Source organism: Ruditapes philippinarum, unplaced genomic scaffold, assembly GCF_026571515.1.
Source record: "Ruditapes philippinarum isolate M1 unplaced genomic scaffold, ASM2657151v2 ctg157_1_1_1_1, whole genome shotgun sequence".
NCBI classification, from domain to species: Eukaryota; Metazoa; Mollusca; class Bivalvia; order Venerida; family Veneridae; genus Ruditapes; species Ruditapes philippinarum.
In genome coordinates, this window is record NW_026854186.1 from 293,077 (window position 1) to 414,073 (window position 120,997).

At 34.0% G+C, this 120,997-nt stretch overlaps 5 protein-coding genes and 1 long non-coding RNA gene across 7 annotated transcripts in view; 2 read left to right on the forward strand and 4 right to left on the reverse strand.

The window, feature by feature from the left end:
* Positions 1-10,108: 10,108 nt before the first annotated feature.
* Positions 10,109-27,191, forward strand: LOC132739321 (cytosolic Fe-S cluster assembly factor NUBP2 homolog). 2 transcript variants are annotated; one of them, XM_060727013.1, is made up of 8 exons: positions 10,109-10,238; positions 12,204-12,316; positions 17,021-17,109; positions 22,502-22,611; positions 23,086-23,240; positions 24,057-24,167; positions 25,193-25,262; positions 26,186-27,191. In XM_060727013.1, exons 1-8 carry the CDS (start codon positions 10,220-10,222, stop codon positions 26,323-26,325), a joined length of 807 nt encoding a protein of 268 aa, XP_060582996.1. In that variant the 5' UTR covers positions 10,109-10,219; the 3' UTR covers positions 26,326-27,191. The 2 variants fall into 2 exon arrangements, with proteins under 2 accessions (XP_060582996.1, XP_060582994.1); XM_060727011.1 differs by lacking the exon at positions 10,109-10,238 and adding an exon at positions 11,365-11,495.
* A 2,757-nt stretch (positions 27,192-29,948) lies between these two features.
* On the reverse strand, positions 29,949-56,914 carry LOC132739312 (protein FAM227A-like). Its single transcript, XM_060726998.1, is given in 17 exon segments — positions 29,949-30,616; positions 35,109-35,256; positions 39,701-39,778; positions 41,054-41,211; positions 43,386-43,609; positions 43,729-43,956; positions 44,648-44,752; positions 44,914-45,040; positions 49,479-49,619; positions 51,885-51,947; positions 52,310-52,345; positions 52,347-52,424; positions 52,736-52,771; positions 53,040-53,110; positions 53,371-53,424; positions 54,147-54,323; positions 56,722-56,914. Coding segments are annotated over 17 exon segments (1,923 nt in total). The 5' UTR covers positions 56,843-56,914; the 3' UTR covers positions 29,949-30,538.
* Positions 56,915-63,445: 6,531 nt separating this feature from the next.
* On the reverse strand, positions 63,446-65,244 carry LOC132739322 (neuroligin-4, Y-linked-like). Its single transcript, XM_060727014.1, has 2 exons — positions 64,605-65,244; positions 63,446-64,364 (listed from the first exon to the last, which is right to left on the reverse strand). The coding sequence occupies exons 1-2, from the start codon at positions 65,207-65,209 to the stop codon at positions 64,139-64,141; spliced, it is 831 nt and encodes a 276-aa protein (XP_060582997.1). The 5' UTR covers positions 65,210-65,244; the 3' UTR covers positions 63,446-64,138.
* A 23-nt stretch (positions 65,245-65,267) lies between these two features.
* Positions 65,268-66,104, reverse strand: LOC132739323 (bile salt-activated lipase-like). The gene has a single exon (XM_060727015.1). The coding sequence runs from the start codon at positions 65,973-65,975 to the stop codon at positions 65,364-65,366; it is 612 nt and encodes a 203-aa protein (XP_060582998.1). The 5' UTR covers positions 65,976-66,104; the 3' UTR covers positions 65,268-65,363.
* A 19,479-nt stretch (positions 66,105-85,583) lies between these two features.
* Positions 85,584-87,089, reverse strand: LOC132739313 (zinc finger protein 605-like). The gene is made up of 3 exons (XM_060727000.1): positions 87,011-87,089; positions 86,352-86,461; positions 85,584-86,017 (listed from the first exon to the last, which is right to left on the reverse strand). The coding sequence occupies exons 1-3, from the start codon at positions 87,034-87,036 to the stop codon at positions 85,584-85,586; spliced, it is 570 nt and encodes a 189-aa protein (XP_060582983.1). The 5' UTR covers positions 87,037-87,089.
* Positions 87,090-116,702: 29,613 nt separating this feature from the next.
* The window catches only part of LOC132739324 (uncharacterized), an 11,178-nt gene continuing 6,883 nt past the window's right edge, over positions 116,703-120,997 (forward strand). Inside the window, exons 1-2 of the long non-coding RNA XR_009626977.1 lie at positions 116,703-116,846; positions 118,218-118,375. This is a non-coding gene — a long non-coding RNA (uncharacterized LOC132739324). The remainder of the gene's footprint in view (positions 116,847-118,217; positions 118,376-120,997) is intronic.

The window sequence follows — 120,997 nt, forward strand, 5'->3', positions numbered from 1 at the left end:
AAAAGACATATAGAGTAGTTTCTGATAGGTGATTTTTCTCAAGTTAAATAAAAAAATCAAGTTTTCTCTACGTTTGAACAAGTACTAATATGTTGTTTAAAATTTTTGTTATTGTATTGAAAGTGTAGTTTTTTTGTATTTCGGTTTTGAAGAAAGTTGTATTTATTGTGTAAACAACAACAAAATTATAAAAGTAAAATAAAATGACGAGTTTTTATTCTGTTATTTGTTAGTGATTCAGAAGGAAAAATATTTTCTGTTAATAATAAGAAGTTAAACCAAGCGTATCAGATTATGAAACTAAAAGTCTTTATAAAATATCTACTTCATTTGTCCTAATATTTTTGAATTCTTTTTTATTATTATTTTATTCAACAAATTCTTAATTTTGTAAGAAAGAAATATTATATTCATTTAATGACCAAAATCTTGAAATAATTCTAATATAACAAATTATTCACTAATAATCTAATAACAGTAGTCCTCTGATTGAAGCAAATTTTTTACTAAAATTTTCTTGTCCTCTTTTTTTCATTTTAAACAGTAAAAATAATAGATTTTGATAAAATCATGAATTGCCATTCGTTTTCTTTTAGATTTTCAGCATTAATAAAATGATATATTATGTCATAAAAATTTTTTTATTGAGAGAACTAGAAATATTTGTTATACTGGTATAGGTAATTATTATGAAGAAGAAACAGAAATATAGTGTTGTTTTGTTTTCTATATGATAAACTTATTATTTTTTCATGTATTGCTTTTATAGAAAAATGCTGTCTAATCATTTAGCCTATAAGCTTAAATCATATAATATTTAGTTTAATTAGTGTGTTATTACTCAGTGATTTTTATATTATAATCATTCTCTATTTGACTTGTACATTCCAACGATTTGTCTAGTTTGGAAATGATTATTGACACCTATCTTAATAAGGTTAATCCACGTCTTTAGATTTTACATTTTGTTGGTAGTATTTTTGTTGTCAAGGTTACATGTATGTACTTGCTATGGGTAATGTTTGATATATCCATTCAGGTATATATAGAGTAACAAGCTTCTGTTGTCTGATATTATATTTTACAGGTAAGACATATAATAGACAATGTTTGCAGAGACCACTGGCCCATATCTACCTAGACTGTATCATATCATTACAGTTGAATGAATGTTTGATAATTGACAACAGTCTATGCTAAGTGAAAATCATATTTGAATGTCCCCAAATAATGAGATAAACTTAAAGAATTAAGAGGCTATGAATAAGTTCATGCAATTAGTTATAATTGACAAGAGTTCATGTTTTGTTAATAGGTAACTAAGATAATAAATAATGATCAGTAAGTGTAACCGAGGCAGTTGTCTGATTATTTACTAAGGATGGTGAGGTATATATATATAATACAACTGCCATATATTGTCTCATAATTGGCACGTCATCTAGTACTAGTATACTGTATGTATATGTACAAACAACCATATTGAAGAATATTAAGAGGATATTTTTTCGTTTGCGTGAAATATGTAATATATTTTCACGAAACATGATAAAATGCCACATATTTTCACGAGCTCTTTATCATGTTGAGTGAAAATATATACCATATTTCACGAAAAACGAAAAAATAACCTTTTTATTTAATTTCATTATCAAAGAAAATGGTAACGAATCCCCTTGCTTGCTACAAACTGCAATTGTACAGCGTGCAGTAATTTATGCGTAAGCACGCGCTGTTTGGCGTTACATTGTGACGTCATGTAAACAACTCTTCAAACGTCTGTACAGCGTTAATTACTGAATTAAAGAAATTGGTGTTCGGATTAATTTTCTTAGTTAGACCATTTTCTATCATGCTAGATAGTTTTCAAAACAATATTCAAGAAAAAGTTGTTCTGTATTTATCAGATTTTTCAAACAAAACGGCGAAAGAAGTCCCTTGAAATAAATATGAGTTTTGACTCCGCCCACTTTCATATTTATATTTCATATTGATCTTTAAAAAATATGAAATATATTTGACAGATATAGCACCATATTTCATGGGTAAAATTAAATAATATGTTACATTGATAGAGAATATATATTCTACACCTTCAGTTCTACTGTAGCAGCATATATAGTGATTATTATATTCTGTTGTAACCCTTACATAGGTAATCTGGTAATAATAACAACAATTCTTTCACAGTCATTTCTGATATATCATGACATTATAAGATAAATATATTTTTCAACATATCGATACAAAGCATATGGAATATGAATCCTTATCAAGGTATCCTGCTGCTGGTTTATACAGAATTTATTTTAGTTCGATTGTGTAGGAAGCTATTAGCTTATAAACACACTTTCGAATCCCGTGTCGGGGTTTGAACCCATGCAGCTAGCGATCATAAGATTACTAGTCCGAAGCGTTAACCACTTGGCCATGACGCCACTCTGGTTCAATTTTTAAGTTTAGAGTAAATATTGGTTTTAAAGGGAATTAAAGTCTTGCTTTACAGATTACATGTTTCTTATAAAATAACCTTTTTAAATGACACCCTATTTTTAGAATTCTTTCAAGATAGTGTGTATAATGATATATATTCAAATGGGACAAATAGTTGGAATGGATGAAGTTTGGCATACAACATGCATGAAGCTATATTTTTCAGGGAAATGTGATATGAAAGATTTTTATAGTAAATATGAGGGTAGGAGATTAGAACTTCTTTATTGTTTAGGAATAACTGAATAGTAATCTTGTCATTTATTTATGAAATAAGATATCCCCAACTCTATTTCTCTTCTGTAAGACAAAACACTAACTGTTTTCCTTCAATGAGACAAATATGTATTAAATATATTGTATATTTTGAACATTTTGGACTGACGAAAATTATAAACTATATTCAGTGTAGCATTACTTTATTATACATTTTATGACTTCTTTATGCCAGCATATAAGCAGAAAATGAACCCCTATAAAATTTTGATTATAGAAGGAAAGTAGTCTTTGCTGAGATGGATATTTGTTAGTGTAAAAATCTTTCAAGACATTTTCTAGCATTGTATAGCTTCCAGTATGAAGTATGTATGTTAAATGAACTATTGCATTTTCCACTCTGAATTATCTAGGAATTCAATGCTGAATGATTTAATAACAGTTGTATACAGTTATAGGTGTTGTTATAACACTCTGAAAATATTATTACCTAATATTATTTTATAGCTATCAAGTATTTTGTTTTTTAATCTAACATTGTAAGATCTAGTAACAGTTTATGAAATATTAAGTTTCTCATTTTAAAGAAGTGAATGTGAAGCCAAATCTATATCTGTAAGTATCAATATAAAGGGTAAAGAATTAATAGCTATTTTTCTCTGGCGAGAGTAAGCCTATGTGCGATTGCTCTCGATATAGACTGAACGTGATAGATTGACCTTGGCTGATTTATTGATTTTGTCCAGTTGCATCTTGATCTAGACTGGTAAACTGTAATCTTATGTGAGGCGGAGTGTCACATGCAAAATTTAGGTCCCTACGGCCAAGGTCAAGGTCACACATAATGGTCAAAGTTCAAATAAAAATATGAAATGTGTTTTCAGGCCATTTAGTCTTCGTTTATTGAGGGATTGAAACACATATGGTCATTATAATGACTACTGGTGTGAAACATGGAATTTAGGTTAATGTATGCAAGGTCATGGTCACTAAAAATGATAAAATATGGCAATTTTTCCCAGAGCATATCTCTTCCACGCATGGTGGGATTCTAATAAAACTTCATAGAAATGTTCACCACTATGAGAAGCAGTGTCTAATGCATGAACTAGGTCTCTAGGTTAAAGGTTAAGGTCACACTTAGAGATCATTGAAAAATGTTTGTTCGGAGCCGAACTTCTACTTTCATCGGTGGATTTTAATGTAACTTGGCACAAATGTTCACCATTGTGAGGCCTATTGCTCACATAGTCCAGGTCCCTGGTACCAAAGTCAAGGTCACATAGAGGTCAAAGCTTGTGTACGGTGACCATTTAGTCATCATTTATTGATGGATTGTATCACAAATGATAACCATCATGACTACAAGTGTGACACATGTAATTTAGGTTAATATTTGCAAAGTCACTAGAGATGATAAAATTTTCAGATATTTCAGAGCATATTTCCTATATGCATATCTTTGATGCCCACATCTCTGTCAAAAGCTTTTGTGACGGGCGTATTTTGTGACAATGTTGCCCTTGTTCATATGTTTCAATGTAATATTGACACACAAAAAACACCCTTTTTATATGCCCGAAAGAATTTCGGGCATATTATGTTATACCCCCTGGCGTCCGTCTGTCCGTCCGTCCGTCCATCCGTCCGTCCGTTAGCAATTTGGTTTCCGGAGCATAACTTAAGTTCCATTTGGCCCACAGTGTTCAAACTTCATAGGATGATTGTCCATATTGGGTAGAAGACCCCTATTGATTTTGGGGTCACAAGGTCAAAGGTCAAGGTCACTATGACCTTAAAACTGAAAACAGTTTCCGGAGCATAACTTAAGTTCCATTTGGCCCACAGTGTTCAAACTTCATTGGATGATTGTCCATATTGGGTAGAAGACCCCTATTGATTTTGGGGTCACAAGGTCAAAGGTTAAGGTCACTATGACCTTAAAACTGAAAACAGTTTCCGGAGCATAACTTAAGTTCCATTTGGCCCACAGTGTTCAAACTTCACAGGATGATTGTCCATATTGGGTAGAAGACCCCTATTGATTTTGGGGTCACAAGGTCAAAGGTCAAGGTCACTATGACCTTAAAACTGAAAACAGTTTTTTTAGCATAACTTAAGTTCCATTTGGCCCACAGTGTTCAAACGTCATAGGATGATTGTCCATATTGGGTAGAAGACCCCTATAGTTTTGGGGTCACAAGGTCAAAAGTCAAGGTCACTATGACCTTGAAACTGAAAACAGTTTCCGGAGCATAACTTAAGTTCCATTTGGCCCACAGTGTTCAAACTTCTTAGGATGATTGTCCATATTGGGTAGAAGACCCGTATTGATTTTGGGGTCACAAGGTCAAAGGTTAAGGTCACTATTACCTTAAAACTGAAAACAGTTTCCGGGGCATAACTTAAGTTCCATTTGGCCCACAGTGGACAAACTTTATAGGATGATTGTCCATATTGGGTTGAAGATACCTATTGATTTTGGGGTCACAAGGTCGAAGGTCAAGGTCACTATTACTTAGAAATTGAAAACAGTTTTTTTAGCATAACTTAAGTTCAATTTGGCCCACAGTTTTCAAACTGCATAGGATGATTGTCCATATTGGGTAGAAGACCCCTATTGATTTTGGGGTCACAAGTTGAAAAGTCAAGGTCACTATGACCTTGAAACTGAAAACAGTTGTTGGAACATAACTTAAGTTTGATTTGGCCAACTGTGTTTAAACTTCACAGGATGATTGTCCATATTGGGTAGAAGACCCGTATTGATTTTGGGGTCACAAGGTCAAAGGTCAAGGTCACTATTACCTTAGAAATGAAAACAGTTTCCGGGGCATAACTTAAGTTAGATTTGGACCACAATATTGAAACTTCAAAGGATGATTGTTTTGTGAAGGAGTTAATACTTTATTTAATTTCCATGTCTTACAAATTCTTCATCTTTACTAAAAAAAAAAAAAATCACTTTCGGGCATATAATGCTCCGCCTAGCGGTGCTCTTGTTTTATGTTGTGTCACTTGTTTTGCTACTTTATCCAAACTTGCTAACAACTGTTGACAGACAGGTGAAGGAAAACACTATCATATTATCTCTTGTTTTGTCTCCAGCCAATTTCAAATAAAAGAATTTTGAAAGGCAGATATTAGCAGTGACTGTTAATGATTATCCACCTGTGAAAAACTTATGAATGGTACAATTTCCTCTGTACATTGTATTCTGGTTTTAATGAAATGTTTGAATTAAATATATAAATTTATAGATGATTCTGATTTTATATCTGATATTTTTGTTCTCAGTCTTGGCAACTTATTAGTGTATCAGGTTAATTATAGAATTAAAATGTGAAAATAAAAGATCTGTAACTGAGGTATATTAGATGTGCATCCACAAGTATAATTTGGAATATAATTATATTATAACTTCTGTTTTTGTACGAGTATCTTTTAATAAAATGTATTATGTAAGTGAAATAATTATCTAAAAAGGAAAATGCAATAGTTCATTATATAGGTTATATATATTCCCTTGTTTTTCTATATACAGGGCTCATATCAGGCTGTTTATAAATAACTCAATCATATGTTAGGTATAAAATACAAAAATGTACTGTTAACAATCATTTCTCATTCATTTCTAAGGAACCTGATTAAGTAATAACTTCATGAGGTGAGAAATACCTAAACTGAAAATTTAAGGTTAATCTTGAAATAAGTTTTATTGATGCAAAACAGAAAGATTTTTTTCTTTTATTTGGGAAGGGGGAGGGGAGGAGACACAAATGTAGTCACTTCTCTAAAATGATTGTGTAAGTTCAAAATATTAATGAATATATATATACCTTGTAATTATCTTAAATGTAACACTTGCAGAGAAAACACTTAGATATGTAATAGGGGAATGAATGGGTATTACACATTATTATATATCTAACAAGCATTCACAGCTTATTTTAACAGTTTAAAAAAAGGTTGAATCTGATACATATTGTTGAAGCAAATTTTATATATAACAACTAATGGTCAGTGATCTATCTCTCTGTAAGTCCTATCTCCTTAAATTAATTAATCAATCTTAAATAAGTTACTCATTTAGATACATATAAATAATTAGGTTTAACAGTAACTGATTATATAATGGATAGGTTATATGTCAGGTACATATTGAGGTAAACAAACTGATTGAAATATGGATACAAAATTTAAATGATGAAGTTTATGTTTTGAAAAATGTTTTTCACCTGTATCATCTGGAGCCTAAAGTAATAAGCCTTCGCAGTCAGTATAGAGCTGTTACCTGGAGCTGATGATTTTCAATTTGAATTATATAACATAATATTAATCAACCAGGTAAGACTACAGACTGGCTTGGTTTTATATGCCATGTTAAAATAAAACATTATCTGGCAATAAGTGATGTGAAGGGAAACAATTTATTTATGAACAGCCTGATTTTGTAGTCATATATATTTTGGGAAGTCAGTTATTTCTCAATTAAATCTTTGTGATTCCTTTGTTGTCTTCGAGTTTGCAATGATAAAAATAAAATATGATAATGCATTTTGTGTTTGTCAATGATTTGTTTTTATCTCACCTTACACTTAATGTGAAAGTATTCTTTAGTTATCTGCCTGACAGCTTTTGTCTGTCCATCATCTTTTCATGTAAACAACATTTCTGAAACCACTGGGCCATATTTGATGAAACGTTTATTGTATGTTTCTTTCATGGACCCTTACGGAAGAATCTCAATTTTTTTACTTAAAAAATTACATCCGCACTTCATTGCCGTTAAGCCTGAGTTGCAAAAACTGCTCTGCAAAAAGGGTCGCAAAACAGCTCTCCCAATTCTAGATAGAATTACAGGAGAATGATTTCACTTTTATATACATATAATATAGGTAAAATCATTAAAAGTATCCTTGTTTATCATGTTTAAACTTAAAACAAGACTTAAAAGGATTTAAGTACATGGGTACAGGTTTTCAGGCATTTGCCTGAAGTTCAGGTTTTTGAGCCCCCACTTTGAGGGGGGGGCATTTAGATTTAACCTTGTCCGTCCTTCCATCCAGACAACGGCCGAAACGGAATAAGGGGCCGTTTCTCTCGTTATTTTCTTTTGTATAATAGATAGCCAATGGCATGTGTAATTGTGCACCTGGGTATTTTTACTTGTGGATTTATTTAGTATTTGTAGAGTTATTGCCCTTGACTTAGTAAAATTTTCAATTTGTGTCACAGGTAACTCAAAAAGTATTTGATCTAGAGTCATGAAACTTTACAGGAATGATGTGAAGTTGTGCACCTTGGGTTTCGCTTGTGGGATTTATTCTGTTTTGTCTAGAGTTATTGCCCTTGACTTAGTAAAAATTTGCAATATTCAACTTGTGTCCGCCTAGCTCAAAAAGTATTTGACCTAGGGTCATGAAACTTAAAAGGTATATTGGTCATCATGTGTAATTGTGCACCTGGGTATTTTTGTGTGGATTTATTTAGTTAATTATTTATTAACTTAGTAAAAACCATTCCATTATGTTGTGTTATTTGTTCCTCGAGTGCTTGAGTTAGAATCAGCCACATTTACAGGAATTATGATCAACATCACTGTGAAGCTATGCACCTCAGGTTTTGCATGTGGATTTTTTTCCAGTTTTGTTAAAGTTATTGAACTTGACTTATTATAAATTTGCAAACTTAGTATAAATTTGCAATTTTCAACTTGTTCATGCATAGTTCAAAAAGTATTTGTCCTGTAGGTCTGAAAGTTTACAAGAATTCAACTTGTTCATGCATAGCTCAAAAAGTATTTGACATGTAGGCCTGAAAGTTTACAAGAATGTTGGTCAGCATGTGTACTTATGCACCTTGGGGTTTGCTAGTATTTGTAAAGTTCTTGCCCTTTACTTTAAGAGTAAAAGATTTTTAGTTTTCAATTGTGGCACATGTAGCCCAAAAAATATTTGACCTAGAGTCATAAGATTGACAAAACAGAGGAGTGTGGGGGCACCCATGTCCTATGGACATATTTCTAGTTTCTTCTCCTGAAAGCTGTCTTTTTCTGTAGAAAAAACAATTGAGTAATACTAAATTCAGGGTTATCAGGTTTTCTGGTGTTTTTAACTTGCACCCATGTAAGTATAATAATATGCCAAAATGCTCCACAGTCTAAAACATTGGTGTAAAATAATGGTAAGTGATCGTACAGATCATTCAGACTTACAAGTTTCAACTTTATTGGCAAAGTCAGCAAAAATGATTGCCTTTTGCAATTTACAAATTATACATGTGAAGTATTGCTAAGACAAACAATACAATAATGATTCAATGGTATAGAAATAAATGCATTTTAAGAAACATCTTTACTTCAAGAGCATTTCTATGTGTTTCAAATGCTTTTTTAACAAATTTTGATAAATGATTTTTTTTTTTTATTTGATAAAGACGTAAGAGCATTAAACATAATTATTGTGGCCTTCATAATATATAAATTACGAATTTCAGAATATTTAGTACAATAAAGCAAAAAATGATACTCATTTTGGATGGCATTTTAATTGCACATTTTACATAATCTGTTTTCTTTAGTCCCCTACCAGTTTAACCGGAAGGGACTTTTGGTTTACCCTCCATCCGTCTGTCCGTCCGTCAGTCAGTCTGTACGAACCCAGAGGTACTTGTGTGACTTGGAGAACGATGGGTACAGTAAATTCTCTTTGTTCCTATTCATTCCGTTTTTACTTGTGTGTCTTTTTTTTAAGCCTTGTGTGACTAAAAATGGCCAAAAAGATCAAAGGAAAAGTCACATAAGGACCATTTTGGGAGTATGTCCGTCTGTCCATCCGTTCTCGTTTTGTGTCACAAGTAGCTCAAAAACTATTGCACCTGGGAATTTTCCTGTTGATATTTTAAGAGTTATTGCCCTTGACATAGTAAAAATTTCAAATTTTCAACTTATGTTGCATGTAACTAAAAAAGTATTTGACCTAGAGTCATGAAACCTTACAGGAATGTTGCTCAGCATGACTAGTTGTGCACCTGGGTATTTTCGTGTAGATATTTTTAGTATTTTTAGAGTAATTGCCCTTGACTTAGTAAAAATTTACAATATTCAACTTGTGTTGCATGTAACTCAAAAAGTATTTGACCTAGAGTCATGAAACCTTACAGGAATGTTGCTCAGCATTTGTACTTATGCACTTTGGGGTTTTCTTGTGATTTATTCAGTATTTGTAGTGTTTGCCCTTTACTTAATAAAAGATTTTTAGTTTTCAACTTGTGGCATATGTAGCCAAAAAAAAATTGACCTAGAGACACAAGATTGACAAATCGGTGGAGTGTGGGGGCACCCGTGTCCTATGGACAAATTTCTAGTTTGAATATTGTTACTGACAAAAATCCGACCTGGGGGGCATTTGAACAAACACGTTTTTGTTTTCTTTTTACATCAACGTACATGTATGTTGGAACGCATAATATTTCCTAACCGTCATATAAACCAATATCAACAAACAAAATGGATGCGCCCATGACAGGTAAATTATTAGATTGTGTTCGTTTTCTTTTTACAGGATAAACAGACGAATAAATCAAACATTAAGTTCGTAGATAAAAGTTGAAAAAAATCTCAGTTGAAATTGAGCAGACTTTTAACGCGTGACAATTGGTGCATAAGAAGGCTAACTTGATATTTTTTTGTCAGCCTGATCGGGCAAAATAACATATTCTAGAAAAATAATTAATATGTTTCTTTTTCACTTGTTTTGTTTATTAAGCATTGATATATGATACAAATAAAATAAAAATAATTTGGTTATCTTTTATTTTCTTAGAATTATTTCTCTTTTTCCCATTTTCAAGAAACAAAATATAGATCTAATATTTTGAAGTTCATAAAAATTATATTCTAATGTAAAATTCTAGATAGAAATGTGTCCAACAACTTCATTTTGCTCAATATTATTGCGCCAGTACCTTTATTCTATATATTTGGATTACATATTCTGTTTCTGGCATTTATATTTTGACAATTCTTTCAGGCACTTACATTATACTTTGAGGTTTTCTCTGAAAACTGAATGAAATATACCGTATGCTGACGGCTGTTGGCGCAATGACTTAGAGCATAAAGAAGTTATTTAACTTATTTTGTTTTAAACTTGCATATCTAACATACTTTTTAATGAATTCTAAAATTATGTAATATGAAAAAGGGGAAATAATTCTCACAAAAGTGACAGTAGCCGAATATTTTTCTTTCTGTTTATGTCAAATATTATTCTCAATAAACAAACTAAGTTTAAAAGACATCTATCTTTATTTCTTTTCTAGAAATATGATTTTTTATTACATAAGCCTGATTGGTAATTTTCACCAGCCTGTTTATTGAAAATCTGTTATCAATCCAGTGAATCATGTTGTCTAACAGGAATGTGAGTTGTGATTAAAGCCTAACTGTTATGTTTACGCTTCAACGACGTGAATAAGTGTGGACTAAGGGTGTCATGGTTAGAAAAAATGCTAACCCTTAAAACGGCGACGTAATAACCGCGTTAAACGTTTAACAGACAGTATCTAATTAAATTCTTAGATTTTCAACATTAAGATTAACCTTGTTTCCACATGACAAGACAAACCATTTTGTTCATATTTTGCTGTACTCAAAATGATTACAAATACGGAGTAACTAATTTCCACTAGGGCCGTACCGTATATGATCAGAATCGGAAAAATACATTGTTTAGTACAACTAAAATACAAACAACTGCCACATCTTGTCATAAAAAACCAAGGTAATATTTTGAATCGATTTAAAACTTCTCTTAAGTCAAACTATTTGTTTGTTTAATTGGGTTTTACGTCTCACTGACACATTATAGGTCATATGGTGACATTCCAGCTTTACTGGTGGAGGAAGACCTCAGGAAGTCAAATACTAACCTTGGTTACTGGTTTTTGAAATTTTTTAACTGGTTTTTAGCTAAAAACCAACTGTACCCGTTTAAACAGATAAACGTGACACCCTAGTATTGACAGTTTTTTTCCAGGATTATGGGAATATGACACATAACAGTGGAATAGGGAATTTCAGTGCTGTTTTGTTAAGAATTGGGAAAAAATGCATGACTTCAATATTGCAAGTGATTAAATGAATGCAAAGAATCACTGTCTAGGATAGCATCTTCAAACATTTAAGCACCATAACAGGGAAGAAGCCCTTATTTTCAAAGATTTTAGAATTTGTTATTCAAATTTTTTATTTTGTTACTTTCATTTGAAAATTTTTTCCTGATGATTGAGAAAATAATATACAATTTTCGATTGGGAATATAGCCGAATACCAACTATAAAATAAGCCAAAAAAATCCCTGATTGATCACTCTGTTGTATATAATATTGATAGATAGATATTTATTCAGGTTAAAACACACATATACATAATACAAACACTTAAGCATATAAGGCAGCTGATTTCTCATATTTGTTTCTTTTTCTTTCAGACCACTTGTCAACTGTGCGCCATGTTATTTTGGTTTTGTCAGGTAAAGGTGGAGTTGGGAAAAGTACTGTAGCATCACAGCTTGCCCTTGGACTGATGCATTCTGGTAAAAAGGTTTGTATAAACTTTACTTTAATTGTAATAAAAGCAGTGGTACAAACAATTATTTTTGCAGGGACACTTCACCTCTCAAGATGCTTCACTCAAACTTTCTTTGCAATCTTGTTAAAATGATATTTTAGAAAAGATATATACAGTTTTTAAATTGATATGAAATTAGGCAAAGCCTGTGTACAGGGAAGTCAGTTAGAATAATCGTTCATGGCATCTTTAAACATTTGAGCACCAAAACAGTGAAGAAGCCCTTATTTTCAAAGATTTTAAGCTCAAAAAGTATTTGACCTAGAGTCATGAAACTTTATGTAAATGTTGATCAGCATGTGTAGTTGTGCACCTGGGTATTTTCGTGTGAAATATTTAGTATTTTTAGAGTTATTGCCCTTGACTTAGTAAATATTTGCAATTTTCAACTTGTGTCACACCTAACTCAAAAAGTTTTTTGACCTAGTGTCATCAAACTTTATAGAAATGTTGATCAGCATGTGTAGTTGTGTACCTGGGTATTTTTGTGTATATATATGTAGTATTTATATATATGTAGTATTTTTAGAGTTATTGCCCTTGACTTAGTAGAAATTTACAATATTCAACTTGTGTCCCACATAACTCAAAAAGTATTTGACCTAGTGTCATGAAACTTTACAGGTATGTTGATTAGCATGTGTAGTTGTACACCTGGGTATTTTTGTGTGGATTTATTTTGTATTTTTAGAGTTATTGCCCTTGACTTAGTAAAAATTTGCAATTTTCAACTTGTGTCGCACATATCTCAAAAAGTATTTGACCTAGAATCATGAAACCTTACAGGAATGTTTCTCAGCATGTGTAGTTGTGCACCTAGGTATTTTTGTGTGGATATATTTTGTATTTTAGAGTTATTGCCCTTGACTTAGTAAATAATTGCAATTTTCAACTTGTGTGGCACTTAACTCAAAAAGTATTTGACCTAGAGTCATGAAACCTTACAGGAATGTTGCTCAACATGTGAAGTTGTGCACCTGGGGTTTTGCTGGTGGATTTATTCTATTTTGTTAGAGTTATTGCCCTTGACTAAGTAAATATTTGCAATTTTCAACTTGTGTCACACGTAACTAAAAAAGTATTTGACCAAGAGTCATGAAACTTTACAGGAAGGTTGATCAGCATTTGTAGTTGTGCACCTGGGTATTTTATAGTATCACACGCTTATTGTCCAGTCTCTCCCGGTTTTGAAGTTGATATTAGTCCCCTACCGGTTTACCGGAGGGGACTTTAGGTTTACCCTCCGTCCGTCTGTCCGTCCGTCAATCCGTCAGTCCTTCCACAAAACTGGATCCCGCGTCCATCCGTCTGTCCGTCCGTCCGTTAGCAATTTGGTTTCGGGAGCATAACTTAAGTTCCATTTGGCCCACAACATTCAAACTTCATAGGATGATTGCCCATATTGGGTAGAAGACCCCTATTGATTTTGGGGTCACAAGGTCAAAGGTCAAGGTCACTATGACCTTAAAACTGAAAACAGTTTCCGGAGCATAACTTAAGTTTCATTTGGCCCACAACATTAAAACATCATAGGATGATTGTCCATATTGGGTAGAAGACCCCTATTGATTTTGGGGTCACAAGGTCAAAGGTCAAGGTCACTATCACCTTAAAACTGAAAACAGTTTCTGGAGCATAATTTAAGTTCCATTTGGCCAACAGTGTTCAAACTTCATAGGATGATAGTCCATATTAGGTAGAAGACCCCCTATTGATTTTGGGGTCACAAGGTCAAAGGTCAAGGTCACTATTACCTCAAAACTGAAAACAGTTTCCGGAGCATAATTTAAGTTCCATTTGGCCCACAGTGTTCAAACTTCATAGGATGATTGTCCATATTGGGTAGGAGACCCCTATTGATTTTTGGGTCACAAGGTCAAAGGTCAAGGTCACAATTACTTTAAAACTGAAAACAGTTTCCGGAGCATAACTTAATTTCTATTTGCCCCACAAGATTCAAACTTCATAGGATGATTGTCCATATTGGGTAGAATACCCCTATTGATTTTGGGGTAACAATGTCAATGGTCAAGGTCACTATTACTTTAAAACTGAAAACAGTTTCCGGAGCATAACTTAATTTCTATTTGGCCCACAATATTTAAACTTTATAGGAGGATTGCTATTGGAAGGAGGTAATACTTTATTTCATTTATGTAATGTCTTACAAATGCTTCATCCTTAATATATAAAAAAAACACTTTCGGGCATATAATGCTCCGCCTAGCGGTGCTCTTGTTTCCTATGCTGTAAATTCTGGTTGCTATGGCATTAATAGAGTGAAAATATGGCAAATTTTACACATAACCTGGATCCAGTGATAACGCAAAAAGTACTGAAAATATTTTTATGAAACTTAACATATGGGTAGATGGCAGTATGGAAATTATGCACATCCTTTTCTTATCTTCCTATGTTGAAAATTCTGGTTGCTATGGCAACAAATAGACTGATTTTCAAGATTTCTGATTCTAGTTTTTAAGTTTTTTCACTATAAGTTCTTTATTTCTTAAGGTATTTTCTTCAAACTTTAAATATAAGTTGCTAGTCATCAACCACATCATATGTGACAAGGTTTACAACTCTAGCCCAAAATTATCAGAATTACCTCCCTTGAACTTAAAATTTTCATGAAAAAAATATTGTTTTTTTTAATAACTTTTTTTTTTTCTGAATGTATCTACTTCAAACTTCATATAAATGTTTCTTATTATCACTCAACATTTTTTGAGAAAGTTCAATACTCTAGCAAGACTATTTCCAGAATTATACCCCTTTTGAACTTAGATTTTTTTTTGAGAAATTGGTAATTTTTACTCCAACTTCTTCAATCATGATAGGAATTTCATCAAACTCCCACATCATAATAATATGACAAGGTTTATAAATCTAGCATCCATATTTCCAGAATTATCTCCTCCTTAAACTTTTAATTTTTCCTATTTGTTCTTTAAACTTTCATTTACTTCAAATTCAAAATAAACATTCATTATTCATACCTTCATTACTAATTGTTCTTTGTTACACTCACATCATGTATGACATCTTGCATCTTTATTTCAAGAGTTATCTCCTTTTTAAAAATTTTGCTTTTAAAAATGTTATATTTTGATAACAGGGATGTTTAAAAAATAACTTTAGTAAAAACTGTTTCCTGTGATCACTTTTAAAGAACTTTTTCAACAAATTTACTTAAAATAGAAACATAAGTGAATAGCCAATGGCCCTTCAGAATGTTGCTGGGGTTCTAACCGGTAGGGGACTTATGGATTGCTTGTAATACTATGATAATTGCTTGTTTTATTTGATATCGTAACCAAAAAAAAAAAAAGACTTTTTCCCCAAAACTGAATGTCACTTAGGTTGTTTACAATAAAAAATTTACATAGATCATCTCTCAAATTTATTTATTATTATTATACAATTCTAAAAATAAAATAGCATGCTTTATTATGATAATATATTCATATATTTTCCAGATATTGCCCAGAGCATATCTCCTATATGCATATCTATAATGCCCACATCTCTGTCAAAAGCTTCTGTGACGTGTGTATATTGCGACAATGTTGCCCTTATGCCAGTTGATTTTAGAATTAAAATCGTTGGTCAACTGAATTTTTGAAATTTATATTACAATTATAATCACCTCATTCCTCTAGAAAGATCAACTCATTTTAACAAATAAATTATATATAAGAAGATCGGCACTGACCAGGTCATTAAATATAATACTATCAAGTAAATCCGGGTCAAAATAGACTGGGAGAGACTGGTGACCGGAAGCTACCAGACCCGAGAATAATATATCCCTGCAAATTTTCATATATTGTTAATTTGTTGCACCAGTTGCCTTAAGGTAGACAAAAGCAGTGAGCAAAAATGAAAAAAGTGCAATTTTTATATATGTTGAAAATGGATCTTGCACACTTAAAAAAATGCTTTTAGTGATAGTACTTCACCGAGTATTATACTTTGAAACATACACCGACTCGCATATAAATCTCTTATTGTATACATAGTCATCAGTGCCCTTTTTTTGCACATATTTGAGGCCTTGAAAGAATTAAAAGGTTCTTGAAAAGTCCTTGAATAGTCCTTGAAATTTTTCCTTTGATGCTCTGTATGAATCCTGTGAAATTCTCTGATATCAAAACTGACAAATTTGCTGGAATTCATTCCAGTTTGGTATCAGAAAGAGATTTTTGCACATTTCATTGTCAAACTTTAATGTATTTTTTTACCTTTGAATGATATTTACATTGGTTGGAATAAACAATGTTGCACAATTCAAAATTCTATGCCAAAAGAGCATGAAGGAGGTTTCAACAGGTACCTTTTTTTTCCAATTAAGCAATTTGATGCCACAAAATTTCCCAAACTGATCTCTGTACTTTTTCCAAAAATGGCTAGCAAAAGGTCTGTTTTTGATACTTGCTCATACAAAAAATTATTAACTTATTAGTGTCATTTAAGAAATACTTATGAGCTTAAGCTTTTCAAATTCATTTAAAAAATAGGTTAATTATAGTATGTATAACTACAATGTATAGACTATCTTTAGACATGAAACATTGAATGACTTTTGAATGACGCTAAATGAGGTTTTTCAATTATCAGTGATTTGAATGTTACAATTACAAATAATAAAGAAAAACTGACATATAAATGTTGCAGGTGGGACTTTTAGATGTAGACTTATGTGGTCCAAGTGTACCAAAGATGTTTGGTGTGGAAAGGAGTGACATTCATCAGTGTCCTGAAGGGTAGGTGACTTTTCCAACTGAATTCAATTGTGTTTAATTGTTAATGAAAAAAAATACATATAATTTATTTCAGTATTAATTTGTGAAATACATGGACATAAAAAATTTCTGCCAATCACTATTTATCCTTTGTTACAAAAATATGAGCAGTCTATAACTGTTTCCAGACAGATAACACAAAAAGAAAATAGTGTATGCTGGTTTGAGTAACAAGAGCTGTCCAAGAAGCAGCACACTCCATTTTTTGTCAGTGCAGGATAGTATGTTAAAGCAAAGAAGGGCAAAGTAGGGAAGGGGGCATACTTATGCATAACTGATAGTGGAATTACCTGCCCTTAATCTTTTTTATGAGATGATTACTTTTTTCTAAACGCCAGGCCTAAAGCACTGTGAGGCTAAAACGGTTAAATTGTGTTTGCACAAGAAAATCTCATATTTGCTGTGTTCCGGATAGCAACTGTAACACTGTGATGTAGCGCATAGTCACGGGCTGATTATAGTCTTCATTTGCACGTTAAAATTCGTATATGAAGTTTAGTGTTACCATTGGGTTTCCCGATTAAAATCATAATTTATGAACAATATTTGATGAGATTTACAACAATACTGTAATTAAGATTAATGAAACTGTATAATGCTTGGTTTTACGGCCAACCGCAAAATATTTTTATGCACCCGCCATAAAATGGCTAGGGCATATAGTGTTACCCCGTTCTTTCATTCCATCCTTCTGTCATCATCAGTTTCCGTTCATTATTTTGGTAACGGTTGCACACATTCAACTGAAATTTGACAAATGGATATATAATAGGAAAATGCAGGTCATTTTTTAATTTGGTCATTGTCCGAGAATTTTGGCTGAGTTATGCATCTTGATGAAATTTTCAGTTTCGTTCATTATCTTCCCAACGGTAGTACACATCTCACTAAATTTCTACTGAAGGGAATGGATTGAAACTTCACACACTTGTTCTCTGTGATTATCTAACATGATTGGCACAAGTCCCATAACTCTGATTGCTTTTTGCATAATTATGCCCCTTTTTCGACTTAGAAATTCTTGGTTAAGTTTTTGTGTGTAAGCTGCTATCTCCATAACTACTGAAGGGAATGGATTGAAACTTCACACACTTATTCTCCTTGATTATCTAACATGATTGGCACAAGTCCCATAACTCTGATTTGCTTTTCTGCATAATCAGCCCCTTTTTTGACTTAAAAATTCTTGGTTAAGTTTTTGCGTGTAAGCTGGTATCTCCATAACTACTGAAGGGAATGGATTGAAACTTCACACATTTGTTCTCTGTGATTATCTTACATGATTGGCACAAGTCCCATAACTCATGATTTGTTTTTAGCTCACCTGTCATAAAGTGACAGGGTGAGCTTTTGTGATCGCTTTTCGTCCGGCGTCCGTCCGTCGTCCGTCCGTCCGCACTCACAGGAGAGTAATTATGTGGCTAGAGGGACAATAGGTTCTCTTTGATGTCATTCATTCCGTAATGCTTTTATGTGGCTATTTTTCTTTTGCGTGGCTAAAAGAACAATAGAGAGAACAATAGAGTAGCCACATAATTACTGTCCTGTGAGAACGTCCGTCCGTCCGGCGTCCGTCCGTAAACTTTTACTTTAAATGACATCTCCTCATAAACCACTAAGCCAATTTCATCCAAACTTCACAGGAATGTTCCTTTAGTGGTCACCTTTAAAAATTGTTCAAAGAATTTAATTCCACGCAGAACTCTGGTTGCCATGGCAACCGAAAGAAAAAACTTAAAATATCTTCTTTTAAAAAACCATAAGAGCTAGAGCTTAGATATTTGGCATGAAACATCTACTAGTGAGTGTCTACCAAGTTTGTTCAAATAAAAGCCCTGGGGTCAAAATTGGCCCCGCCCCGGGGGGTCATTGATTTTCCCTATATGCATATAGTAAAAACTTAAAAAATCTTCCTTTAAAGAACCCAAAGAGCTAGAGCTAAGATATTTAGCATGAAACATGTTCTAATGGGTGTCTACCAAGTTTGTTCAAATAAAAGCCCTGGGGTCAAAATTGGCCCTGCCCCAGGGGGTCATTGATTTTCCCTATATGCATATAGTAAAAACTTAAAAAATCTTCTTTTAAAGAACCAAAAGAGTTAGAGCTAAGATATTTAGCATGAAACATGTTCTAATAAGTGTCCTACAAAGTTTGTTCAAATAAAAGCCCTGGGGTCAAAATGGCCCGCCCCGGGGGGTCATTGATTTTCCCTATATGCATATAGTAAAAACTTAAAAAATCTTCTTTTAAAGAACTCAAAGAGCTATGGCTAAGATATTTAGCATCAAACATGTTCTAATAGGTGTCTACCAAGTTTGTTCAAATAAAAGCCCTGGGGTCAAAATTGGCCCTGCCTTGGGGGGTCATTGATTTTCCCTATATGCATATAGTAAAAACTTAAAAAATCTTCTTTTAATGAACTCAATGAGCTATGGCTAAGATATTTAGCATCAAACATGTTCTAATAGGTGTCTACCAAGTTTGTTCAAATAAAAAGCCCTGGGGTCAAAATTGGCCCCGCCCCGGGGGTCATTGATTTTCCTTATATGTGTATAGCAAAAACTTAAAAAAATCATCTTTGAAAAAACCCAAATAGCTAGAGTTAAGATATTAAGCATGAAACATCTTTTAGTGAGTGTCTACAAAGTTTGTTCAAATAAAGCCCTTGGGTCAAAATTGGCCCCGCCCCGGGGGTCATTGATTTTCTTTATATGTGTATAGCAAAAACTTAAAATCTTCTTTGAAAAAACCCAAATAGCTAGAGTTTAGATATTAAGCATGAAACATCTTCTAGTAAGTGTCTACAAAGTTTGTTCAAATAAAAGCCCTGGGTCAAAACTGGCCCGGCCCCATGGGTGTCATTGTTTTTAACTATATGTGTATAGTAAAAACTTAAAAAAAATCTTCTTTTAAAAAGCCCAATGAGCTAGAGCTTAGATGTTTAGCATGAAACATCTTCTTATGGGTGTCTACCAAGTTTGTGCAAATAAAAGCCCTTGGGTTAAATTGGCCCTGCAACGTTGGGGGGGGGGGGGTTGGGGGGCCTATATACAGGTGAGCGACCTCAGGGCCATCATGGCCCTCTTGTTTCATGATTATGCCCCTTTTTCGACTTAGAAATTCTTGGTAAAGGTTTTGCTTGAAAGCTGGTATCTCCATAACTACTGAAGGGTTTGTGCCTTTTTATATTATATTATACCCCCTGGCGTCCGTCCGTTAGCAATTTGGTTTCCGGAGCATAACTTAAGTTCCATTTGGCCCACAACATTCAAACTTCATAGGATGATTGCCCATATTGGGTAGAAGACCCCTATTGATTTTAGGGTCACAAGGTCAAGGTCACTATTAACTGAAAACAGTTTCCGGAGCATAACTTAAGTTTCATTTGGCCCACAGTGTTCAAACTTCATAGGATGATTGTCCATATTGGGTAGAAGACACCTATTGATTTTAGGGTCACAAGGTCAAAGGTCAAGGTCACTATTACCTTAAAACTGAAAACAGTTTCTGGAGCATAACTTAAGTTCCATTTGGCCAACAATACTCAAACTTTATAGGAGGATTGCTATTGGAAGGAGGTAATACTTTATTATGCCCCCGCCATGTAATGGCCGGGGCATATAGTGTTACCCTGTTCCGTCATTCCGTCCTTCCGTCCTTCCGTCATTCTGTCATTCCGTCATCATCAGTTTCCGTTCATTATCTTAAGAACGGTTGCACACATTCAACTCAAATTTGACATATGGATATGTCATGAGAAAATACAGGTCAAGTTCGAATTTGGTCATGGTTCGATGATTTTTGGCAGAGTTATGCCCCTTTTACTTTGAAAATAATATGAAATTTCAGTTTCCGTTCATTATCTCCCCAACGGTACAACACATTTAACTCAAACTTGACATATGGATATGTCATGAGAAAATACAGGTCAAGTTCGAATTTGGTCATGGTTCTATGATTTTTGGCAGAGTTATGCCCCTTTTACTTTGAAAATAATATGAAATTTTCAGTTTCCGTTCATTATCTCCCCAACGGTACAACACATTCAACTCAAACTTGACATATGGATATGTCATGAGAAAATACAGGTCAAGTTTGAATTTGGTCGTGGTTTGATGATTTTTGGCAGAGTTATGCCCCTTTTACTTTGAAAATAATATGAAATTTTCAATTTCCGTTCATTATCTCCCCAAAGGTACAACACATTCAACTCAAACTTGACATATGGATGCGTCAAAGGAATGTGCAGGTCAAGTTCAAATTTGGTCATGGTTCAATGATTATTGTCAGAGTTATGCCCCTTTCACATTGAAAGTAATATGAAATTTTCATTTTCTGTTTATTATCTCCCCAATGGTGCAACACATTCAACTCAAATTTGACATATGGATATGTTTTTGGAATGCCCAGGCCAAGTTCGAGTTTTGGTCATGGTTCAATGATTTTTGGCAGAGTAATGCCCCTTTCACTTTGAAAATAATATGAAATTTACAGTTTCTGTTCATTATCTACCCAACAGTGTTACATATTCAACTTAAATTTGACATATGGATATGTCAAACGAATGGGCAGGTCAAGTTGGAATTTGGTCATGGTTTGATGATTTTTTGGCAGAGTTATGTCCCTTTCACTTTGAAAATAATATAGATACATCTTAGGAATAAGCAGTTTAAGTTTGAATTTGGTTGTAGTTCAATGATTTAAGACAAACTTATCTTTCCTGAATGTTGGAAAAATTTTGAACTTTCAGTTTCAGCACTCTTACTTTTAGCCATTATTTTGGCTACAAATATGCAATATGCTATTTTTAAAAGGTTTAGACTGAATAATTTCAGTGCCTTGAACATTGTATGAAAATGGTTTGTGTTAACATTGAAAAGTTTTAAGGGCTTTGAACTTAAAATGAAAAAAAAAAATTAATGCACCATCTGAAATTTTGGCTGCATGCGGGGGCATCCGTGGCATGATGACACATTTCTAGTTTAATTTATGTAATGTCTTACAAATGCTTCATCCTTAATATAAAAAAAACACTTTCGGGCATATAATGCTCTGCCTAGCGGTGCTCTTGTTTAAGACAATTTTATGCATTCATAACAATAAAGCAGTGATTTACTCGATAAAACATCTTAATATCAAGCCTTTGTACCTATTCGGACAATTTTATGTATTCATATAGGTAAGCATTATTATACTCAATGAAACACCCTTGTGACAACTTTTTGAATAGTCGAGCGTTACTGTCCTCCGACAGTTCTTGTTCCAGAATGAGGTAACTAAAATGTTACCCATTAGTGATGTGACAGCTTTTCATTTATTTATTAATACAAGATTTTAAATGTTATAACTACAGATGGCTACCAGTGTATGTAGACAAGGAACAGAGACTAGGTGTGATGTCAATAGGTTTCCTTATAGAAGGAAAAGATGATGCTGTTGTGTGGAGAGGACCAAAGAAAAATGGTAATAGAAATATGTATAATCTATATTTTATAGGGAAGACCTGTCTTGCCAGCTGAAAAATAGCCAAGGTTCACATACCATGTAGCTCCTGTTATTTTCAAATCCTACATGGACAGAAGTTAAGCTTACATTGAAAAGTTAATCGGTCATATTGATTACTGTTGTGTCTGTCCATACTTTTCAAGAACTTTGTTATTGGAAATTAACAAGTTAACAATATTTGTAAATTGATTTTCATTTTTCATTTAAAGCATTTGGATTCAGTTTTGTAAAGGAATACAGTTAACATATTTTACTTCTCTGATTTGTTTTCAATATCTTTAGTGTTATGGCTTTTACTTGGATTTTATTTGGTACAGTCCACTGGTGTTCTATAATGGTGTTTATTAGGTGAAGGGTTTATTTCAATAATGATATTGTTTATTGTCTTTTGTTATGACCTACAGACATGTTATATTTATATTTGATATTCAGCTATGATCAGACAGTTTTTAAGTGATGTAGTTTGGCGGGATATTGACTACCTTGTTATAGATACACCACCTGGAACATCAGATGAACATATTACTGTGATAGAAAGTCTCAAATCTTACTGTCCAGATGGGGCTTTACTGGTGACTACACCACAGGTTTGTAATATTATATGAGCCGCATCATGACAAAACCAACATAGTGCGTTTGCGACCAGCATGGATCCAGACCAGCCTGCGCATCCGCGCAGTCTGATCAGGATCCATGCTGTTCGCTATCAGTTTATCTACTTGTAATAGGGTTGGTAAGCGAACAGCATGGATCCTGATCAGACTGCGCAGATGCGCAGGCTGCTCTGGATCCATGCTGTTCGCGAACCCATTATGTTGGTTTTGTCATGGCATGGCTCATATTATAATAAATTATCATGTACTATATAAAATATGACTTTTGAGTTTTCAACACAAGAGAAATTATTTCTGTAAATGAAATATTCTTTGAATTTTTTTGTTGAGTTTGAAACCCATATGTCAGCAACTGGACCAGTGGAGTTAATAAATACAAGTATCAGTTTGATATAGACAAATGACTATTTTAATCTTCTAAATTCTTACTGTTTCTGAACTTCTTAGTTTTAAATCTGTAATTACAGTTGTGTGCTGCCATTCATACTACATAGAATAGTAGCAATTATCAGCTTTACTTTTTATACTCTCTAATGAACAGTGTAATATCTAAATAAACACCCCCCCCCCCCCAAGTCATAGCTCCAGAATTAACAAAATCTGTCACTATCATTATGTCATATCAATGATAATTGTTTTTAATAAGTGATAAACTTCACATTACACATTATAACTGACTGTTTTATTACACGTTTTAATTATAAATGTTTGAAGTAAATGTTATAAAGTAAATGAAACTAGATTAACATTACGAAAACTTGATATAACATGTATTGTACATTTATTTAGGGTGTGGCAGTTGGAGATGTGAGAAGGGAGCTGACATTTTGTCACAAGACTGGAGTACCTATACTGGGTATTGTGGAAAATATGAGTGGATTTGCCTGTCCATGTTGTGGGGTACTTTAAATTGATTAATATACTAATATGATTATCATAATTGGCATGTGAATATATGTCTATATAAGAAACCACTTATGTTAAAGTTTTTGTAATACCTCAAATATTTTCAAAGTCCATTGGCATATGGCTTTGAAACTTTGCACAATTGGTTACCATCATGACCCCAACCTGTAGACAGGAGGAGGTAACTGTATCAAGCATTTTGACAGAATTATACCCCTTTTTGACTTAGAATTTACGTTTAAGTTTTTGTAACACCTCAAATATTTACATATTCTATTGACATCTGGCTTTGAAACAAGTTGAAATTTTATACTCTTCTTTGAGAGCATACTAGGACTCTCTCCAAGGCCTATAACTGTAACATGGATTTAAAGAAAAAAATTGCCCTTTTGTTTACTTAGAAAATTTTACATTATCAAGGCTCTTTTACTATCAAGCACTAAGAACAGTCGAGCATTGCTGTCCTACTGACAGCTCTTGTTTGTCATTATAAATAGTATTACTTTTATATATGCTTAATGCTCAGTGAAAGCTGAGTGCTTGGTCTATATACCTTCGCTTTGCAAGTGTGAGTCTAGTTTTCCATGATTATTCCGATATGGTTGAACAGTTTTAAATGTGGCATTAAATAAATGAAGAATATAAGAATGTCACGAGACTGGAATGAATAAACATAAGGGTAAACTGTTTAAGGTGGTAACAAGGCCTTGAAGAATTACTGCTTATCCGTTACTAGAAAGTCAGATAATGGAAGCCAATGTTTGATTCTTTTTATTGCCATATATATGTTATAGTTAACAAGACCAAAAACTTATATATTCTATTTAACAATATTTTTTTATAAAAGCATATGAATTTACAACTTCAGTCATATCAGGTGAATGACATAATTTTGAGAGTGTAAACTGACATATTCTAGCACTGTTGCATAAACTAGATATTCCAGTCTGTTATAATATAAAACTAAATGCTTGTTTTATACATTGAAGATTAAATAAATATTTTGTTTGTTGATACAGGAAGTAACAAATGTGTTCTCTAAAGGAGGGGGAGAAGCTCTTGCAAAACAAGCTCATGTTCCTTTCTTAGGTAAGACAAAATTAAAATATTACAGGTGTAATTCTGCTGTAATAATATAGTAGAAAAAAAACAACTAAACTACACTTAAATGTAACAGTTTATTAAATTTATCAACTTACGATCAATTTTAGTTTCAAAGTTTTTTCTTTAACATTTTTGTGTTATGCTATTTAAATCCCACATAGCCTCAACATCATAGCTTAACATTTAAGTCAGCAATTTCGCTCACTTTATCGTGATGATAGGCTTCTGTTGGGGAAACTAGCAGCAATTACAACAGTTCTATGACACCAGCATAAATTTAGGTCAGACAGTAGTTATGTATCAGTCTGTTTAGGCTTTATATTGTTTACTAATCATTTCAGCCCTTATTGATGTTAAAAGTAATAACCCATAATATATTAGACTTTACCAAAATCAAAGTATTATAAACACCCATTGATGGTTTCTATATAAACTGTGTAAATAACCGAGGTATAGGGAGTTATTTCCCTTATCTTCGAGTAAAATCGATATCTCTAATGCTAAAACAGTACAATTTTGGCCATTTGTAAACCGTTAATTAAAAGCGATTTATTGTCCAATTTTAGTTTTTATTACACCAATAAAAAGTTTGTGATCTTAGCTTCATCTCAGTATATAAATCAACATCTCTTTAGACACCAAAGTATTCACATTAATTGTTAAACCTACCACATGTCGGGCCATTTAATATACGATACAGAAAGATATGCAACCAGTATGCTGTCTGAACTTGCAAAATTACTGATAAGAAAAGCCTGTCATTGGCTTGTTCGGAAACTGTCAATTGGTGTATTTCAATTAAAACAAGAATATGTACTTATAAAGATCAAAGTAGGGGCGAAGTCTAGGGGGGTACTTGTTGAACTGGTACAAAATGCTGTATACAATGTAGCTGTGGTATATTTCAGGTTGTATTCCATTAGATCCACAACTTGCACAGTCTTTAGAGGAAGGGAAAGACTTTCAGGAATTATTTACACAATCTCCAACAAATAATGCCTTGAATGAAGTGTTAAAGAAACTCATAGCAGTTGATAAGGACTTCTAGCCGATGTACCGGTTTTTATTCTGTGCCATTGTTTGTTAAAAATATGTTCTACATAATGAAATTATTTAATGGTACAGCAAATGACTTGCAATACATTTACATAAATTGGGGTGGGAGATGACTGTTGATTTTAGGGGGTGAGAGAAAGTTAAACTGTAAAGCATCTGAAAATCAGGCATAATAATTGGTTCAGATAGGTACAGACCAAATCAGAAACTACAAATGGGGAAAAAATGTAATGGAGGTTAATGTGGGAAACTGTATTTTAGATAAAGTTTTTTGTTGCTGGTTCTCTCAGAAAGGTCAGGTCATCTTAAATTTACCATAGAATATTTTTTATATCTTGGTTATGTATGCTGTATATTTTACGATGATTTCTGTTTTCACACGAAAGACCAATTTTCATTTGTCTGATTATTCAATCAACAGTTGTCAACCTTTAATTTTGTAAGAAAAAAACAAGGTTCATGTGCATAGATCTATCAAACATTTTCCCATTTAAATCACTGCATTTCTTTGTTCAACTTACACCAATTTTTCAAAAAGAACAGCAAAAAAATTTAAGCTTTAAATACATCATATTACTGTTGAAAAACAAAGAAAATCAGTGCTTGATTATCATCAGTATTATAATTATGTTAATGTTTTAATATTTGACATACTCTCAGACTTGAGTAGTAAAAGTGTTTATCTTTGTGTATGACTAGAGTAAACATTTATGTTGATACCTGCTGTACTGTTTGTCTTAGAGCATGTAGAGTAGTTGAGATTATATTCATGGTTTAGAAACAAATATTTTCAATGTCTCACTGTATGTACATATCATAGTTAATATTTTTATAATAGATAAATAGTCATAAACAGAATTGACGTTTTCATATTTTATTTCTCCCTTCATACAAGGATAATAAGTAATACTGTAAACAAACTTTACAAAATATTTAATTTAAAAAATAATAACAGAAAAATAAAATCAAAATCATCTGATTATTATCAAATGATGATAAAAACAAAATTTTAAACTCTCGTACTTGGATAAAATTCTGTTACATGACCATTTTGCTGTGTCGTACAGTCGACTATTTTCTGTTTGTTGATTGGTAGAAAAAATAAGTTTAAATAGGACTTAAAGTAATTTCAGGTTTAAATTTAATAGTGAATGAAGTGGATTACCTGAATACTTTATACATGTATTGTGTTTCAATTACTGACAGACAACTGTTTGAAACAATCTGCAAACTTCTAGATGTACAAGTTATTGGATTATAAATTTAACCAATTAAAGTTAAAAAAATAGTACCACCTTGGCCCGAGGTTATAAAAGTTTCGTCCGAGTTTTGTCTCAAATCTCATGTTTTTCATTGATCAGTGAATATTCTAAGGCAGTTCCTGACCAATCAAATACCTGAGATCTGTGTTTGAATTAAGAGCATGTCTTTATAACTTCAGGCCCAGTTCTTTATCCATACATTGTAAACATATCTCCATATCACAGTACTTATAAATACTAGTTCATACATTGTATACAATTATTAAATAAAAGAAAAAAATCTGTACTAGCATATAAAAAATGCAGAACAAATGCTATTTAAACATATTTATCGTATCACAGACATGACATAGTAAAATATCACAGACAACTTGTATAGTAGTTTATACTAACTCTTTTTAGTTCATTTGTGTTAGTAGCTATAAGCTTATTGAAACGCTCTTGAATCTGTTCCTGGAATCAACCAGTACTAAGCAATGAATGTAAAGTTCCTTGCCTTGGCTTGCCCCCGACAGGGTTTGAACCCATGAGGCCACATATTGAAATGTTGACAGAAATTAGCAGAAGTTCTGAGTTTTTAGAAGCAAAAAGTATATATATTAAAATTAACCAATAGAATAGAATTACTATAAATGAAAGCATTTAAAACATGAATTCACAGGGTGTAGCACATAAACATGGATATTATGCTGGAGGAATAATGTAACAATACAATCATAAGATAAACATAGCATAAATTGTTGTGTCAGTCCAATGTTACTAGTAAAATCACCATGTTTCTGAATGATTATTAAGTGTCTGATCTTTGTTTATAAAAATACAACTCCGTGACAGTCATACATGAAGTACTAGTAAGATAGGACAATTGAATATCAAACATTTAAATATGCATGTCCAGAAAACAATAACAGATAAAATTATATAGTAATACGAGGGTATATCAAAAAGTTTTTACTCAATTGGGCCACTTCTAGAAAATATTTATTTTGACATAAACAAAACTATTGAAAATAATTCAGTGCAAGAAATTTTACAAGTTTTTTTTTTATATTACAATAATTAGCAAAATTGTGAAATTGTATACACTGTTTTATTTCCTGCACAATAATGAGCACAAATTTTAAATAAGTCTTATATCAAAGAGCATGATCATTAAATGATCTAGATAACAAATTCACAAAGCACTGCAAACCATTTTCTAATGGCAGAGAAATTGTTCAGGATCTTATTTTCCTTATTTGCTAAAAATTATAAGTCTACGTTTCCTGCTTACAGGAAGTACAGTACTGGTACATGTACCTCAGAGGTACACCAACGACAGACTGGTTTCCATTACTGCATTTCTTAATTAAGAAAAATGCATTTCTGATAATGGAGATCATTTTGTAGGAATGAAATATATTGATTCATTGTAATGCAGATTTTATTTTGTACAAGCATTAGAAAAACTTTTTGATACACCCTCGTATGAAAGAGATGAACAATAAATACATAAAATCAGATCATTCTTGCATAACATCAGATCTTTTAAAGTTGTACTCCTTAATCATAACACCAGACATAACTTTCCAATTATAATGTTTATGCATAAAACACATATTTTAACTTTTAAGGATAAATAAAGTTAGTTTGAACAAGCAAACTCTTTATAGGGGAAAAGTTAATTTTTAACAGTAGTATTTTAAGCAATCTAAGTGCCCAACACAATTAGATGAATTTATAGCCACTTAGTTACAGCATTCGTAACCTGGCATAGACATATTTACTATCACAAATATAAACTTGTTTCTATATGATAAGGACAAATTACATGGATGATAATAAATTCACATATGTTGACATCAGCACAGATTGACATCTATGTAGGCTCTATACTGTTGGATACTAAAATCCAATTCTAATACATGTAGTCTGTCGGGAAAATCCATTACATAAATTCAATAGAGTAAAGTGTGACTGTAGTTATCTGGTGCCGATGTGGTTTCACGCCTGAGCCAACAAAGCCTGTTGAAGAGCAATATCAGCACCCGCTGATAACGAATCCGGATCCCTCTGAAATACATCAAAATAAAAATTTAATAACCTTGGCAACAAAAGTAATATCCCAGTATATAATGAATAATTCCACAACCTTTAAAGGTCATTAATTAGAATTCAGGTAAGTTATAAAGAAAGAATTATGAAGTGTTAAATGATAAGACCCCTGTATATAATTTCATATGTTCTGGTAATTAACTTATTTAGCTGGAATGAAAAGATACAAATAATGTTAAAAGGAAATCAGAAAATAACCAATATAAAGCATAAAACTGAGCTCCCTAAAGTTATGTTACGCTCAAGAAAGATGCTAGTGTTCTTTTAGCAGGAAAGGATCCAAAAGATAACACAAAATGAGAAAAACATGATTGTGTTTCTTTCCTTTTAATAATTTCTAAAATAAAGATTTAAAACTTTAAATTAACTGTAAATTCTAACATGATACACACAACTTCCTTATCAAACAGATTGAGAAACAGCCTATATTATTACATATTAATGCAAAGAATAAGGAAAGTAAAGTTTGTTTTGCCATGTGATGTCAATAAACCAAATGACATCATGAAAATTACGTCTTTGCTCAATTAAGTTCAACACATCATTATAAATTCTATTTCTATTGGCATGTTAGAACTGAAATAGAAATCAATTTTACTTGTGCTGTAGTAAACTAATGATCTGTCATTCAAAAGTTTCGACTTTATCACTTAGACTTACAGGTCTTTGTGACTTTATTACTATAAAATCCTAAATCAAATCATACATTATTTTACAACAGCACACTGAAAATTAATATCCATTTCCTTAACAAATGGCTTCTTTCAAAACTGTAAATAAAATTAAAAGATAACACAAACCAGAATTATCAACTATTTTACCTATCATTGTAATAGAGTGTTCATTAAATCACATATTTTTCACTCTCTCTAATGTTCTGTTAACTAACACAACAGAATCCTTACAATCTGCATCTTTCTTATCATACTGCACATGAAATTTAGCATAGATAATGTATAGAATGAGTTCTCTCCCCCTCATCCATCCTATACAATTATACTCCCCCCCCCCTTCTTACTTCCCAACCTATTTGTTCCTTCTTAAAAAGGATATATTTATTGATAACAATCAGAAGTGTATTCAGGGAAAGGTTTTCCAAGTTTTAAATCCAGTTTCATACTGAAGGTAAAACTATCACAATTTTTCTTCCATTTAGAATTATACAACTATTATCATATATGGTATATAACTGCTTTTTAAATGTATCGTGCATTTTCATTTCATCATAATCACATTAATATCATCTTTATACACAGCTGCTTCAAATTTATTACAAATTAATTTTTATTTCAATATGAACTATTATGATTTCATTATAAACATTTTTGACAGATTATATGGCCATTTGCTATGTTATCCTTGTTCAGTAACTTGGGTTATATAAACTTATAACCAATTACACTGAGCCATATAACATGTAATACATCTTTATAACTTAAACATAAATAAAATTATTAAGCATTGGGACTCTTAACACATCTAGTGAATAAAAGTAAACTGGCAAATATTTCTTTCTTATAATAAACAAAGCTAAAACATTATGATAATAATACACATTATTAAAATTAAAAAAAAATGTATCTGAATGATGACACAAGCTTTGTAAGCAAAATTAAATCACTACATCTATAAAGCATGGTGTTTTTGAATTAGGTTAATTCCTTGATATATACATGTAAGGCATATAATGATAATCCACAATACTGCAATGACCATGGTACAACATCAAGCTGGGAGAAAACAAACAAGCATATGATATATAACTGATAAATTTAAGTCTCATTTTCTATTTTGACACACATGTAATTATGACAATATTAATGTCATGAATATATCCATAGTTGACTCATAAGAATAAGCTTACTTTCTTTTTGTATCATATAACATTATATAATAATAATAGACAGAGCTATATAATAACAACAAAGTTAGAATGCTTAGAAACAGCTTATCATAAATTAATTAATTCACTCTTTATTCATGACTTATAGTCTAGCATCTTCCTATCATTCCATCTTAACAGACAAATTCTAGAAGACGGCACACTCAACTATTTCTATACTGGATAGTATCGAAATGAGATAGAAACACAAGAAAAAATTGCTTATTAAAGGTCCACACTATATAAATATATTGCTTATTAAACTAAGTGTGAAAGTTAATCTAAATTTTAGATATTTCATATCACACTAAATACATCTACATACAATTAAAACATCATCAGAAACTTCTGTAATGAAGAATGAGAAACTTTAAAGCTGGATAAATTCATGAAACAGAGTAATGGATCATATATAGGAGGGTTGTTAAGAAATTCTATGTTTAAACAGGGAGAAATGCCTGAAATATAAGTGTCAGAGTAATGTACCTTGTCGTATACTCTTATGAAGACAATTAGATATTGTATGTTAAAAGGGGGAGTAATTCTTAAATAAAATATAGGGGTCAGAATTATGAATCTTGTCATATATGAGGGATGATTAGGAATTCCATGTTCAAAGGGGAGTAATTCTTGAAATATAGATGTCAGAGTTATGGACTTTGTCAAACATCAAGATGATAAGGAATTCTATGGTCAAAAGGGGAGTAATTCATGAAAATAGGGGTCAGAGTTATGAACCTTGTCAAAAATGAGGGATGGTAAGGAACAAATGTTTGAACTTTGAAGCAAATCTTTTCATTTATAAGAAAGACAGAATAAAAAATATTTTCAACACAAAATATTTCATCTCGGACATCATGAAGCAGACATGGATGACGATAACAGGATAAGATTACTGTACATATACATGATAAAACAACCTATAAATGTTACAATGGGTGCCTTATTCTGAAACTATAAAGTATATTAAAGCTGTACAGTATGTGGTGCTGAAGCAAGGAGAGATATTATATATTGTATTAATGATCATGATCATATAGAAGCTGTGTATCCTACACTGGTATATCATCATGATCATATAGAAGCTGTGTATCCTACACTGGTATATCATCATGATCATATAGAAGCTGTGTATCCTACACTGGTATATCATCATGATCATATAGAAGCTGTGTATCCTACACTGGTATATCATCATGATCATATAGAAGCTGTGTATCCTACACTGGTATATCATCATGATCATATAGAAGCTGTGTATCCTACACTGGTATATCATCATGATCATATAGAAGCTGTGTATGCTACACTGGTATATCATCATGATCATATAGAAGCTGTGTATGCTACACTGGTATATAATGATCATACAGAAGCTGTGTATGCTACACTGGTATATCATCATGATCATATAGAAGCTGTGTATGCTACACTGGTATATAATGATCATACAGAAGCTGTGTATGCTACACTGGTATATCATCATGATCATATAGAAGCTGTGTATCCTACACTGGTATATCATCATGATCATACAGAAGCTGTGTATGCTACACTGGTATATCATCATGATCATACAGAAGCTGTGTATGCTACACTGGTATATCATCATGATCATATAGAAGCTGTGTATGCTACACTGGTATATCATCATGATCATATAGAAGCTGTGTATCCTACACTTGTATATCATCATGATCATATAGAAGCTGTGTATCCTACACTGGTATATCATCATTATCATATAGAAGCTGTGTATCCTACACTGGTATATCATCATGATCATATAGAAGCTGTGTATCCTACACTGGTATATCATCATTATCATATAGAAGCTGTGTATGCTACACTGGTATATCATCATGATCATATAGAAGCTGTGTATCCTACACTGGTATATCATCATTATCATATAGAAGCTGTGTATGCTACACTGGTATATCATCATGATCATATAGAAGCTGTGTATCCTACACTGGTATATCATCATTATCATATAGAAGCTGTGTATGCTACACTGGTATATCATCATGATCATATAGAAGCTGTGTATCCTACACTGGTATATCAAACATCTTTGTGCACATCTAACAATATGGTGAACAATTCTACAAATTTACAAGATAGATAAACTATATCAACAATATTATAAAATTTCTGGTATTTTAACTTACCATCCACTATTATAGCATCCTTTAATGATTAACAAATGTCATACATAATATACGACTGATTATTATCATTTATTTTGTTGCTAACTTAGTGACTTATTCAAAATACAGGTGCAAATACAGGCATCTCCAAAAAATTATTATCTAACAGGCAAAATTCACGAAAAAAATTGATGTTCATAAAAATAAAAAGATTGAATTATAATTTAATTAGACATCATTTTATACAACTGATTTTGTATAAATGATAAAATCAAGCCAGCAATCTTTACTTCATTATAAAACATGAGAAAAAGAGCCAGGAGTCTCAAAATATGCCCGTCACAAAAGCTTTTGACAGAGACGTATGCTATTTTATTACAAAATGTCAATATAATATTATACTAATATAAAATATAATGTACATGATAGATAAATATGATTTAAGATAATTTCCCCATGATTATCTGTATTTAAAAACAAAATTTATCAGAAGTCAACGAATGTTAACATTATGTACATGTAAAAGTTAAGATAAAAAAATGGAAGAGTTGAATATTTTGTGGTAAAGAGTTCATATAACTGTTACTTCGATAAAACAACAGCTCAACATGCCAAAACATGAACAATGTTAACATGCAAAAAATGTGAAAATAAAAAAAAATGACTTAAAGATATAAAGGACTGTAAACAAGTGTCACTTTGACACTGACCTTTGACTTAATAACCTCATAAATTAATAATCAATAATGTGGACCATAATATGATCCAAGTTATCTTCAAGCATGTTAAAATATTATTAATATGTTCATGTAGTCAATGAGTCAAAATATATTGATGTGCCAAAGCAAGATTCTGAGATATTTTCAATCAGGGTCAGAATCTAAACAAGATATTGCCCAGACACAAAATAGCACAATATCTCGTAGCGCAGTACAATTAGTTCCACTTGTAGTCAATACATATTAGTAACGTCTAACTTGTCAGATACTGATGAATTTCCAAATGACAGTAAGGAAACATTTGAAAGGTAAAGGCAAAAGAACAGCAGAATAATTAAAGTTTTGAATGTTTTCCATTTACAGTCATGACTAATTTGAAGTAATGATAAGAAAAGGTTATTCTAAATTTCAAGGTTATTAAAATATTGAATTCCAACCAATGGCTTTTATCCAGCAAGTGGCAGCTTGTGAACAACAGAAACAAAATTATTTTCACCCTAATACCATGATTTAAGGTCTAACATTGGTGGGATTTTCCATTTTCTTCACAAATATATTTGTGTTATCTGATTTAACCATAATGTTACTTTATACAATCAGAATGCTTATGATAATAAAAACATGTCCTATATATAGCTATATAAAAGGTACAGAATCAGACTCACCCTGAACTCCAGCATAAGTAGGTCACTAAGTCGCTTCACCTCATTTGGTTGATTAAGAAGTGACGTCTGCTTCCTTAAATGATCCTGTAGCATATGTCTCTGTCGTCTGCTAAATGTTAAACTGTCCTTCTGAGCTCTATCATACATCCTAATAATATTCAATGATAAGACGTATACTAAAATAAATAAGCACATAATAAGCACATAATAATAATAGTGTAATAATTCTGGATGATCTTAAATTACAGAAATGAATGTGAAACAAGTGCAGTTGGTAGGACAGGGTGCTCCACTAGCCCAAGTGTAGTGCAGTTGGTAGGACAGGGTGCTCCACTAGCCCAAGTGTAGTGCAGTTGGTAGGACAGGGTGCTCCACTAGCCCAAGTGTTTGATAAGTAAAATAAGAGCCTGGATATGTCGAATTTTCAAAGTTGAAAAAAGGCTGTTATTCTGTCAAAAAGTCACGATAATGTTATAGGCCTTGGACAATGACCATATATTATCATCTCAAATAAGATTTAACCCATTGTGAATAATTATTCCATGTGGTTTATATTTTTCTTCTTTGATAGAAAAAAATGAAAATTACTTTTTGAAACCACAATTCTGTTTTTAACAATGTGTACTGGTAAATTTATTTAATTTCTCTTGGCTAACTTTGTTACTCATCTTTGTAGGGTTATTTTACACTTTTGTATGTAAAGGAAAATGAGTGCAACATTCAGAATAGATACATTGACATAATCTATGAACCTTAATTGTCCCTTCATGTCACTAAATGCTTTTTTATCAATCTAACTTCGATAATTTTATGATAATTTGACCTTTTCTATGTTTTAAAACTTGGCTAATTTTTATCATTTCAAATACTGAAAATGAATCAGTATCATACTATGTACATTAAAGTAATTTTATACAGGTAAATAAGATAACAGGTCACATGACGCCCTTGTCATAAGCCTTTATCTTATCAACCGTTATCATTTGCTGAATGTAATTTTGAAAATTAGATAATGAGTTCAAACTTTTAGTAGCTACTTTTTGTGACGGTAGGTGGGGCAGAAATAGACACATTTTACAAATGTATATACATTACTATCATCAAGACTGAGTAAATAAAATTTATTCTAAGACTTTGAATCAAACATGGATCACTCAAGTTCTTCAGATTTTAGTTCTTCAATAAGGATCACTAGGATTATGGAATCAGACGTAAGAAATTCTATGACAACTTCTACAAATCAAGGCTCTGACTTTGAACAATCCCTACATGAATCAGAAGTCCAGGATTCTGAAGAACTTGTTGAAATGTACTGTGAAGACTGTCACAGTGAGGGAAAGGATGAAACAGCTACTGGTTATTGTATAGACTGTGTGAAATACTTCTGTCAAAACTGTTTGAAGTTTCATAAAAAGTACATCAGTGGTCACAAGCAGCTGGAAAACAGTGATATGCCAAAAGATGTGTGCCTGGAGCAGTGTGATATTCATGATGATGAACTCATCAAATTCTACTGTCACAGATGTGACAAGTTTGCATGCAAACTCTGCAAGGATGTAAGCCATAAAAACTGCAAAAGTTTGAATCATGTTCCAGAACTCGTAAAAGATATTGAAAATGGACAAGAACTTAAGGATGTTGTGCAGGATCTTGAAAAAATGGACAGAAAACTGAGAGGGATACATGATGATATTGATCGAAATGAACAGGTCATTGAACAGATAAGAGATGACACAGATTTGGCCATTGAAAATAATGCTGACAATATTACTGAAATGATTAAAGAGAAGATAAACATCCTGAAAATTCAGGTTGAGGAAAAGGCACAAAATGACAGAAAAAGGCTCAAAGTTATTTCAGTACTCTATGAAAATTTGAAGTCTGAGACAGAGACATTAAAGAATCAAATAAAGTATCAAAATGATGCAAAACAAAGATGCAAACTCTTCATGACTCTAAAAAGAGCAAGAAGAAATTTAAAAGACTTTGAAAGAAAGCTTCAAGAAATGAATAAAAAGAATGTGGTAGAAGAATACAGGTTTGAACCAGGTACAAAGATGAGCACTCTTGATGAAAAGGACTTTGGAAAAATTGTTGGCAAAGGTGAAAAGGAACAGGACCTTCAGAAAAGGGTGGCACAAGAGATAAATGTTAAAGCAGAGAATGAACTTCTTGACTGTGCAATATGGAATATTTGTTTATACCCTGAAAATTTTCTTATAGTTTGTGATGGTAGAAATTGTTCAATCAAATCTATTGATTTAAGAACAAATAAGATAATATCAGTGATGCCCATCAATAACCCAATCTGTGTCAGTAAGGTGAGCAACAACAAACTTGTTGTAGCTTGTATCAATGTCAGTGAACTCAGTTTCATGTCCCTGTCCCGGTCAGGTACAATAAATAATCTACATCAAAAGATTGAGACTGAAATGCCTTGCTGGGATGTTGTTTGCAATGATAATCATTTCATTGTCACAATGTTCCAGACAAGATCCTCTTCGCCTGGTAAAATTCAAGAGCTTGATATAGATGGGGTGGTTCTAAGGTCAATTCAATGTAACTTCATGGGGAAAATGTTCAGGATTTCAAAAATGACCCTAAGTTTGGATGGTAGGTCATTATTTATGGTAGACCTGATGAAAGATGCTGTCATCAAAATGACTGTTGATGGTAAACTGGTTGCCACGTATGAAAATGAAAACTTAACACAAGTATATGGTTTGACAGCAAGTAGAGAAGGCTCTGTCTATGTTTGTGATAGCGGATCTTACCAAATTCACAAATTATCTGCAGATTGCAGCCAATCAGAAGTCCAATTTAATAAGTCACATGGTCTATGGCGCCCAATTTGTATTACTTGCTCTGCCAATTATGACAAACTCTATGTAGGAGAAGCCCATCAAAATACAATTAAAGTACTTAACATATAGATACAAAACTATCAGCAGCTGTAATGTTTTACACAGGGTGATTTGAGAGTAGCACTGATATAAATATTCTTGTTTGTTTTGAATACAAACTTCTCTAAATTTTGCAGAATTTTATTTTGCAGAAAAGAATTCACTTCGAATCTTGATTTTCTTGTTTTATTCAAGGATGGTGTTCTGTTGACTTGTATATGATTGATATGTTAAATGAGAATTACATGTAAACTTAATATATTATTTACATCAGATTCTGGATATATAATTTCTTCTTCTAGTATTTTTTTTTCCAAATATAATCAGCATAATGAGCTTCGGGTAACCTTTGATTCATTTGACAATTACTATAATATATACTATATGTGATTTATTGACATTATTGTTGTTTTTTTGTATTATATCAGATACTGATTCATTATAGACAGTAAATCCTAACTTATTCCTTTTCCTACAGACATGTATTTCTGAAAAATACCTAATTTACAAACTAATTAGTGTAATAATAAACTTGGAAAAAATGTTCTAGTTGGTTTAATGTTGTTCAAAACTACAAAAAAATGCCCACAATTGGTATCCAATACAAAAATATGTATTTCAAACATTATACTTGAAGGAACATTCTAACACGACCCGCATTTTTCCCCATTGAACATAGAAGAACCGAAAGTGTGTGTTATTATGCAATAAAATCACAGTTTGACGTTCTATATTTAGACATGTGACGTAATCATTTTACACGTGACGTAACCACTAAAAATGTGATGCGCTGAAAATAAGTACAGAAACAAATCAGACGCAATATAGGTTACTATCAGGTACGGCAGCATTTATTTGTTGATGTTGTGTTAGAATTGAAATAATTAATCTAAAACAGTGATTTTATCACTGTTCATCACAGTTCATCGTATGTGCATCATTATATCACTCGGGCTTAGTGCCCTCATGATATAATTCCTCTCATCAGAACTCCAAATAGTGATGTTATTGAGCGATAAAATCACTGTTTTGGATATATTATTTCTTAATTAACCTACTTAAAATTTTTTGTAGGCTTTTAACAGAAATTTTGAACCTATTTTTGGTCATATCTCTGAGGCTGATCCACCTAACGGTTAAATAAGGAAATGTATCTTATTTCTTCTTAATTCAGACCAACCATATTAATTCCTTAATGTACTGTTAAATATAGGAATAATATGTATGATGTTGATATATAATTAGGATGTAATTCTCTTCTTTAAGTAAGTTTTTAAAGTAAATGCAATAAGAAATACTAACATCAGAAAATTGTATTTTTCAAATGAAATTATAGAATATTGTAGTCTTCTTCTATACATTTACATCGCAATACAGATATGTGTACATTTGCTCTAGATTGAAAATTACAGAATTTATCAAAAATGAATGCAAAAGAAATTCCATCACTAATGGTAATAGTAAATCTTTTTGTAAATATACAACCAACCTCCTACATACTGCCTTTACACATTATTTCCCAAACCAAGATAAAAGCAATTTACACTCTATATTTGTAGTCATAACCATCTTACAAGCTACCTAAATATTCAGCTACTTTGGCAAGCTTAAGTTCTGTATTATGGCAAAAAAAAAATTCTCAACAAATATGAAGTACTTGTATAGTATATGTAAGTACAAAATACTTACTCCTGATATTGTTTCTCCTGATCTCTAACTTTCTTGAAACTTTCTCGTATCACATCTTTGTATGTAGGGGCACCTAATGTGACAACAGTCAAGGAATTTCAATATTATAAAACCTTACTGAAGTTACTGTTTGTCTTTCAAGGTGGTGACCTCATGTAAACAATATGTTCTTATTCACTCTCATATTTGCAATCACAACTTTAGCTCAACATAATTTTCTAGATAACTGTCATCAAGTAGCTTTCAAAAAAAAATATTTTATTAGTTAGGTGTGATAATAAAGATGTGATCATGGTCATATGCAAATAAAAATTCTTTTTTAAAATACATGTATAAGCAAGCACAAAACCTGGATAGTTTTTTCTTTTTCAAGTACATAGCACATATGTTCGATAATTAATCATGAATAAACTTTCTACAACAACAACAACATATATGAGCCGCGTCACAACAAAACCAACATAGTGCGTTTGCGACCAGCATGGATCCAGACCAGCCTGCGCATCCGCGCAGTCTGATCAGGATCCATGCTGTTCGCTAACCAACTCTTTTACAAGTAGAGAAACTGATAGCGAGCAGCATGGATCCTGATCAGACTGCGCAGATCCATGCTGGTCGCAAACGCACTATGTTGGTTTTGTCGTGACGCGGCTCATATGTTTATTCATGTCAGCATCATATACAGAACAACAATGAACTTTTAAACACTTTACTACAATGTTGATTGAGAGCACACTTTATAATGTATCATGAAATGTTTTTAGATATAGAGGATATTTGTTTGTTTGTTTTGCATGTAAGATTGAAATATATTTCACCGAGTGAACACCAGATGCAATATTTTCATGAGTGGCATAGCCAAGAGTGAAAATAGAATAGCTGGTGTTCACAAATGAAATATATTTCAATTTTTTATGTAAAACAAATAAATTTTCTTTTTATTTCATATTTATTTAGTGATTTTAAGTATTTTTTACTGATTTTGCCATGTAATGTTGTGCATTATCCTTTATGTCAACACATAACGAGGTCACATCATCAATTTTGAAATATAGTTCTGTTAAATTTCTGTAATTTTGTAACATTTTTTACAACTTGCTGTTCCTATAGAAGCAAAATTTACATATGATGGCATTTATTTTTGCATGTTATTCCATTTAGTTATGATATTCTTTTCAGATATAGTCTGGCTACAGTATAAATTATATTTTATAAATTTCACTAGTGGTTTATCAGAATATAATCATCTGATAAATTACAGTAAAACACTGGAAAGCATAAAATAAATCAATATAACAAGAAATCATTCAATAACATTCACAAGAAATAACAATATAATATATAAAAGGATATGGAGGTAAATTTTGTTCCTCTGTTCTCTGTACCAGGAACACTTGTCCAGCATCTCGTGTAAGATTTTTCACACGTAGAAAATGAGCCACTAGGGGGCTCTGTCCGTACAAGTTGTACAATGACTTGGTAGTGTCTGCCCCTTTACATGCCGGATGGGACTGAAAACAAATGATAACATTCTTATCTTTGTGATGATATCTTACTGAATACGAAAACACTTAATGCATAACAAATAATTTTTATGCAAAACATTATGTCTATGAACATTCAGAAACCAGAGATAAAATACATTTAAATGTCTTAACTATAAAAAAAACCTCTGTGATGTTACTTAAATTTTCTACCACTGTCTGACCATTGATGTTGAAAATTTAACTTAGTTGGTAAACCGGAAAAGAATGAGCATCAGACCTGAAATGGAATCCCACATATGGGACCACAGTCATGTCAATGCTGTGAGCCACATATCAAGAGGCTGTGGTAAGTAGCTGCTGAGAAAACTGTTACGAAAATTTCCTTCTATCTATTGATCATTAATTATGTCAAAATTTAATGCTGAAAATCAAACTAAGTCGGCAAACAGGAAGTGAATGAGTGACAGACCTGAAATTGAATCTCACAGTATGGGACCATGTGTTGATGCTGTATACCAAATATCAAAAGGCTGTGATAAGTAGTTGCCAAGAAAACAGTTACGAAAATTTCCTACTATTGACCATTAATGTAGAAAATTTAACTAAGTCGGCAAACAGGAAGTGGATGAGCGACAGACCTGAAATCATCTCCCACGGTATGGGACCATATGTTAATGCCTTGTGCCAAATATCAAGAGGCTGTGATAAGTAGTTGCTGAGAAAACTGTTACGAAAATTTCTTACTATTGACCATTAATGTAGGAAATTTAACTAAGTCGGCAAACAGGAAGTGGATGAGTGACATACCTGAAATCGAATCCCACAGTATGGGATCATGTATTGATTCTGTATACCAAATATCAAGAGGCTGTGATAATTAGTTGCTGAGAAAACTGTTACGAAAATTTCCTACTATTGACCATTAATGTTAAAAATTTAACTAAGTCGGCAAACAGGAAGTGGATGAGTGACAGACCTGAAATCGTATCCCACAGTATGGTATCATGTGTTGATTCTGTATACCAAATATCAAGAGGCTGTGATAATTAGTTGCTGAGAAAACTGTTACGAAAATTTCCTACTATTGACCATTAATGTTAAAAATTTAACTAAGTCGGCAAACAGGAAGTGGATGAGTGACAGACCTGAAATCGTATCCCACAGTATGGGATCATGTGTTGATTCTGTATACCAAATATCAAGAGGCTGTGATAATTAGTTGCTGAGAAAACTGTTACGAAAATTTCCTACTATTGACCATTAATGTTAAAAATTTAACTAAGTCGGCAAACAGGAAGTGGATGAGTGACAGACCTGAAATCGTATCCCACATTATGGGATCATGTGTTGATTCTGTATACCAAATATCAAGAGGCTGTGATAATTAGTTGCTGAGAAAACTGTTACGAAAATTTCCTACTATTGACCATTAATGTTAAAAATTTAAACTAAGTCGGCAAACAGGAAGTGGATGAGTGACAGACCTGAAATCGTATCCCACAGTATGGGATCATGTGTTGATTCTGTATACCAAATATCAAGAGGCTGTGATAATTAGTTGCTGAGAAAACTGTTACGAAAATTTCCTACTATTGACCATTAATGTTAAAAATTTAACTAAGTCGGCAAACAGGAAGTGGATGAGTGACAGACCTGAAATCGTATCCCACATTATGGGATCATGTGTTGATTCTGTATACCAAATATCAAGAGGCTGTGATAATTAGTTGCTGAGAAAACTGTTACGAAAATTTCCTACTATTGACCATTAATGTTAAAAATTTAACTAAGTCGGCAAACAGGAAGTGGATGAGTGACAGACCTGAAATCGTATCCCACAGTATGGGATCATGTGTTGATTCTGTATACCAAATATCAAGAGGCTGTGATAATTAGTTGCTGAGAAAACTGTTACGAAAGTTTTTTCCCCACCCACCCGCCAGCCGCCCAACATTAACCATACTATAACCCGGGTTTGCACCAGTGCAACCCGGCCAAAAACTGAAGTTGTGTTTGCTGATGTGGAAAACGAAATCATATTAAATAGTATAAGTAAAGAAGCTGTGCAGACCTTTCCATGCATGAGATATTGATTTTATTTTAATTCAAAGTAGGTTTTTTGTGTGAAAGTAACTGATCTGCAAGTTAACTAAGGTAAAATAGAATACATGAGAATATTTTATAGAATTATACCATACCTCCTCCTTAGGTTTTGGTTCCTTGTGAGCTGCGGCCATCATTTTGATGACTTGCTCTGATTGGCTCTCCATCTTATCTCGCTGTGAATCATCATACTCTTCAAAAGTTGTCTCCCTTATAGGAGTCAATGCCTCTACCAGTTTACGTGGATCTACAGGTTTTGGCTGTTTTCCTCGTTTGTGAGGACTGCTGGTAATTGGTTTAACTTCAGCAATCTCTGCTACTATTTTAAAAAAACAAACAAAACAAACCATTATTGTGTTAGAAAGATTGTTAATCTGTAAAGTGGAAAACAAAGAATACTTGTACCGGTAAGTAAATGTAGAAGAAAAGTTAACTTACATTTGCCATCATGTGATGAAGAGGACGCTGATGATGATGGTACTTTACTTGACCCACTTCGTTTGTCCGAACTGTCCTTGGACATCTTGCCCTTTCTCCTACCTCTTGTACGTCTAGAGTGGGCCGACAGATTGGAGGCTGTCTGAGACAGAGATGCTGATGAGGCATATCTACTGATGTTACTGGAGATGAGAGAATCCAAGAAGTCAAAGTTAACTGATGTTGATGCTGGAACATAAAGTAGAAATATCTCTACAAACATGATTCAAAATACTACAAGAAAATGTAGTCAAATATTTTGTTTTTCAAAATATTCCAATTTACCCTGGAATAAGTCTTTTATAAACAAAGTTTTAACAACTGTATAGGTGATCCTTGGTTGCTTAAGGCAATAAAATATCATTCTTGCATATCAGACAGGATTATCTACTGTTTACACTGGTGCTAGAAAAACCTGCCTTACACCCCCAATGTAAGACAAGTTGCCTGTTTTAATTGATGTCATTCCCACACACATTTTAAGAATGAATTGTGTTCTTAGGATGTTGTCATTTTGTAAATATGATTGAAGTTGTAAATTCATATGCTACTATAAGAAACAAGTCCTAAATGAAAATAGTAGTTTTCATTATTTCTTTCCAAAATACAATTGATGTAATATCCAAGAAGAAAAATTAAACAACGGCTGCCAGTACAGCCAGAAATGTCTAGCTTGAGGGTAACTGTTACCGCCATAAACAGTTACCCTATAGCAAGATATTCCGGTCTGTTCCAGCAGCCAGAGTTAGATTCTTATATTTGTATATTTTTTGTTAAGAAAATTTATCATGATTTGAAAGACATTTTCTGTAAATGTCATTCTTCTATTTTTTTGACTAAAATTAAATGTCTTTTCATTCTTCATACAAAAATAGCATACATTTTTTCTTTGTGGCATTCATTATTTCCTCCCTCATTTTGATGTTTGGAGGTTCTAGTTTCTCCATGTTCCATTTCAACCATATCCTTGGTGCTGGCTTTATACCTTCAAGTATAAAATACTGTAACATATCAACTTCTATACATAAAATATATTTGTCTCATCTCCCTTTATCTAAATATAAGTGATAAATATACAATAAATCAAAATAATTATTTATTCAAACAGTAGAAATAATTAAGATGAGATTATACATATAACCGTACCTGCTATCCATCCATACACTAAACTTGCTAGGTCTTCTTTGAAATCTTCCCCAAATTGACGATAAGAATCCGGGAAACAGTGACAATATGCTGCATATACTGCCTGAGATATTAGACTTGGATAATCCTAGAACAATTTTAATCATAGTTGTTTTTTTAAATAATGGATGAAAATATAAACAAGAGGGTCATGATGGCCCTAGATCGCTCACCTGACTTATCAAACTCATCCAAACAATTACCTAGACAAGCATTCTGACCAAGTCTCATGACAGGTGAGTCAAAAATGAAACCACTACAGTATTAACAAGGATTATCCATATTTGAGCAGTGCGACCTAGTTTTTTACCCAGGTGACACATATTCAAACTTGACCTAGAAATCATCAAAACAAACTTTCAGACCAATTTCGAGGATACTTGGATCAAAACAGTAGCAACTAGAGTGTTAACAAGATTTTTCTATTTTTAGCTCCTGTGACCTAGTTTCACATGCGATTTCGAACTCATCCAAGCAATTACCTAGACAAGCATCCTGACCAAGTTTGATGATAATTGAGTCGAAAATGTGACCACTAGAATGTTAACAAGGTTTTTCCATATTTGGGCGGTGTGACTTAGTTTTTCATCCAAGATGACCCATGTTCGATCTTGACTTAGAAATCATCAAAACAAACTTTCAGACCAATTAACAGAATATTTGGATCACAACAGTAGCCACTAGAGTGTTAACAAGATTTTTCTATTTTTAGCTCCTGTGACCTAGTTTTTCATCCGAGATGTCCCATGTTCGATTTATTCCCAGCAATGACCTAGACAAGTTTCCTGACCAAGTTTAATGACAATTGATGCAAAAATGTGACCACTAGAGTGTTAACAAGGTTTTTCTATTTTTAGCTCCGGTGACCTACTTTTTCATCCAAGATGACCCATGTTCAAACTCATCCGAGCTATCACCTAGACAAGCATCTTGACCAAGTTTGATGATGATTGATGCAAAAATGTGACCGCTAGAGTGTTTACAAGGTTTTTCTATTTTTAGCTCGGGTGACCTACTTTTTCATCCGAGATGACCCATGTTCAAACTCATTCAAGCTATCAACTAGATAAGCATCCTGACCAAGTTTGATGATGATTGATGCAAAAATGTGACCGCTAGAGTGTTAACAAGGTTTTTCTATTTATAGCTCCGGTGACCTTGTTTTTCATCCGAGATGACCCATATTCGAACTCATACGAGCTATTATCTAAACAAGCATCCTGACAAAGTTTGATGATGATTGGGTCAAAACTGTGACCACTAGAGTGTTCACAAGGTTTTTCTTTTTTTAGCTCTGGTGACCTAGTTTTTCATCAGAGATGACCCATGTTCGAACTCATCCAAACAATTGACTAGACAAGCAATCTGACCAAGTTTGATGAAGATTGGTTAAAAAATGTGACCACTAGAGTGTTCACAAGGTTTTTCTATTTTTAGCTCCGGTGACCTACTTTTTCATCCGAGATGACCCATGTTCGAACTCATCCGAGCTATCACCTTGACAAACAGGTGAGCTAAAAAAAGCTGTCAAACAGTAAACAATAGTCTGTATATTGCGAGAATTTACAAAGGGAAATAATAAAGTAACTAGAAATGTGTCCATGGATTTTACCATACTCTACTGTATTGTCAGTCTACAGACAGACAACTTGACAGTTGCATAACAAGATACAGTAACGTGACAGATGAACAGACAAGGGGCGAATCTATATATGCAACAAGAATGGTAGTTATGTTATTTGTAATCTCAAAGTCATGTGTGAATGTTCACATTAATAGTTTCAGTAATTATAATGATATGAAACACCTAAACTATTACATTGATATTATGGTATCACAGTCCACTTTTCTAGGAATAGTTGAGCTAAAAATTATATGTATCGTCGGGTCATGTGTTTTGACGCTCATCTATTTTGACGCCATTTTTGTTTTGACCTAAAAAATGATGAAAACGACCTCGTATGACGTCATAATTTGCTGACTGCACTGCAAGCATGTATTTACAACGTATAACTAAAACATGTGGAAAGACAGAGATATTTCACTGAAAATACTTCACCTTTATCATATGTACTGTATTTTTTCATCTTTTTACTAATGCAAATTCAATTGAAGTTTATGCAAGCCATAATTTTGCAAATATAGCCTTTGTGAAATCTTGACCTGCCCTTTTCTGTTTCTATCCTCCATTTTAAAATGTCTAATGAGTGTCATGTGACCAAAACTTTGCAAAGTGTCCTTAATATTCACTGTATCATAAGGTGTACAGCTTATATTGTTTGAAAACGTTAATTGGTTTTTAATTGATACTGAGTAAAATTCATAATGGATTAATTATTGTATATAAAGTTTAAAAAAAGAAAGAAAAAAATCATTTTTCAAATAAACATATACATATCTTTACAACAGCATTCATTTTAGATATATTTTTCAGCCCTTTAAGCCAAATACAGATGCTATTCATCAAGATTAATGGTAAATACATTCAAGGTTAAAGAGACAGGTGCACCTAATAAGACCACTGCCAGGGTGTATGACATTCCTAAATAATGGATAGTTTTATATGAAATATATTATAATTTTAAGTTTTCACGATGTTGTTACATTGCAGGTTTGCTCATTTAAAAACTTCTTTTGCTGTTCATACTTCATTACAGTGAAATATCCTTTTAAAATAACCACCCAATGAAAAGGCGTCATTTCATATGACTGTAAACAACAATGGATGCCTCCACAGTCTGTTTAGTTAAGTACAAAACTTAACTGATTTTGAATTTTAACAAACATAAAAATGGTTTGCAGTGATTAACAACATGCCATAGTTACTTTATATTGTATATTATTTAATGATCAGGTTCAATATAAAGAAATGCACTAGTTAAACAGCTTAAGGGCGTCAAAACTAATGACTCTAGGATAGTTTATACTAAATTATAAACAAGATATGTTTGTAAAACATGTATGCCCCCTATCGGCAGCCAATTTGTTATGTGATCAGGTTATTATGCATGACTTCTGACCCAGTGAACAAGCAATTAATAAGGGTTATCTAGTATCTACTGGTCATGAATAGTCACAAGGTAATAATTATTGTGACCCCATAGGTTGTGTGCAGCAATTAAAGTTATTAAAAATCTTACCAAATAATATATACATAAATTTTATGACTCACATAGGCCTCATTAATGACAGCCAAGTTCTTATATTACACAATATATTACACAAGATCTTCAAATGTGTATACCAAAAGCACATAAAAATATCAACCAAGGCAACTTGAGTTGACGAGTTATTGGTCAGAAACGGTCATTAAGTACAAGGTCACTATGACATTGACCCCTTGACCCCAAAATCAAAAGTAGTCATCTACTGGTCATGACCAATCATCATACCAAGTTTGAAGTTCCTAGGCCTAAGGGTTCTTTAGTTATTGATCAGAAACCATTTTTACCTACAAGGTCAATGTGACCTTGACCTTTGACCCCAAAATCAATAGGGGTCATATGCTGGTCATGACCAATCATCATACCAAGTTTAAAAATTCCTACGCCTAAGCATTCTTTAGTTATTGATCAGAAACCGTTTTTACCTACAAGGTTAATGTGATCTTGACCTTTGACCCCTTGACCCCAATATCAATAGGGGTCATCTGCTGGTCATGACCAATCATCTTACCAAGTTTGAAGTTCCTAGGCCTAAGCATTCTTTAATTATTGATCGGAAACTGTTTTTACCTACAAGGTCAATGTGACCTTGACCTTTGACCCTTGACCTCAAAATCAATATGGGTCATCTACTGGTCATGACCAATCACCATACCGAGTTTGATGTTCCTAGGCCTAAGGGTTCTTTAGTTATCACTCGGAAACCATTTGGTCTACGGACCGGACAGACCGACGGACAGGACGGACCGACAAGTGCACAGCAATATACCCCCTCTTCTTCGAAGTGGGGGCATAATAATAGGTTTTGTCTTTTAAAATAAACAAGAGCTGTCGGTAGAACAACATGCTCGACTATTCTTAATGCCTGATAGTAAAAGAGCCTTGATAATGTAAAATTATCTAAGTAAACAAAAGGGCCAAATTTTTCTTTAAATCCATGTTACAGCTATAGGCCTTGGAGAGAGTCCTATTATTCCATCAAAGAAATGTATAAAATTTTAACATGTTTCAAAGCCAGATGTCAATGGAATATAAGAATATCTGATGTGATATGTAAATTCTAGGTCGAAAAAGGGACATAATCCTGTCAGAATGCTTGATAGAGTTACCTTCTTCTGTGTACAGGTGTGGGTATGATGGTGGTTAGGTGCAAAGTTTCAAAGCCATTTATCAATGGACTTTATAAATATTTGAGGTGTTACTAAAAACTTTAACATAAGTGGTTATGCCGACACCGACACAGGGGTGACTAAAATAGCTCTACTTATTTTTATCGAATATTCAAGCTAAAAAGTCATAAAACACTTAAACTAGTTGTTCAAATGCTCAACAAAATAAATATATACATGTTTTTATAATTACCTTAAAGAATACATCTCTGTAGGCAGGGTTTTTGACATACCACATTAGCTTCACATAATTAAAGGCAGTTCTGTTAAACAATTTGATTTGAGCATTCTTACTGGCCTGAAACTTCTCTAGGAATAGGTACCAAAATATGTCCTGAAAACATACATGTATATAAACAGTTATTTATATTAATATTAACAAATCTAACACGACCCGCATTTTTCCCTATTGAACATAGAAGAAGTGTAAGTGTGTGTTATTATGCAATTAAATCACTGTTGACATTCTATATTTAGACATGTGACTTAATCGTTAAACATGTGAGGTGACCATTAAAAATGCGGAAGACTGAAAATAAGTACGGAAACTAATCATGCGCAATTTAGCTTAATATCAGGATCAGCAGCATTTATTTGTTTATGTTGTGTTAGAATCGGAATATTATATCCAAATCAGTGATTTCATCGCTTCATAAAATCACTGTATGTTGTTAGAATGCAAATCATCATATCACAAGGGCAAAGTTGATATAATTCCTTTCATTCAAACTCCAAACCATGATTTAATTGAGCAAAAAATCACTGTTTGGGATATATTATTTCTTAAATTAGCAAGTCACTATGGTTTTTATGCAGCTTTATATTAATGAGTGTGTGTGTTTATATTTTACATCTCTCCTCATCTCAAGCATCACCAAACTTCATCTATTTACAAAATGTTTATTCTTGTCTCTCAATCTAGGTGGATTTATTAAAGCATGCATAATGACAGACAGAAAAGATTATTCATGTAACCTATAGTTGTTTTTTGTTCTACATATCACATTAACATAATACATAAATTTGTCAAGCAATTGAACAAAAACTGAAACCCATAACTTTGCTGCGGATAAATAAGATTATTCACAAATTTCATTTCATACTCAAACTAAAAGTGAAGTAAATATATTTCATGTGATTTACATAATGTCAGACAAAATGCCTTTCTTTATGGAGCATAATAATACATTAGAAACCTATGAAGCAAGGGGATTTTGTCCGGGTAGGTAAGGGGATTTTGTCCAGCCTTGCAAAAACATGAATTGGATTATGTCCATCTATGGAGTTGATTTTGTCCGGGTATGCGAAGGGGATTTTGTCCGAAGGAGATTATGTCGGTACACCTATTTACATACATAATCAAATAAAAAAACTTCTTAAACATGCATGAATTGTAAATGTATTTTTCAAGATTACTGTACTTGAAAGGATTTTAAATAAGTCATGCCTACTTGTTTTCCAATCCACAAAATCTATCAATGTGTTTGTATATGATTACTGCATATATTTATGATGTACAAGTTGGAAACAAGCGAATAATGGCTGCAAATTAACGGTCAGCTGTGCACAGCATACTTTAAGAATAACCAAAAAATTGCTATGTTTCGATTTGTGCAGTTGTTGAAATTATAAGGGGAAACGTAACAGCATGAGTATGTCATTACCTTGAACTATATAGTAGTACTTGGTTTATACTGTGACATGACGGGAACCTTTAGTCAATATCAAATTAGGCCAGGAATCCGACACCATGTATCTTATTTATATATAGACAGAGCTGACAAGCTTGAAATAGTTTATCCCAATGCCATGGACATTATTAATTTTATCCAAATTAAACAATATCTAAACTTTAAATAAGCAATGACCAACAATAAAAAATCATTAAAGGTATCAGTCCCATTACCAAATCTAACCAAAATAATAATATAAAAAAACGCATGTGACATCGCTTTAACATATAAAAGGCAGCTATTAAATTTATTGACGAGTTTGGTTACATGATATCAAAACTTGGTAAACTACAGACAACAGTTGTACAGTCTATTATTTGTATACAGAGATAAGAAAACACTGTATTTCCTATTTGAGGAAAATGTAAATAAAAACTGTTTTGCAACATAGCAAAAAATTTTAAATAAGATCTTAAAAATTGTTTTAAAGTTGTCCACTATTTCTATTAAAATGTTATTAAATGCAAGGGTACACTGTTACTTTTCTATTGAAATAAATGTATTAATGATTGCTAACTTTTCCAATAGGAAGTACAATTAGATTTATTTTCACCATGTCAAGGCTACTCCACTCTGTGTATACAAAAGATTTGGCATAAGCTGAAAAGACATATGAGCCGCGTCACGACAAAACTAACATAGTGCGTTTGCGACCAGCATAGATCCAGACCAGCCTGCGCATCCCCGCAGTCTGATCAGGATCAATGCTGTTCCCTATCAGTTTCTCTACTTGTAATAGGGTTGGTAAGCGAACAGACTGGGCGGATGGGCAGACTGGTCTATGATCTTGATCCATGTTGGTCGCAAACGCACTATGTTGGTTTTGTCCTGGTGTGGCTCACATGTAAAACATTATATACTGGTACCTGAAACACAGCTTGGGACATTGGAGAATAAAACCATTGTTCAAAGTCAGGACGATACTGGGGCTGAAATGTATTAGTCAATATACATAATAAACAAATTACAAGTAAAATGAATTAAAACTTTCTATTTTTTTCTTAATGAAATGGTAAGTGTTCTTAAAGAGTAATGAAGTTTCCATTTCCTATGACATAACCTTATTCTAAATATAACTTTTTAAAACCAAATAACCCCTTAATTTGCTTGAGAAGCAAAGAAACAATATTTCACTTCATACTTCAACTTTAATGAATTCTAATGAGCTTTACTTGTTCTTTTCTACAAAGGCGCATGTTACATTTTTTGGTGGATTGCTTTAATACTTCATTTTCCACTAAGATCCCTGGTTAAATGGTTTCTCTTTCAGCAGATTTGATTTAATACTTACTTTTCTACCAAGGTCCATGGTTGCAGACGCTGCTTTTCTTCAGCATTTCTCTGGCAGGTATTTCATCAGGTAGATCTGATAGTTCTGTAGGGTCATAACCCGGATATTGATGTAACTACAATATTACAATAATAAATCAACTCAAACACCTCTCTTAAAACCTCTATTTTCAGGAATAAAAATCAATTTTCAATCATAATCTAAAATGCATGTTTCTTAGCTTTCTGAAATTGATCTTGTACCTGTCAAGTACATGTTACTTGTGGTAATACATCTTGTTTGGTATCAAGAACATTGTATCTTTTATGATCATAAATGTATGTTTTCAGATTTTTAAAACTTTTACAAAACTTAATCATCGCTAAACAAACTTCTATGTAATACATATATAGATAGTGACTCTTCTTTTATTTTCATTTTACATACCTCAACAAACTTTGGTTTGCCTGTATCTTTTTTGGCCTGAAATAAAACAAAATAAATGGCATTAGTCATTTTAGGATTAATAGATTATTGTCCTTTTATTTATCATAATGTTCAAAATGATGCAAATTTATTCTTTTAATGTAAGTAAAAAAGCATTCCAATAACACAAATTTCAAGAAGTCATATCTTTTATCTCATCTGTGAAAATATTCCACCATAAAAAAGTACTTTTATCACGCATCCTCACTATTTTTTTTTATAAGATTGAGTTGTTTTTTTGTTGTAGGTTTTTGTGAACACCTACCTGTGTTTTACTTGGAGATAAACTTATCTTTGATATGTTTTTCACTCTTTCACTTCTTCCAGGTAAAAATGCTGCAACAATAAGAAATCATAACGTTACCTACCATAATCAAAATATCATTGAAATAGTTAAGTGAATTAAATATTGCTCAAAAAGGTAATACAGTCATTCTTTTCAACTAAAAACATATTTATATTTCACATTTAATTATGTGGTTCATATATGTTTAAAGTCAATATTAAAACTACTTTAATATATCAAAACATATCAACTACAACTAATGTGATATAATATTAATTTCAATTTTCCAAACATAGAATAAATTACTCACTCTGCTTAAGGGTGTAGTATCCTGCAAATCTGTTTAATTCTTTCTGTTCTCTCTCTGACAAAAATATGAATTCATTGTTCAGATACAAGTACTGTTTAAAAACATAATGAAACAAGTGCATGTATATAAAAGAAACACACACAATGGGCTATATGTCTGTCAAAAATGATCAAATCATATAATTCCAGTAATATGTGCCAGGGAAGTACTTAATGGCAGTCATCATGTGAAGGTTTGATCCTTTGAGAATTGCACATGTACAAAATGTAAAAGGAGATGAACACTGAAGAAACTGTTTAGAACCAGCTGTTTGCCACCCAACATTCACCTATTTATTCTCAAAAAAATTCTTATTCAAAACTTAATAAAATATGCACAAAAAGATTGTTTAATGGCTTAGAGCATGTTCCATTGGAATATAGTAAACTGTTATATAAATCATTGCAAAATAAGAATTGCATTATAGTATCAACACACTCAGATAGAAGCTGTTCCAGTTTTCTGAACTGAGTGTTATTCATGCTGAAGACCTTTTTCAAGTGAAAAAGTCTGTTGAAAATGCATATACCAAAAGAATGCATGATGCCTCTGAAATGTCAATTTGGGCTTTATTCTCCATGTAATTTATGGATTATTTAAAGATAATAACGTACCCGGTATTTGATAAGGACTATGATGTCTCTAAATGTCAATTTGGGCCATATTCTACATGTAACTTATAAATAGATAATTTATTGATAATAACAGATCTAATAAGAACTTGTTTAATTTGTAACCTTTCCTTTCTATAATCGCTCTTCCTACAGAACTTCTTGGTCTGTCACTACGAAGAAGTTGTTCTTCCTGATTATCTGAAGCCCTACTCTCCACTACAAGCTGGGTGTACCTCTGTAACTTTCTGTCTAATTTACTTATCTTCTTATTCACTTCTTCGATAGAGCCAATCAAAAATGCTAATGTTTATGTAAAGGATAAATTCACTTTGTCTTATTTTTCATTTTCTTTGATATTGCAGTAATATAAGCAAATGATTATTTAGTAATCATGTACATGTTTTATAGTCCAGCAGCTTTTTTTACTTTTAGGGCAATGGTGGCAGGGGCCCATAAAGAGTGGAAAATTGTTTGCAAAAGGAAAAAAGAGGCAATTCAGAAACAGTCCATTTGATTTTATGCCAAATTGAGATACAATACCATTATTTTATGGGTCATCATCCAGTTTCATTGTTGAGAAAAAAGTCAATTTGTATTTGCTTGAATGCTTGCAAACTTAACAATGTTATAAGAATTGCAAAAAACATACACACATTATTCTATTTTACCAATATTCAATAAGACATTAATTATATGATTTTAATGTATTTAAATGGTTCAAACCAGTGGATTTACTCACTTAATTGGCACGAGGCCTTAGCCTCTTGATTTTGGGAAAAATTAACGCTAAAACAGACTTCCCGGAGTACATGTCTGATAAATTTTAATTAGGTCCGTCAATTTTTTCATTCTGGATCGGTCTGACCGTTCGGCTTTTATCAAAGACGCATTTTTACAAAATGGAGTCGTTTAAGGTGCCAAACCTGGGAAAAAACAAAAATCGACATCAGAGGAGGGTGCAGAACAGCAGTAAAAGGATGAAAGGACTAGACCTGAGACAAAATTTAATGAAAAATGGAAGCAGGACCGTGTATCGTTGGTGTATCACAGGGAGGAGGTGAAAATGCGCTGTATGAAATGTACCTATTTTTACAGCGAAAAAATTAAAAGCGACAAGTGGCTTAGAAATACAAACACATTAGTTTTCCTTTGATTTTTATTAATTTCATTTCGGTCTGACAGATTTTCATGGTTTGTCAGACCGAATGTCTGACACTTTTTTCTAACTTTCGGGAAGTCTGCTAAAATTGCTAATTTGGGAAGTAAAAAAGCAGGGTTAAGTTCAGATATTTGGGAAAACTGCCAAGGCCTCTTCCCAATTAAGTGAGAAAAATTACTGTTCATATTGCCCCTACAAGTTATTATGGCAAAATGTAAACTTATTTTGACTTTAAACTGTTCTCTCACTATATACCCTTGGATGGGCATGTCACTAAAACATAGTTGTTTAGATGCATGACTAAAATATGTCAAAATTGACCAATTGTAACTCAAGTCAGAGAAATATTAAGTGAAAAAGACTGCGAAATTTTACAAGAGGACATTAACAAGCTAGGACAGTGGGCAACTACTTGGGGTATGAGGTTTCAACCGGTAAAATGCAACATGATGACTCTAACTAGAAAAAGGAAAATAATTTCTTACAAATATACATTACAAGGGACAAACTGGAATTTTCTACAATCTATTTAAAATATCTTGTGTCCATATAAGAAGTAAGCTTGCACTGGGAAAACATTGGAAGAAATCTGTAAACAAAAGCATACAAAAACTCTGGGACTTTGAAAAAAATCTATCAACTTGCCCACTAGAAGTTAAAATTAGCAAGCATATAAAGGGACTTATTAGACCATTTTAGAAAATTGTAGTGCAGCTTGGGACCCCGCATCAAACTTACTAGCAAGAAAATTAGAAAGTGTTCAAAAGAGAGCAGTTAGATTTATAACATCAAATTATAACTATGAACCTGGTACTATGTCAACACTTTTGAAAGAACTAAATCTACCATCCCTTAAGGAATGAAGACAACAAAATAGACTCATATTAATGAATAATGGTGTAAACAAACAAGCACATATAAATATAAACCAGTGTCTATTCTAGGATTCGAAAAACAGGGGGGATTTTTATCGAAAAGTGAGAATTTATTACATTTGTTGATCTTTTTCCTTCTTTGTCTATGTAAAATTTTCCCCCTTCCTCTCATAAAATAGGGGTGAATTCTCAAAAATAGGGGTGAATCCCCCCATCGCCCCTCCTAGAATAGACACTGTAAACATTTTACAACATAGTAAAAGATCTACCAAGAACCAACATAGTCAACATTTCTTACGTAACGTATCCAGTCGCGTACTGATGTGTTAAAGTATACTTTTTCCCAAAAACTGTGAAAGAATGGAACTCTCTACCACCAGACATTTTGATAAATAATGTAAACACCCTTAAGGACACATCCAGTTCAATCGCAAAAATCATTAGAGAGGGTATCATCTTGCCCTAAGCCGCTTGATAATTGCAAAGGCCGGTGTAAACAATGTCTTTGACGTCACAACGTATACAGATCAAGAGCAAGAAGATCAAGTCACAAGACTCGGGACGAGTTGACCATGGGACGAACTGACCCTACATGTTCCCTAAACCCTTAGCAACGAGAATGTAGAGGTCGTTTAAACGTCTCTAATAATTTACTGAAGGATACGAGACTTTGCACGTTGCTCTATTATAAGTGACTTCTTTTTCTGTTCAAGTTTCTCCTTCGATTGTTCAAAACTTTCGTCTATAAGATCCATTGGGGATCCAACGCGATTGATCCCCGCCATTTTGACGCTTTCATCAGAGTCATTGGGCGTTTTTCCATCGGTTGGCAGGTGCGTGAAACCCTGTATAATACGTCACGTTATCCCGTCTTAATATCAAAGCAAGAACTTTCATATTTACCACTTTTTACTTTCCACTTGCTTTGATATTAAGATATTACATATTATGAGCAGTAAATTGATTAAAGAATTGTTCATCTTGAAAGCCATGGCATCATCTCCACAGATTGAAACAAACTATACTTTATGGGCATATACATATACATGTACATTTATAGGCCAAATATGTAAAATATTTGATTATGTGGATTGAAATATATTCTAAACCTACGTACCTGGACCAGGAGTTTAAAATTTTTATTAAAACCTCAACATCAGAGATACTTCCAAAAGCTAAATCTCTGTATGTTGCAGACCTTTGGGTCCAATTCAAACACACGCTCGATGATGTTTTTGCTAACCACGGATTTATATTAATATAAATCCGTGTGCTAACATATCAAAATTCATACCACGGCTATTTAAACCATCACAAACTCCATGAAAGAGAAGCCATAATAAAAAAAAGTCAGATCATGATCAATTGGTATAATTTAAAAATTAAAATCTCAAATTAAAGCTATAGAAGTAAACAATCACCCTTACTCAGAAAACCAGATGACGATGAAACTAATACACAAAGTAAAGTCTGTACCACTCTATTAAAAAAAACAACAAAAACCCAACAACAACAATTCTAACAAGTATTCACAAAAGGTCACCCCATTAAAAGATCAAAACTCACTGCAGGCTCTCTCAAAAGTAATAGTTTTCACTGAAAAAGCAAACATTCTTAGCAAACGAATTCAATCAGTTTTCTCACCATTTATATCACTCTCATTTAAAAAGACATGCATGCAAAACCTGAGACGCCCGAAAGTATTGTCGGTACCAACAAATGAGTGGCATTAAGGCTGACATGTCTTTGATAGATTTTGACAAAAACAATAAAAAAAAACAAGGACAACGTAAACATTGTCGCAAAATACAAAAACTTTTGACAGAGAGGTACTCCCGGTCCCTTGACCTACTTAGCAAATAAAAACTAGAAATGTGTCATTATGCCACGGATGCCCCCGCATGCAGCCAAAATTTCAGATGTTATAATATTTAGTTCCAAATTTGTTTGCACAAATTATTTTTTCATTTTAAGTTCAAAGCCCTTAACACATTTCAATGTTAACACAAACCATTTTCATACAATGTTCAAGGCACTGAAATTATTCAGTCTTTACCTTTTAAAAATAGAATATTGCATATTTGTAGCCAAAATAATGGCTACATACATTTCCACAAAAGTATGAGTGCTGAAACTGAAAGTTCAAAATTTTTCCAACATTCAGGAAAGATAAGTTTGTCCAAAATCATTGAACCACGACCAAATTCAAACTTAAACTGTTTATTCCTAAGATGTATCTATATTATTTTCAAAGTGAAAGGGACATAACTCTGCCAAAAAATCATCAAACCATGACCAAATTCCAACTTGACCTGCCCATTCCTTTGACATATCCATATGTCAAATTTGAGTTGAATATGTAACACTGTTGGGTAGATAATGAACAGAAACTGTAAATTTCATATTATTTTCAAAGTGAAAGGGGCATTACTCTGCCAAAAATCATTGAACCATGACCAAATTCAAACTTGGCCTGGGCATTCCAAAAACATATCCATATGTCAAATTTGAGATGAATGTGTTGTACCGTTTGGGAGATAATTAACGGAAACTGAAAATTTCATATTATTTTCAAAGTGAAAGGGGCATAACTCTGCCAAAAATTATTGAACCATGACCAAATTTGAATTTGACCTGCGCATTCCTTTGACGTATCCATATGTCAAGTTTGAGTTGAATGTGTTGTACTGTTGGGGAGATAATGAACGGAAACTGAAAATTTCCTATTGTTTTCAAAGTAAAAGGGGCATAACTCTGGCAAAAATCATCAAACCATGACCAAATTCGAACTTGACCTGTATTTTCTCATGACATATCCATATGTCAAGTTTGAGTTGAATCTGTTGTACCGTTGGGGAGATAATGAACGGAAACTGAAAATTTCATATTATTTTCAATGTAAAAGGGGCATAACTCTGGCAAAAATCATCGAACCATAATCAAATTCGAACTTGACCTGTATTTTCTCATGACATATCCATATGTCAAATTTGAGTTGAATGTGTGTAACCGTTCTCAAGATAATGAACGGAAACTGATGATGACGGAATGACAGAATGACGGAAGGACGGAATGACGGAAGGACGGAATGACGAAACAGGGTAACACTATATGCCCCGGCCATTACATGGCGGGGGCATAAAAAGCTTAGAGGCAAAATCCAAAAAGAAACAAGAGCCATGTCAACATGGCCATCCCCCCTCATGAGAAGAATGTATATGTAGTAGAGCAGAATAAGTCTTATGGTAATGAAAACTGATGGCTATAGTGATTACAGATTTGAAACCTATGTGAATACTGATGGCTGAAAATAACAAAGGACAATAACTGAAAAATAATGCAGGGTAGATTATCATTCTTGTGTGCTGCATCCCTCCTCAGTAAAATCTATCCACCTATGAAGATTCAAGTTGATACCTCAAATACTTTTTGAGAAAAAAATTGAATTGAAAAATTAAGTATGAAAAATAACAAAGGGCAATAACTCAAAAATTATAAAAGGTAGAGTTATCATTCTTGTGCACTGCACACCTCCTGAGTGAGATCTATGCACCTATGAAGTTTCATAATGATATCTGAAAGGCCTTTTGAGTTATGCTCTGGACAAAAATTAATTTTGAAAAATAAAAAAGGGCAATAACTAAACAATTATGCAGGGTAGAGTTATCGTTCTTGTGCACTGCACTCTTCCTCAATGAGATTCATCCACCTATGAAGTTTCAAGTTAATACCTCAAATACTTTTTGAGATAAGCTCCGAACAAAATAGTATGAAAAAGAACAAAGGGCAATAACTCAAAAATTGTACAGGGAAGAGTTATCATTCTTGTGCACAGCATTCCTCCTCAATAAAATCTATCCACCTATGACATTTCATGTTGACATCTAAAACACTTTTGAGTTATGCTCCACTCGGGTGAAAAATTAGGCATGAAAAATAACAAAGGGCAATAACTCAAAAATAATGAAAGGTAGAGTTATCATTCTTGTGCACTGCACATCTCCTGAGTGAGATCTATGCACCTATGAAGTTTCATTTTGATATCTCAAAGGCTTTTTGAGTTATGCTCTGGACAAAAATTACTTTTGAAAAATAACAAAGGGCAATAACTCAAAAATAATGCAGGGTAGAGTTATCATTCTTGTGCAATGCATTCCTCCTCAATGAGATCCATCTACCTATGAAGTTTCAAGTTGATACCTCAAATACTTTTTGAGATAAGCTCTGGACAAAATAGCATGAAAAAGGGCAATAACTCAAAAATTGTATAGGGAAGAGTTATCATTCTTGTGCACAACATTCCTCCTCAATAAGATCTATCCAACTATGACATTTCATGTTGATATCTCAAAAACTTTTGAGTTTTGCTCCACTCAGGTGAAAAATTAAGTATGAAAAATAACAAAGGGCAATAACTCAAACATTATGAAAGGTAGAGTTATCATTCTTGTGCACTGCACACCTCCTGAGTGAGATATATGCACCTATGAAGTTTTATGTTGATATCTCATAGGCTTTTGGAGTTATGCTCTGGACAAAAATCAATTTTGAAAAATAACAAAGGGCAATAACTCAAAAATTATGCAGGGTAGAGTTATTATTCTTGTGCACTGCACTCCTCCTCAATAAGGTCTATCCACCTATGAAGTTTCAAGTTGATAACTCAAATACTTTTAGAGATATGCTCCGGACAAAAATGTCGGACGGAAGGACGGACGGACGGACGGAAGGACGGACGGACGGAGACTATTTCTATATCCTTCGCCGCCTTTTCGGCGGGGGATAATAAGGAACTCATAGTTGTTGTACCAAGGCATGGTCATTTTCTCCGATCGTTCACAGCCAGGAAAGAGTAAGAAGTTCTACTCTTTCATCAAGTCAAACAAAACTGAAAACTGTGGAGTAGCACCTTTAAAAAGTGATGGACAAAACTTTACTGATCCTGAAATGAAGACAGACATACTAAATACAATTTGAGTCTGTCGTCTTCCGCCCCTAACTATTAAGTCTTAACCAGTCATGCAAACAATTGCTCACTTAAAAAAACTATCCAAAAATGCCAAATATCAACATAACAGAGGATGAAGAAAAGAAACTCCTTAAAGGTCTCAATCCAAGCAAAACCTTTGGCCCCGATCAGCTGTCCAAAGGTTATTGAAAGAACTTGGGGTCCTTCTGGGCTCATTGCCACTGGTTCTTCTTGCTGGGTCGTGTGGGGGTTGCGTTTATTGAACGCCGCCTTTCCTTGTTGATCTTGTTTATCATATTTTATACTGAAATTGCCCCAATTCTCACACACATTTTCCAAATTTCCCTAAAAACTGGTACTGTCCCTCATGCCGTACGTCATTGCCCCTGTTTATAAGAAAGACCCAAAATGTAAGCCTGGCATCTACAGTCCTATTTCATTAACCTGCATTGCCCTTAAGCTGATGGAGCATATAATTGTCTCCAATATTATGTCTTTCTATGAAAAGCATGATATCTTCAGCAAATTCCAACACGGTTTTAGGTCAAAACATAGCTTGGAAACCCAGTTTATCAGTTTCACCCAGAAAGTCCATGACAATTTAGAGCAAAGCCAACAGACCGATGCCATTGTCATGGGTTTCAGCAAATCATTTAATTAAGTCGACCATCACAAACTTCTCCTTAAACTACAAAGACTAGGTGTTAGCTCAGAGGTCATCACACGGACAAAATCATTTTTATATGGTCGCACTCAACAGGTTGTTATTGATGGTCAAAACTCTGATAACCTACCTGTCCTGGGACCTTGCAAAAGCAAAAGCAAATAATTCTCTCAGATCTATAAAAAGAATGTCAAAACTTCCAATAAAAGGTTAAAGAAACTGCCATAAAAATATCTGGTTTACAAAATAGAACAAGTTCAAAGGTCAGCCGCCAGCTTAATACAGATATGTATATAATGATTACAATTACACCAGTAGTGTATCTAAAATGTTACGTGATCTTAATTGGCAAATCTTGAAAGTAGTTCTTTTAAATTTTGAAGTGACACATTTTAAAAATCTGAATAAAGTGGGATCCCTCGGAAGTATTAATCGCAACAAAATAACATGGAAATTGCAGACTCGGTTTATTGAGTCTGTACATGACGGATTAGAAAAATGTGCAACATCCCTCATGTCCCCCTAGAACCGGCTTGAGCGGTACTCAATTTTCAACACTTAAAAGTGTTGGAATCAATGTTCCCGAAGTGCTAGAGAATTATAACAACACTGAAGTGAAGTAAGTCATCTCTAGTTAGATTGGTCATAATGAAAGTGTATTTATTGCATCTGTGGCGTTTTTGTGTGTTATCTGATGGATTAAAAGTTTGTTTCGTGTGTGAGCGTGTGTGTGTGTGTGTGTGCGCGCGCGCGCGTGCGTGCGTGTTTGTTGTTCAGGACCTTATTTGTTGGTGAAAGGATTGAGGATGATTTGATCTTCTTTCAAGGATAACCCACAAAAGTGTAAGCACTTGTATTTCCAGTAGGGTTCTTACCTAAGCAGACTCCAGAGACAGTAAATGGCTAACATTTTATATTAAGGGCCTCATTAGACTTTGACAGTGTTGATGTTGAATACAGTAAAAAATGCATAAAGCACAGTGGAATACAGATTTAAGCCTCAAAGGTGACTGATTTACTATAAAACAGAGACTACAAAATTGACTAGACCGATACCTAAAATATTCATATCGTGTTGTATGTAAAAAAGCAGCTCACTGTTAATAGTATCTTTAGACAGACAGACAGATAGAAAAATAAACATACATACAGACAGAAAACTTATATTTCTACTCTAGGTATTACAAATACAACACGAGGATAAAAAAATGAATAATGTTTAGCCATTTTGAGTACCGATAGAAATCGTTATCGTTACAAGATTAAGTAAAAGTAAGCAAGTTCCTCTGTAACAACCAACACTTTATACATATTCGGAAATGGAAGGCAGTTCACATGCGACTGATTCATAATCTAAATCGATTCTTTTCTTAAAGCGGCCTCTACTCCCGTGGAATAGAAAGAACTTCGGTTTTTATATCCCTGTTCAATTGTAATGGATAATGAAGGAAAAGAACCAAGATTTTACTTCAGTCTTGCACTGCCGGTTCAATGTAATGGTTTTGTTTTCGCTCCTTACACCGCACCCGATATGCTGCGATTTGAAGCGAGGATTGTACCATTTGACGGTGTCCACACAAAGTCCACATATTCCCCATGCGTTGTTGCTTTACTACAATGGTACATTAGATGTCTTAAACAAATGCTTATTTGAATGACAGGCTCTAGTCACATAATCAAATATTTTATATAATCGGCCTATATATTTCCTCTTAACTCATACTATATCCTTACAATAAACAACAAACAATATGATACTATTTGAAAATGTATTATATGTATGGAGCAATTGGACGATCAGTGTGTAGTGTGTAATACATTCACATTTCAATTATAACATGTAACAATACATAGTTACTATAATAAATGCATATTAACAAATATATTCATTTTAACACATTCATAGACAATAATCTTAAATTCAGATAATAAAATCATCTTACAAAATATATATCACAACTATATGGTTGAAAATGAAACATTTATGCTAAACACATTTCTTGTCAATTCTTAATTTTTTAAGCTGATATTGCCTAGTCCATCGTCCAAAGCTGAACATTACTTTAGCACGAAAACTTCGAGCACAAATCTATCAATAGATACTATATTCGACCAATGGAAAATAATTTTCGTATAATTCACTTTCGCTCAACCGTGGAAAATTATATTTATTTAATGATATCTTATTATAGTATATAGCCCATAAAGAACATATAAAAGGTTGTTTCAAGCACCTGTGATCTAAATGAAAGAAAAATACAAGAAGAAAATTAATATGAATATAAACATGTGCGTTTTAAAAATATTTGACTACATTCATTACATTCTGATTTCAGAATTAAATTCCCACACTAAATGGTCATATATGGAAATATACGCTGAAGAAATGTTATCAGAATATATATTTGATATTTTGCATAGGCGAGGTGAAACAAGCACTTGTTTTTTCTACGGTCTACAACCGGATTCTTCTTTATCGCAATAGTTTTCCTTTTTGGACATTTCTGGTTTTGTCATTTTTACAAGTTTAGGTAATATATTTGTCCAAAAGTTATAGCCCCTATCAAATAACCGCTGCCCGACCGACATGTCCCTACTAATGTTAAGATATAGTTGACTCTCTAAATTGTACTCCGGCCATTCCGTGTTAATGCGCACCGGCTTGTTTGGATCACTGTTTCAAAAAAGAAAAGAAAAACATGAAATGGGCTACTAGTAGCAAAGTGTAGCTTATTGAATAAATAACAGATTTAAGTGTGAAACAATTCTAATACAAACATTTGAAAGTTTGAATTATCAATTATTTATTTGGCTATGTTTATCGGCAAATGAATGATAATTAAATTTTAAAAAATTTAATAAAAAAAGTAATAAATGTAAAAAAACAGGAAATTCAAAAGGTAGTCAGCTTTACCCGCTTTTTGCGAAATTTGTCCACATTTTGATTACTTCTTTTGACATTTCAATTTCCCATTTCTGTGGTTCAACGCCATATGGAGCTGTTGCGCTTGTAAATCCGCTCTCTGAATCATACCCTAAAATAAACGCCCACTCGTCAGCGTGTACTGACCCACCTTTCCACGTGGGTGGTACCCACAGAATATGTTGGGATGAGAAAGCATTTAAAAGGAACAAAAACGTTTTTGTGCCATGATTATTTTCAGCATGTATCTTCGTTGTGTCAATGACTTGGCTGTTAAAAACGTAATCGGAACTTAGCCGCATAAAAGATTCATAAGAACGCTCTTCATCATCAGGATTTTTCCAGTCCGTATATTCAAAAGCGACAAGAGTATTTATGTTTTCTGGAATATTTTCACCAAACATTATACGCACGATATCTGGTATATATTTGTTTTCCAATTGGTATCTATCAACTGTAAATGTATCTGTGTTATCAACACCTACAAATGGAGTAATCATCATGAAACCTTCGTCGTCTACAAGGCCCGCCATTACATCGAAACTGCGGAATAAATCTCGCCTGTCTTTTGCAATATCTGAATCGCTATGAAGCATTTCCCAAGTAGTTAATGGAACGAATTCTTCGTCAACAGAAAACAAAACTCTAAAAGGAAACTTTCTGAATCCATTCAATGGATTATTGTACGCTTTCATAAACTTTTCATCGGGGATATTTCTTAGACAAGTTGCAAGTCGTGAAGTATCTACATCAGTTTGGACATCCGACTAGATTAGCAATGCGTTTAGCATTCTGTAATGAATCTCGCTGATAAGCCCATGGGCACGTTATGCTGCCACTCTGAGGGATAATTCTCTTAATCAGTCCTTTATTTCCTGGGTACATTGCTTGAAATATCACACTGGCCCCGCCTGCCGAACCTCCAAATAATGTCATTTTATCAGGGTCTCCACCGAACGCTGCAATATTTTCGTGTACCCAACGAATAGCCATATGTTGGTCCCAGAGACCGTAATTCCCGGGTAAATTTGAATCACCAGTACTCAAAAATCCAAACAACCCTAACCTATAGTTAACGTTCACCAATATAACGTTCCCATATCCACTAGTTATATGTCCAGGGTATATTGATGATGTCCCTATAACAAAACCTCCACCATGGAAGAGAATCATTACAGGTAACTTATCATTATCTTCTCGATTATCCGGAGTGAAAATATTTATCACGAGGCAGTCATTTGAGAACTCCGGTAAACCAGTTTCAGCTGCTGGTTTCCGCTTCCCTAAAAGATCCATATGCAGTTGCAAACAAGAGGGTCTATATCTTGTAGCATCATACACGCCATCCATTCTCTGTTTCATTTTAGGCTTCTCAAAACGGAGAGCACCTACAGGTGGCTCGGCATAAGGCACTCCAAGAAATTGCCGTACTCGAATAGGAACTCCAAACGGCTCGAATTGTCCTTGCTTCTCCCTTTATAGTCCAATATTTGTTTCAAACAATGACCTCTTCCATCATTGTCGAATATTTTATAAAACATAGCAATAAAATTGTAATATAGATTTTCATTTTCTCTCAAATACTTTAGCCATGGACATCTATCGAATGTTTTAATCACAGCATGTTAGATAAACTTCACTAAAACAGACAAACTTTTGATAAAGCTTATCCTTGTGCATATAAAATGACCTTGGTTGTTTTTATCTAATGTTGATTTATAGTCACCTACATAAGCTGAACTTAAGCAAGTATTACGAATGTCACAGCCAAGATATACAAATAACAAGTGTTTTAAGCACCCCGATTTCAAATGTGCATGTCTCCTGTACTTTACCTTGAAATGAAATTGCACAATATTTTGTAAACAAAGTCACATCACCTATGTCTATTTTTTTCGAAAAAAAAAAAATGTATAAATATATTCAAACAAAAGATTTTTTTGTGTAAGAAATAGAAGAATGGGAAGTTTCTATAAAGTCTATAAAAAAAGTTTCAAATCTAATATTTTGAAGAATTAGATTTATCACACTAATAAAAGTATTCTATAACATATTATAATTAAAAACAAATTAAAGCTTTACTGTAGGAGAAAGACCTTAGGTGCCTGCCCCTCTTTGCAAAATTGTTCTAGACACAAACGGGCATCTGAGTACGGTAAGCTAGCTTTATAGCGGTCTGTGTATCGTAAATACGCTTTCCAAACAAAACTCTCATTTCAGACAATTAGAAAAAATTTAAGTGTATTTTTGTCATCATGTAAGTAATTAAACGTTTATGTTTCTGCTGGAAACTTGTTTTTGAATGGAGAAAAATGACATGGTAAAGTTATACTACAATAAGATCAAAGCGCTGAAGGCACTGAAAAAGACGGAATTTCCTGGGTAGGGTAACATACTTTTATTCCAGTTTCACAGGTAAATGAATTCTATATGTCAGGGTATACGTCTTAATTTACGGTATACCTAATTTTTAGAGTTTACATTAAAAATTAAATTCCATGGAAAAATTCTTAGGAGGCCTTTAGCGTCTGATTACATGTATTATGTATTATGACTGGAATACTGAATTACACTTTTTGTGTTTACAATACTAAAGTATGTAGCTCTTGAAATTTTTGACACGACATCTTGTATTCCCAAAACAATTTACAAAGGCTTTTATTACACTATCTGATAAAGCTTCGAATTACGAGTACCATGCGCCATATCTCCAGAACATGCATCAAGTAACCGCAAAGTTATCTATGAAGTATCCACCTACAGGATTTTAAGCGGCCAATAACAAGAAAGAACTGATAAAAGTACGGGATTTTTGTAAAAAGGGAGGGAAAAGAAGAGATTTCAGAGCCATAAATTAGGGAAAATAGGGCTGTTGACACACATTTTTATGCAAACAAATGCACCCACATCAATCTTTATCCATTGCATTTTTTTTGAAACCAGTCACCAGTATCTTTACAGAGATTCCACAACAAGATAGTCGGGAGATGAACCTGGACTTCGTAAATGTTTTTAAAGATCAAAATCCAAAATATTTACAAAACTATGAACAACAAGCAAATTCGTTGAATTTATATCCCCCGCCGAGTACTGGTTATTACTAACACAACAACTGAAGACATAAGGCTTTATTTATTTATATTTATCATGGCGTAAACAGCAATATTCTTGGTACATGATAAATATTCAGGGCAATAACAGAGCCATAGCTCCGTGTTAAATAGTAATATCTGGACATGCCAATGAGATGTAAATTGCCTTTTTGTATCAATGGTTCCCATAAACAATACAGCAGTTGCAAAGAAATAGCAATATTGCTCTATATGCATACTACATAACTAATCAAGGGCCATAAGTCTGTAATGAATGGTCTGATCTGAACAAGGCTACAAATTGTGCATATCTCTTCTTGGTATTAATGGTTACCATAAAGTTTAATTGAATTCCAGCCATTAGTTGCAGAAAAATAGCGCAGAAACAATTATTACTCTATATGCATACTGCATAACTAATCAAAAGCCATAACTCTGAGCTAAAGTGTCTGACCGGAACAAGGCTATGAAATGTGCATCTCCTCTTGGTATTGAAGGTTCCCATAAAGTGTGCCCTATATGCATAATGCATAACGGACCATATATAATCAAGGACCATAACTCTGAGTTAAAGTGTCTGACCGGAACAAGGGAACGATATGCGCTTCTCCTGTTGGTATTGAAGGTTCGCATTAAGTTTCGTTGAATTCCAGCCAGAAGTTGCAGAGAAGAAGCGCGGAAAAGTTTATTGCTCTATATGCATACTGCATAACTAATCAAGGGCCATAACTGGGAGTCATCAATATCTAGAGGAGATGCGCATATCGTCGGCTTGTTTCGGTCAGACCTTTATCTCAGAGTTATGGCCCTTGATTAGTTATGCAGTATGCATATAGAGCAATAAACTTTTCCGCGCTTCTTCTCTGCAACTTCTGGCTGGAATTCAACGAAACTTTATGTGGACCCCATAAAAAGTTTTCGGTTGAATTCCAGCCAGAGTTGCAGGAGAAGAGCAGCGGAACGATTTTTTGTTTACATTGCATACTTGGCAGTAAAAACTTCTCAAGGGGCTATAAACTTGAGTAAAGTGTCTGACCGGGGAAACAAAAGGCCGTTATATTGCGCATCTCTCTTGATATTGATGCTTCCATTTAAATTTTTGTGAAAAGTTCAAGGCAGTAGGTTTGCAGGAGGAAAGCGCGGAAAGATTATATGCTCTATATATGATACTGCCCTAATTAAACAAGGGCCATAACTCTGAGATAAAGGGTCTGATCGGAACCAATTTACCATATGGGCATCTCCTCTTGATATTGATGATTCCCATCAAGTTTTGTAGAATTTAATCTAGAAGTTGCAAAGAAGTAATGCAAAAACTATTATTGCTCTATAAGCTTACTGCATAATTAATCAAGGGCCATAACTCTGAGTTAAAGTGTCTGACCTGAACAAGGTCTCCTGTTGGTATTTAAGGTTCCAATAAAGTTTCATTGAATTCCAGCCAGTCGTTGCAGAGAAGAAGCGCGGAAACGATTTTGGCTCGATATGCATACTGCATAACTTATCAAGGGCCATAACTCTGATTTAATGGGTCTGCCGGGACCAGCCGACGATATGCGCATCTCCTCTTGATATTGATGATTCCCATAAAGTTTCGTTGAATTCCAGGCAGTTGTTTGCAGAGAAGTAGCGCGGGAAACGATTATTGTCTATATGCATTACTGCATAACCTAATCAAGGGCCATGAACTCTGAGGTTTAAGAGTCTGACCGGAACAACCTAACGATATGCGCAACTCCTCTTGGTATTGAAGGCTCCCATAAAGTTTCGTTGAATTCCAGCCAGTAGTTGCAGAGAAGTAGCGCGGAAACGATTTTTGCTCTATATGCATACTTCATAACTAATCAAGGGCCATAACTCTGAGTTAAAGTGTCTGACAAAGCAAGGCAACGATATGCGCATCTCCTCTTGGTATTGAAGGTTCCCACAAAGCTTCGTTGAATTCCAGCCAGTAGTTGCAGAGTAGTAGCACGGAAACGATTTTTGCTCTATATGCATACTGCATAACAAATCAAGGGCCATAACTCTGAGTTAAAAAGTCTGATTGGAACAAGCCGATGATATGCGCATCTCCTCTCAATATTGATGATTCCCATAAAGTTTGGTTGAATTCCAGCCAGTAGTTACAGAGAACTAGCGCGGAAACAAAATTCGGACGGACGGATGGACGGACGTACTTACGAAATGGTACTAATGTGACTTAGCCATTTTCAGTCACACAATGCTTAAAAAAAGACACACAGGTAAAAACGGAATGAACAGGATCAAAGAGAATTTACTGTTACCCATTGTTTTTCAAGTCACAAAAGTACCTCTGGGTTTGTACGAATATTATACTTAAAAATAAAGAAAAAAATAAGTCAATGGTCAATGCCCTTAAGAAATATATAAAGAAATACAAATCAGCCCAGTATTTGATTCAATGGTTTTTACATGGTTTAAACTTGGTTACATAGGTCCCGACACAGCTTCTGTATCTCCAAACCTTAAGTCTTGTGACGATGATACTGAGGCAGTTCATGTTAAAGTTAAGATAGAACTTGACTCAGGTAGAATAAGGGTCCGTTTAATTTGGCACCACCAATAGGAACCAATCTTTCGCATTAAGGGCCCGATTGGCCTCGTTGCACAAAGCAAAAAATCCAGAGTCAATTTAGAATTAATTTACACCATCTAATTATTTCCACATGGTATTTCTTTTTCAAATTCTGATTTTCATAAGCCCCACATTTTCTTCCGCGAACTTTACAGTTCCTTTTGAATGATTTACAGTTTTATAAAACTGGCTTAGATCTGTTCCTGATTTCTTATTCAGCAAACAGACAATAGATTCAGCATTTCGATTCATTCCAATTCATCCAGATGTCCATCATTTAGTAGGCTTTAGATTTTGTGGCCATTATTATTTTGATACATGTCTTCCTATGGAGGCATCGTCTTCTTGCGCTATTTTCGAACGTTTCAACTCGGGTTAACATCACATTGCTGAAAATGTTTCAAACATCAAGCATATGGTTCACATTCTAGATGATTTTCTTAAACTAGGTCCCCTTTATCCCCTTTGCTGTTGTCGTAGGATAAGAATTTATGTAAAATGTACACTGCCTTATATTTTGTTAATCATTTCAAATAAAATATATTAACTGTATCTAAATGCGTTGATAGTAACATTGTTATTTGGGACCCCTTGATTCCTATTACCGTTATATCTCTCTATATTTCTAATCATTTCCTATCTCTCATTGTTACTAAAACCTGTCACCCGTAAAAACTTAATATGCTATGTTCGGGTATGTTGTGTGATGCCTCCATTGCCCACTTCATATTTGGGACCAATTTCCATGTTATAGTTGTATAATTATATTTTATATTGTGTAAATATATTCTTTAATAAATATCTTGGATATTTTCGAGGTTAAGTAATCTTTGAGAGTTATAATTTAAATTATTAAATTATTACAGAATGTCTTTATTGGTATAGTTATAGAGGTTTTTGATAAGTTATAGAGATGTTTACTTACAATACTTACCTGAAATACTTACCTAATTGTACATGTAGCTATTACATACCTGTATCAAACACTCAACCGTATGTTATAATTGTTAATTGCACTTCATATTTGACCATTCCATGTTATAGTTGTATAATTATATTTATATTGTGTAAATATATTCTTTAATAAATATCTTGGATATTTCAGATATTTGCATTTGTTGTGTCTTGTGTCAGTCGATATATTACCCCACCTATAATACAAGTAACTGCCGACTGGGTTACGTCGACAATGGCGCCCAACGTTTAAGACATCCTTAAAATGAAATAAATTTATAAATACATGTATATCTGAATTCTGTTGTGTTATATACGTGAAGTATAATTTGTATGGTGACACATTCTCGACACGTCGGAAAAGTTGATATCACTGTGTTGTTTGTGGTTGTGTGTGATATAATTGCTGTGTGTTACGTGATGATTATAATTGTTTTAAATAAATAGTGTGGTGGTATATATGGTGTTGAAATATTAGACACGAACAATTTTGTGTTGAATGTATGAGTGTAGAATACAGACATATTACAAACATTACATATTGGAACAAATCATTTGAAGTATTTCTTGTGTATTCATTCTAAAAAGCGGGTTAAAGTTGGAAATTAATCAAAAATGGCATAGCTTTTAACAGAACGTGGAATTGAGGAGTATATTAAGAGATAGAAAAAGAGAAAAAGACCAGATGCAGGAGAAAAGGAGGAAAAGAGAAAGGAACGACTTGAAGAATTAGGAAAGGATTGAACATCGAACGATACAACGACAAATTTTGATGCAGGATGATTTCTTGAACTTGACATGCGAAACATATAAATCAAACAAGAACAAGGAAGTGATTAAAAGAAAGTATTATCTGATTTGAACATCGTATTTCCTACATGCATTACAAACATTTAACACGATAATCCAAGACTTGGAGATAATGAGCCACAAAAATTTAAACATCAAATAATCATTGGAAGAGTAACTTATTGCATTTTTAGGATGAAACCAAAGATATGCTAAGATAAAGGGATAGCATCAAAGATTAACAATAAAGGATATACAGTATTTGGTAGGACAATGCATTTCGGACAAAAGTATTACTCGGACATAGATCGGATGAAAAGTTATAGGAGTGGACAAAGTGTGAGGAGTTTGGATATGAAAATTGAATGAAATTAAAAGTGAAAATGGGGAGATTAGAAGTCAGAGAAGTTCTATTGAAAGGGAAAGTTTAAAGTCTCAGGAAATTACAAGAAGTTGAAAGTAAGAAGCAGAAGTTATTTATAGAAAGTCAAAGGAGGTTATAGGCTGAAATTGAGAATAAGAGAAAAGCTGAAAAAGAATTGATAGAGAGAATAAAACTATTAGAAGATCAGGAACTAGTTTTGAATAGGAAAAGATATGAAAATGAAATGCTTGAGAAGGAGATTCAAGCTAACAGAAAAGAGGATGGTACACTTAGCACAAAGATAAAATTGTTAAAAGAAAAAGAAAAGCTACTGAAAGAAAGACTACAAAGAACAGATGCAAATCAATTACAGACAAGAAAAGAACGACTGAAAAGAATGGAAATTAAAGATAATGGAACAGAATACAATAAAGAAGAAAGTTTTGTTCGACATAACTATACAGAGAAATGCCGACAAAAAGACAGCGACTATCCGATGTTTAAACTTGGACCACCGAAGATACCTCATTTCAATGGCAAGGATTTTGAGCAGTGGGAGATGGAGATATTTTGTTTATTAAGAACCCAGATGTATCCGGACTATGCTATTGTGCAAGCTATTCGACACTCCTTGATTGGAGATACACGACAAGTATTGTTGACAATTAAACCAACCGCATCAGCAAAAGAAATTCTGGAAAAGATAAGAGAAATCTACGGTGATATTAAGACAGGAGACAAAGCTGTTCAAAACTTTTACTCAGCAACGCAAAAGGAAGGAGAATCATGTTCTGCTTGGGGAATTAGAGTAGAAACCTTATTTTCAGAAAGCTGTAGAAAAGGGAGAAATAAGTGAGAGTAAAAGAGAAAGTAAACTTAAAGAACGCTTTTGGAGAGGATTATATTCTGAAAAAACTTAAGAATGCCACAAGAGTGTCGTATGAGTCAACAGATTTACATTTGAAAAATTAAGACGAAAGGCAAGGCTAGAAGAAGAAGAGAATTTATCAACTCAAGTGAAAGCAAATATTAACCAACAGAAAGAGACAGATGAAAAATTAACTATTCTTCAGGAGCTTCTGGATCGAATGAAAACATTAGAGGCCGATGTTGGAAAACTTAAAGGTCAAGATCAAAATTATACATATAGAGGAGGATACCAGCCAAGATTTAACAGCAGATATAGAGGTTCAAATAGAGGAAGAGGTTTTAGAAGGAACGAAAGTAACCAACAAGAGTCAACAAAGTATGACCGAAGTCTTTCAGAGAAGAAAGAGCCAAATGAGAGTAGAGAAACAAGTAAAGCCAATTTAAACGAGAAGGAGCTTCTATCGACGGGCAAGATGGAAGCAAAGAAGTAAACAGCCCGAACATAAAGAGAAATACATTACGAGAGAGGATGGTAGGAAAGGCAAATGAAAATACAATTTTTATAGACAACATTGAGGTTAAAGCCCTGATCGACACAGGTTCTATGGTCAGTACAATTTCAGAGACATATTTCAAGAAAATGGAGGATAAGCCAAAATTACATGACATCGGAGAATTTGAATTGAATATAACCGGAGCAAATGGAAAAGAAATACCTTATCTTGGATACATCGAAGCCGAAGTTAAAGTTCCAAACAGTAACATGTCAGGATTGGTAGTACCATTCCTTATTGTAAAAGCAACAGAATATAATGACACAGATTCCCATAATAGGTATGCGTACCGACATCATATCGGTGACGACGTGCAAGATTCAGTAATCCAGAAAATCAGAATAGAGGAATGTTCACAAATGGAATGGAAATCAGCTTTTGAGAATGAAAATCAGACCATAGTATTGGGTAAAGTAAAAATTGAACACAGGACTTCCTGTTATATCCCACTGCAAAGCTAAAACAATACTGGTTTTCTGAGAAAGCGACATCAAAGGCGCGAAACGCCATTCCAGAGATCGTTGATGACTCCGGTGCTGATAACCAATGGTAATAGTCCTAGGGTGTGGTAGTAACACATTAACAATCGCGAAAGAGCAGCATCAGAGTTATCACTGATAAGGATTGTGGTAAAGTCTTTCATAGCAGGAAACTATATCAGTAAAAGGAAGTTACGATAATCTGCCAGTTACAGCAAGTTGAAGTGTTGGATCAAGCTCCGATCTTCGACGCTAAGGATGACTTACCTAATTCTGAAAAAAGAAAATATACTTGCCAATGGAGGTCCGATTGTCTATCAACAGTCTGCATCTGAAAAAGAAAAAGAAACACATATTATAGAAACTAATGGAAACATCACACAAAAAGTTAAAATAAGTTCGGAAATAAACTTGAGCAATTCAGAACTCAATGAGGAACAACAAGAAGAAGTCATGCAATTGTTTGAAAATGGCAATCGATTTTTCCAAAGACGCCTTTAGAATTTAGGCCATACATCAAAAATAAAAACATAGAATTGAACTGACAGACAATAAGCCGTTTAAGGAGCCTTACAGAAGAATACCACCTGCACTGTTTTCTGAGATAAAACAACATCTAAAAGACATGCTTGATATTGGAGCCATACGACATCTAAGAGCCCCTGATCATCACAATGCTGTAGAATACAATCAGAGATAGAAGAAACAGAAAAAAGGATGGTAATCCGCTCGCGTCTGATTTGTCAGCTGGCAAATGTACATTCTCCGACTAAGAAACGACGACGTCTAAGTGAATTAATCAACAGAATAATGGATGACAGAGTCTCCAGATGCCTATCTGGACACAAAATACCGTTTCCAAAAATCTTGACTTAAAATTCTAGGTATGACGGAACAGATCGAAATTAGAAAGAAACGACTGACAAAAGAAAGAACCGAGACATTCAAGTAAGGAAGGATTTAAGGAATACCTACCACGCAAACGGATAGCGTCTAGCGAGGCCATATGTAAAGGCCCAGCGCATTATCCAGGCTCACGGAACGCATCGAGATAATGGGGAAGACCTAATGTCATAGCAGACGTCAATCACTACCCACTCACACTCTATGCACGCACGACACGTCGCTCATTGATGTACAAGCGCTAGGAATCGAGACCTTAATAACTCACCTGGAACCGACTAGCAATAGCAAGTCATGTTTTCACACGTTTGGCAGACTTGCAACCTGAAAGAAGTAAAACCATCAAAGTGACGAGATTTGTTGCATAAATGGAAACTACCTACCTAGGGCCACCGTCGTGAATCTGAAGATAGTATATTCCAGATAAAGCTGATCCTATTCAATAGAACTGAAGACAGTTAGAAATTGGCGCAGACGGCACAAACACATACCATCAACAAAAACGCAAAGTTTCGTCAATTTCAGGGTTTGCTGAGCTATTATAAGGATATTCATACAGATTTTGGCAGCTTTTTAGCCAGACCCCCTAAGATGACCTCATTAAGCTTACGGACAGAGACAGCAACTAAGAACAAGGAAAATCTTCTTTCAGGATATGAAAGTAAGCAGAAACGTGTTCCTTTCCGATGGGTATACTCCTCAGGAAACAAGCTTTTAATGATATCAAGGAACAACTGACAAACCCTCCCGTACTTGGATATGCAGATTATACAAAACCATTTACTGTACATGTCAATGCTTCATCTTTAGGACTTGGTGGAATCCTTTATCAAAAACAAGACGGAAAGGATCGTGGTCATTGCGTTTGCTAGCAGAAGTTTGAAACAAAGTGAGAGGAGCTATCCAGCTCACAAGCTCGAGTTTCTCGCACTCAAGTGGGCTGTCACTGAAAAGTTTCATGACTACTTGTATGGCGCGAAATTCGAGGTTTGTGACTGATAACAACCCTCTCACTTATGTGAATACTTCTGCTAAGCTAGATGCCACAGGTCACAGATGGCTAGCAGCTTTGGCGAATTATGATTTTTCGACCAAATATAAGAAAGGAGAGTCCGACGAAGCTTACCCACGGACAAGCCGAAAACATGTATGATAGAAGCAGTGACACTATGAAAGATCAGATTGCCAATATGCTCCACTCAGGAGTTACAACACAGACCCAGCGCACTACTCGGCATCACGACGCTGAGAACCAGTAGCATTGCACCAATCCAGGCACATCGGAACTCCCGATAGACAACGCCGATACCAAGCCGATGTTCTAGTGGCGCCGCAAGTGGCGCTAAGCCGGCCGCATCAAGAGAAGCGGAGGAGAAAGGTTCAATGCGATACACTAACCAATCATTCAGAGGCTGATGGACCAAGAGGAATAGTTCCCCAAAGAGTTGTTAAAGCCTGTTACAATGAGCTACAACAACTTAACACTCATACCCATACCCGTCCTACACTGATAGCAAATCCCAACCTGTGAAATTCCATTCCAAGAAGATCTCTTACGAAATGAAAGCGTTTCTTCAACAACCTGGATAAAAGCACAAGCAGATGATCCCACAGTATCTAAGATAGTTGACAATTTAAGAAACGGAACAAAACCGGCTAAGCCTTTTGACCGAACTATTTCTACATATATTAGAGAATGGTCGAACCTTGTCTTAATACAAGGTGTTCTTTACAGAAAATCGACATTGTCAGATGGTGATCATCTTCAACTTGTTTTACCTGAAGCCATTCGATTGGAGATTTTCAAATGCTTACATGACGACCTTGGTCACCAAGGTCGAGATCGTACAACATCGCTTTTCAAGGAAAGATTTTATTGGCCTGGAATGGACAGTTTTATCGCCAAATCAATCAGGAAGTGTGATCGTTGCATCAGAAGGAAGTCTCTCTCAACAACTGCAGCGTTGACTCCAATACAATCAACGGCACCAATGGAAGTGGTTTGTGTAGACTTCTTGTCATTGGAGAGATGTAAAGGAGGTTTTGAAAACATTCTTGTCCTGACCGATCACTTCAGTCGATATGCACAGGCATATCCTACTAGAAATCAGACTGCAAAGACAACGGCCAAATTTTGTTTGATAATTTTATAGTCCACTACGGATTTCCTGGTAGGATTCATAGTGACCAGGGACAGAATTTTGAGTCGCATCTAATCAAAGAGCTCTGCAGTCTGGCTGGCATTGAGAAAACAAGAACAACGCCTTACCATGCTATGGGGAACGGAATGGTCGAAAGATTTAATCAAACGTTACTCAAGATGCTTGGACTCTAGAGGAGCATCAAAAGTCCGATTGGAAAGCCCATGTTCCGAGTCTGGTCCATGCATACAATGCAACCCGTCATGAAAGTGTCGGCTTCTCTCCGTACTTTCTTATGTTTGGACGTCATCCTAGACTCGCCATTGATGCTTTTCTAGGGTTACCTACTGATGGTCTTTCATCAAGCATCCATTCGGAGTACGTGATTAAACTTAACGACCGTCTCCGTTCCGCATATGCAAAGGCTAGAGAAACCGCTGTTAAAACATCTGAAACAAACAAGGCTTATTATGAACAAAAAGCTAGAAGTTCCGTTCTTCAACCTGGCGACCGAGTGCTAGTCCGTAACGTTTCAATACGTGGAAACAAAAACTAGCAGACAAATGGGAACACAGTCCTTATATAGTTGTTAGTCAACCTCTTGAGGACATACCTGTTTACGAGGTTAAGAAGGAAGGTTCTCGTTTCAAGAAAACAAGAACTCTACATAGAAACCTCCTTTTGCCATTTATGTCTATTTCAGATGTTCCAGTTGAAGATAAACAAATGGAACTTGACATTGTAGATGACTCTGGTGATTTACAAACAGACGTAGATGTTACAGATGCAGAGCACGTTTCTGTTGAGAATGGTATGAATCTAAATAATGATTGTTCTTTTTCTCATTCTGATATTTCTATTTCAGGTGAACAGGATGATGATGAAATACAACTTGAACAGTCATCTAGACCAATAAGGACACGAAGGCAGCCAAATTGGATGTCGACAGGCGACTGAAAACTTTAGATTCAAATAAAATTTTGATGTTTCTTAATCAGTACGTTACTACATGTATATAAGTATGAGTTCTTATTTTGTTTTCTCTACTCGTATAACACCTATTTGATGTGATTCTCACGAATAATGTTAAAACTGATAGTTATCAGTGCGATGATATTACTTACCTTTATCTAATGTGCTTCTATTTGCACCCTTAGGGTTTTGATGGACTCGACTTTTGTGCAAATGTCAGATACTTACCATTAAATGATGTATACTTACCTTAACTGGAGGTTATTCATGCAACTTAACATCTTAAAAATGATTGTCAGATCTTGTTGTCGATGTCCAATAAGATGTTTTCTTTTTGTTTCATTGAATTTAATTTAATGACAACTTATTCATTGTGTAAGTACTCATTTGTAGACATCTACAAATGTTAGTAATACCAAATAGAGCGAATATAACACCTCTGGTGGAGTACTTGTAAATTTTGTAACCCACGTTTTGTACTTTTTGTTGTTAATTTTACATTTGTCATTTTACTTTTATAACATAAGTTTTATACTTAAGATAATAGTAAGTGTAATTTGTAATATTGGGAGACGTACAGAAAAGTCAGGAGCCTTTTTAACGAACCTGGAGGAGTATGTCGTAGGATAAGAATTTATGTACAATGTACACTGCCTTATATTTTGTTAATCGTTTCAAATAAAATATATTAACTGTATCTAAATGCGTTACATGTTATTTGACCCTTGATCCTATACCGTTATATCTCTCTATATTTCTATTATTCCTATCTCTCATTGTTACTAACCTGTCACCCGTAAACTTAATATGCTATGTTCGGGTATGTTGTGTGATGCTCCATTGCACTTCATATTTGACCATTCCATGTTATAGTTGTATAATTATATTTTATATTGTGTAAATATATTCTTTAATAAATATATTGGATATTTCAGGTTAGTAATCTTTGAGATTTATAATTTAAACTATTACATTATTACAGAATGTCTTTATTGGTATATTTAAATAGGTTTTTGATAAGTTATAGAGATGTTTACTTACAATACTTACCTGGAATACTAACCTAATTGTACATGTAGTTATTACATACCTGTATCATACACTCAACCTTATGTTATAATTGTTAATGGCACTTCATATTTGACCATTCCATGTTATAGTTGTATAATTATATTTACTTTGTGTAAATATATTCTTTAATAAATATATTGGATATTTCAGATATTTGCATTTGTTGTGTCTTGTGTCAGTCGATATATTACCCCACCTATAATACAAGTAACTGCCGACTGGGTTACGTCGACATCGAGATCTCTTGCGTGCTAATCAACTGCACTAACCATTACACCAATATACAATCTGATAAATGTCTCAATCTATCAGATAGTATACACTATATATCTCGTAAACGTGTTTGCTTAGTTTCGTTTACTTGCAACGCGAACGACGAAAATGACCGTTAAAATTTAATATAAGTTTCTGATAAATACTCCAGAAACAATTAAACTTTAATAAATACAACAAATTACTGTTTTTCGAACACTAATCAATTGTATTCCCGAGTAAAATATCCGAACCTTGCAAGGATTAGTATTTTCTTGGACACAACCTTAATTGCAGAATTTGCAAACAAGGTATATGCACATAAAGAGTAGTCGACTTTCTTATTTTTAATTCTTTTCTCTTTTCTAAAGAAAAGAATTACAAGTTATGGAGAAAAAAAAAACACCACAAAAATATAATGTGAAAAAAAAAATGCGACGTTACTTGGTTTCGATCTCTAAACAATAGGGGTGAAAGGCGAACACGTTAACCACTGGGCTATCAGGGAATAGATAGTGGTAGAGAGGTAATAGTGGTAGTGTATATCAATACCTTTCGCAACGGGTTGAAGAAATAAGTTACACCATCCAATTTTTGGTCATGTGTTAAAAGCTACAAAGTATATAAAGCGTTTAAATGTTTTGAACAGAAGCTTTATCAACATATCTTGAACAACAATTTACTTAAGATAAAGCTTAGTTAAAAATCTAAAGAAATTATTATTAATAAAAATGACTACTATTTCTTCAAAAATTTATATTCAAAAATTAAAGCAAAGTTGTTACCTTTTATATATAAATCCTATATAAAATTAATCCAACACTTAAATCACAATATTCACTACTTATCACAACCACACTATTTACACAAATCACAATAAAAAATAAGCTGTCAAAAATGTCAAACTTTCACTTGAAGTGAAAATTATAGAGTCTGTGGCACAAATCCGACAATGAAAAGAAATCCAGCGACGAGGCTAGCCTTTCCGGTAAGTAATCCTGTTTCTCGACGTCTCGAGTTAAGATTCCATGGAAATAAATAAATAAGGGCCCTAATAATAATGAAGGAGTTTGTACGCACGTGACAATGTTTATAAATACACGCAAATACGGACGGGATATCCAACAAAATTGATGATGTCAACTAATCACATGGTTTTAAAAACCAATAGAAATACTAGGATCCTGGCGGGAAGAAGGTAATTGGGTCATATGCAAAAACCGCAAGGGTATTAACCAATAAAAATCCTTCTTCGCACAATATGAAGAATGTGTTGTATACACTTTAATTCCAAGCATAACAGAATATAAGTATTCCTCTGATATAACAAATCACTGTCGTAGAAATAATCAGGTGTCTTCTAAGTCAGCCTTGTTAACTGATCTCTTGTAGATTATCAATTAATCACACGTTATGGGCGCCATTGTCGACGTAACCCAGTCGGCAGTTACTTGTATTATAGGTGGGGTAATATATCGACTGACACAAGACACAACAAATGCAAATATCTGAAATATCCAATATATTTATTAAAGAATATATTTACACAATATAAATATAATTATACAACTATAACATGGAATGGTCAAATATGAAGTGCAATGGAGCATCACACAACATACCCGAACATAGCATATTAAGTTTACGGGTGACAGGTATTAGTAAAACTGAGAGATAGGATAGATAGAAATTAATAGAGAAGATACGGTATAGGAAATCAGGGGTCAAATAACATTAAGCATTTACCTTCGGTACGTGAAACGGTGCGGAATTTTCGTTTACGGTGCTCATCCAGATTCGGAAACGAGAAACACCAGAAGTACGTGTGATTTTGTAAGCGAGTATTTGGAAGATACTACCGTTATATAAGAGGATAAAGAATGTTCCTATAATTGTAAAAATCAGAAATTACTAAAGACAACTGTTCACGAACATGTTTTGTTATTTAGGATTTTTATATGAAATTATTTACTGAAAACTTTGGCGAAAAACACACACGTGAAATTCGAAGCGAGAGGCCTGGTAAATTTTTTTAGCAAACCTCCATATCAGAGGCATCAATCTTAAAGAAAACATGCTTGATTATTAGCGTACATGTATAAAATCATTTCTGGAAATTAAAAATTGTTTCAATCAGTTTGTTGTGCCTGAATCTGTCTACTTTCTGTTTCGCCTACACACCGGTGCAGACACCTAGCAACGGTTCGGAATTTCCGTAAAAAATGAAACGGTGCTGCCACAAATTAGGCAACGGTGCATACATCTTTTTCAAAAAGTATACGGTTCAGACACACGTTTAGTCTATAGCTGTAATATGACATTTAAGAAAAGAAGATATATAAAATGTAAATGTGTCTAATAACAAGAGCTGTCAGAAGGACAGCGCGCTCGACTTTTTTAGTGCTTGCCTATAAAACAAAACTTTGACAGTTAAGGGCACACAAGACTTTAACTAGGAATTTCTAAGTACAAATCAAGAAACATTTTCACAGAGTTATCTTCTCTTGCTTACAGATAGGTCTCATGATGGCACATAAGAACTCCAACTTCCAAAGTAATATCTCAAATGGTTAGGTCAACAAGTGGACAAGAATGAAAATTTTAACTGAGTTTCTAAGTCAAAAAGGGCCATAATTCAAATAAAATCCTTAACAGAATTACCTTCTCCTGCCCATGTTTGGGACCATGATGGTAAACAAGTATTCCAACTTTCAATTTAATATCTCAACCAGTTCAGTCAAAAAGTTGACTGGTACAAAAAAACTTAACCAAGATTCTAAGTCGATAAAAGGCCTTAATTTTTAAAACAAATCCCTGACAGAGTTACCTTCTCTTGCGTACAGATGGGGGTAATGATGTGAAATAGCATTAAAAGTTTCAAAGCAATATCTCAAAGGGTTAAGGCAATAAGTGGATTTTACCCATATTCAATGTATTTTCTAAGTCAAAAAGGGGCATAATTCTGTCAAAAACCTTGACAGAGTTATGTCCTCTTGTCTGTTGATGAAGGTCGTGATGGTAAACAAGTATGGTCAGTTTCAAAGCAATACCTCCAATGGTTTTGAAATAAAGTGAGGTGGTACAAAAAACTTAACCAAGCTCAATACACTTTCTAAGTCAAAAAAGGGCCATAATTCTGTCAAAAACCTTGACAGAGTTATGTACTCTTGTCTGTAGATGGAGGTTATGATGGTGAACAAGTATGGTAAGTTTCAAAGCCATACTTGTAATACTTCTGAAATAAAGTGGGGTGGTACGAAAAACTTAACCAAGGTGTGACGCCAACGCTAACGCCGACGCCGACGCCGGGGCGAGTAGGATAGCTCCCCTTTTCATAGAAAAGTCGAGCTAAAAACCGTAGTAGTAACAGCCCTTAAACATAAAATAACATTCTCTAAATTTGAAACAAATATGTGATGATGAATGACAGCTTTAATTACAGCCGTGATCATAAATTGTATATTGTCTATATATGCAATGCTATTATACAGCTTCATTTATTGTCCAGTTCTATGAAGTAACCTTTCACTCAGCTGATAATTTTTTTATTCTTTTACGGGCTACTATTATTACAGCTTAACCAAGTGTCATGAAAATATATTTTCAATACGAAAAATATCCTCTACATCATTTAATATTTTTCACTAACTGAAGCATACATTTATTAAAATACTTTGTAATAGATCTAAGGTAAATAAACATTGTTTTATTTTTCGGGAAATTTTATCACTGAATATGTATGTAACTCAGCTTTCTTGTTCCTATTTGTTGAAATGGAAAGATTTCGAAAGGCAGTAAGCTACATAACTTCTTATCGGAGAAAATAAAGTAAAAAAGTTAACAAACTACTATAACTTTTGGTCATTTTATTATTTTCTCGTCGAGACGAGTATCATAATATGTAAACCCTATTACAAGTATAATAATTATTGTTTTTTTTTTCTGTTTTAGTTTCACTGTCGGAGAAGAAAACCTGTGTTACTATTGTAAGTTCTCCAGTATGGATCTTCAAGAGTGTATCAAATTATCAATCACTTAGTTGTTCAGCATGGTCATCTGCAACTTAAATTAAGAACGAGAGCATTCAACGCGTCAACGGGTCAAATTGGTCTTTTATCAAACGATTTTGGAGTTATACCAAATTTACAGCTGGAAACTGGACAATACTTCAAAGTAGATGCAACGACATTTTCACTGGAAAGTCTAATGCAATAATGAAAAATATTGATAGTTTTTACAAGAATACTTTTCACTCAATCTTTCACTAATTGAGTTTGAAGCGAGCAAATAGCTAGTTCCATCTTATGCGAAAAAAGCATAAAACTTAAACACCTTTAAAAACATTTCATACTAGTTCTTACGTTGAACTCGTACTCTCGAGCAAAGAAGAACTTCGTATAATTATGAGAAAGTTAAATACAAAATTTGAAGAAACAAAAACTCTTCTACCAGTGTCATAGGGAGCAAAATGAAAAAAGCGGGACATTTACTAAAATCCGTGGATGAACTTTCATTAGAATGGGTTAGTAATCAAGGAAATTTCCATATGATAATATTGCATTCCCAACTATCTTTATGGATGTCTGTCGTTTTTCATAATATGGCTTGCGATGATACGTCCGAAATGACTTATAGTGATGCAGTCAAACTGTTTTAGCGTATTGGATTCAGACTTTTTCATGGAAAGTGGTTGAAATTATTATTAAATGAATATTTCTTGTTAATATTTCAGATAAATTATGTCTTCATGGCATGCATATACACCATGATCAAAAATGATAAATAAATGATATGTGAAAACAATTGTTTATTAATTTTAATATTATACAATCATTTGAGATCATTTGTAAAATAAAAGGAAATCTCTATAAATCGGCAGCAAATCACAGTATGAATCACATAACATGTAAATGATAGTAAAACAACAATATCAACAATATCAAAGCAACAGTATCGATAGTTATAAAAATGAGTATAAGTACATGTATATCAGAACTTCCTTACACACTGCTTGGACCTTACTAATATCGGAATGTATGACTGTTCAAAAGTATAAACATATTTCCTTAATTTTAACACTTACAAAATATATAAACGAGTCCTTACTAAAAAAAAGGTATGTATAAAACAGTCGCAGGTTAATTAAGAAACAGTGGTGTGTGAAACCGACATGAACAAAAAAATGTACCGTTTTTGACCACTTAATTTGATCACGTTAAAACAGTTTACATTAAATTTAGTTCTGTCAAATATTGATTGGAGAGAAGCTCGTTAAAATATCAGGTTTTATTAAAATAGATTATTCTTTATTTAAAACTATAGCTATCCGTAAGAAAACGCGCTCGACTACTGTAAGTTCTTGTCTGAAAGTGAGGATGATAGTCAATAATAAGTATATAAAGTTTCAAAACAATACCTTAAGGAAATATTAAAAGTGAGTGGGTACGGAAAACTTAACCGAAATTTCTTAGTTGAAAAGAGGGCAAAATCCATGAAAAAATTATATCGTCTTGACTGGAAGTTGAAATAATGGACACTTACAAGTAATGTATAAGTTCCCCGTGTAACGAAATAAGTATAGGTAAAATGGGTACGAAAAAGGGCCGGTATATTTGTGTCAAATCATGCATTTGACCATTAATGATGATGATGAGTTATGTCATCATTGACTAGAGTGGAATTGATAGTCACTTACAAGTATCTTTATAGTTTTAGCAATATCCTCTGCTCGATATACACGATTTAATAGCTTTTGAAGAGGTTGCTGTTGAGTCATATATGAACAATTATAACTGAAGAATTGTGTATGCAGCGGACAGGCCCGAGCGAAGCCGAGGCTTGATTAATTCGAGTAGATAATCTGTGTTTGTGTGAGCATAAGCTGGCAAGGTGGATACAACACGTGACAAAAGATCAACAAGTTGTTAGTCTTGTCATGACTTATAAAAAGGAAACTTAAAAATTTGAAAGTACGGAAAACATTTTGATACAGTATGAACTTGTATCATATCACCACGTGAAAATTTACTTATGACTCTTTGAAGATGTCTACATAGACTTGCTCTCCAGACATATTTCTTTGAACAAATAGTGTAACTGAACCTTTTTGCTTTTTCGTGCACACCTTTAATGTGGTCTACAAGTTCATCTTTCCTTAAAAAGTCTCGCTTACATATGGTGCATGTAAATTCTTTCTTTTCAGTGTTTCCATGGCTTATCATATGTCTGTTTAGCGCTGATTTCCTAGTAAAGGTTTCATTGCATTTTCCACATTCAAGTTTCTTCTTATCATGATGTGCTCTCTGGTGGACTTCAAGAGACGATCGCTCAACATAGACTCTACCACAGCATTTATAAGGCTGGTTATCTATGGAATAAAATATATATAAACAATTAAACAAAGTTGAGAAGAAAATAAGTACATTTACATGTACACGTTTTTAGGAAAGACAGTCACTCTGCTTGTATTTCCTTTTCAACATAATAAGAAAAAGATTCTACAGTTTTCTAAGTTTAATATTACTGTTCTGTTAAAAATGTATACATATACTTATTTAAGAGAGTTTTCCTTTTTGGTTACAGTGTGATTTCACATAGCCAATAAAATAGATTTATACGCTTTTGAACGTTTTTTCATAAAGTAAAGATAATCCGATTTTAAATAGAATAAATAAAACAAAAGTTGTAAAACAAAATAAAACCTGAGTGTTTTAGTACTCGGTGTTTACGTAAACCACTCTTCGTCCTGTATTTTGTTCCACAGTCGCAACACAGACACTCTTCAATAAATGAGCTGACCAGTGCTTGGAAGCTGTAAAATATAATAATAAGAAATAAATTATGTGAAGCGATATGCAACTTCAAATTTCTGGTTTCATTTAGCAAATATATTTTTATGTCTGAACCGTATACTTTTTTAAAAAGATGTATGCGCCGTTGCCTAATTTGTGGCAGCACCGTTTCATTTTTTACGGAAATTCCGAACCGTTGCTAGGTGTCTGCACCGGTGTGTAGGCGAAACAGAAAGTAGACAGATTCAGGCACAACAAACTGATTGAAACAATTTTTAATTTCCAGAAATGATTTAATACATGTACGCTAATAATCAAGCATGTTTTCTTTAAGATTGATGCCTCTGATATGAAGGTTTGCTAAAAAATTTACCAGGCCTCTCGGTTCGAATTTCACGTGTGTGTTTTTCGCAAAAGTTTTCAGTAAATAATTCATATAAATCCTATATAACAAACATGGTGAACAGGTTGGTCTTATAGTGAATTTATTTTTACATTATATGCAACTATTCTTTTATCCTCTAAGTAACGTATATCTCCAAATACATCGGTTACAAAATGACACGTACCATCTGGTTGTTTCTCGGTCCGACATCTTGGATGGAAGCACCGTAACACGGAAAATCCGCACCGTTTCACGTACCCGACAGTGATTTAGATACAGTTAATATATTTTATTTGAAACGATTAACAAAATATAAGGCAGTGTACATTGTACATAAATTCTTATCCTACGACAAAGGCATTCGATTTTGTGCCGAATACTGTGACATTATAACAACAGATACTTTGGTCACACATGAGGTGTAATTTTATTTTTATGAATGTAAACACAGAGGGTTTTAAAGCAATTCAACAAAAGAGTATATTGATCTCCCGATAAATCAATTAACAATAGCTTTTTATATATCACCAATGTCAAGTAGCTTTTATATCTTTGACTCGCAAGAACATGATGTTAATGAATTTCCTCATACCTAAAATTCAGGTAATAGTCTTCTATTATTGGGAGATTCGAGGACGATTAGTTGTCGGACAACGCCAACCTGAATGAAAGCCGATATTCTAAATTCTAATCCACACCATAACCTGTGCTGAGGCAAAAAATAACCTTTTGACAAGTCATGCTTTCATTCAAGCACTTCCGTTGCTCAACATCCCATCGACCTAAATATTACATAAAACTGTATGCAAGTTAACAAAATTTATTCAACAAATATACAAGCAATAGCAGATTTCCTATTATCTTCTGCCTGGATGTATTTGGGCATGGTTCCCGCGCTCATCATGTTAGCGCTCATCATGTTAGCGCTCATCATGTTAACCCCACTAGGTTAACCAGTCACCAAACAAATAGTCGTTAGGGGCGACCTTGAAGCAATCAGTTAACTGTCCAAAAAGCTATACACAACAATACGCCCGAATTGGGGCTTAAACTACGCCTGAACTGAGGCTGAAAATACGCCTGAAATGGGGCTTTAAAGTGAATGTCTTCGATCAAAGATATCATAAAAGCTGAGATCCATGCTAGCACAGCCCCGGATGATGTCGGCAGAGTCCCGGATGATCCCGGCAGAGCCCCGGTACGGTCAGATAGAGTGCCGACAATCACCGGTAGAGCTCCGGCAGAGCCCTTGATCATCCCGGACGTTGCCGACAGAGTTACGGACGTACCCCGGTCGTTCCTGGATCACCCGACCGACCACCGGGACTCTAGCGGGATGCTTGTGAGATTGTTAAAAAAGTTTTAAAAATGTATTTGAAAATAAGTTGATTGTTGGATACAGTCTATCTCCCTTACTATTAAAAGGGAAAAAAATAAGTTAAACCGAGGTGCATTGGTGCTTTACACCGGGCACTTAAAAGAACCAGGGTCGCCTCTGGAACGGGGCGTCTTCTGTATCATGCACTATCCCCCGAAAAATAATATACTAACAAATAATATACTAACGGATATATACAAATCTACCACTACACATGCAAGTTAAGATAGTGCGATACTGTATAAACAAAAATCCGGCAATGAGATACTTGGCGGGGATTCATTTTATTTACACTGTCTCGTTTATAGGAACATGGTGGGGCTAAGAGCGAGGTTTGGTGCACCATTTACCGGTTTAAACTCCCCAGCAGTCATTATTATGCTGCTGACCGTTCCAAGGCGGCGCCCCTCTGTGTTCCTCAGATGTATGTCTATGTTGTTTAATACTGTTTTGGTGACACTTTTGCTTGTGTCCCTTGTTGTTTTCTCGTCTACGGTAAGTATCTTTACCATTGCCTCTAGTTTTTATTTCTTTGATTAACAACGCCCCCCCCCCCCCTTCACCCAGTCTCCTGTCCCCTTCCCCTTTGTGGGCCTATTATTCTTTTCTTTCAATTCCTAATCAGTTAAAAATTATTTATCATTTATTGATTAACCTGTCCGTCCTCTGTCTTTGCCCTGTCCTGTTTTTGTTTTGGGTCCGCCTGGGCTCCTTGCCGCTGGTTCTTGTGGCTGGGTCATATGGGGGTTGCGTTCATTGAACGCTGCCTTTCCTTGTTGATCTTGTTTATCATATTTTTTAGTAGTGTTGTGCAGTTATGTGACATTTACCTACCTTGAATTTACATTTCACCTGATAAGATGCAGGATGTGCCAAATGTTGTAAGCGTGAGACGACTTTTGCTGAATTTTGGTCGGTTCAGTGGCCTAATATTAGAAATCCGCAATATTATAAGAGAATCTAGATGGGCCAATGCTTGGTTGCACCTTCGGTAATGTACTGATGCCCTTTGTTGGTACGAGATTGCAGATATATGGTACAGAAGACCGTAAGAAATGGCATCAGTACATTACCGAAGCTGCAACTAAGACATAACCAAGTGTAAACCAGTTAATATATGTAAAAACAGTTTAAATTGACAAATTGTGATAATTTCAAAATAACGTTTGTCGAATGGAGAAGAAATGTTAAAAGTTTTTGTCAACAGATTAAACTAAATATTACACAGTATTCGAATAGTAACATTATAATTGCTATATGATGGTGTCATTTAAACATTTTTATTATATGATCTAAAAATAGCTGCAATCTCATTGGTCCAAACTGTAGTCAACATAACTTTTTATAAAATCATATTCACTGGGTGTAGTATCATATTAACTGGCTGAATTGGATTTTCCAAGTCTAAATATAGATTGAGACTCGTATCCAATGACCATACACCGTAGACTGTTAATTACGTGTGTTAATTAAAAAGTAATTGTTGCGTTTTGTTCTTTATGGCATATTTCTCGATTGAAATTTCATTACTTTACTGTTATACTTAAAGGCTAAACCGCATCGATGAGTATAAACTTGAATTACTTTTGTATGCGCAGCGTTCGCGTAGTCGTTGCACGCCTAACACGTGCGTTTTTTTTCCCGCGCTTCAACGAGGCAAAATTTGTACATGTATATAAGGATGTACTTTTTCGTGATATTTTTTTAATTCTTAGCCTATTCATATAATAAAACAATTATTGACTAGTGAGCCATTGAATATGATGTGATATTCACCGGCAGAAAGTCATATTGACCTCGGCTATCGCCTCGGTCAATATGTCATCTGCGGGTTAATATCACATCATATTCAATGGCTCACTAGTCAATAATTGTATAATATTATAATACCTCAATATATCCTTCAATGTAAAACTCCCATAGGGCTACAATGTGTTCTGATCGAATATCACCCTCCTAGAATATATTCCCCGGGGAATATTTCTTATATCACATTGGAGCACAAAACTCTTACATAACTCATTCATAAAGCGATAATGCCTTAGTACCCAGTTAGCATAATATCATTTATTTCCTAGTCTGTTTGTCTGTCTATTGTTTTTATCTATATACATTATACTATTTTTGTGTATATCGAACATTTACAGATCAAAATCGCTATAATTGTGAAGTGATGATCTGTATTTTCTATCAGGCAAAGACTGCTGACCTAATGGTTTTTTTCGGTATAATAAAACAAATAACACATGGCTGTCGGGGTGATAGAGGATATTGCCAACCCTTGAACTTGCATATTACCCTTGGCTGCGCCTCGGTGTAATATACAACTTCTCGTGTTGACAATATCCTCTATCACCCCGACAGCAATATGTTAATTATATATTATTATACCTCAATATATCCTTCAATGTAAAACTCCCATAGGCCTACAATGTGTTCTGATTGAATATCACCCTCCTAGAATATATTCCCCGGGGAATATTTCTTATATCACCCTGGGGCACATAACTCTTACATAACTCTGTATTCATAATAGCGATAATGCTTTAGTAACCAGTTAACATAATGCAAAAATATACATACTAATACAATTTAAATTGTTTATAAAAAAATCTTTATTTAGCAAAGAATCCCACGTTGAACGCGAAAAGTTCGTGCGAAACCGTTACAAGCTTGTACATGTTCACGTGTATAAAAATTACTACATATGAAAATTTTATAGATAGATGATTAAAAATAATTGTAATTTTGCATCCATTAATAATAATTATAATAATTTGATTTTGTTGTTGTTATTTATTTTCAAATGAAGAAATAACGATATGTCTGTCTGTCTGTTTGTCTTGTTTTTATCAATATATTTTTGTGTTTACAGATCAAAATCGCTGTAATTTTGAAGTGTTGATCTGTATTTTCACTTATGAATGTTTTGGAACCTAAGGTTTTTTTCGGTATAATAAAATAAATAACATATATAGCTGTCGGGGTGATAGAGGATATTGCCAACCCTTGAACTGGCATATTACACTCGGCTGCGCCTCGGGGTATATACAACTTCTCGAGTTGACAATATCCTCTATCACCCCGACAGCAATATGTTATTTATATATTATTATACCTCAATATATCCTTCAATGTAAAACTCCCATAGGCCTACAATGTGTTCTGATCGAATATCACCCTCCTAGAATATATTTCCCGGGGAATATTTCTTATATCACCCTGGGGTACATAACTCTGTATTGATAAAAACGATAATGCATAATGCAAAATGACAGCCATGTGTTATTTATATAATATTGTTAAGTTAATATTTGACATATAAGTAATTTTTAAATGTACATGTTTGTACCCAACCAGCACAGCAAGAAAACATACTATTACGTCAAGTGTCTATTACGGTGGCACAGATGTGACACATGGGTGTCTTTATTTATCTTGTTCACACGAGATATTATCTTGTTCCCACAAGATATTATCTTGTTCCCACGAGATATTATCTTGTTCCCACGAAATAATTATCTTGTTCCCACGAGATAATATCTTGTTCCCACGAAATAATTATCTTGTTCCCACGACATAATTATAGCCAATCAGAAGCTGTAAAATGTTAATATAGCAGTTACTTCCCCTTATTTAGTTGAACATTTACTTGATTATATATACATTATATTCATGTATAACCATGTAGGTTGATCTTGAAAGTGCCACACTGTAGGGACATACAAAACCTTAACTACCAATTACTGGTGTTTATAATAGCGCATACCCTCATCTGGTGACGCATTTGCGTGCAAACTGATCTGGGTCGACACTGGAGGGATACACATGTAAGTAGCCTTTCAAAACTCTGTATTTATAAGGCGGTGGCCCCGCAGTGGCGTTCAGTCCACCACGCGCGAATGAGTAATAATCAAATACAAATGTCTTAAATCAATGTAGAATGAAAAGGACCGTCTTCGCAGCACTTAAGAGAAAAGTCACAAAACCCATTTAACACGTGTTGCGTATATGCTTATAACGACAATTGTCGAACCATATCCCCCGACAAGCAAATGCGTCATCCTGTCAAGGTCTGCACTGTTCGCTGTTGAATCAGTAGGTCAGATTTTAACTGTCAAAGCAGTTTACCCCTTGATTACCTCACATGGTTTATGCAGGTTAACTCCTTTTTCGGGACGGACACTTAGACACTCGGACGGACAATGGCCACAAAAATATTGAAGAACACAAACAATGCTAAAACGTATTGCTTCGGTGAGAAGGCACATGTCCCCCCCCCCCCGCGCCCCATCCGGATCTGCAACTGGCCATGCACAATAATGTATGATACATTTTACGTCGGGGGTAAACCAGAGGGTAAAATCACGGGTTAGTTGGATAGACTGTTACAGTATCCAATACAATAAATTACAAATTAACATATGAAAAGTTGAGACATTTATCGTTTACCGATTTGGACATTTATGAGCACCTAATTTGTTGCGACATTTTTCGTTAATTTTTGGACATTTATCGTTAAAGGAGTTTTGGACATTTATCGGCGATTGAGACATTTATCGTCAATTTTTGGACAGTTATCGTCGTTTTGACATTTTTCGACGTTTGGACATATATCGGCGCTACAAAGGACAAATGCACTCCATCAGCTGTAAATATTGCTGGAGTAACTTGACTAAGGTCAGGGTGTTTTAAGTCAAAACCACCGTTTTCAATTACTCTCTTGGCCGCATAACTATTTACCCTTTTTCGTGCTAATTCCATTGCAGCATGATTATCGGAATATCGCCATGCATTGTGTGGAAGTATTTGGGACCAAATAATCTTACATTTAAAAGTTACAGAAATGAACTTGATAATGATATCTATTTGTGAACGAAATTCTTTTAGATCAATCCGTCCTAAATCATTACCCCCACAGTGTAATAAAATTATGTCGGGAAGATCTCCGACTCTCTTTAAGGTCTTCAATTTACTGACAACATCCAGTATAGACATTCCGCTGTAGCCTTGCCACCAAAGATTAATACACTTCAAATCTAGGCGTGCTCCGCCAGGCCTTCGCCTTGCTACCGGAAATGCTTGCTTTATGATAGATGATCCAATCAGCCAAACCTTTACCACGCCTATAATAACTTGGCTTGAATTAATTTCTAAGGAATGGCACATGCAGGTTAGCATAAAAATTGATTAACCTTATATATTTATATATATACACTCATAAAAAATTGCTACTATGCCAAACAGATAAACTCGATAAGCCTCGGAACGCCAACGCCCAGCAAGCTTAATTGTTTCAACATCATAACCTGACATAGCTGCAGCCGTTGCCGCCCCTATTCTAAAAGAATGTGATGTAAACTTCCCATAATCAAGCCTTAAATTGTTCAAACATTTCTTCAAAACAGAAGTGAACTGGTATCGTGTTAAAGGTTTACCATTCAAGTGACAAAATAATGGCCCGTCTACTTGTGGGCGCCTTTTCAAGAACTCTAACATATTACTAACAGCACAGATAGCAGAATTAGACCGCTTTATCTTTAAAACCGAACCTCTTCCATACTTATCTGTTTTAGAATACCTAATAGTAACTATGATATAACTTTCACTTCTATCTACCAGTAAATCAGATATTGAAATTACGTTTGCAGCTGAGTCTTTGCTTGTTACAGCCAATTCACTCACTCTAAGGAAGGCAAAAAATGCAAGACAATAAGCTGCTGCAAATACATGACTTTCATACAAATTTGAACACACCACAGGCAAAACTGACAAAATATGTTGCAATATATTTTGAGTTATTGGTAGTCATGACTCTCTTACTCGGGCGGACCTCTTCACACCCTCTAAAAGCTTGTCAATAATGTAATGCCTTGAAACATCACAAACATTGCTAACCTTGCAACGAAATCCAATTGCATTAACATATAAACGGGCAGTTGAAAATGCCTTTTCTTTTAATGATAACCAAGAGATAAACATGACTATTTGCTCCAGGGTAGGTGGCAAAACTGACTGTATGCTGTAACTGTTCATAAAACGTTCAAAACAATTAAGCCCCGTGTTGTAAGCACTAACAGTGTTATCCGCAAACGAAGCGTTTAACAATCTTTCAGCTTCAGGTTGAACATCATTGAACGAAAACGATCTGGTATCTTCACTGGTTCCTGGTTTGCCTCTGGTGCCAGCTTTCGGAAACGGTCCCACTGCATTTGAGAAATTGAATCAGCGATTGAGTTTAAATTAGTAGAAATATGCACTGCTTTAAAAAAAATGCCTAACTCCATAGCTACCAATACAAACTGACGAACTAATTGCATAAGACGCTTAGATTTTGATGTTTGCTTGTTTATGACTACAACTAAAGCCTCATTATCTATGCGCAATATAACTTTCTTATGTTGCAACTGTCTCCCCCATAAACATAATGCAAGCAGAACAGGTACCATTTCTAAAAAGGTGATGTCTTTCATAATTTCGTCGCACTGCCATGCTTTTGGCCATCGAAAAAACGACCATTCTGTACCGAAAAAACAACCACAACCCATTGTTGAGGACCCTGCACTATCAGTAAATAACTGCAAATTACTACTATCTAACCATATGTCATCTTGGATATAACTGACACCATTGAATGAATCTAAAAATGTGAGCCACACAGTTAAATCAAGTCTTACCGCTTCTGAAATTCGAAGCCTATGATAAGGCTGTTTAACATTTGCCATAACATCGTAACATCTACGCAAAAATGCCCTACTTGAACGTATAGCTTGACTGCAAAAAGACATTTTTCCTACTAATGACTGAAAATTTTTTTAGAGTAACTTTCTTTCTCAGTAGAACCTGTTTAATAGCTTCTCGCAACTCATCCACTTTATGCAATGGAATTCTTATGATCATATCACAGGAATCAAGCTCAAGCCCTACAAATATCAACTTTGTGCAAGGACCCACTGATTTCTCTTCAGCAATAGGAACACCCAACAAATAACATACCGATGAAAATGAACTAATGAGATTATTACAATTGTTTGTTTTATCTGCTCCAGCCAAAATAAAGTCATCCAAATAATGGTTTAATGTATCTTTTTGTGAAACACATTCAACAAGCCATTGCAAGAATGTAGAAAATTTCTCAAATAATGCGCAAGAAATCCTGCACCCCATTGGCAAAAATTTATCTATATAAATATTCCCATCATTGTCCTTTAAACCTAATAAACAGAAATCTTCTGGACAAATAGGCAGGAGTCTAAAGGCTGACTTTATATCGCGCTTAGCCATTTGTGACTTATACCCCAGATTGAAAATCATGTCTGCCACCTTATCAAATGATGCATAGCTTACTGTCGCAAGATTATCACTGATACCATCATTAACGCTTTTCCCTTCCGGATAAGAAAGATAGGTAATAAGTCGCCATGAACCATCTGATTTTGGCACCAGTCCAACAGGCGAAATTCTTAAATTACTCACTGGTGAAACCTTAAACGGGCCAGCAAATCTACCAGCTATAACCTCATTATTGATTTTTTGCTTTAATACATGTGAATTTAATTGTGCAGATTTTAAATTTCGGGCGTCAACGGAAACTCGCTGCCCAGTAAAACCAAGGCGAAAACCATTTAAAAAAACATCCTTTAATATTTCTGCGTCCTGCCTATTTGGGTAACCTTGCAAATAAGTAATAAATAAATCTACATTAATAGGTGATTTGCCTAAATTCAAATCAAAATTTTTGCCAAGTGGGGGCAGGATATCTTGGTCTAACATCTGTGTATAACCGCGGTCCGACCAAGTGTTGGCCCTGGGGAGCAGTGGCTCTAACCAAGTGTTGGCCCTGTGGAGCAGTGGCTCTAACCAATTGTTGGCCCTGGGGAGCAGTGGCTCTAATTGGTCTTGGTCCCCTAACCTGCAATCTGTTATAAGAACAAAGTTTAAGAGGGTGGTAGCTACCACAATTTAAACAATTATGCCTATACTGACAAGCCATTTTAGTGCACTGCCTTTAGTTGAAATCAAAACATTTTTTTGTGCTTTTTTGCACACTAACCCCATACATACTAGCAGACGCACCAATATATAATAACCAAAGCTCATAGTCAATATTGCCGAAAGATATACCAGTAGGATCGGAGGCCAGGCGCAATCTAAACTGTTGGTCATAATGTTTCCAACCTAAACCAAAGTGCCTTTTCGATGCCGTCCTAATGGTGCTTATGTATTTAAACAATTCTAGCGTTCTTTGAGAATGTGCCTCCAGAAAAATTGAGGCGTAAACCAACAAGAGGGCCATGATGGCCCTGAAGTCGCTCACCTGTATATAGGCCCCCAGAGCGGGGCCAGTTTAAACCCCAAGGCTTTTGTTTGAACAAACTTGGTAGACACCCATTAGAAGATATTTCATGCTAAACATCTAAGGTTTGGCTCGTTGAGTTTAAAAAAAAGAAAAGATTTTTTAAGATTTAACTATACACATATAGTTAAAAGCAATGACACCCCTAGGGCGGGGCCAGGTTTGACCCCATTTGACACTCACTAGAAGATGTTTCTTGCTTAATATCTTAACTCTAGCTATTTGGGTTTTTTTAAATCAGATTTTTAAGTTTTTGCTATACACATATAAGGAAAATCAATGTCCCCCGGGGCAGGGCCAATTTTGACCCTAGGGCTTTTATTTGAACAAACTTTGAAGACACTAACTGGAAGATGTTTCATGCTTAGTAACAAAACTCTAGCTATTTGTTTTTTTTTTCAAAGAAGATTTTTTATTTAAAGTTTTTGCTTTACACATATAAGGAAAATCAATGACCCCCGGGGCAGGGCAAATTTTGACCCCAGGGCTCTTATTTGAAAAACTTTGGTAGACACCCATTAGAACATGTTTCATGCTAAATATCTTAGCTCTAGCTCTTTGGGTCCTTTAAAAGAAGATTTTATAAGTTTTTACTATATGTATATAGGGAAAATCAATGACCCCCTGGGGCGGGGCCAATTTTGACCCCAGGGCTTTTATTTGAACAAACTTGATAGACACTCGTTAGAACATGTTTCATGCTAAATATCTTAGCTCTAGCTCTATGGGTTCTTTAAAAGAAGATTTTTTAAATTTTTACCGTATGCATATAGGGAAAATCAATGACCCCCGGGGCGGGGCCAATTTTTACTCCAAGGCTTTTAATTGAACAAACTTGGTAGACACCCATTAGAAGATGTTTCATGCCAAATATCTAAACTCTACCTTTTTGGGTTTTTTAAAAGGAGATATTTTAAGTTTTTTCTATCGGTTGGCATGGCAACCAGAGTTCTGCATGGAATTAAATTCTTTGAACAATTTTTAAAGGTGGCCACCAAAGGAACATTCCTGTGAAGTTTGGATGAAATTGGCTCAGCGGTTAATGAGGAGATGTCATTTAAAGTAAAAGTTTACGGACGCCGGACGAAAAGCGACCACAAAAGCTCACCCTGTCACTTTGTGACAGGTGAGCTAAAAACCTATGACCCCCAGGGCGGGGCCAAGTTTGATACTAGGGACAAAATTTGATCAACTTTGGTATTGGACCTTCAGATGATACAATATACCAAATATCAAAGCTCTAGGCCATTTACTTTCAGACCAGAAGATTTTTCAAGTTTTCACTATATGTATATAATGAAAACCAATGACCCCCCGGGGCAGGGCCAATTTTGACCCGATGGCCATTATTTGAACAATCTTGGTAGAGGTCAACTTTACATTGTTTCATGCCATATATGTAACCTGTAGCCTTTACAAATTCAGAGAAGTAGATTTTTTTTAGGTTTTACAATATACATATAAGGAAAAACCTATGACACCCCCCAGGGCGGGGCCGATTTTAATTCTAGGAACAAAATTTGAACAACTTTGGTTTTGGACCTATAGATGATACCATAGACCAAATATCAAAGCTCTAGGCCATTTATTTTCAGACCAGAAGATTTTTCAAGTTTTCACTATATGTATATAATGAAAATCAATGACCCCCGAGGGCGGGGCCAATTTTGACCCGAGGGCCATTATTTGAACAATCTTGGTAGAGGTCTACCACACAATGTTTCATGCCAAATATCTTACCTGTAGCCTTTGCCAATTCAGAGAAGAAGATTTTTTTATGTTTGACTATATACATATTAGAAAAACCTATGACCCCCCGGGGTGGGGCCAATTTTGACACTAGGGACAAAATTTGTACAACTTTGGTATTGGACCTTCAGATGAAACCATAGACCAAATATCAAAGCTCTAGGGCATTTACTTTCAGACCAGAAGATTTTTCAAGTTTTCACTATAAGTATGTAATGAAAATCAATGACCCCCCGGGGCGGGGCCAATTTTGACCCTAGGGCCATTATTTGAACAATCTTGAAAGAGGTCTACTACACAATGTTTTATGCCAAATATCTAATCTGTAGCCTTTGCCAAATCAGAGGAGAAGATTTTTTTTAGATTTTACTATATACATATAAGGAAAAACCTATGACCCCCCGGGGCGGGGCCAATTTTGACACTAGGGACAAAATTTGAACACTTTGGCAGAGGACCCATAGATGATACCGTATACCAAAAATCAAAGCTCTGGCCAATGTACTTTCAGACAAGAAGATTTTTTAATTTTGTGTTTTTTGAAATCCTTTTCTGGCCCTATGACATACATATGCAACAGACCGGAACCATTTGAACAACTTTGAAAGGGGACCACCCAAGGATCATTTCTGTAAAGTTTGGTTGATGTGCAGTCATTGGTTTCAGAGGAGATGTTGTTAATGTTCAAAAGTTGACGACGCACGACGACGGACGACGGACACAGGGCCATCACAATAGTGCTCAGGTGAGCTAAAATGCATCGGACCATACTTCAACACTGTCTATTGCCTTAGAAGGTGGTGCAGACTTAACAAACAATTGGCCATTTTTGGCTTGAAGCCATTTCATTTGGAAAACTTGTTCCGGTTAAGTGGTTTCCTGCTTACATCTTTTGGTGCATGATTGAACGGGAAACCAGCTGCAATCGTGCCAATCGCAACTTTTCGGCCTTTTCCGTCACTCTTCGGATTAATGATAATAGCCGATGTAGTTCCGATTGCAATCGTGACAATTCGGGCGATTCTGTCATACTGCGGTATCAGACGAAGTAATATTACGGAAATCTAAGCTATTTTAGTTACTTCGGTAATCCCAGTTTGTTTATATAAATAGGATTTCTATTTTTACTTGATTTATCGGTTTAAACCGTAATAAATTATAAACGAAATTGTTCCGTTTCAATTGTTTTTCAAGACGCAAAAGTTAGTTTCTTTTATAATTGTTTTTTGTCTGTATTAGTTTTATACAATAGAGAAAGGTGACTGTAGTAGTATTCCGTCTTCAAAGGGTGGTCCTGCTTACCAAATCACGCATGATCGAGTTATATTTAGATCTACTGAACGCAATTCAACTTCTTGGTGAGGTAATCTAAAAATAGCCCATGCATATCATTAACCTTGCCACGTGCTGATCTACAGATAGCGCATCGTCTATTTGTGATCGTGTAACATAGTTGATACATGCTTATTAATTGGTAACGAAGTATTTTAGTGCATTTACTTGTCTATAAAGCAAAGGAATGATTTCGCTGCGAAAAAAAAGGAAATGAAATGTGCACACTTGTTTTCCTTCAGTATCACGTAAGTATTTTTACGATTGATCATTTTCTTTATTAGTTTCGTTTATACAATAGAGAATAGTTTTCAAATCGTTTTGACAAAAAATATTCGGTTTTCCAAAAAAAAAAAAACTAAATAAACCCTTTATTATATACAAATACCGTAATTCAAAAAAATGTGATAATAAATTGAAACCAAAAAAAAACAAAAACAATTTTAACGGGTTGGGATGAAGGCACAACTGTGCAAGCCTTTCCTTTTAAAAGGTTTCCTTTTAAAAGGTGCACCGGATACTGTATATTGTAGGCAAGGCAAAATAATCCCGGTGTAAATTATCGAACTCCAATAACGCACAGCTATCGATTAACGATAGTATACTGTACCCCCATGTAACGCGTGTATAACAAACAAAAATTCCTGAATTTGGTCTTTTTGAAATTCATCCCATTTTTTTCATTCCAGAGTGTGTTCTATTTTCAGTATTGAAAGAAACCATTTTTTTTAATTTGACATGAAAAAATGCATGTAATATTACCATATTATAATACAAGAACCGGTTGAACCGGGTGATGCTCCCCGAGAAGGTTCTGGACACAGGAAAGTATAAAAAAAATGAACAAAGGGCAAAAACTCCAAAATTAGGCAAAGCGGAGTTATGTTTTTTTGCACTGCACTTCTATTCAATGAGATCTATCTATCTATAAAGTTTCCTGATGATATCAGAATTATGTCCCGGGTAAAAGTCTAAGTGTAAAAATGAACAAAGGGCAATAACTCCAAAATTAGACCAGGCTTTGTTTAGGTTCGTTAAGCATTGCAATTCTATCCAATTATATCTAGCTACCTACAAAGTTTCATGTTGATATCTCTAATAGTTTTAAAGTATTGTCCAGGACAAAAGTCAAAAAGTAAAAATAAACAAAGGGCAATCACTTCAAAATAAGGCAAGGCAGAGTAATGATTCTTAAGCACTGCACTTCCACCCAATGAGACCTATCTATCTACAAAGTTTCATGTTGATATCTCTTATAATTTTTGAGTAATGTCCCAGACAAAGTCAAAGTGTCAAAATGAACAAAGGGCAATAACTCCAAAAGTAGGCAAGGCAGAGTTACGGTTCTTGTGCACTGCACACCTACTCAATGAGATCTATCTAACTACAAAGTTTCATGTTGATACCTCTTATACTTTTAGAGTTATGTCCCGGACAAATTTCAAAGTGTAAAAAAAAACAAAGGGGGATAATTAAAAAATTAGGCAAGGCAGAGTTACGGTTCTTGTGCACTGCACACCTACTCAATGAGATCTATCTACCTACAAAATTTCATGTTGATACCTCTTATACTTTTAGAGTTATGTCCCGGACAAAGTTCAAAGTGTAAAATAAACAAAGGGGGATAATTCAAAAATAAGACAAGGCAGAGTTACGGTTCTTATGCACTGCACACCTACTCAATGAGATCTATGTACCTACAAAGTTTCATGTTGATACCTCTAATACTTTAAGAGTTATGTCCCGGACAAATTTCAAAGTGTAAAATAAACAAAGGGGGGTAATTCAAAAATTTGGCAAGGCAGAGTTACGGTTCTTTTGCACTGCACACCTACTCAATGAGATCTATCTACCTACAAAGTTTCATGTTGATACATTTTATACTTTTAGAGTTATGTCCCGGACAAAGTTCAAAGTGTAAAATAAACAAAGGGGGATAATTCAAAAATTAGGCAAGGCAGAGTTATGGTTCTTGAGCACTGCACACCTACTCAATGAGATCTATCTACCTACAAAGTTTCATGTTGATACCTCTTATACTTTTAGAGTTATGTCCCGGACAAAGTTCAAAGTGTAAAAATAAACAAAGGGGAATAATTCAAAAATTAGGCAAGGCAGAGTTACGGTTCTTGTGCACTGCACACCTACTCAATGAGATCTATCTACCTACAAAGTTTCATGTTGATACCTTTTGTTGTTTCAAAGTTATGTCCCGGACAAGAAAAGGGGACGGACGGACGGACGGACGGACGGACAAGGCGGCGACTATATGCTCCCCCGAAATTTTTTCGGGGAGCATAAATTAGTCCCTTTTGTTGCTATTTGTATATTTGTTACAATTATAATAACAAGAAAAGCATTGATGCAAAGCATCAAAGGGCGTCCAAGCAAGAAATGCAGAAAGTAAAATTGTAAAATAAATTTTAAGAACTCAATTGTCATATTGACCGACGATTATAAGTCAAAACTTAACTGGAAAAGGTCAATAAATTATGCTTAATCTTTCAATATATAATATTGTTTATTCTTAAACAATGTACATGTACATTTGTATTTTACTTTATCATTTTTTAAATTATCAATCAATTGAATAATTCATAAAATCTAATTTGTAACTTTGAATAATTCCTCGGCATCTTTACTAAACACGAATAACAAATTAAATAAAATGTTTCAAAGTTGATAATGTCATATTAATACTAAAATGTACCTTTTTCTCAATTATTGCACATATTTATTGTTTTTATCTCATACAGATAATAAAATGAAACATGCTATCTGTATTTATTAATTATTGTAACCAAACTAAGTGACAAACATTCATTTTGGAAAAAAAGCTTATTTATCTGTAAAATATTTGTTCTGTTCTGTAACGATTTCAAACATCTACTCCAAAACCGGGAGAGACCGGACAATAAACGTGTGATTCACTAGTAAATCCCGGTCAAAGTAGACCGGGAGAGACCGGGCATTACCGATAGCAGTACGTCTCTCTATAAATAGATTTTCGGAAGATTTAGGTCATCAACTCATCATTCTATTTTAACATACCATAATAACCCACTGTGTACTACAAAATGATAAATAAAAAAAAAACGAAGAGACGGAAAAGGTTATTTCATGCATTGCGAAATTCTCCAGTTCGCTATTCATTGTGCATATCGAGACATTTTTTTAATCACCGATCGGAATGATCGGCTTTTATTATGACCGACTAAAAGTTGCTGTCGCCCATTCACAAAATCTGATTTCATTCCATAAGGGCGCCGCGCTTCGGCGCGGACGCCAATAAAAATCAGACTTTGATATTTTTATCATCCTATGTTACTGACTACAGTAGTGACACAAACAGAACACAGTACAGTCATGTCACATAACATTTACAAGTCTTGTAAGTCTTGTTTGTATTCAATGGAATTACTTTCCTAGGCATCAGTGAAAGCATTTTTTTTAAATTAAATATCTGGCCCCTCTCTTATGTACAGTACATAAGATAAGTATAATTATGCAGTAAATGGTTTACAAAACATTCGGAAAAAAATGTACAATAGTACTTAATCTGAATATAACATGACCTGTGCGTAGGAATAATTTGGTAAGGTATCTGTAATGACCGCATTTTCTTTGCGCGGAGTTTCTCAATTATAGCAACATTTGTACTTGTTATTTACAGCTTTGGCATAGGTCTGCTCGTTGCATGAATTTGATGTTTTGCATTGTTTTAATTCTTTTGTGTAGTCAAAGGATTTACATTAGTTTGCTGGTTGATAGATTCGGGACAATTATTTACATTCTGTAAATAATCACCATTAAGAACAGTATTCGAGTTTCAAACTAAGGTAGGAATTTCTCCAAAATAACCATGCGGGGCAAAGTGAGATCGCTCCTGTTCTATTTATGGAACAATGTGTTTTCATGTGTTGTACCTCCGTGATTTTCGGTGTATTTTCTGTTGATCTCTGACCTACATTTGAGCCAATGTTATTGTGGTTTTGTTGACTATTAGTACATATTCCTGAATGTGGATATTTATAGCTGGTGCGTATCTACTTGAAAAGTCATGGGATGTTTGCAAACTTTGTTCATTGGCATTTTAGATAGTGGCATTTGATACTTGATGGATCATGTTGTCCATTGGTACACTGTTCAATAAATGTGGCGGACTTGGCCAATATGTTTGATATCTGCCATACTTTATGTAATAGTTCCAGTTTGGAAATTCATCCTTTATGATATATCCGTCTGATATTATCTTGGCAGGATAGAGAATTTTTACATTTGATGTCTTGGAGCGTTCGGTTTTGAATTATGGCCAAAGATGCGCTCTTGCTGCTTGAATCTCTTTTGGGTAATTGCAATCAATTGAATTCCCCGGGAAACTTTCTAGTCTTTTGCTTTGCTTAATATAAGTTCTACATCCCCATAGTCTCTAAAATTAGCAATTATTGGCCTTTTATGAAAATTTGTACCTTGCTCTCTGGCCCCTAGGCGGTGTGCTCGTGCTATGTACACTTCATTTGAATTTATGCCAAGCTTTGTCTCCAGAAAATCGGTTATAACATTATAACAATTCTCTCCTCGAACCTCAACCATGCCTTTGAAAATCAAATTATTGCGTCTAGCTCTTGCCTCCAGATACACCACTGCACGAAGTAGTTGTGTCTGAGAATTTGTGTCGTATTTGTAACTTGCTCCTCCCTTTCATCTATGTTAGTCAATAATTGTTGCAAATGTGCTAGTACCTTGCTCGATCATTAGATATAACTTTTAATTCGTCAAAAATAAGAATTAGTATATGTTTGTTATCAATCGTACTTCCAACAAATTCATTTCTGCTAAAACACTTTGTTTTGCATTTTGAATATTCTTTTGTTTGACTTTCCGCGTACCGCAAATTTCAAATTATATTAGAATAGAAGTTTTGTTTGTTTTAATTGCACAAAATTCAGTAACATGTACTAGCAATATACAATACCGAATTTTATATATATCCAGGTAGTTCAGTTTAAAATAAAGTTCAGTTTGATTTTTTTTTTAATAAAAAATGTATCCATTTTCAAAACATGTATGCACTGTACGCCATCATTAATCATAGGCATGTTTTGAGAAAATATTATATAAACCAATAAATTCTGAAATGTCCATGATTTAGAGGCTGTGTCTCATAACAAAAATTAAAATTATTCATCGATATATTGATGGAACAAGATGGAACACATTTTACAATATTTTATACATATATATTACCATGTTGTACTATAATATGTTTCCAGTGAAAGTGATCACTTTTTTGGCGCCGCCCCTAATGAAAAAGGTACATCAAGGGGTTGCCAGAAGGAGGATGTGACCCCTTCTGTTTCATTCATTTGTCTGCGCAGCAGCCCCCCGTCCCTCCCCCCCCCCCCCCCTCATCGCCAAGAAAATTTTGGACATGTGACAGGCTTAAATTGGACTCAGGTCGATCTTAAGGTAACGTGTAACCAACGTTGAAAATCCATTGCAGCACTTTAAAATCAGTTTTGATGGAGGAAAAACGCAAAATAGTGATTGTTGGCAATTTTGAGACGTCCCCCCGGCCGTTGCCACGGTAACATGAAATTTAAGATTGAGCATGCTAATCATAGTCTGTCAGTCAGCCGTCAAATACAGTAAAGACTGTCTTAGCGACCCCCTGTATATAGCGACGTTCTGTCTTTAGTGACCATAGTTAGGTGCGCCGAACAGTATTTACTATATAAATGGTCTGTATGTAGCGACTCCCTGTCTAGTCCGTACAACGCCCATGATTTAGTCACCCGTTACGGTATTTGAGCCGTGAACAGCGACTTTTGCAAGGGGAGCAAGGCTTGAACTAGGTGACGACGTTGGCGAAGATTAAGTCGCCTTCGGATCAGCGACTTTGCTTCAAAGAGATTTTGAAGTAGCCCGATTTTTGGGGAGGCTATGCCGACCCAATGTTAATAACCGTCCGTCAAATCTTACTGCCGCGGTAATTAGGTCAAAAAATAGTACCTTGATTTTTTCTAAGCTGACTCATCACTCATCACAGACATTTACAATATGAACTTTTATTTCATATCTGCGATTTGTAAAGATAATAATTCTCTGAAAAATTCTTGATTTTTGTTTGTTATTTTTTCAAAATCACTACTCCGTGACGTCATACTGCCGCGGTAATCAGGTTTAAGCATACGTACGTTGGTAATAAATAGTTCTGGTATAAAAACCCTTCTATATAATAACTTTATCAATATTTTTTAAACAAAAAGCATAAATGAAAATTTATAGGTAAATGCTTTAATTAGGTGGCAAAAATTCTTTATTATTTTTGATAACAATTTTCCAATTACTACGCAGCGACCAACTGTTTATGACGGGTCATTAACTATAAAGTTGCAACACCGTAGTCTCAATATCAAAATTCATGCATGTTCTTTTGTTGTTATAAACCATTAATAGTCCTTAATATTTTTTTAAAGACAAATAATGGTAAACTGTCGCTTACATCAGAGACATGGGTCTCAAACACCACCTTAAACCAAAACCAAAACAAACAAACAGTTTTGCGTTGACGAGGCGCATTTATTTAGGTAACATGGAAACAGATTTATGCAGTAATACAAAATCTTTTAATTTTATTTTTGTTTAACAAAATGCATTGATATTGCAATAAAACTAAATTCATTCGTAATGGTAATATATTATGTTATCTGCTACTTGTGAACTATACATGTATATATAAACTTGAATTAACTGTGGGAAAACATGTCCCATACAAGAGTAAAAGAGTAATGTCATATAGATTACATGTATCAGCTATTACCTTTTGAAATACACGTCACAATCAATAGTTATTGTAGCTTGTAAACATTCTAGATAACAGAATTAACGTAAATATCATCGACTGTATATTTGTCATCGGAATACTGGCCGCCCACGAAAAACCCCGTCGCCGTTTTTGTTTTTTTTTTTTTTTTTTTTTTTTGGCGAGAGGAAACGTGTCCGTAGCATGCACGAAATATACCGTGATCGGCATTTCTCAGACTATTCCTCGTGGACTTAACGGAATTCTGTCCAGACGTGCTATCTCTATTTTTTTCAAAGAAAAAACTTAGAAATATAAACTTTCACAAAATATATAATTGGAAATTAGAATGTAAGATGTTACCGTAAGAGAAACTCGTAGAAGTGACCATATATCACATAACTAGTTATTTATGACCTAATAACGGACAAAACCGGTTTTGGTCTCGCTATGTTGAGACAATATTTCTCCGCTATACGATGTAACGGAAGAGAACTATATGTCTCAAACACCACCTTAAACCAAAAACCAAAACAACAAACAGTTTGCGTTGACGAGGCGCATTTATAGAAAATTACAAAGCATAGAAAAGAAACATTCTAATTCAATTTGCTAATAATATCGCAAATATGGCTGTTCATTATTCATTAATAAATTGCAAGATGTATCATTTGAAAAAAACTGAGCTCTTTTTTTTTTTTTTTTTCCTTTTTTTTTTAAACAAAGATGCAAAAACCTTATAACCCTAAATGCTTTGAAATAAAAAGCCTTTCTTCAAGTGAATCTTGAACATAACCATCTTTTGCTTGGTCTGACTTCCAACGACCATGTCCTCTTAATGCAACGCTCAGATACCTTGCCAAAATTTAACTGCAGCGGAAGCACCCGCTGGCTCTAAGAGAATGTGTACCGAGTTTCAAAGCCCGGAGCTAACTAATCTAAGTTTAGCAACAATACACTCTTTTGGCTCTAGTATAGCTCAGCTGTTTGTTTACTTTAACCAATGAGTATGTACCTTTTGTTTTCAACAATGGTCTGAATAGATATGTTTCTGATTCAACAGTCAAATCTGCCTTAGACATATACTTTTGTAACATCTTGTATGGACAGGCAATAGTATCACCCTTAGCTACATTGTATTAGAACTTCGTTTCCCTTTCTGTAAATATCAGTTTTGCTAACCCTTATGCTCTTCATTGCTTTTTCTTTTGATTTTGGAAAGTCACATGCTATGATATTACTAATTTTGCTTAACTGTGAATTATTAGTATTTCACTTATCTTTCGAATAATGATCCAATCTCCTTGAGCATGTCGTTCTTATGCGTCTCCAGGGACTGATTTTCGAATGTTTACATCACCATTATTCCAAATTCTGGCTATTTCCCGGCCCGAATTCATTGTCGGTGTCACTCATTGTAAGAATGTTAAGATGTTACCGTAAGAGAAACTTTCGTAGAAAGTGACCAATATATCACATAACTAGTTATTTATAGACCTAATAACGGACAAAACCGGTTTTGGTCACGCTATGTTGAGACAATATTTCTCCGCTATACGATGTAACGCGGAGAACTATATATCATGCTTGAGTCGTTTACCCGGTGGTGATCCCATTAAACTGATTATAGATTCGAATAGAAAACACAAATAGAAACATGTGTTTCGGTACAACAAAAATCGGAAGTAAAGTGAACAGTTAAATGACAGAAATATGTGGTCAAATATGTTTTAACAAGGAAATAATTATTTCAGAGAAAGACGCAAAGATCAGTCTTCAATCAAATGAATGACCCCGTATTGTGTAATTAGAAAGTTTATTCAATTCTAGGGCAACGAATCATAATTTGATAGTTCGTGTGTGATAAAATTTTCAATACAGATTATGAGATACATAAAAATATTAAAGAATAAGAAACTTTAAAAAACAAAACATAAAAAACGCATATATATACATTTACGAATGACTTACAGTCGAGCATGGGAAATTCAACATACCTTACGAAATTTTAATTTGAAAATGATATTTGCGCGCGCTGAAGTGATTAATGTTATTTGAATAAATCAAATAAAAAGAACTTATATGTTTGTGTTCTAAAAAGAATTGGCGGCATACGACGAATTTCGTTTTCATTTTACAACACTTGAAAAATTACTACAGAAAATATGTTGTTGTTTTATTGTTTTGTTTTCAACAAGAGTGTGTGTTTTAAGTTCATTCATTCTCGGCACCGGAATAACCATATTTCCGAGATTATAGCATCGGGGACGTCTTTTTCAAGCAGAATCTTCCTGGTAGCCCATTCTTCGTTCGTTAGTGGTAAAGGAGACGACAGTATTGTCAAGGCATTAACTTCCTGACTGACGACAACAAAAACGGCATTCATTAGCGTCAAACCTCCAGAGTAAGTTACGACAGGTCAACCAATCACCTCTGGTACTTGAGATGACTTGACCTTGACCTGCCGTGTGCCTTCTCCGCGACGTGCATACCTCTGGAGGGATTTGGAGAAGTTTCAACAAAAACCTCCAAAACACGCTATTTATAACACCATTCATAGCACTGACGCTTCGATGTTCTCATCTATTTGCGGGAAATGATCGACAAGGAAAACCCAACGTACTAACCGCACACATCGTTAACAACAGATTTTCCGCAGTATATATTTCAAGCTAGTGAGGTTTCAAATCCATAAGTTGGTTGAGTGTTGGCGGTAAAAAAAAGATAAAAAAAGAAGATATAACTTCCTGATCAATTTTCACTTAGGTTGATTCAATTTTGAATAAGCTTTGCAGTTATGTATTTTTTCAAGAAATATTTAGCTTTAATATCCGAAGCCGTCAAAGTCAGCGACGAGTAATGAAATGGGAATAATTTTCTGAAACGTGATTTTATTCGAGATTTGCTTCGGGAGAAGACAACTTTCTGTCCGTAGAGCATGAATATTAATACTCATCACAAGACAGTGTCTTATTGATCTCAATTATGGTACATGTAAATATGTATAATTTTTATGTTCAATTAAAATGTTGCTTAACTTGCAGTTGTTATTATCATTCAATGATTGGCGTCCGCGCCGAAGCGCGGCGCTCTTATGGAATGAAATCAGATTTTGTGAAAGGGCGACAGCAACTTCTCGAGCCTTTTAGTCGGTCATAATAAAAGCCGAAAATTCCGATCGGTATGAGGGTGCTTGATTATTAATTAAGAATGAAATGTCGCGATATGTTACAATGAATATTCGCAATGCAAACATTTTCAAATGAAATAACCTTTTCCGTCAATAAATCGCGCTCTTCGGGGTTTTTCATTTATCATTTTGTAGTACACAGTCGGTTATCATGGTATGTTATTGTTGAACATGTATCCTAGAATGATCAGTTGATGACCTAAATATTCCAAAAACCTATTTATAGATATATCTATTTATCACTCCTATCGGTAAATGTCGGTCTCTCCCGGTCTATTTTGACCAGGATTTACTAGTGACCAGCGAATAGTACCACACGTTTATTGTCCGGTCTCTCCCGGTTTTGGAGTAGATGTTTGATATCGTTACAATTAGAAAAAAAACACAACAATAGCATGTTTCATTTTATCTATATGAGATAAAAACAATAAATATGTACACGGATTTATATGTAATATAAATCCGTGATATGTACAATAATTGAGAAAAAGGTACAGTGAGTTAGCCAATAGCGGATCATAGCCAATAACGGATCAGTCAGTGATTAAACGAAATATTCTTCTAACAGTTTTGAGCTTATAAATGTTTTTACCTAACAGGCATGTGTATTAGGATGTTAGCTACTTGACAGCGGAAAAAAATGTAAACATCCGTGTAATTCATATCAGATTCTCTCAGATGCTTAACCAAGCGTTTCCGTTTCTCGTGAAATTTAGCGCCGTTGACAACACATATTTGAAATTGTTGCCTTATTTATCATAAAAACTCGAAAGTTATTGGATTAAAGCTGGTAGATATTTGATGCCCAATATGTTAACTACCTGCAACACCAACCGTTTAAAAAATACTTGAGGAAATATTTTGATAGCGCTATTCAAATGAATTGCACCGAGTTACCCATTAGCGGATCATGCAATTTATAGGAAGGGACCGCCTCAAAGTTATACAACCTGTTATAGAAAATATTTTTTTACAAAATTTTAGTTTGCAGACCGAATAATTTTTTTTTTCTTAAGCATCAACTTCAAACTTCAAATCATAATTAATGTTCCTTATCATCAACCACATCTTATGTAATTGGATTTTCAAACTGTTGCTAGTGTTTATAACAATTAATTGTGACATAAAAGTTCATATCCATTTGTCTGCACAATCAGAATTATTATTACATTGCCTTTTATGAATGATAGTCTGAATTGTTTTACACTAGTACATGCATTTTGTTATGATTCTGTTCGTTTTTTATTGCAGACTTTTCTAAAGAGTAAAGCAGTATATGTTGAAAATTTTGTTTGTTTTTCTTATAAAATATATCCTAATCATACTGACTACATAGAACATGCAAATTTGTAGATATTGCACTTTTAGCTTTTGTTTCACAGCAGCAACAATAACAACACATTAAGGTTACAGTTTACTTTAATAAGTTTTACATAGAAGGTGTTTTCATGAGCTGCTTTGTCCCCTGTAATCCTGAAAAAAAATGAATATGCATTTATTATAATGTCAACCATCATTTGTCTTGTGGTGGTTGCCTACACAAATATCTAGTTCACCATTATTACAATCATAACATTACTATGTTAACCACAATCATTCAGTTGCCTCTTGAATTCTTTTCTCCATTTACACTCTGATATTCAGGGTTGACATATATATTTGTGCAATATTTTCTTTGTTCAGGACGAATTTGACAGAAAATTCGTATTTTGAGACAATCCCCCATTCGTATGTCACATGATCCGCTAATGGCTGATTTGACCCGTTATTGGCATGTTTACTAGATGTTTGAAAAGGGTAAAAGCACCATGATGCTTTCAAAATACAAATTCACAAGAAGTATACAGTAAAAGAGGAATAAAAATAATTCAAATCTATATACATTTATTTAAGAATTTAAAAATCATTCGTTCATAAACACTAAAAGTTTCACTAGTGATCCGTTATTGGCCAACTCACTGTACATTTTTTATGGTATTAAAATGACATTATCAACTTTGAAACATTTTATTTAATTTGTTATCCGTGTTTAGTAAAGATGCCGGAGGAATTATTCAAAGTTACAAATTAGATTTTATGAATTATTCAATTGATTGATAATTTAAAAAATGATAAAGAAAAATACAATGTACATTTACATGGTTTAAGAATAAGCAATATTATATATTGAAAGATAAACCATAATTTACTGACTTTTTCAAGTTAAGCTTTGACTTATAATCGTCGGTCAATATGACAATTGAATTCTTAAAATTTATTTTACAATTTTAATAAAAAAGAGTAGTAAAAACTCAGTATTAAAATAGCACATAAAACACAAAAAGGAATAAAAGAAAACAATATTCATAAAATTTTTATTTTTTTTTAATTAAAATTAATAGATATTACAATAATATTATTATTGTATAATAAACAATTATGCTCAACATGATCAACATGGTAATATAACCAGTGTCATATTTTTACTAACTTCAAGTGTGAACAGATACCTTAAGGGGGTCTTCGCTAATAGCGAGAACATAATAAGGGACAAATGTGTGGTACGTGTTGATCATGCGTTACACATATGGATTATAAATGATTGCATACATGTATATCCGTTGCTATTAATTCATTTAGATTTTCTAAGAAAAATTACAAATACAAGGAAAAGTATCCCCGCTTATATGTTATATGGGGAATTGGGGCGTTATCCGTTGCAAATAAATATCAATACGAAAATAATTCGGTTTTGGAATATTTTAAAAACAAATGATTCGAATAAATATTCAATAATTCAATAATATTATTATTGTATAATAAACAATTATGCTCAACATGATCAACATGGTAATATAACCAGTGTCATATTTTTACTAACTTCAAGTGTGAACAGATACCTTTAAGGGGTCTTCGCTAATAGCGAGAACATAATAAGGGACAAATGTGTGGTACGTGTTGATCATGCGTTACACATATGGATTATAAATGATTGCATACATGTATATCCGTTGCTATTAATTCATTTAGATTTTCTAAGAAAAATTACAAATACAAAGGAAAAGTATCCCCGCTTATATGTTTATATGGGGAATTGGGGCGTTATCCGTTGCAAAATAAATATCAATACGAAAATAATTCGGTTTTGGAATATTTTAAAAACAAATGATTCGAATAAATATTCAAATATTATTTACAAAATAATGATTCAAAGTAGTAATTCCTACAGATGGCTAAAATTCAGTAAAAGATATTTTAAACAATACAGGTTTCCCCTATCTATTCTTGAATCAAGAAGATATCACTATAAAAAATGTCCATTTACTAATAAAGCAAGTGCTAGTAGATCAATTTATAACAGATTGGAATGGAAAATTACAAGCCTCAAACAAAGGAAAACAAGCAATTATCATAGTATTGCAAGCAATCCATAAGTCCCCTTCCGGTAAGAGCCCAAGCAACATTCTGAGGGGCCATTGGCCATTCACTTAGGTTCCTATTTTAAGTAAATTTGTTGAAAAAGTTCTTTAAAAGTGATCACAGGAAACAGTTTTTTATGTACAGACAGACATACTGAAGGACACTCTAAAGTTATTTTTTAAACATCCCTGTTATCAAAATATAACATTTTTAAAATCCTATCATGATTGAAGAAGTTGGAGTAAAATTTACCAATTTCTCAAAAAAAAGCCTAAGTTCAAAAGGGGCATAATTCTGGAAATAGTCTTGCTAGAGTATTGAACACACACAAATGTTGAGTGACAATAAGAAACATTTATATGAAGTTTGAAGTAGTAACATTAAGAAAAAGAAGTTATTTAAAAAAAACAATGTTTTTTTCATGAAAATTTTAAGTTCAAGGGAGATAATTCTGATAAATTTTGTGCTAGAGTTGTAAACCTTGTCACATATGATGTGGTTCATGACAAGCAACATATATTTAAAGTTTGAAGAAAATACCTTAAGAAATAAAGAACATATAGTGAAAAAACTTAAAAACTAGAATCAGAAATCTTGAAATTCAGTCTATTTGTTGCCATAGCAACCAGAATTTTCAACATAGGAAGATAAAAAAGGATGTGCATAATTTCCATACTGCCATCTACCCATATGTCAAGTTTCATAAACATATTTTCAGTACTTTTTGTGTTATCACTGGATCCAGGGTATGTGTAAAATTTGCCATATTTTCAGTCTATTTGTTGCCATAGCAACCAGAATTTTCAACATAGGAAGAAAAGAAAAAGACGTGCATAATCTCCATACTGCCATCTATCCATATATCAAGTTTCATAAAAATATTTTCAGTACTTTTTGCGTTATCGCGGGATCCAGGTTATGTGTAAAATTTGCCATATTTTCAGTCTATTTGTTGCCATAGCAACCAGAATTTTCAACATAGGAAGAAAAGAAAAAGACGTGCATAATCTCCATACTGCCATCTATCCATATATCAAGTTTTCATTAAAATATTTTCAGTACTTTTTGCGTTATCGCGGGATCCAGTTTTGTGGACGGACGGACTGACGGACGGAACCAGACAGACGGAACAGAACAACGGACAGACGGACTGAGGGTAAAACCTAAAGTCCCCCTTCCGGTAAAACCGGTAGGGGACTTAATTATATTATTTTTTATAAACAAAGAACATAAAAGAAGAAGACTTTTTAAACAATATTCCCCGAAAAACTTGTAACATACCGCCTTCTTAAATTTTCGTAAGCTAATCCACCGACTTTTCCGATAGAAATTTCTAAGATATAAATAACTCCAACAACGAGCATAATCTGCGAAAGAGTGCAGAAAATGACTTGTAAATTAAATTCAATATAAACTTATTTGTGTGCATGCAAAAATGCCCCTTTTTTACACTGTTTCCCTGTAACAAGCTTTTTAATCAAAAACTTTCATAACATTAGACACGTTTATTCTTAAAACTGGTTTTTCGAAATATTTTTTGCATGTCTCGTTCTATATAAATTGTTAAATACACCCACATATGTTATAATACTGATATTATTTGTAAATTGTCTGTTGTTACATTATATGTAATCTTGACAAAATAAAGAAATATTGTATTGTATTGTATTGTATTGTATTGTATTGTAATAACCACGATCATATAGAAATAACAAGTAATATTCTAATCTCTAGCATGCCAATCAAAGTTCATAATGAACAATGTCTTTCGTCCGCTCATTCATAAGTGATATACATTTCTGGTAGTTTATAAGAATATCTTTGTCATCATGTGTACTAGTTCATCTTCACTTGCTGCATTTCTTGCTTGGACGCCCTTTGATGCTTTGCATCAATGCTTTTCTTGTATTAAAATGACATAAAGTATTTATGATGAACAGTCCTAGAATATTTTGATAAGGAACCGTCAGTTGTAAAATGGTATTATATGATCTTATAATGAACAGTCGTCATACCTGCTGGTATATGTCATTTATAAATGTTTTTTAGGTTTTTCTTTAACAATCCGAATGTAGACCTCAATGAAATGTTCTGGAATATTAACAAAATGAATAGTCAACCATATTAACCATACAGGGAAGGGCCCACGATAATGTTGTTAGAACTTTTGGCCCAACCCTTTTGTATACATGTACACTTGATTATGTCTGTAAAATTATTTAATTGTATATTGTGTGTATATTTATACAATAAAATATTATTAAACGTAAACGATAAATGGCGCAATGTGCATATCTTCTTATTTAACAGCACAATTTAAGCAAAAAGAAAAGAAACTATAAGTCTGAAACATTCTGTCATAGCCTCCCCATCAGTAGTCTAGGTTTAGAAATACTAATTAACTCCACTTTCGTATCTCAATATCTAATGCTATTTTTCACTATATGAAAATGTGTTATTTCTATCTACATTATACAAAAGAACTATTTTTTTCCTCTTTGGGCCTATGATATAGCTTTTCGCTAATTAAATATTGTAAGATTGTGTGGGAACTGTGGCCTCCGATACCTTTGTATAGGACTCACCGTGAAGTCGGGGTACTCCTGTCCCCCGACCGCCATTGGGAAGTCGAGGGACAGGAGTGCACCTGGCACGGCCTGGGGCGCGTTTTCATCGCAGGAAGACCTTATTGGAGCTTCCATGCCCGGGTCGTGCTCTGATTGAATTCAGGTCCACGATAGAGTAGACGAGAGACCCCAGTTCCCGCCGATCAGAAAGGTTTTTCTAGATCATATTCAAATTTCACTCTGCATAACTAAAAACTTGAATATTATCTAACACTTTAACTAAAGGGAAGTAAATGCAACAACATCTACGTGCAAAGCCTTTTTTTTGTTATCACCCCCATCTACCATTCGCATCTCTATACCTTTTGTTATTGTTAAAAATTAGACTTCTCCATTTATACCTAAAAATGATTCGCATGTTTACTTAAATTTTTGTAGTATATTCATTTACGTTAAAAATATTGATTGTCGTTACGACTATTTGAGCAGAAATCGTCAATTTAATACTACACATTGTTGAAATAGAAAGTATACATGTGGTGTGTGTGTGTGTGTGTGTGTGTGTGCGTGCGTGTGTGCGTGTGACGAGAAAAATGAAACAATACCTTTGAATGTAATACTAGCTTTCTTTATTATTTAATATGTTTTAGTAATATATATATACACAACAGTTTTGGCTCTCCACGTACTTGAAAACTGGAAGCACAATTCAATTATATTTTTCGCTAGTATGTTAATTAACTGCTATTTGAGCCTCATTATACTTTATTCATGTTTATTACTCCATTATGTCATGTTTGTACATGGAATGAGAGAATTAAATGTTTTTTGACTTGACTTGACTTGAGTACATTCAGTGCTTTGATTATAATTTTCCGTCATACTTATTTACGCCGCTAGGTCTGTTAATAATTTGTTTATCTCTCAATTACAACCAATCACCATTAATCCGCTAATTAAGAACGCGTGAGTTCAATACATGCCGCAAGGCAAGAGTTCACTATGCTTATCTTTCTCATTACGTATTCATGCGATTGACGAATCAGAACGCGTGTTGTAACTACGGCAGTTTGCATTGACCAATCGGCGACAGGCTAATACACTGTGGCTGTTTGTTGACAACTACACAAAATGGCGACAGATTCAATCAATTTTCGCCGATAAAATGATTCAAGACACCTGCATATACATAATTGCTGCGGTGTTTTGGCGAGTAAAGATAAACAATGTCAAACGTCTTTAAGGTGTTTATGTTTGAAACCTCGACTGTTAATTTTTTTCGGAACACTAATCTGTAGAAATTATGTGGAGATTTGCAAAGTAAACAGGCTGATGGAAAATTGAAATTAAACATTTTTTACAAACAGATTTATCAATTACATTTTAATGAATATGTAACTTTTAAATACTAATGTTATGGTGTAGTTTATGATCTTAACCAATTATACATGCAATTTTAAAACTCTCTTGTTTTTTATAAGTGATATTTGATAGAGTCACCGTACCAGTGCTCAACCAGTTTTTCACAAAATTACATAAAAACTCTTTCAGAATAAAAAGTTTGCTGGGAAAATTATTTTTGTTACAAAGCTGGCCCTTTCAAACTCACAATAAGCTTAAGCGTTTTAATTACACAGATCAGGATACAATTTACCACAGAGTTGTATATAGGGTATAAAACTACTATATTTTTCAGGCAACCAAACCAGTGCTCGACCAGGTGGTTTTATCTCTATCAGAACTTTTATTTTTTTAAAACAGACATGACTTTTTATGTTCAACAATTCTATTTCAAAAATATTTTGAAACATTTATGTTTTAGGGTCTATAAATGTTAATATGAGAGCAAATATGATACGAAGGAAATGCTATACATTGACAAATAGTGTTTATAAGAGTTTTGGTATTACATATACTGGGGTGTTTGAGATTACTTATTCTCATATTTTTCTTTACTAAAATCACTCTGCAAACATAGTTAAGTCTGATAATTGGTGTAATATACAAATGGTTTACGCTTTCAGTGGTGTTCCTGATTTGTTTCCGTACAGCTGCCATATTTGTTTACATGTCTATAGCCCCTGCCTTTTATGGAAAGCAAGGTCTTGATAATTTTTGAGCACATTTCCTATGGGAAATCATTTGGAATCATAAGAGTAAAGGCAATTTAACAAAGTATTGTCCACATTTGCCCTAAATTATCATTAGTTTAGTGTTTTAAATAGTTTTTACTGCTACTTTTATTATAGAATTGCATTTTGTACTGTTAAATATTGTCTGCAAAATGGCAAAACTTTTACCAAACTTGGAGTACTTGTACATGGTGTAGAGTTACAAGTCAGGTACAAATAGCACACACAAACTCCCAGGGTTTTTCCACTTTAATGCATAAATCGTAAACAAATAGAAGTATTGGTCGAGCATTGGGCTGGTCGAGCACAGGTACTGTGACTCTATGTATAATATCAATAAAAATATAATAAAACCCTTAGTATGGTACTTTTCTGCTTTTCAACAAAATATTGGTATGATATGTTCATATATCCGAATTATGTAGAGACTGTCCACAGTGACTCCATGTCTATAATGACCTTTTTTCTTTTCTCCAATCGAAGGTCACTGTAAACAGTATTTACTGTAGGTCATCATAGTCTGTCAGTCAGCCGTCAAATAGGTCATCATAGCCTGTCAGTCAGCCGTCAAATAGGTCATCATAGCCTGTCAGTCAGCCGTCAAAAAGGTCATCATAGTCTGTCAGTCAGCCGTCAAATAGGTAGGTCATCATAGTCTGTCAGCCGTCAAATAGGTCATCATAGCCTGTCAGTCAGCCGTCAAATAGGTCATCATAGCCTGTCAGTTAGCCGTCAAATAGGTCTTCATAGTCTGTCAGTCAGCCGTCAAATAGGTCATCATATAAGAATCTTACACCGGCTGCCGGTACAGACCGGAATATCTAGCTCGAGGGTAACTGTTTACGTCGGTAACGAGGCTCTGCCGAGTTTTCGCTAAACAGTTACCCGAGAGCTAGATATTCCCGTTTGAACCGACAGCTGGTGTTTGATTCTTTTTCTTGCATATACACTTAACAAATCTTATAAGTGTGCACCTTTTATGTCCTTATAACTTTTTTCTTCATCAATATTTCTTTACAAAATTTTGGGTTCTGACTATTGGCTGCATTTCCACACTTTTCCCGTGCTCAAACTTGTCAAATTTAATTATGCGGCGCGTTCAACCGTGAACGTACAAAATTCACACAATGCACGAAAAAATTGTGTGAATGCGTGAAAGAAAATTGCACATGATATTCTCGAATACAACAGAGATCCACATATCAGAAAAACATAACATATGGGTACTTTATCTATTCAACAGCGTGGCATAGCCCTAGGATTGATCTACGCTGGAGTACACCAATCAGATTTGTAAAAAATAATTTGTTTATATAATTATTTAAACTCCATTGCATTGTAAAAGCTGAAAATCATTTAAATTCAGTTCCTTCCAAAGACGAACGTAATTGTATATTTGTTTTTTACTTATTACATGTTTATATCATTTGGAGGTTGCGCAACGCATGGTGGTCTCCGCAATGTAATACCAATGCTTAAGAAGGCTTATCTTCATAACAGAGTAACTGGCAGCGTTTATAACATTCCTCGCCGACCCCAAAATTATCTCCAACGGTATGTTACATTGATGCGACGACGCTCCAAGTCTGTAATGCACAGTCAGAGTGGCACACACGGTTTAAAAACATCATTTTGCAACATCGACTTTCGACACGCACTCACATTTTTTAGAAATGTATCTTAAAATTTATCTTGAATGAAAAAAGAAAACAAATAGAAATAATAGCCTGTCTCTTTTCTGTATTTATTGAAAATTTCAGCATGATCGGGCAAATATTGATACACCTATGAGACCATTTATGCATGCACACTTATAAGATTTGTTAAGTGTACATGTAACTTGTTAATTACTTTCGGAACAGAAATTATGAAAACTGATATTCACATTACGCACTTTTTTCTTATAGTAGCGTATGAACTTACAACTTCATTCATAACTGTAAAATGACGTCATCCAAAGAACGCAATTCATTCATAAAAGGTGCGCGTCAATGACGTCATATAAAGCACGCGACTTGTCTTAGATGGGGGTGTAAGATAGAGTTTTCTAGCACCGGTGTAAACGGTAAATAATCCTGTCTCACTCTGATATGCAAGAAAAGCCTGTCTGTCAGCCGTCCAAAAGGTCATCATAGCCTGTCAGTCAGCTGTCAAATAGGTCATCATAGTCTGTCAGTCAGCGCCGTCAAATAGGTCATCATAGACCGTCAGTCAGCCGTCAAATAGGTCATCATAGGTTGTCAGTCAGCCGTCAAATAGGTCATCATAGTCTGTCAGACAGCCGTCAAATAGGTCATCATAGGTTGTCAGTCAGCCGTCAAATAGGTCATCATAGTCTGTCAGTCACCTGTCAAATAGGTCATCAAAGTCTGTCAGACAGCCGTCAGATAGGTCATTATTGTCTGTCAGACAGCCGTCAAATAGGTCATCAAAGTCTGTCAGCTAGCCGTCAAATAGGTCATCATAGTCTGTCAGTCAGCCGTCAAATAGGTCATCATAGGTTGTCAGTCAGCCGTCATAAAGCTCATTATTGTCTGTCAGTCAGCTGTCAAATAGGTCATCAAAGTCGGTCAGACAGCCGTCAGATAGGTCATCATAGACTGTCAGTCAGCCGTAACATAGGTCATCATAGTCTGTCAGCCGTTAAATAGGTCATTATTGTCTGTCAGTCAGCTGTCAAATAGGTCATCATAGTCTGTCAGCCGTTAAATAGGTCATTATTGTCCGTCAGTCAGCCGTCAAATAGGTCATCATAGTCTGTCAGTCAGCCGTAACATAGGTCATCATAGTCTGTCAGACAGCCGTCAAATAGGTCATCATAGTCTATCAGTCAGCCGTTAAATAGGTCATTATTGTCTGTCAGTCAGCTGTCAAATAGGTCATCATAGTCTGTCAATCATAGTCTGTCAAACAGCCGTCAAATACGTCATCATAGTCTGTCAGACAGCCGTCAAAAAGGTCATCGTATATGTCAGACAGCCGTCAAATATCATAGCTTGTCAGCTAGCCGTCAAATAGGTCACCATAGTCTGTCAGACAGCCGTAAAAAAGGTCATCGTATATGTCAGACAGCCGTCAAATATCAAAGTCTGTCAGCTAGCCGTCAAATAGGTCATCATAATCTGTCAGACAGCCGTCAGATAGGTCATCATAGTCTGTCAGACAGCCGTCAAATACGACATCATTGTCTGTCAGACAGCCGTCAGATAGGTTATCATAATCTGTCAGACAGCCGTCAGATAGGTCATCATAGTCTGTCAGAC

Coding starts and splice junctions, on each gene's coding strand:
- LOC132739322 (XM_060727014.1), bottom strand. CDS start 65,209: ATGCTTCATAGCGATTCAGATATTGCAAAAGACAGGCGAGATTTATTC. Junction 64,365..64,604: donor ACAAATTTCGCAAAAAGCGG/GTAAAGCTGACT, acceptor TTTTTGAAACAG/TGATCCAAACAAGCCGGTGC.
- LOC132739323 (XM_060727015.1), bottom strand. CDS start 65,975: ATGAAACAGAGAATGGATGGCGTGTATGATGCTACAAGATATAGACCC.
- LOC132739313 (XM_060727000.1), bottom strand. CDS start 87,036: ATGTCGGACCGAGAAACAACCAGATG. Junction 86,462..87,010: donor GACCGAGAAACAACCAGATG/GTACGTGTCATT, acceptor TATATTTTACAG/CTTCCAAGCACTGGTCAGCT. Junction 86,018..86,351: donor CCGAGTACTAAAACACTCAG/GTTTTATTTTGT, acceptor TTTATTCCATAG/ATAACCAGCCTTATAAATGC.
- LOC132739321 (XM_060727011.1), top strand. CDS start 11,417: ATGATCAGAATCGGAAAAATACATTGTTTAGTACAACTAAAATACAAA. Junction 24,168..25,192: donor TTGCCTGTCCATGTTGTGGG/GTACTTTAAATT, acceptor TTGTTGATACAG/GAAGTAACAAATGTGTTCTC. Junction 25,263..26,185: donor AGCTCATGTTCCTTTCTTAG/GTAAGACAAAAT, acceptor GGTATATTTCAG/GTTGTATTCCATTAGATCCA.